Raw genomic sequence first — 140,812 nt, forward strand, 5'->3', positions numbered from 1 at the left:
ATCTATAGGAAACACCATGCTCAGGTCCGAAGATTGGCAGCTCTACTCTGAAATCAGGAACAAGGACAGGATGCTGGTTTTCACAGAAGGACAGATACTGTATGATTCCACTTGGATGAGGTGTCTGGAGACACAAAGTTGGATGTGGCTGTAGGGGCTAAGGGGAAGGGGAATGGGGAGTTGGTGTTTCATGTATACAGTCTCCCTCAGGGAGAATGAAAAAGGTCTGGAGAATTATGTACAACCATGGGAACTCAGCTAAGGCCAGAGAACTGTACCTGAAATGTTTGAAGTGGTCAATGTTATTATGTTTAACCATAAACATATTAGTGAAAAAATGAAGGACTGATGCATGTCACAACATGGATGGACACTGAAAACAGTGTAAGTGACATAAGCCATACAGAAAATACCATTCAGATTGGAGCTATGTGCTCCTTAAATCCATCAGAGTTGCGCAGAGAAGGGAAAGTCTCAGGAGCAGTTCCAGAAAAAGAAAACTGGATCAGAATGGAAAAGACATCTCAGACAGTGTGGCAGGTGGCAACAGCTGAAGTGGGCCTGTGGTCTGGGTTAAAATGTGGGAACCATCATGATTTCCTCACTTGGGGTTACGTGGTAGTTCTTCAGGAGAGCATCCCTGTTTGGGGTAAAATGCACCGAAGCAGCCCATGTGAAGTGGCAAACGGTGGTCTGCGTACGGAGATAAAGCGTATTTGTGCAGCTGTGACAAGTTACTGCAGATGTGAAATCACTGCAGAGGCAATGACTCTTCCAAATATTCACGTGGGCATCATGTCACAGAAGCAGAGACGACGTCAGACTTTGGGATGGAGGCCAACCCCCCCAGATCCAGGATACCCACGTGGACGGGCCGCTCACCCTTGCAGGAGGCCACATATCAGCAGGAGGCTTGTGGGAGGATTGAATTGGGCAGAGTCTCCAGTGCAGCAGAAGCAGTGGGATTTGGAATCCCAGTTTCCCACAGTGCCCCCCATAACCTGGTTAGAACTGTGAGGAAGCAGGATGGGAGGCCTCAGTAAAGCAGACTGGAGAGCCGGAGGGAGCCGGGAGGGGGCGCCTGTCGCTCAGGGCCATGACAGACCCACATTAGAGACTCACCTGCTCCAGGCCCCTCAGGGGAAGCTGGGGGTTCATCTCCTACACGAAATCACCAACCCTGCAGCTCCCCTGGTGAGAACCCTCGGTCACCCCAGCCCCTGCCTTTCACCATGGACTTGCCTTCCATTCACCCCTCCCAGCTTCCCCCAACCTTGTCCATGACATACTGAGCAGGGGACAGACCTGTCCTCCAACAGCCGTGTGACACTGATGACAGACACGGAGGGAGACGAACGGAGACGGGGAGACACTCTGGGCTCAGGGCTACTCTCTCCACAGCCACCAGCGGAGTCCACGCTGTTGCTCCCGTGCTCCCAGACTCTGGAGCAGCCCTGCAGCGGGTGTGGACAAGGGAAAGACCACGGGGGATCCCCACAGCCCTGCTCACAGCCCCGCAGGAGGCCACCGCACCACACACAAAGCCACGGAAGCCCCACCGTCTACAAAACACAACCTTCCTCCGTGGGACCCTGCGAGCATGCACCCCCTCAGCAGTCCCCGCTCCGACGGCTTCTGCTCACCTTCTCCCGCTACCAGACCTGAGGAGGCCGGGCTCCTGTCAGCATGGACTCAACCCTACATCCTCCGGAAGCCCCCACAGTGGGTCCTGAGGAGGCTGGACTCCTGTCAGCGTGGAGGCGACCCCACATCCTCCCGAAGTCTCCACAGCAGGTGCTGCGGTGGCCAGACTCCGGTCAGCATGGACTCAACCCTGCATCCTCCGAAAGTCCCCACAGTGGGTCCTGAGGAGGCCAGGTTCCGATCGATGCAGATGCAGACCCACACCCTCCATTGCGGGTCCTGTCGGTGTGGACGCGGCCCCACGTCCTCCCAAAGTCTCCACAGCGGGTCCTGAGGAGGCTCGACTCCTGACTGTGGAGGAGGTTCCGCATCCTCCAGAAGCCTGGGCTTCCTCGCAGATGGTGCTGAAGCCTTGGAACACCTGTCAGCGCGCCAGAGAAAGAGGCCTGAGCGCGCATGCCCCTCAAAGGTAGCGAGCGGGAGTCGGGCGCCCCCCTGCGGGCAGTGGGAGCGGCGCAGCATGCGGTGCGGCGACGGGCGATCCCTGAAGGCTGTGGGGACGGAGCAGGATGCGGTGCACTCAGTTCAGGGGAGGCACCTGTTCCTTCCGGGGTCCAGCTGAATCCATTACATTTTGGAAATTCAAAATGAAATGGAGTCCAATTGCCCCCGACTTCTCCAGAAATAGAAACAATTAATTAGAAATCATACGGAATTAAGTGAAATGCAGACACAAGCTTTACAACTTACACCAAAATTGATTCAAAATTGTAGATAACTTTAAAATGTAAACCTATCAAAATATCAAAAAGAAAACACAAAAGAATATCCACATGACCTTGAGTTCGGTGGTGACTTTTAACCCACAACACCAAAAATCAATCCACAAAAGAAAAAAATTGGTAACATGAACTTCCTAAAATTAAAACTTCTGCTCTGTGAAAGACCTTGCTCAGGAAACTAAAAGACAAGCCCAAAAATGGGAGGAAATGTTTGCAAAACACATATTTGGCAAAAGATTTGCATTCAAAATACACAAAAAACTATCAGAACTCAACAATAATGAAACAAACGTCTTAATCAATAACAGGTAAGGATCTGAAAATGCTTAGAGAAAGAAGACATACAAACATATAGCATACAAAATATGCTCTACCTCATTATTAGGAAAGTACAAATAGCAATAGGTACAATAGGTACAAATAGGTGTGCAGTACTGCACACCTATTATAAATTAGAAGCTCCAAAAACAAGAATACTAATTGCTAGAAGGTGAAGAATGGCAGCAACTGTCCCTTCAGAAGACAGGCTATTTTTTCCAAACCTAAATAAGTCTCATGTCAAGACCCAACAATTACACTTCTAGTATTTTGAAAACTGCTTTGAAAAACCATTTCCAAACAAAAATTCACACGCAGTTATGCACAGTAGCTCTATTCATAACGGTTACAAACTTAAAGAAACCAGGATGTCCTTCCACGAATGAATCCAAAAACGAACTGAGTGCATCCATGGGAAGGAAGCAGAATATGCCATCCAAAATATGCCTCTTTAGCACAAGGGTCATTTGAGCTGATTAATTTTAAGAAACAGCAGACACAAGAGAATCTTTGAAAACTGGGTAAAAGTTGCCATTTGGTGAGTGAAATGTACACTCATAATGGAACGCTCCATTTGTAAGCCTGTCTACCTCTGTATCATGAACATAATGACTAAATCTCAAGGAACTCTTACCAAAAGAGAAGGCACAGATTTAAGTCTGTGTAACAACCATTCCCTCATTTACAGGGCTCACTGATAACATCCCTTAACTGGCCTTCCCACCACCCAAAAATGTTTTGGTCTTTAGTTGAAGACAGCATTAGGCTGAGGGCTGGGCCACCTCACAGAGTTATTCCATTTTCCTGGGTATCGCTCATGAATACAGGACGTATGCATATTAAACTTTGACTTGTTTTTCTCCTGTTAATCTACCCAACAATAAAAAGAAATGAACCATCACCCCATACAAGGACATGGAAGAACTTTACATGTATTTTTCTAAGTGAAAGAATCCAGTCTGAAAAGGCTATACACTGAGTGACACCATTTGTAGGAGATTCTGGAAAAGGCGAAACTGGAGATGATAAAAGGATCAAGGGGTGAATTCCATGATATTTTAATGATTTGTACCTGCCACTATGCATTTGTCAAGACCCAAACACTTTGGGGCACCTGGCTGGCTCAGTTGGTGGAGCATGCAACTCTTGATTTTGGAGTTGTGAATGCAAGGCCCATGTTGGGTGTGGTGATGACTTAAAAATAAAATCTTTTAAAAAACAAACATTTTTATATCCCAAAGAGTAAATCACAATCTACCGAAATTAAGTTATTTGAGATGTGGGAGTGTCACAGGATGGTGTAGGGGCCAAGGGCAGGCTGCCCCAAATCTGCCACTTTGACATATAGATCATTTTAATAAAAGTTACTTAAGAGACAGACTATGCAATGAGGACACCTAGACCCTCCTCTGCCCCCTGGAAGCAGGAAATCTATCTCCCATGTGAAGATGTCCTTGTACCAGAAGGTAAAGAGATTTCAACATCATCAGAGATGGGAGATCCGGAGTCCATAAGGCTGTATAAACAACCCTTGTTACTTTTCACTAATTTACTACCCCAGCCCAAATTCTGTTTAGAATCCCCCAGTGATTGAAGCTCCCAAGGTTAAGGTCTCTTTGTCCTGTGATTTCATCACAGTTTTATTTTCTCTTTGTCCAAAAAGTATGAACCTGGTTTCCTGGGTCATTTCTTTGGACCTCAGTTTCATTATTGGGTCTCTAGGTGCACATCATTACACTTTGGTTTTTTTCCTCCTATTAATCTGTCTCATGTCAATTTCATTCTTAGCTCCAAGGTTAGAACCTTGGACCAAGGAAAAATTCTTCCTCCCCTTCAGTGGAATACAGAACGTGTCACATAATCTAACTGTATTAGAAACATATGGGGGGAAAAAGACCCTCACTGTAGATTGCATAACAAAAAGTGCTGACCTAAGTAACTTTGGAAATTAGTGGAATCTTTAGAGTAAAGAAAAACGTACTGTACGTACACAGTGGGCTCTATTTGATAAAGTTCTTTCCCTGAGGAGTGGTAGCTATCAGTTCTGAAGATATCACATCTATAATCTGGAATGGAGCAATGAATTAAATCAATGGCAGGTGGGGAGAGCCAGATTTGTCCCTGTTAGAGTATGAAGTTACAGATCAGCAAAGGGAGAAGATCACAGTCTCCTCATGGTGATGGACCAGGTTGGAGACATCAGTGTAAACTCATCTTTAGCTTGATATGGACACAGACAGTTGCACATAGAAATCTTTATAATTAGGTGTGTCAGCGTAGGTGGGAATACAAGCATACACTGCCTTGCATTGTCCCCTGAGCACATTTAGCTCCCACGTGTAAGACTTTTATACCATCCTCTACTAACCAGGGCTCCTTGAAGAAATTGCTGACACTGGAACTAAGACAGGAAGTATAGGAGCCAGGATAATCAGGAAGTGTCAGAAAGTAAAGAAGTCCCAGGAAAAGAGCCACAGAGATGGAATGATGTCAACAGAAAACAGGAGCCAATGGAAAGCGCTCCCAATCACCAAAGCAGGAATGAGGCAGCGACCAAACACTGTAGTGCTGGAGCATAACCTACCCTGGTGTCCACACTGGTAAAAATAAATGATTCTTTAAAGATTTCACTTATTTATTTGAGAGAAAGTGCATGAGCAGAAGGGAGAGGCAGAGGAAGAGGGAGAAGTAGGTTCCCCGCAGAGCAGGGAGCCCAACATGGAGCTTGATCCCAGGACCATGAGATCATGACCTGAGCTGAAGGCAGCTACTTAACTGAGCCACCTAGGTGCACCAGAATAAATGACTTTTTAAAAAGAAACCACAGGCCCAAAATGGAGTCACTTGTGTCAAGAAACGCAAGCCAGCAAACCAAGACTTATTACCTGACCTAACTGCATTTTCACACATTCTCACCTCTATGTAAACTTTAACCAGTCAGGCTGGAAAATGAACTGAATGGCTCCTTGTGTTCCCCTTTGGAGGGAGACATTGCCTGAAATAGACTGCATCCTTTTCTAGTAATTTCTTTTTTTTTTTTTTCAATCCCCTCTCTGCCTTTAAATACCTTCCCTTCCCTGGAGCTAAAGGGAGCTCCCTTCCATTTGCTAAATGGCATGCTGCCCAATTAATGAACTGTTCAGTGAAGCCATTGGGATCATTTAAATTACTCAGTTGCATTTCTATCAACAGATTACATAGTTGTTGTTTTTTACAAATGGAATTGAATAGACCTCTCCTATAAGAATTCCAAATAGTAGATGTAGGCACTCAGCCATCCATTAAGGAAATGGAGCTAACTCCCCTCTCCTAAAGTTTGGCTCAGTGCAGTGTTTTCCTACTTATGAAGACATGCTGTATGCTCATGGAAAAGAGTAACTTCATGGTGGGGAACCCTGACCATCACTGCTTCAGCCAGGTGACCAACATTAACACGGACAGTGACAAGCTTTCCCTTATTATAAAGTGATGACAGAGCACTTTACCTCTCTGATCTGGTTCCTCAAAATCCATAATCCCAATGTAATCATGAGGAAAACAAATAAATCCCAATACAAGACTTTCTACAAACTGCCTGACCAGTCCTCCTCAACACACCAAGATCATTGAAACAAAGCAAGTCTGAAAAACTGCTACAGCCAAGTAGAGCCTTGAGAGGTATGAGCAGGAAAAGGGACACTGGAGCAGGAGAAGGTGAAACAGAAGGAACCTGAATAAAATATGGACTTTAATTAAAAATAACACATCAATATATGTTCATGAGTTGTGACAATTCTGTCGACTAGAAAGAAATAAAATGTCAAATAGAAGAAACTTATTGTACCAGACAGGAAACCTAGAGGAAATGGGTGATTAACAAAAGGACCCTAAAATATGGAAAAAACAAGCAGACCAATTAGTCATCCATGGACCGCTTCCTCCTGCTGGTTCTCCACTCACTGTTCAAGGGTTCTCCTCTCCCAGGACAGAGAAGGAACAGGGACAGAGCTGTTCTGGACCTCCTCTGAGACCTGACCCACTCAGTCTTCCTCTCCTTAGCCATGCCCTGACCAGTGAGGACACCATGCACAGGGAGTCTCAGGGATTATTGATTCTGATAAGTCAGCTGAGATTTTTTGGCTTGAAGAGAATAGGACATTGCAAGGGCCTACTTAGCCAGAGCGAGCCATTTTGTTGCTTATGTGGTAAACTTAGATTGACCCTGCCCCCCACCCCCAGAAGAACTTACTTAGAAACAAGTCTGGGAAACCAGTAAAATATGACTGACCAGTCCCTGATAACAGAGCCCATATACCAGGACATGTCAGGTCAGGGGGAGGTAACAGAGCCCAGAATACAAGGATGAGTCAAGCCAGGTGGAGATATCCAATCAGGAAAGCACCTAACCACCCAAGAATGTGGGCCCTGCTTTTTGGGTGCCTTTTGGGTGCCAATTCTGACCAGCATGATAGGCTAGTTCAAATAGCTACTATAGGGTGAATTGTAATTCAGTTGGCCACTGGTGTGTAGCCAGGCTCAACCACATGACCTTTACTCTATAAAAGTTAGTCTGTGAGGCTGGGAGCGGTGGCCTCTTTGCAAGAGACAGCCCTGGCCGGTCAGTTTGATTCTCGATGCTTGGTGCAAAATAAAGCTTTGCTTGACCTTCACTTTTTATCAGTCTTGCTCCTTTGACCATGGACCCAACAGACATACCTACTGAAGCAAAATAAATTAATATTTTTAAATGGTCAGGAAAAAATTAATACTTGCAGGAGGCAAGTTAGGAATGTGTTTGGACTTTGCAAGCCCAGGGGCTCACACTGTCAGAGTGTGACCTGGACCATCTCCAACCCTCTATCCTGCCAAGTGCTCTGGGGTGGCCTCGTTCACAGACACAGTCTCTCTTACTGGATCTGGGGCCTGTAGCAACTCCAGGCTGAAATCCCCTCACCGTCGATTCTACTGGAAAGTGTTTCTCTTTCTCTTGGGTTCCATGAAAAGTCATGGCTTTAAGTGTTGTTGGTCTGGCTTGGGTCACATTCTTATCCTTGAAGCCATCAGAGCACCTAGAAGACAGAGCATGAGGTTGGGTAGACCTAGATCACATGTCCATCTTCAAGGTGGGTGGAATGTGGGGTATGCCCTCTGGAACTGTTTGGATGGGAAGCAGGTGAGATGTGGTTCCCAAAGACAAGCTGAGGTGCTGGACTTGGGTGTGAGAACAAATGCTGGGCTGGCAAAGCTGCAAGTTTTGCACCACTGGTGGGGGACTGCACGGCTGTGGAATCTGAAGCCCAGGGAAGGAAGGAGTTAACCCAGGGTCAGAGGCTGCAGCCACCATCCAGTGCACTCTGTCCTCCCACGATGGCAAGACGCTCTTCCACTTGCTGAAAAAGCAACTTTGCTCTTGGTGGGACTCAAGGCTCCTGCATCTCAGAGATGGGAAGGCACACGGACCTCACCTGTGTCCCTGTTGGGCTCCATGCTGGTGGAGCCTACTTAAAAAAAAATAATAAAATCAATTAAATAAAAATGGAACAACCTCTTCCATGTTTGCTGTAACTTGCTGGTCTTGCATTACAATTCTCTGCATTTCTGAATAAACATGAGCAAGGAGAAGGTCAGAGGGAGAAGCAGACTCCCAGCAGAACTGGGAGCCCAGTGTGGGACTTGATCTCAGGACTCTGGGATCATAACTTGAGCCAAGGCAGTTGCTTAACCAACTGAGCCACACAGGTGCCCTTTGTTTTTCTTTTAAAAGTCAACAAGTGTGGAGATTCAAAGCACAGGCTGTCAGACTGCAAGCTCTAAATCTTTGTCTTGTGCCTCTTTAGCTGTGTCACTTTAGACACGTTACTTCATTTCTGGGTTTGCAATAAAGAATAATGACTACTTTAAAGTGTTCTTGTGATCAAATAAAATAACTTCAAGGGCTTGACCGGGTGCCTGGCAGGTGATAACTAGAAAGTCCAGCTGTTGTTCAGCGGTTGTTATTAACACTCACGGTGAGTGAGTACTGGGAAGTGGTGGAAACCAGTAACTGCCACAGCCTGAAGTCGCAGACTTGTCCCAGGGCCACATTTAAGGCCTGCAGACACCCCTTCGAGCCCGCCTCGGCCTGGGAACGGGTCCAAGCAAGGTGCGGAGGGAAGGCTGGTGGAAGACCGGCGTGACCCCAGCTGCTGTCCCACGGCGTGACAGCAGCGGAGCTGCGAGCACAGAGCACCGGCCAGCCCTCGAGCGGAAAACCGCTGGCCTCTCTATTGCAACCGGTCAGTCCCGGGGTCCGGGGTGCGGCGAGCAGCCGCCTCCACAGCTCAGCCCCGCGCGCCAGCCTCCCGCGAATTCCTGGTCCCAGCACACATCGAGGCGGGGGACAGAGGCGGCGGCCGGGGAAGGGGTCGCACGGGGTCCCAACAAGGTCCTGGAGTCTGGTCTGCATACGGACGCCTTGACCTTCTCTAGGTCACCCCGCAATGGCACGGCGGCGCAGCTTAAAGGGGTCCGCGGCACACACCTGCCCACGACAGGTGAGCGCTCGGAGGCGACGGCAGGCCGATGGGACACAGCTGAGAGCTCCTAGCAGCAGGTATGGCACACAACAGCCGCCCACCTCCCGAACCACACCCGATGGGGCCTACTGGAACGCGAGGGAGGGGCCTTGCGGGCGGGAGGGAGTTCGCCCGTGCATGCGCCGGAAGTATTGGCAAGGGGTTCGGAGACTGTGGGGACTGCCGGCACCGGCAAGCGCTTTCCCTTTGCGTATTTCCGGCGCGACGGCGGACGTGATGACACACTGAGCCGGCACCAGTTATGCGGGCTAGTTCACGCTTGTTCAGCGGCAGCTCCCGGAAGCCGCCCGTCGGGGCGAGGCTCGTACTGGGGTCAGGGACCCGGGATCCGCGCTCAGCGGTTAGGCACGATGCGGCTGGGCTCCGGGACCTTTGCCGCCTGCTGCGTGGTGATCCAGGTGCTCGGGGTCGCGCTTTTCCTTCGGGGATTCTTCCCGGCTCCGGTTCGTTCCTCCTCCAGGACGGAGCACCAAGCAGAGCCCCCAGCGCCCGAGCCCTCAGCTGGTACGGACCCCTCCCCGGCCGTCTCCGCTCCCCGGGCCCCACTTTATCCAAAGGAGCCTCCTATGAGCATCGCCTTTCGCACTTCTCGGGACTTCCGAGTGCTCTCCTCGTTGGGCCCCCACGCCCAGGAGTCCTCTCTCTACCGTCCCAGCCCCTTTCTGTACCCCACAGCGTGTGGCAGCCACCACTACCAGCCACGCTGCAGTCTCCTCCCTGGTCGCCGCAGAGAAAGCTCTGCACACCTGCGCTAACTCGTCTCCTGATGTCGCTCGTCCGGTCACACCCCCGCCACTTGCCCGAACAGTCCGTTGTGTCACTCCCTTTCCCAGGCACCCTTTCTGCTCAATAAGACACAGCATATAAGATTCCTGCTGACGCCAAGCACTGCGTTTTCTTCTGTGACATTCTTTCAGTGAATGTCCCCCTTTTCCTGCCAGTGGCCCTCACTTACCCAGTAGTACACAATAGGTAAAGGCTCTCCCATTTTTGACTAGGTCCCCACAATACCAGCCACTGACCGTATAGACACAGTTTGTAGACGCTTGCCCATCCCCTACCTGCTGCACTGTGTTTTGAATCAAGCTCCGTAAATGTCAAATATCCAGGGATCTCACGAAGGAACTCCCCTTCCCCACTACTCACCATGCATAGGGCAATTCATGGTTAATACTGGGGCTCCTTCAGCTTCCTCATCATCCACGCACTGTCCAGTAACCGGTCTTTTCTTTGGCTTGGGTTAGGTAGATATGACAGCATATGTGCTAGAGAAGTGGGCCAGAAGCAGATTATAAGGTGCTTGGGGGCTAAATACAATTTAAAACTTAATTTCCTTTTTCCTTTCAAACATTTTTAGGAGACCGTTCCAACTGGACCAAGCTCCCACCACCTCTATTCAGAAAAGTTGTTATTATGCTGATAGATGGCTTGAGAGATGATTTTGTGTTTGGGTCAAAGGGTGTGAAATTTATGCCCTACACAACTTATCTTGTGGAGAAAGGAGCATCTCATAGTTTTGTGGCTGAAGCCAAGCTGCCTACAGTTACTATGCCTCGAATCAAGGTAAACAGTTTGACTTAATGTGTTGTAAGTCATGATTTGGTTCTTTGGGAGGTTTGGAGGGGCTCTCTGTACTCTTTTACCTGGAGTCCCAATTTTAACTTGGTGGAAATTAGTTGAGTGCTGTCCACCTGGCTGGGGCAATAAAATGCTGACAAAGCCTCACAAGATAGGGTAGAACTGAGACCCATGATTTGTGTCTCTTGTCAAGTAGCCCCAAGTTCGCACTTCATGGAAGGCATAAAGTATTTAGAGCCAGATCAGTCAGGTTAGCCTAATCCTGAAGATAGTGTCCTCCTTGCTAATCTGGCCTCTTCTTTAATCATCAGTGGGTCACTTACATTCCAGCCTTTTGGATTAATCTAATTCAGTCTCTTGACTTTATAGATCAGAAACAAACTCAGATAAGTTAGATGGCTTGTTCACAACTGTGGTATAAATAATGACCAAACCTGCATGATCTGGCCTCAATAGTTATCATTGTTTTTACTATATAACTCACCTTTGAGGTGCTCATCCTAGTGAGTGTGGCTTTAAAGTGCTTTACCCATGAACTATGAGTTGAAAAAAAAAAAAAAGAAGAAGAAGAAGAAGAAAGAGTAAAGCTGTATTGATTGGCTCAAGAACTATTTATTACGCAACTACTATGTGTCAGTACTGTAAAGGGTTTGCAATTAGGGCAACATAGTATCTGCCTTCATGGAGCTTTTAGTCACCTGTGAGAGACATAGCCATTAAGCAAATGAGCAGACAAACTGATTTGTAGTTTAAAGTGTGATTAATGCATGATGATGAGAAAGAGCAGGATGTGATGCTCATTACTGGGGGGAGGTTGGGAGGCCTCAGTGTAGATCGAGGGTCAGGAAAGACTGCCTGAAGAAATGGCAAGTTTAAACTGAAAGGGTGAGTAAAGGGGAGGAGGCAGAAAGAGACAGAGGAGCTTAAAAGTTTGTGACTATGTGGCTGGTACGGTAAGATAGTCTCTGGTTGTAGCCTTCCATCTATGGCTGATCATGTGACACCTTGTTATTTGGTGAGAAGGAGCCACTACTTGATTCGGTATTTGGTAGGTATTCAGTAATTGTTTACTGGATGAATGAAACAGTCTGGGATTGAAAGGGTTAATACCGCATCTCTTCTTGACTTATTTTCTTGAGTTTCCCACTCTCTGCAACTTTGGGATGTAGTGTGTCCTTCATTCAGCAATATTTACTGAACATCTTTTGTATATCACACAATTTTAGATAAGAGAGATTCAATGAAGAACAAATGTCCTATCCTCGTGGAGCTTAATTTTTAATTGAGGGGAGAAAAGATATGTAATTATATAAATAAATAATCGGGATAGTTTCAGAAAGTGATAAGTGCTGTGGAAGGAATCAGGGAGGAGAATATGACATTGATGAGAAACGGAGAGAGTGGGGCACCTTTAGTCAAGAAGCTCGGGGATGGCCTCTCGAGAATGCTCATTCTGCTGAGGCCAGTCTTGTTAAAGCTGGAAGAAAGGCATCCAGGCTCCTCACCATCAGGAGCACTGATTTCTTCATCTGTTCTGTTGAAGGTGTAGAAGGAACCCATTCCTTCCGCCTGGTAAGGAGTCTGAGTAGGTTTATAAGAAAGCATGTAAGTGGGTGTGCAGGCTTCAGACTGTGTCCAGACTGCATGTCGGCTACTGTGGTTCTTGGGGCCTCCCATTTCCAGCCTGTTTTTGTCATTTCATGGAACCAGTCTTGTGCTTCATTTTATTTGTTTTCAGGCCTTTGCAGGTTCTTGCTTCTCATTTCCCAGCAATGGAGAGCTAGAACAGGAAATACATACTGGAGTTAGGGTTCACAGCTCTAGAATTTGGTAGGATTGGGTAGTAATGGCTAAGGAGTGTGTCCCCTACCCTCCCTCCTATTAGGGAAGGGATAGATTAATCTTGAGGTATTGATGCAGTTGTCACGAAAAGCTGATCTTAACGATTCAAGACTAAGCACTTTCCTAGCACTTTCTCGTGTTAACTAATTTGTGAATCCTTTTCCTTTCTTCAGCGAATTTATAGTCACCATAAGGAGCAGGTACTGACCAATTGACTGCTGTGAGCACAAAGCACAGATGTTATGTCATGTGCTGTCACAACAGCCCCATGACCTAGGCTCCATGAGGCAGGCACTGCCATCTTCTCCATTTTCCAGATGAGGAAACAGGCTTGAAGTGGTAAAACCACACAGCTGGCATCAGAAACCAACCCTAGCCTACGTGTGTCTAGTTCCAGAGCCTCTCGGTCGCTGCTGAATAGGGTGACCAGGCCACATCCTCTTCCAGTAGTCTCTGCAGAGCTCTCCTTCATTCTCAGAAGGGAAGAAACCACTGTTCCCAAGGTCACAACAACTGCAGGACGACCTCCAAGGTGATGGCAGATTTGGGCTCTCACTTAGACTTCCTAGGGCTCCCAACTGCCTGCATGCTTCCTGGGGTGAAGGATACCAAGTAGTCCCTGCCCTCCTCAAAAATGTCAGTGGGAACACAGCCTAGTATGAGAAGGAGGCAAATACCTTATAAAATCCCCTGGGAGAAGGATGGACAGATTAGACCACATGGAAACCAAAAACCTTTATGTGTGGAAGACACAAAAACCAAGTCAACTGACAAATGATAAACTGGAAAAATTATTGACAGTTGACATCACAAACAAGATGTTAAGCCCATGATGTGTAAAGAGAATCTGATCAAGGACAAAAATCCAATGGCAAAGGATATAAAGAAATCCACAAAGGAAGACATTGAAATGGCAAGTAAACAAATGAAAGGATTCTGTACTAGTAATCAGGGCAAGGCGAACTAAAGCAATTTGTAAGCCCAGTTTTTGTCTATCACACTGTAAAAATGTAAAGATTGATGATGACCTCTTCTTCATATGAAACAAGGTAGACAGTACTGTCAACACTGAGCCAGCCCCTGCACTCTTGCCACCCTGGTCCAGTCTGCTGTGGTCTCCAGCCAGGACTGTAAAAGTCTCTGAGCACCTCCTAGTGCCCAAGCCCCTCCAAACAAAGCAGGTTGTGGTGCTCTTCTTCAAACCCTGCACTCGTTTATATCTGCCTACTAACCCAGGCTTCAAGTCTGCATGATCCTGTCCCCGTTTACCTCATTCTCATCTGAGCTGCTTTCCCTCTTCCTGTGTCATTCATCCACATAGATCACACATACCCCAAGCATGCCGCCGTCTCTCAGCCTTGGAGCTTTCACAGTTTGCTGTGTCCCCCCTGGAAAACCCCACTGTACCTCCCTTCCCCTCCCCTAGACAACAACATGTCAGCCTTCAGGTCTCAGCTCAAATGGCACTTGCATTGCAAGCTTGTTAAAATGCATGTCCATTAAAATGGTCTTGGTCCAAATACTGAGTACTTTGTAGCTGAGTTTAAAAAAAAAAAAAATGAAGTAGCTATGTGTTTTCTGGGGAGAGAAGTTAGGAATATGTTATTAATTGAAAAATAAAAGCAAGTTGCAGAATTGTTTATATAGTTTATTACCATTGTATATTTGTGATTGTACACATATAGGAAAATATATGAAAGAGTACTTACCCAAAGTAACTGGTTACCTGTAAGTAGTAAAATTCTGGGGTGAAAGAGAGGCTCACGTTTTTAAAAAATAATTTCATTGAGGTAGAATTTTCATACAGTGCAGTGCAGACGTTCTTATGTGTATAGTCCAGTGAGATTTAACAAATGTGGTCTATCCGTTCAACCCTCACCTCAACTCTGGATCCTGATCCCCCACCCCAGGAGTGGTGGTTCTTGCTATCATTTTGCTGGTTTGTCAGTGAGTTACTTGCCTAAACTCGTTCTGTAGAGTCTGTCTCCCCTGGAGTGCATAGTAACTGGTATCTGCTTGTTTTTGTTTTAAATTCTTTTTTTTTTATTTTAAGCTGGTCTTCCAAAAGGTCACCCCTGGATGAACATAGTTAGTGGTTAGCCAATGACTGGTCACAGGTTGTGCTTAAACAAGTAGGCCTTCCGCCCTTCCCAGGGGTCTGTGTGTGGTTCGTACTCACTGTTCAGGCACCTAATAAGCCTGCCCTGTCACTTTCTCTATAGGATCTCCCGTCCCGCTGGAAGGAGTGGATTATTAGGCATTATCTTCTCTCTCTTGAGTGCACAATCAGCCCCGTGTGTGCACACAGCTCAGTGGGCACTTACAGAAATCTGCTATACTTGTCTCATTCCCTAAACCCCATTTTTTTTTATTTTAATTTTTTTTGAAGTAGACTCCATGCCCAGCGTGGAACCCAGTGTGGGGCTTGAACTTATGACCCTGAGATTAAGACCTGAGCTAAGATCAAGAGTCAGATGCTTAACTGACTGAGCCACCCAGGCACCCCAACCTAGATCCCGTTTTTTTAAAGATTTTATTTTTTTTATTAGAGAGAGAGCACGTGCGTGCACACACAAGCTGGAAGAGAGGCAGAGGGAGAGAGAGAAGCTCTCTCCTGATGATGTGGGGCTCAATCCCAGGACTCCAAGATCATGACCTGAGCTGAAGGCAGAGGCTTAACCCACTGAGCCACCCAGGTTCCCCCCAGACCCTATTTCTGAATGTTGGGCTTGTCTGTTACCACAAACAGCACTGATGCCTTAGGCAGCTGTGATGTTGGCCTTCCCTGTTTTCAACACATCCCTAGCGTGGGACTTCTCTGTGCAGCTCCAGGTCAGATGGACCCATCCAGGTCCCCATGGCCATGACATGATGGGGGTAGGGGAAGGGGAGCAGCCTATGTTAAAACACCACAGGTTACTCACAGCTCTTATTGAGATCCCGTAGTTTGTCTTAGATAAGAACTTCTCAATTTGTTATAAATCCTTGGTAAGTTTTCTAAGCCTTAAAATGGTTGTTTTGGGCAGTTCTGTCCCATTTTGTCATTACTCTTAGGGGAGAGTATTTGCTGAGTTCCTCTGGCATTCCAGAAATCAGGTTAATTCATATTTGGTTTGTTTGGTTGGTTGGTTTTTTGCTGTTAAAGACCTGGCAAAATTAGGCCTATTGTCATTATCCAGATTTCTGTTTATTTTCATTGCACAGGTAGGTCCCTAAATGCCAGTGTCATGGGTTGTTGGATAACTCCAGATCACAGGAGACACGTGACCCATTACTATGGCCTCTGAGACTGTGCTGAAGTGAGGGAGATTGTTGACATAATTCTGCATCAGAGAGGTACGGGGATATGTCACACCCACCCTTTCCTCCCAGAAATGATGGTGGTGTGTGTGTGTGTGTGTGTGTGTGTGTGTGTGTGTGTCTGTGTTTGGAGCAGGGGTGTCCCACCAGCATCCCTGGCCAATTACTATGAGAATTTCTGAGAGTTCTTGCATAGAGACTGTGGTAGAGGCTGCTTGTACACATGGCATGGTCATTAGAATGGCTAGGTTGTAAGATGAGTACACAGAGTTTGCTTATCAAACAGGGCAAATTTGAAGCTTAGGTGGGGACCTGATAGGCAGTTGAGTATACAGCTTTGTTTTCAGTGTATACCATGCTTTGCCATTTTCTTCAGTTGCTCTAACCTGCAGCTTTTCTGTCTACCACGATGGTCCAGCTGCCCCAGCCTCCTCCTTCATCCTCTCATTGGCTGAAAGACAGTCAAGTCTTTGAGAGCAGGTTTGCTAGTTTTGCCAAAATCTGTGTGCAGCTTTCCCCTCTGACCCAGCTTCCAGTATTGGGGATGTCCTAGTTTGAAGCTCTCCTCTTTCATCCATAACGTGATCTGCGGCGCTCCTTCCCATGCTGTGCTTTGGATTCCATAGTCTAACTTCGTGAACGTTTTCTTCTGCAGGCATTGATGACAGGGAGCCTCCCCGGCTTCATCGATGTTGTCAGGAACCTCAATTCCCCTGCACTGTTGGAAGACAATGTGATCACACAGGCAAAAGCAGCTGGGAAAAGAATTATTTTTTATGGAGATGAAACATGGGTGAAACTATTCCCAAAGCATTTTGTGGAGTATGATGGAACAACCTCATTTTTCGTGTCAGATTATACAGAGGTCAGTTTTTAAAATAAGGACCCTTTATCACACTGGAGTCTGATACCCTGTCGGGGAGAGGTAATACTGTTTGTACGTGGCCTTTGTTGGTGTGCTGGGAGAGGTGTGGAGAGATTATAGACACCATTCATCCACGTGATCAGGTTCAACCCAGGGACATAAACCCTGATGGAGATGTGAACAAAGCTCTCTTAGAACAGCTGAACACCTGTTGATAGGGTATAGACGACTAGGAAGGGCTTCCCAGCAAGGAGCCATTTAAGTTCTTTTGAGAAGTAGAGTGGCAGCTTCCCAAGTGGACAGAATTGGGGTGGCAGCATCAGTACAAGGCAAGGCGGAGGACTCCATGGCCTCCCTGGGATCCTTGAGGCTACTGGTTCTCCTGTTAATGCAGCTGTGTCCCCAGTGGGGAGGTGGGAAGACAGATGGTGAGCTGGGTGGAGCCTGGTCCTGAGGAGCACTGTCCTGTGCTGGACAGGCTCCAACAAGGAAAAAGGGAGTGATTAGACCTGTAGTTAGAAAGCTGACCCTGAAGCAAAGGGAAGCCACACAGAGCAAAGGCAAACCCATACCAGCTCAGTTTACTGGGACTGATAGAGCTTTTGTACTCTTACTTACATTAATACTCTTTCCTAAAGTTGACTTCTGTACATGCAGCAGTTGCTTTCATAAGTGAGTTTCCCTGTCCTCTGTCTCATCACTCAGAGACCCTTCCCTTTGTAGAGACTTTTAAGTGGGCGGGAGGTGGACTAGCTGAATGGTCTAGGCTGATCAGGCTCATGGCTCTGTTAGGGGATGCTCAGCCGCTAGTTGCTCAGAGCTGTGTCTGTTTCTTCCCAGAACAGCCTTCGCACAGAACACACTTAGATGCCCTCACCTTCACCGCCCCCCACCCCCGTCCCGGTCACCTGCGTCACCTGGTCATCTACTTAGTATTAGTTAATTCTCAGTAGGGATCCCACAGAATGTTTTTTATTTTTTTAAAGATTTTTTATTTATTTATTCAAAAGACGGAGATCACAAGTAGGCAAAGAGGCAGGCAGAGAGAGGGAGAAGCAGGCTCCCTGCTGAACAGAGAGCCCAATGCAGGGCTCGATCCCAGGACCCTGAGATCATGACCTGAGCTGAAGGCAGAGGCTTAACCTGAGCCACCCAGGCGCCCCCCACAGAATGTTTTTGTCAGAACAACACTTCTCATTTAAATTACCTATATAGTATGTTCTATCTATACCTTAGAAACGTGAGGACAGTATTAGTGAAAACTTAATCTAATGCTAATATTTGTTTAACTTTCTTATGACAGATTTTTCTGTTTGTGTTTGGGGTTTTTTTGGTGTTTTCAGACTCTGAGTCCTCATACCTAAAACAAATGCCTAGATTTTTCTTTTTTTAAAAGACTTTGTTTATTTGACAGAGAGAGACAGCAAGAGAGGGAACACAAGAAGGGGGTTGTGTGAGTGGGAGAAGCAGGCTTCCCACTGAGCAGGGAGCCCAATGCAGGCTCCATCACAGAGTCCTAGGATCAGGACCCAAGCCAAAAGAAGACACTTAACCAACTGGGCCACCCAGGCACCCCAAACGCCTAGATTTTTTTTTTCATTTTTATTAACATGTAGTGTATTATTTGCCCCAGAGGTACAGATCTGTGAATCATTAGGCTTACACATTTCATGGCACTCACCATAGCACATACCCTCCCCAGTGTCCATAACCAGCCACCCTATCCCTACCCCCCCACCTCCCAGCAACCCTGTTTGTTTCATAAGATTAAGAGTCTCTTATGGTTTATCTTCCTCCCATCCCATCTTGTTTATTTTATTCCTCCCTACCCCCCACGACCCCCTGCCCTGCCTCTCATAGATGGCTTTGATGATATCAAGGTACCCTACACTGTGAAGAGTTTTGATCAAGAAAGGATGCTGTACTTTGTCAAATGCTTTTTCAGCATCTATTGAGAGTATCATATGGTTCTTTTTCTTTCTTTTATTAATATATTATATCACATTGATTGATTTGCAGATGTTGAACCAAACTTGCAGCCCAGGAATAAATCCCACTTAGTTGTGGTGAATAATCCTTTTAATGTACTATTGAATCCTATTGGCTAGTATTTTGGTGAGAATTTTTGCATCCACGTTCATCAAGGATATTGGTCTATAATTCTCCTTTTTGATGGGGTCTTGTCTTGTTTTGGGATCAAGGTAATGCTGGCCTCATAAAATGAGTTTGGAAGTTTTCCTTCCATTTCTATTTTTTGGAACAGTTTCTGGAGAATAGGTATTAATTCTTCTTTAAATGTTCAGTAGAATTCCCCCAGGAAGCTGTCTGGCCCTGGGCTCTTGTTTGTTGGGAGATTTTTGATGCCTGCTTCAATCTCTTTACTGGTTAAGGGTCTGTTCAGGTTTTCTCTTTCTTCCTGGTTCAGTTTTGGTAGTTTATATGTTTCTCTATTGTCAAATTTGCTGGTGTATAGCTGCTCAAAGTATGTTTTGTAGTTGTTTGAATTTCTTTGGTATTGGTTGTGATCTCTCCTCTTTCATGATTTTATTAATCTGGGTCCTTTCTCTTTTCTTTTTAATAAGTCTGTCCAGGGGTTTATCAACCTTATTAATTATTTCAAAGAACCAGCTCCTAGTTTTGTTGATCTGTTCACTGTTCTTTTGGTTTCTATTTTATTGATTTCTGCTCTGATCTTTATTATTTCTTTTCTACTGCTGGGTTTAGGCTTTTTTTGCTGTTCTGTCTCCAGCTCCTTTAGGTGTAGGGTTAGTTTGTGTACTTGAGACCCTTCTTGTTTCTTGGAAAAAGCTTGTATCACTATATACTTTCCTCTCAGGACCGCCTTTGTGTCCCAAAGATTTTGAACAGTTGGGTTCAAACAGTTGGTTTCCATGAATTGTTTAAGTTCTTCATTGATTTCCGGGTTGACCCATTGTTTAGTAGGATGCTCTTTAGCCTCCATATATTCAAGTTATTTCCAACTTTCCTCTTCTGATTGAGTTCTAGTTTCAGAGCATTGTGGTCTGAAAATATGCAGGGAATGATCCCAGTCTTTTGGTACTGGTAGAGACCTGATTTGTGACCCAGGATATGATCTATTCTGGAGAATATTCCATGTGCACTAGAGAAGAATGTGTATTCTGTTGTTTTTGGGATGGAATGTTCTAAATTTATCTGTGATGTCCATCTGGTCCGGTGTGTCATTTAAAGCCTTTATTTCAGTAAGGGGGGGGGGTGTTAAAGTTCCCTACCATTATTGTATTATTGTTGATGTGTTTCTTTGATTTTGTTATTAATTGGTTTATATAATTTGCTGCTCCCATGTTAGGAGCATAGATATTTAAAATTGTTAGATCTTCAGGTTGGACAGACCCTTCAAGTATGATATAGTGTCCTTCCTCATCTCTTATTATAGTCTTTGGCTTAAAGTCTAATTTATCTGATATAAGGATTGCCACCCCAGCTTTCTTTTGATGTCCATTAGCATGGTAAATTGTTTTCCACCCCCTCACTTTAAATCTGGATGTGTCTTTGGGTCTAAAATGAGTTTCTTGTAGACAGCATATTGATGGGTCTTGTTGTTTTTATCCATTCTGATACCCTGTGTCTTTTAATTGGGGCACTTAGCCCATTTACATTCAGGGTAACTATTGAAAGATATGAATTTAGTGCCATTGTATTGCCTGTAAGGTGACTGTTATCATATATCGTGTCTGTTCCTTTCTGGTCTGTTACTTTTAGGCTCTCTCTTTGCTTAGAGGACCCCTTTCAATATTTCCTGTAGGGTTGGTTTGGTGTTTGCAAATTCTTTTCATTTTTGTTAGTCCTGGCAGTTTTTAATCTCTCCTCCTATTTTCAATGACAGTGTAGCTGGATGTAATATTCTTGGCTGCATTATTTTTCTTGTTTAGCACCCTGAATATACCATGCCCGTCCTTTCTGGCCTGCCAGATCTCTGTGGATAAGTCTGCTGCCAATCTAATATTTCTACCATTGTATGTTACAGACCTCTTGTCCTGAGCTGCTTTCAGGATTTTCACTTTGTCACTAAGACTTATAAGTTTTACTATTAGATGATGGAGTGTGGACCTATTTTTATTGAATTGAGGGGGGTTCTCTATGCCTCCTGGATTTTGATGCTTGTTCCCTTTGCCAAATTAGGGAAATTCTCTACTATAGTTTGCTCCAATATACCTTCTGCCCCTCTCTCTCTCTCCTTCTTCTGGGATCCCAATTATTCTCATATTGTTTCATCTTATGGTGTCTCTTATATCTAGGATTCTCCCCTTGTGGTCCAGTAGTTGTTTGGTCTTGGTAGATGTTCTTGGCTAATCTTCTAGGGGAGGGGTGTGCCATAGTGATTCACAAATGTCTTTGCCCGAGGCAGAATTACACCACCCTTGTCAGGGGCCAGACTAAGTGATCTGCTCCAGTTTGTGCTCGGGAGCTTTTGTTCCCTGAACGCTTTCTGTAGAACTTTGGAGGACGGGAATGAAGATGGCAGCTACCCAATCTATAGGAGCCAAGAACTTGGGTCCCCACTCCTCAGCGCACCCTCAGAGAGAAGTAGTCAATCCCTCCCGTCTCCCTGGTCTCTGGCCATGCTCCGAGCTCAGCCAGCCTGTGACTGCTGGTGTTTCTATCTCTGGCGCACGGCCCCATTTGGAGTCTCCAAACCCAGCAGATCCTGCCACTTGCTTCCATGCCATTCCTCCCGGAGGAGGAAGGGGGGCTCTTTCTGGATCTGCCACTTATGGGGTCCCTGCTTGAAGAGCAGTCACCCGACTGTGTCTTGGATCAGGGTTTACGGTAACCCCGAGCTGAGAGCCCCCTCCTCGGCTGTCTCTGCAGGTGGCATCACTGCTCCGATACCTGGGAGCACTGCCACACTCAGACACTGCTGGTCTTTCTGTGACTCTGTGGATCCTGAGACTACACTGTCTCCACGAGGACTCCACCCCCGCTTAGCCTCTGGAGCAACGTCCCTCAGTGGACCCGACTTCTAAAAGTCAAATTTGTGCTCCACCGCTCTTTTGCTTGCCAGGAACTGGCCCCTCCCCCCGTGGTCACTCTTCCCATCACTTCAGATTTACTTCTCCGCAAGTCCTACCTTGCGGAAAGCAGTCGATTTTCTGTTCCTAGAATTGCTGCTCTTCTTCTCCTCTATCTCCTGTTGAGTTTGTAGGTGTTCAGAATGGTTTGATAACTGTAGCTGAACTCCTGGGACCTGATGATATTTCAGTCTCCTACTCCTCCGCCATCTTGCTCCTCCCTCCAAAATGCCTAGATTTTAAAAGAACTGTATCCTTTTCCTTGGAGAGTGTAGATCAAGGGAAATAAAGGAAGCTATTCATACGTACCTTTCCCCCTTTACAGGTGGATGATAATGTTACAAGGCATTTGGATAAAGTATTAAAAAGAAGAGATTGGGATGTGTTAATCCTCCACTACCTTGGGCTGGACCACATCGGCCATGTCTCTGGGCCCAGTAGCCCTCTGATCGGGCACAAACTCCGGGAGATGGACAGCGTCCTAATGAAGATCCACACCTCACTGCTGTCCGAGGTGAGGCTTACTGTGGTGCGCCGGGCTGCATGAGTGTCAACTGTGCCAGCGACTCCTAAGGGATACCAAGTTCCTGAAGTGGACTCAAGACCTATGTAAATGCCATGCCCACCATCATACAGTTTGCCTGTAAGCACAGAGCATGGGCTCAGCCTCCCAGCAGCTCTGACTATGTCTACCATTGACCCATTCATTCCCCTCCTAGTTCCTGAATGCCTGTCTGGGCATCTGTAGAGCTTATACTGTAGCCAGGAAGGACAAGTGAGGATAATCAACGAGTACATAAGTATTCTAGGAAAATGTGGGGCAGGAGGAGGGACTAGCACCTGAGAGAATAGTTGCGATTTGAGGCAGAATTGTGAGAGCAGCTGTCCTTCAGGATGGGAGTAAGAGACGGGAGCAGAGCCTTGAAGGGAGGGAGGAGGCAAATGTGCCATCTATGAAAGTGCATTCCAGGTGAAGAAAGTAGCAAAAGCAAGGAAGAGCCTGCCCTGCACCTCAAGGAGCAGCAGAGGCCCTTGGCTGGAGCCCCAGGCTGAGGGGCAATCCCATGTGACACATAACATGAGCATGATAAGGCATGCGCCTAGGCTCTCACGGTCAGCAGAAACCAGGCCTAAATCCTCTACCCTGAGAGGTCCTAAATAGAACCCTGCTGTGCTCCATGACCTCCATATGATTCTGTTTGTTATATTTATGATATTACTTGTTTTTGACCCTTTGATCTAGCTGTAAGCTCATAGGTTAAAAAAAAAAAAGTCTAACTCATTTATAAAGAGTTACTATTTTAAAGTAAAGGTAAAATCTGAAGTTGTTTCCTTAATAAGATCATGTGTTCTCCTCAATCTGAATGCAATTGAAATATTTTTTTCTTTGCCTTATAGGAGAGAGAGACTCTTGTACCCAATTTGCTAGTTCTTTGTGGTGATCATGGCATGTCAGAAGCAGGAGGTCACGGGGCCTCTTCCATGGAGGAGCTTAACACAGCCCTGATCTTAATAAGTTCTGCATTTGAAAGAAAACCTGGTGAGGATTTAGGAATGTTTACTATTTTAAAACTGTATTCTGTGTATCTGTCTGGAAACTGTGTAAGTTTGAAATATCCCAAGCAATGTGAAGATGAAAATGGGGCAAGGGGCAGCCAATATTTGGAGTTTACATTTCTTGCCCCAATTTTTAAAATATAAATGTCCTTTTTAGGAATTTTGTTTTATGAATGTCACGGCCTGGGTATCTGAAACTTTAATGAAAATTGCCAGTAGTTTTGGGACATCTGAACACATGTGAACTGAAAGAAAAAAACATTAATAATTTAAAAAATTTTTAAGATTGTATTTTTCTATTTGAGAGAGAGAACATGAGCAGGGAAGGGGACAGAGGGAGAGGCACAAGCTGGCTCTCTGCTAAGCAAGGAACCCAGTGTGAGGCTTGATCCCAGGTCCCTGGGATCACAACCTGAGCCAAAGGCACACACCCAAACGACTGAGCCACCCAGATGCCCCAATAATCAAAATTTTTACAATCTTTTTTTTTTAAGATTTTTTGATTTATTTGACAGAGAGAGAGATCACAACCAGGTAGAGAGGCAGGCAGAAAGAGAGGGGGAAGCAGGCCCTGCTGAGCAGAGAGCCCAATGCGGGGCTCGATCCTAGGAGCCTGGGATCATGACCTGAGCCGAAGGCAGAGGCTTAACCCACTGAGCCACCTGGGTGCCCCCAAAATTTTTATAATCTTTTGAAACTCTGAGGAGTCAGGATCAGTCAGAGCAGGACTAACTAAGGGCCTGTATGTCAGCATTAAGACAGCCCAGCTGTCCACCCCAAACACACATGGGCTGGCTTTCCTCATGGCCACGTGCCCTATCTCTCCTTCACCCTGTACTTCCTCTGCTGCCTCAACTTTACAACACGCCTGCCCTCACTCACCAGTTATTTCTGAGTTGGACACTCTCTGGCCCCCTCTTACGTGATCCTTCAGTACCATTTGGCATTTCTGACCCCTCGTTCTGGTAGCTCCCATTTGTCTGGTTTTCTTTGCTCCTCACTTTGCTATCTAGTCTTTGTTAGCTTAGCTCCTGGCCCTGGCACTCTTTCTGACTGCCTCCTGGTTTCACTCTATATTCAATCCTAAGATGCTCTTGTCTGTGCCCATAGTTTTAAGTCCCATGAATACGCTTGTCGGATTTATCCCGCTGGCTGTCTCCTCTTTTCCATTCTCCAGACTGTCTACTCAGCTGCCCCTCTCTGACACCTCCACTTGGGTCTCCCAGAGGTAGAGCAACTGTGACAGCCTCACGTCTAATCTGCCTTCTCATATTCCCCTCCCAACAAATGGCACCTTCATGTGATTCTTCCAGGTAGAAATGTGGGCGTCCCCCCTTCACCATCCTTCTCCCTCGCTCCTCACATTCCAGACCATCCCTGATCTCCGGTACATAAAACCTTTCAGTAGCTGAACTTTGGATCAAGTAACAATCCTACGTGAGGCTTTTTTCCTACCTTGCAGCTTCATCCTGAACCATATTCACCATTACTCACTGTGTCCTGGCCTCGCACAGTCCTCCAGGTAACAAGCTCTTCCCCAGGTGCCCAGCTCTGTCATCATCAGCCCCTCAGCCTGCTTGTCCACTCATCCCTGGTTTCAGCTGACATCTCTCGCTCATCCATGAAACCAAATTGCCCTCCCTGTGCTTTGTCATTCACAGCAGTCTGTGCGCGGTGCCCTCTTTCTTCACTTAGATTGTAATTTCAGACTTGCCCGTGTGATGCATGTAACAGCCGCCTGCTCTCTGCACTTCAGCCTGTGGTCAGGCAGGGCCAAATCTGTTTTGTTCATTGGTACATGCCTACCTTGGGCCTAAACACCTGATACATGATGGGTGCCAAAAAGGATTGTCGAATGAATGAGTCTCCCACTTGAGCGAGGATTGTTTGGGGAAGAATTTCCATTGATTTCTTTCAATCTTTTTGCAACACTTCCTCCTCTCAGACATCTAATCTCCTAAGATATAAGTCCTCAGCTCTTGGGACCTGAGCCTTCCTAGTCTAGGTGTCTTAATGAAGCCTATCTTCCAGTGAGCACACACACTACCCACCAGAACACCTGCCTTCCACACCTGGCTTTCCCCTACTGTGTACCCAAAGCAGGGTTCCATGTGGCTCCCCTATGTGAGCGAGAGCCCCATGCCAGAAATGCCCTTTCCACTCAGCCATCCAGCAGAGGTGGGCCAGGCACTGTGCTGGACACTGTGGGCAGCCTCCACCCTCAGGGAGCTTATAGTTTGCAGAGCAAAAGAGAGAACTAAGCCAGTGACTTTTATTACAGGGATGTTAGGGTCATTGTTGAACTCAAGTGCTGATGTTTCATCTCTAAGGAAGGTTGTCCTCCTTGGGAGGCCTGACTGCATCTTCACTGCCAGGAACAGCCAGGGGGGCTAATTGTGCAGGACACCTGACAGGGTGGTTCAGGCCACTGACCTCAGTGCCAACAGTGGGTTCCAAGCTTTTCGTCTTTTATTGACTCCTGTAAAGAGTGGTTGTGTTCAGTTGTCTCATTATGCTTATTTTTTGAGCCAGGACTGCCTTGCAGGTAGCCTGCTCAGAGTCGGTATTAATTTCAGGACAGTGTACCCCCAATTACCGCCTTACCCTCAGCTGCCAGCAACCGTAGATCTTTTTTCCATCTCTGTAGATTTGCCTCTTTTGGACATTTCCCGTGAATGGGCCCTGTAGTACGTGGCCTTGTGGGACGGCTGCTTTCACTTGGTGGAATGCTTTCAAGGGTCACCCAGGTTGTAGTGGCGTGAGGACTTCTTTCTTTCTTTGGCTGAATTATGTTCCAATGACAGATAGACCACGTCATGTATCCATTCATTAGTTGATAGATATATGGGTCGTTTCCACTTTTCAGCTGTTATGGATAATGTTGCTATGAACATTTGGGAAGTTTTTTGTGTGGACAGATGTTTTCTTTCTTTCTTTCTTTCTTTTTTAATATTTATCATTTATTTATTTGAGAGAGAGAGAGCGAGACAGTGTGTGCAAGCAAGGGGAGGGGCACAGAGAGTGGGAGACAAGCAGACTCCACAGTGAGCGGGGAGCCCAAAGCAGGGCTTGATCCCCGAACGCTGAAATCATGACCTGAGCTGAAATCAAGAGTTGGACACTTAACTGGCAGACCCATGCAGGCGCCGTTGGACAGATGTTTTCCTGAGGTATTGTGCCTTTATTTTTAAAAGATAGTTTTGCTGGGTAGAAGACTCTGAGCTGACTGTTCCTCTCTCTTTCAGAACTTCGGTGCGCTGTCCCACTGCCTTGTGCCCTGCGTGGCTTCTGATGGGACTTCCTCTCAGTCTGCCTGGGTTTCTCTTGTCTTGTCTGTCAGCATTTTCATTATAATATGTCTTTGTGTTTTGTGTTTATCCGTCCGGGAGATCATTGAGCCTCTTGGATGTGTAGATTAATGGTTTTCGTCAAATTTGGGAAAGTTTCTGTTTTTCAGATTGTATACTTTTTATCAGTCTGCCTTTAAATTTGGTGATTCTTCTGCCAATTCAGTGCAACTATAGTGAGTTTTTCATTTTGGTTATTATATTTCTCATCTTCATGGTTTCCATTGATTCTTTTCTTTATAATTTCTGTCTCTTTGTTGATAAGCTCAACTTGATGACACATTGTGATCAGACCTTCCTTTACTTGTCTATGCATGGTTTCCTGGAGCTCTTTGAACGTGTTTGCCATGGCTCCTTGAAAGTCCATCTATTACCTCTAGTGTCTTAGGGTCCTTTACTGGAAGGTTCTGTTGCTTTTTCTTCTGTTTGAGTCATAGTTTCCTGTTTCTTTGCTTAATTCTTAGTAGTTTTCGGTGTGAACACTGACAATTTCAAATCATATGTTGCAGCAACTCTGGATGCTGACCCACCCCCAACCCACCTCACAGCTGTTGTCATTGTTTTTCCCTTGTTTGCCAAGCAGCATGGCTAGGCCACTTCAGTGCATTCTCTCTCCCGCAGTGTGGAGTCTGCTGTGGCTCCCATGCTGGTACAGCCACCCTGGGGTGCCAGCAGTCTCACTGACACCCTGTGCCCCTATCTCTGTGACGGCTGTGCCAGGCTATTGCCTCTATTGCTGCCACACCCAGCTTCAGGCTACACTCATTGCCAGCTGACTGCCTTATTTTTGACAACTTATAATAAATGTGCTGCATAATCTGATCCCATATTTGAGCCCCTTTGCAGGGTCATTTTTGAGGCCATTCTCTGAGGTGGTTCTGACCCTTCTCTCCTGGCCCTCTTTGTGAGAGCCCAGCTAGTTTGTGGTTTTAGCTTGTGGCTATCATGAAGCTACCAGCCTCCACTCAGCTGCCCACCTCCAAAATCTCCATTGTTTTCAAGAGCATTCCTAGGCTTGAATTCACTACCTTCTGTTTCAGACAAAGTCAGTTCTTTTGTGGGGAGCTTTGCTCTGTTCTGTGGCCTGCCACAGGAAAAGCCTGTGGTCTTTTCCACTAGCCTCTTCTGGGGGCAGCCTCCACCATGGAAACAGACTGGGGCAGAAGAAAGAACCCAGACACTCAGCTGAGATTGAGCCTCTACACCACACAGCTGAGGAGGACGGGCGATGCTGGCAGCCTGTTCTCCCCAGAAGAGCTCAGAGCCCTCACAGGGACCCAGCGGGGAGGGAGCCCCGTGTTCTTTGCTGCACCCTCTCAGCACGGAGTCTGTCCCACAGAGCTACGGGGGGAGGGAGGAAGTCATGGTTCCTCAGGTGCCTCACACTGCTCTGTTCTTACCAAGCTTTAGGAGATTTTCTTGAACAAAGATTTCTTCATTTGCTGTATGCTCCGGATGGTTATATCGTGGTGGTGGTAGTGCTTTTTATAATTTTTACCAGTTGTCCTTGTTTTCCTGGCAAGCTGATCCACAGAGCTCCTCAAGCCACCCTTCCTGGTAGGTCTTTAAAGGCTTATTTTTATCCTACAGGTTCATGTCAATTTTTGTTGCTTATTCTAATAAAAATTAATCTTAAGATGTTTGTTATTCAGAAAAATAAGCAGTTTTGAATTGTGTACCATGTGATTTCAGGTGCCCCAGCCTGCTACTGTCCACCCCCGAGCTCTGGCCTCATGCGTCTGTTCCGCCTTCACACAGGGCAGAGCTAAGATATTTTACGGTCTTCCTCCTGCTTACAGGATGTGAGCTCCATGAAGGGAGGGACTTGGCCTTTTCTTTTATATTCTAGCCCTCAATCCCAGAATCGTGGCATGTATTGTCTGTGTCCTCAGTATTTGTTGATGGAAGGTGTGAAAGGTGGCTGAGCTGTACAGAGCACATTGCTGGGGCCAGTGGAGAGGAGACAGGTGGGAGAAGGTCTGGGTGCTGAATGGGGAGAATGGTTTTCTGAAATGCTTTTCCTTTCTCTACACAATAAAACCCACTGTGTAATGTGGCCTCCCTTGTAGTAGTATTACAGAATTACCATTCTCAAAATATTGCTGGTAAGAGCTAGTCACACTAATCAGTAGAGCAAAGTCAAGAGGCCAAAAATAGACCCTGCTACATTTGGGCATTTGGTGACAAAAGGTGGCATTTCCCATTAATAGAGAAAAGAAAAGGCATTCTGGAAGTGATGTCAGGACCTTCTGGGAAAAAATCACGCTGAGAATCTACGTTTTCTCTGAACCTGTGTAAATCCCAGATCAAAATATTTAAGTGTTTCTTAAAGACTCCTTATTATGTAAATTTTCAGATATACAAAAGTATTCAAAACAGTATAATAAACCCCCAAGTGCACCACCCAGTTTCAGTGTATGGGCCAGTTACAGCCAATTTTTTTTTTCTTTTTCTTTATTTTAAGATTTTTATTTATTTATTTGAAAGAGAGACAGAGTGTGAGAGCAAGAACGTGGTCAGGGTGAGGGGCAGAGGGAGAAGCAGACACCCCGCTAAGCAGGACTGGGCTCAGTCGCAGGATTCTGGGATCATGACCTGAGCCAAAGACAGCCGCTCAACCGACTGAGCCCCCAGGCGCCCATTATGCCCATTCTTTTTTTTTTTTTTTTTTAAGATTTTATTTATTTATTTGACAGCGATCACAAGTAGGCAGAGAGGCAGACAGAGAGGGGGAGGCAGGCTCCCTGCTGAGCAGAGCCCAATGTGGGGCTCGATCCCAGGACCCTGAGATCATGACCTAAGCCGAAGGCAGAGGCTTTAACCAACTGAGCCACCCAGATGCCCCCCGTTATGCCCATTCTTATGTTTTATGTCCTCTAGCTTTTTTTCCTCTCCTGTTTTATTTGGAAGCAAGTCTCTAGAAGTTATGTACTTCTCTTACTTTCTTTTCCTTATTTTCTGGATTCTGTTAACACATTTGAAATACGGTATTCATTCCTTTATTCATCAAGTGGTCAGTGTTCAAATTTCCAAAATCTGTCTCCTTCATTAGTTGTTTGAGTTAAGATCCAATAAGATCCATGCGTTTGGATTAGTTGATGTGTCTTCTTATGTCTCTTCCGTCTGTAGGGCCCCACTCCATCCTCTTCTATTTCACCACAATTTATTTGTTGAAGAAACATGGTTATTTGCCCTGGGGAGTCTTCCTCTGCACTGTCTGCTGACCTACCCTCTGTTGCTCTGTGAATCCTCTCTGATCAGGAGGCAGATTCAGATCCCATTGGTTTGGTTGGTTTTCCTAAGGCTGTTTCCAGCAGGATGCACACAGTGTCCGACTGTTTGCTGTTTGGTAAAGCCAATAGCCATTGATGACCAACTAGTAATTCGCTGGAGGTTGCAAATAGTGGTATCTTAATTACCTAATTCTGTTTTTCATTAACTAGCCAGAACAATTCTGTAAGGAGAATCTTCCCCAATTTACTTTTTGTTACCTAACTACCATTTTTTTTTTTTTTAAAGATTTTATTTATTTGACAGAGAGAGAGCGATCACAAGTAGGCAGAGAGGCAGGCAGAGAGAATGAGAGAGGGAAGCAGGCTCCTGCCGAGCAGAGAGCCCGATGTGGGACTCGATCCCAGGACCCCGAGATCATGACCCGAGCCGAAGGCAGCGGCTTAAACCACTGAGCCACCCAGGCGCCCCCTAACTACCATTTTTTAACATGAGATAGGAGTAAAGATGAATTATTCTTCCCACTTAGTTTCCAGTTCCAGATCAGTGAATTAGTTCACTGTGAGTTCGCTAGCATGCTTCAGCTATGACCAACTAGTGTTTTGTGTTGTTGGTGTTCAGTAGCATTGTGAATTCATGGATTTAAGCATAGTTTGTTTCAATTCACCATAAATATTACCCTTTTTAATATTCAGATTGTCCCATCTTTGGCCAGTAGGAGCCTCTGATTCAGATTAGCTCCTGAGTCCTCTAACCTGAAAGTCCCAAACACCTTAGTTTCTCTGAGGGCTCAGTTGCTGCCTGATCTGAAAAGTTGTTCCAGCCTCTCATGCACAGATCCTTGCCTAGACCTGGAATCAGCTGCTTTTCCCAGATTCCTTGGTCCCTTTCAGTGCAAAGGGATCTTTGAGGACCACCATCTCAGAACTAGCCGTGCTCGTGGATAGTTGTGTAGTTATCATTTCTGGACAAAGCAAGGAAATCTTTTTAAGATAAAATAGGTCTTGAGTTTGTATTGATACTTGCAATCCACATTCACTACTGTAAAATGAAATTCATGGATCTTACATCTGTTCTCTCTGCCCCCCAAGCTTAGAATCCTGGTTGTCACCAACCTTGGATATGAGTGTCACATAATGACCTACAATAGTTCCAGAATAACACCAGCACCACCACCTTTATCGGTGCCAAAAGCAGTTTAAGGTGGGCTTTCTGTTTTGGGTTTTGTTTTATTTCAAATCAACGCACTTAGTATAAGAAAATACTAGAAGAAAACAAATGATAATTCTGGAGTAGAAGGTTCTTTCTAAACATAACCCAGAAGCCGTCAGTGGAGGGTTGGTCAAGAAAAGGTTAATATACTTGACCAAATTAAAAAGAAAAATTCTGTACAACCAAAAAGTACCATAATCAATATATTGTCATGGCATGGTTTGCAGATGAGAACAGTCTGACAAAGTTGCGTTCTTGTCCAAGGCATGAGCTAGATGGTGGCAGAGCAGGAGTGTGAGCCCAGTGTCCTGCTGTGGCACCCATTCTCCTTGGGAGGGGCAGTAGGACGGCCAACCGTTGCTAGGACTTGAAGCCCTTCAGTTGCTTGGGCCATCAGTAGGCAGATGTCTTGTTTGTTGGAGTTGGTTATAGGACTCGGCCCAGCTGAATCCAGCCTCATTCTACTCTCTCCAGTTAGAGGTACCTTCTACTGCCCAGGAGCTGCTGAGATGCCTGTGTCCGGTTCTCAGCACTGTGTAGACCTCTCTGAACCCATGGGGTAGGGGCCGCCAGAGATCCCACCAGCACCCTGGCTCAGGGAAGGCCCCGTGCCCACACAGAATGAGTGTTTGGTAAATATGTTGACATAAACGCCAGTGAGGTGATTTCTGAATGAATATTCATGGAATTCTTTGAAGAGGTAGATAATTGGTTATAGCAGGTTGAGGGAAGGACCATCATTGTACACACTTGAGAGCCTGTTGCTTAAACCACTTTCCTTTCTCTAGGTGACATCAGACGTCCAAAGCATGTTCAACAGACTGACTTGGCTGCAACCCTAGCAATAGGGCTCGGTCTGCCGATCCCGGGGAACAGTGTTGGCAGCCTGCTGTTCCCCACCGTGGAAGGGAGACCCGTGAGAGAACAGCTGAGGTTTTTACATTTAAATGCAGTGCAGCTCAGCAAATTATTGCAAGAGAACGTGCCATCCTACACAAAAGGTAACTCCATTAATGACGATATTTCCACTGTACCTGGTGTTTTCCTGTTTGTTCGTGGTGTGCAGGTCTCAATCTTTGACTATGCTTCTGTTTTCTTACAAACATGGTGGTCACCGTTAGCAGCACCAACAGATACAGTTATTTACATCAAGCTCTTTCATAAATGTACTCATTTAACAAATATGGACTTTTTTAACTAAGTTCCTGTTTGGCTGAGGACCGTTAAAAGCGCCTGAAACACCAGGGCTCTGCCCTCATGGAGCTTACCTTACAGAGGTGGAGAAGGAGCAGCAGCTGTCGGATGGTGATGAGTACCTCAGAAAAAGGGTGTACTGGGGAAAGGATGGGGGACACAGGTGGGTGAGGGCTGTTGGGGCAGAGACCCGGCCTTTGAGATGCGGAGGGAGCATGTGGCAGATGCAGGATCCTACAGAGGGGATGTGTCTGCACCTTCAAAGGATGACCAGGGGACAGAGTGGCTGAAACAGGGTGAACTGGAGCAAGGCAGAAGGAGACGAGGTCAGAGGGATATGGAGGCCTTTTAGGCCTTGGAAGGGCTCTTAATTCCATCGTGAGCTAGGTGGGGAACTCGTGCAGCCTTCCGTACAGAGTCTGAGGTCTTCGAGCTGCAGTTTCAGAGGCTGTCTCAGGTGCCTATGTGGAGGGTTCTGCCTTGTGTTGTAGGAGAGTCTGAAGGCTGCTGCAGTGTCCCAGTGAGAGGTGAGATGAGGGCCCAGACAGTGGCAGCACTGTGTCCAGGACAGACAATGGCATTCCGGATATATTTTGAAGCTGGTGCAGGCAGGACTTGCTGATGGTGAACCAGAGGCATAAGGAGCAAGCTGGCGTGTTCAGCAGAGCAGTGGAAGAATGGGATGACCATTACTGAAGTGGGAAGTGGGGTGCTTGCAGGGTAAGGGGACTGGTGTTGAGGAAGCCAAGTAAAGAAAGAATCTTAGGAAGGGAGGAGTGAGCAGCCAAGTTGAATCCTGCTCAAGATAAGATAAAATGAGGAACTGAGACTTGACCATTCACCTGGCAGGTGAGGTTACCAGCGACTTCGTCAGGAGCGTGGCACACAGAGTGCTGGGAGAAGGCGGAGCTGGAGTCAGGGCAGGGAAGGAGGTGGGGCGTGGAGATGGCTGTATTGTGAGGTGAACAGAGACCAACACAGGATATGTTGTTTATATTTTTAAGCCAGGAGAAACTAAGGCGTAGGAATGATCCAGAACAAGAGAGCGTATCTCCCCCAAGACCATCTTTTCAAACAATTTATCTGACCATCAAGTTGCATCAATGACAACATGTTTGGTGCAGGGACTGGGGCTGGTTTGGGAATCTGGAGATGGTCAACTCCTAGTTTGAGGCGCATTTAACGTGGTGTTGGCAGCTTTTCCTACTTGAGAAAGGGAGTACTAGTTAGTAGAGTGAATGCGTGTGAGTTTGCACTGAGTTGTAAGCTGGCCTTGACTTGCCTGTGGAAGACCAGCAAGGACTAGTGAGGCGCCGGGTGTCCTGAATGGTGGGAGAGCTTAGGGGGGTGGTCCCAGTGAGCAACTGTGTGAAAAGTGAGGCTGGCTCAGGTGCATATTTCAGTCCAGAGGAGAGTCAATATTTGTTTTCAAAAGTAACTTGTGAGTTTAGTAGCTTTTGAAAATTTGCTGTTGGTAATATGTGTCCTTTTTCCTGTACTAACATCTAATAAAACACCAAACAAAAGGGACACCTGGGGGGCTCAGTCGGGTAAGCAGCTGCCTTTGGCTTGGGTCATGATGTCAGGACCCTGGAATCGAGTCCTGGGTTAGGCTCCCTCCTTGGTGTGGAGCCTGCTTCTCCCTCTCCTTCTGCCCCTCCCACTGCTTGTGCTTTCTGTCTCCTCTCTCTCTCTGTCAGGTAAATAAAATCTTTTAAAAAGAAAAGAAAAAACCAGCAAACAAAACCACAGTGAGGGTTGTTTGCTTATTTCAGGAGGAGCAAGTAGGGAGAATTAAGCACTGCAGTGGGTGTGGCTAGAAAGAAGCCCATGAGTTGAACATAGGCCAGTCCCTGGCATGAGAAAGCCTTCAAGGGGCCTTACGCTCCTAGGATGCCCCTTATCTATACCATCAATGATCCTGTTTCCTGAGACAAAACTAAGTACATGTCTGACACTATAATCGATTTCAAGGCCTCCCCTAATATCCAGTCCAATCTGATACAACTCTCCCATCACTCCACTGACTTTCATTCCAGTAGGACCAACTTTTCTCACCTCAGGATCTTTGCATGTGCTACTCACATGCAAAGACTGGATGCTCTTCCCAGTTGTCACCTGGTGCCATCTTCCACATCAGCTTCAGTGTCATACCTTCTTATCCCCCACCCTCCACCCCAGATTTCAGTCCATTTCTTCAGTGTTACCAAAAGTCTCCCACATTCCCCTACTTTCCTCCATAGCATTTTTCACAATTTGTATTACATGCACATGTGAGAACCCAGCTAGATCACAGGCCCAAGCAGGCAGGAACTACGGTTTGCACATACCATGTCGTCAGTGCTCAGTAAATACTTGTCTGGATACAGACACAGGTGTCCATTTCTCTGTGATTCTAGGTGGTTGGGTATAGACGCAGGTATCCCCATGTCTGTGTGACTTCAGGGTGGTGGGGTGTAACAATAAAGGTTTCCATCCTATGAATGGATAAAGAAGATGTGGTATATATACACAATGGAATACTATGCAGCCATCAAAAGACATGAAATCTTGCCATTTGCGACGACGTGGATGGAACTAGAGGGTATCATGCTTAGCGAAATAAGTCAATCGGAGAAAGACAACTATCATATGATCTCTTTGATATGAGGAAGTGGAGATGCAAGGTGGGGGGGGGTTGGGGAGAGGTAGGAAAAGAAAAAATGAAAAGATGGGATTGGGAGGGAGACAAACCATAAAAGACTCAATCTCAAGAAACAGACTGAGGGTTGCGGGGGGGAGGGGGGACGGGAGAGGGTGGTGAGGGGAAATGGACATTGGGGAGGGTATGGGCTATGATGAGTGCTGTGAAATGTGTAAACCTAGCGATTCACAGACCTGTACCCCTGGGGATAAAAATACATTATATGTTTATTAAAATAAAATTTTAAAAAAAGGCTTCCATCCTAGACCCAGACTAATGGAGTTTAGATCCCAGCTATCACCTGCCAGCCCCTGAGCTGGTGTCTGCGTTCCTCCTCTCTGGAGTGGGCTTGGTCATCGTGCGGGGCTTGGAGTCATGCCGGCCACCAGCGCTTGGTCATCCAGTATCCACAGCAGTGGCAGTGCTCCCAGCATTTGGGCAGTGCTCAGGGTTATACAGCAACCCTAACCCTAATTCTGAAGGACAGGGCCTAGACCACCTTAGAATAGCTCTGCTGGAGGTTGGAGAGCACAGTAAATACCAGGGTGTCTCAAAAGGCAGTTCTTGCTTTGCAGACTAGGTGAGTCACCAGTAAGTCTGGTCCAGCTCCAGAAGGAAGCAGCTTCCTGATGCTGAGCTGCCTGCCAGTGCCGTTCCAGAGTGGGAGCCGGCGGCATTTGGGGCTGGGCTTCAATCCAGGTGCTGTTCTGCCAGCCCTAGCTGTGCGTTGGGATGGATATTCTAACTTGGCATCACGGCAGGAGGGGTCGGGATGTATGAAGAAGGGAAGCATGTTAGAGATGGATGCAGTCAGTCCACAGTGGGAAGTGGTTGTGGTGGAAGAGGCGTCGGGCCACTGCCTGCACGGTCCTCACAGTGTGTGAACGTCGGAAAGATTTGTAACACCAAGGGCCTGGTAATGTAATGCCTTTCTGGGCTGTTTTTTGGGTTTTGTTTTTTAAAGATTTTATTTATTTATTCGTCAGAGAGGGAGAGAGAGCATGCACTAGCAGGGGGAGTCGCAGAGGGAGAAGCAGACCTCCCACTGAGCAGGGAGCCCGATGCAGGGCTCCATCCCAGGACCTTGGGATCATGACCTGAGCTGAAGGCAGACGCTTCACCAACTGAGCCACCTCATGCCCCTGGGGTGTTTCTGTATTGCACATTAAGAAGAAGAAAAGCTTGGAGAGAGACTGAGAGAGAAGGGGGAGGAGGAGGCAAGGCCAGGGGTGGGAAGGAGAGAATGGGCAGCAAGAGCAGAGGGCATGCACATCTATCCATGTTGTGTGCTGCGTTGTGCCTCGGGCCGTGGCAGGCTGGCAGGCGGGCAGGATGTCCCAGGACTCATGAGCATCATCGGCTGTTAGTTTTACTGGGGCACTGCAGGCCACTCCCCAAGGAATAGTTCCTCTTCACTAGGTACCAGGCCTTATGCTCACACCACATGCTGCGAATACGTTGAAGTGATAAATGTGTGTGACTCTCTGTGATTTCTGCATGTAACCCTGTCCTCTTCTTGTTAGAGCCTGGATTTGAGCAGTTTAAAATGTCAGAGAGGTTGCATGGGAACTGGATCAGACTGTACTTGGAGGAAAATAACTCAGAAGTCCTTTTCAACCTGGGAGCCAAGGTTCGCAGGCAGTACTTGGAGGCCCTGAGGACCCTGAGCCTGTCCCTGAGCAGACAAGTGGCCCAGTACGACATCTACTCGATGCTGGTGGGGACTGTCATGGTTCTGGAGGTACGGGTGCTTGTGTGCAGTTATGGCTCAGCTGTTAGACTGATTTCATACCTCAGCCAGAATATTGTATTTAAAGCATATAAAATACTATTTTTTTCTAAAAAAGGGAAAATTCCAGTTTCCGTGTTTGTTGAAGTCTCTCGTTGTGTGTCCTCATGCCCGAGGTATCCTCAGGTGTCAGGCGGCTGTGCTACACATGGCTGCATGCATACGTTCTTGGCAGGTCATCAGAAATCGTGTTTATTGGGCTTTCTTCTGTTTCCAGCATTCGAACAGCTGGCATAAGGTCAGGAGATAGGCTTTTTCTAAACAGTTCTCTCCAAGCCCAGCAGTCGTGGACACGACTGTTTTTTTCCCATTCCAGGTTCTAGTGCTGCTCCTACTCAGTATCCCACAGGCTCTGAGCAACAAGGCTGAACTGGAAGTCCCTCTGTGGTCGCCTGTGTTTTCTCTGCTGTTTTATTTGGTGTTCCTGGTTCTGTCTGCTCTTCACGTCATTGTGTGCACCTCGGCCGAGAGTTCATGCTATTTCTGTGGCCTCTCGTGGCTGACGGCAGGCGGAGTGATGGCACTGATCTCTGCACTGCTCTGTGCGGTCGTGTCTGCTCTTGCCAAGGTGTTTGCTGATGGGAGACTCCTGAGGAAGGTAAGACTCATTTTTCCACGTAGGACACTGGCCATTGTCTCTTACTTCAGCTGGTCTTTAATTTATCAGACGCTGGTAAACCCCAGGTTTGTATATCAGGCGGAGTCAAGGAGCCAAGGAGAGGAGCCCATACTTCAGAGGGGCCAACATGTGAGCATCCTGACTTCTGACACTCAGATCTGTGTTGTCAGGTCACGTGCCCCTTTTCTTTACGGGAAAGACAGGGTCCCTGTGAGTGTAAACATGGCACTGCACAGAGCTGTTGGTCACACATGAATAGGCGGTTGGCTGATGGGCCAGTGTGTGAATGAGACATCTCTCTGCCAGTGTTTGAACTGTGGCCAAGGGAAGAACACTTCAGAGAGAAAAGAGTCAACTTGTTAGACCTTCCAGGAAGGTCAGCAGGAGGCCGGGACCCTGTCCTCATCCTGCCCTCCTTGGGAGTCCATCCTGCCTTTTCTTTTCAAGACTGACGTTTTCTTTGAGATTTCTTAGAATCTTTGGCCTCTGACACCTTTATTCATGGTTGTGCTGGCAGGCCAGTGAAGCAGAGATGGACAGCCACAGCTGCTCCATGGTGCCTGGAGCCCAAGGAACTCAGGGAAGTGATTCCAGCTCCCCCGTACCACCCCCAACCCCTGCCCAGTGCAGCTGCCTCATCTCGGAGCCATCTAATACTCTTTCCCGCATGCGTGTGTCCAAGGAGCTCATGCGTTGTTGTTCATAGTGCATTTCTGTTTCCCATCAGAGCATAGGTTTCCCTAAAGCCATTTGATTCCCCGGGACCTAAGTAGATTCATGGCATCTCTCCTTTCTTATACAAGCTGTACATGATAAATAGAGTAAATATTAAGTAGTTATCAACTGATAGCATTAAATTCTCATCTTTAATTGTAAATGCTTTCAGTTAGTGTATTTAAAGGATAGTAGTGGGATGCCAACTTTGTTGTTTCAATAGAATTGACCATTTTAATGAAAACTTGTCTGGGTTTCTGGAAAATTCATGGTGAAATTAGATGTCTGCTTTGGTGGAATATATCCTGGGGATGCTTTGGTTTGAAATAGGAGGAGCTGACTTTGGACCACCCCTGAAGACCTCAGGCTCCCAAGGGAGAGGGTGAGGGTTCCAGGAGGGCTGGTGGGTGAGCTGTCTGAGCTGCAGCACTGCCCAGATGGTGTGGGTCACTCAGCTTAGGACTTGCAGTCCAGAGTGACAACTGGCTGTACCCCAGGAGAGTAGGCAGTCCCATCAGAGCGGAAGATGGGTGTGGGGCATGAGGGGCAGCAGGTACCTGTCACAGCAGGTAATGATCTGTGAGCAAGAACTTTTAAGTGCACGTGGTGGGATTTGTGTCACTTTTATATTTTTCCCTCACGAAATGCATTTTCCTTTTACAGAATCCAGCTCATCCAAAGGCACGATGGTCGGAATTAGATGTCCTTATCTTACTGGGGACCCTGGGCCACGTGCTGAGTCTGGGTGCAAGCAGCTTCATTGAGGAGGAGCACCAGACCTGGTATTTCCTCATCAACACCCTGTGTCTGGCTCTGTGTCACGAGCTCTACAGAAACTGGTTTCTGAGGGACGACTGTGAGCCCCAGCCGTGCTCACACGTGGAGCAGGGATTCGTCAGCAGTGAGCCAGCATTATGGGACGGGAACATCCACTGTAACGTGTCCGAGCCCCACAGAGTGTCTAAGAGCCCTACTTCCCTTGACACCCTCAGAGGCTACGAGAAGTGGATGGTGTTAGCAAGCCCATGGGTGATACTTACCTGCTGTCGGCTGTTGCGGTCACTCAACCAGACGGGTGTGCAGTGGGCCCACCGGCCTGACCTGGGGCATTGGCTCACCAGGTGAGAGCAGGAGCCGTGGCCTTAGCCAGACCTTGCATGGTTGACTGGCCACACACAGAGTCTTTTTGAAAATGTAGGCCCGTTTTTTGTATTCAGAATAGAAGTGGTATTTGAGATCTGAAGAAATGGAAAAAAAAGACCGTAAGCCATGAATTAATGTTGAAAGATGGATTTATGTGTTTTCTTTTAATTGCTGAATCACTGTGTTTGTTTATGTTGAAAACCTTCGAGTTTTAAAATGACAACTGCAGCAAGCATGTAGTTTTGTCACTTGCTGCCACCTCCCTGACAAGGTAGGGCTGGGGGCAGGGTCATGCTCCCTCTGGCCACCCACTCTTCTCTCTCCATCCTGAAGCCAGTGGCTGGACAGCCTCATCCAAGGTATAACAGAGGGGGAGCATCAAAGTAAAGAGAGGGAACTGGGGCAGAAAAGGTCGAGATTTGGCTGTATCGGGGTGCCTGGGCAGCTCAGTCTAAGTTAAGTGTCTGCCTCTGGATTTCAGCTCAGATCATGGTCTTGTGTCTGGCTCCATACTTAGCATGGAGTCTGCTTTGAGATTCTCTCTCCCTCTGCTTCTGCCTCTACCCCTGCCCCTGTGCATTCTCTCTCCCCCCCCCCGACACACACATACACCAAAAAAAAAAAAAAAAAAAAAAAAAAAATATATATATATATATATATGCGTGCTATACTGTGTGTGTGTATATATATTATTTTTAAGATTTCTTATTTATTTATTTGAAAGAGAGAGAGAATACACACAAGCAGGGGGAGTGGCAGAGTGGAGCCCAATGTGGGGCTCGATCTCACGACCCCAGAATCTTGACCTGAGCCAAAGACAGACACTTAACTGGCTGAGCCACCCAGGCACCCCAGTATTATACCTCTTAATTGTCAGTGAAAACTTAGAAACTAAAGTAGAAGGAAGAGAACAGAATGGACATTTGTTTCCTGTTGGTGTGAAGAACTTGGATGAAAATCACCAGCAGGAGGGGTGCTAGGGACAGTGCCAGACATGTTCCTAAAGAAGGGAATGAGAAAGGACATGCTCATCCTCCTGGGGATCGGGAAGCTTCAGGTCAAACAAGGCATGATTTCACTCAGAGTCAGGTGGACACACAGAAGGAAGTGATAGAACCTAGTCTGGGTATGGAGCAGAAGACCCCTGACCACATGCTGCCATGGTCCTTTGGAAAGATACCTGGAATTACCCATCAAAAGCTATAAAAATCATTCCTCTGGTCAAATAATTCTGGTGGGAAATTTTTCCCAGGTGTTAGTAACCCTGTTAGCAAACCCCTGGCAACCACCGGAGTCACAGGCACCTTTTTCCGGGTGCCTGCCGTGAGCCTGCTCATTTCATTTTCACAGCAAGCCTACACAGAGCTCACTGGCCTGTCCCACCTCGGGAGAGGAAGCAGAAAGAAGCTGAGGCACCTGCCCAAGCATGTGATTTTGGGAGAGCCCTGGGACAGCCCAGTGGCCTCACTTCTTATTTTTTCTGGAGAGTTGAAGCAGTGCAGGAGAATGCCCTGATTGCCAGCCCAGATGCCTTGCCCCCCACTCCTCAGTCTGGACCCTCCTCCAGCAGACTGGGTATGGCCTCTTCCCATCAGGATGCCCGCCTCCTGAATCACCAATCTTCCCTGTGCTGCTGAATTCTTCCTGTCTCTGAAGAGGCGGCTGTGCGGTCCTGTTTCTCCTCATAGCAGAGCTTCTGGGGAGGCATATAACTTACCTTCCTTATTGCTGTTTTCAGTTGTTATAATTAACAGTCCAGGAGAGTGCACAAAACACAGTTTAAAGGGCAACAGTGAATGGACACCCAGGTGACCGCCTCCCAGAGCAAGGACCAGGGCAGGGCCAGGCCCCAGCATGACCCCTGTCACCACCTGCTGTCCCTGGGCCCACATCTTGACACTGGCCGCATCTTTCCTCTGAGTCTTTCCTGAGTAGTTTTTCCACTGATGTTTATTCACTTGGCAAGACAGTCACTCATCCACTTAACTCTGAGCACTGGGTTTTGTGAGCAAGAACTGTGGTGAATGACACAGAAGAGAACCCTGCCGTCCAGCGCAGCACTCCCAGAGGTAGCAGGGTGGTGGGCAAGGGCCAGGCAGAGAGGGGGGCCTGGCTCTGCTGTGACAGCTTCGTGCTCCAAGCGGTGACATCCAGCCCCTCTGCAAAGTCTCCCCACCTGACAGCGGGCAGACTCTCCAGTGAGTCAGTCTGTGCCAGTGAGTGAGCAAGAGAGGGCCACACCGGCAAGCGCTGGTCTCCCTGCGCAGCGTGTGCCCTGGTAAATCCAGTGAGCCTGGAATCTCCTCACCTCCGGGTGGGGAAAGGGGGGCTGCCAGGGGAGCCAGTGGGTGGCGTTTTGTACAGGGAAGGCCTGGCAGCAGGGGCGGTTTGTGAATGGAAACGAGTTTGGGGTAGCCATCCTTCATTTGTTGTATTTTAAGAACCTTTGAGTTTAAATCACCAATAATTTTCTTTTCTTTTTTGCTTTTCAGAAAAATCAGTTGTTTTTAATACAGTTCTTAGAAAGCCACTCAGCGTAGACCCGTGACATCGCGACATCGCTGGTTATACTTGTTGGTAATTTGGGGCTCTTCCCTTTCATTTCAGCTCTGATCACAAAGCTGAACTCTCTGTTCTGGCTGCCCTTTCACTCCTCGTGATTTTCGTGCTAGTTCAGAGGAGGTGCTCCCTGACGTCAAAAGTAGCCATGGCACTTGGCCTGCTGGGTGTCTATTGCTACCGGGCAGCCATTGGAAATGTCCTGTTCCCATGGCAACGGGACAGCAAAGACATTTCAAAGTAAGTGCACTGGCAAATCAATGTCATGTTTTATGTAGTAAAGCAGGCCATGCAGTCTTGAGAACTTTGGAGTGGTTCCTGTGAAGGGTAATCTCAGCAGTTACTAGAGCCTGACAAGGAGAGCCTCAGCAAACAGGTTCTTCTAGCCTCTTTGCTTTAGTAGGAGGGAGACAAGTAATGCAGTAAGGTCACTGAGCTTTCCTTTTTAAAATAAGGGATTCTCTTGAAAGGAATTTAAAGGATCCACTTTTGCTCAGTTAAAACATAGTAAGAGGAATTACAAAGAATGGATGCTTGCTAGCAGTTGGGAAACAAAGCACACCAGAAAAATCAGTTTTCTCATAATATACAGTGAACTCCGAGGGTGGGGAGGGTCCCCCCCTCTTCTGAGTCATGAAGGCCACTTTTTGCCACAAAGTGGCAGCTTTTCTTTCTTTAATGGTGATTGTGGGGTGGAGTGAGCAGAGCCATCCTAGAGGCTGTTTTTACAATGTGTTAAGAGCCTTGAGTGTGTCCAGCCTCTGACCGGGGCGCCGTCTTACAGAATGTACCTCAGGAATCCAACCAGAGAGGAGGCCTGAAACCAGGACACAGGCAGGCTCTCTGGAAACTGATTTATAGGTGCACATAGTACAGAACAAGGTAATTGGCCACCAGCAGTGGGATGATCCTCTAAATGTACTTTGTGCTGACTAGTGTGTTTTCGTAGAAGATGTGAAGATGTGGGCCAACTGCATCTATGAAACTATGGTATGACCCCAGCTTATGAAGTAGGTACATATTGTTTTATGTTCATATGAAAGACTAAAATAGGTAATTGGTTGTGAGTATATTTAGGACATGGAATCACAGGTGGCTTGTGGTCTTCCTTTTCGTGGATTTTTTTTTTTTTTATTGCTTTTCTAATCAGAGAAAGAAAAGCAAATGTCATCTTCTCTGAAAAGGTCAAGGTGTTAGCTGAGGACTGTGGCCAGGCTGTGTGGGTGTCCAGAGCCATGGGGCACATCTAGAAGCTGGACCCACCAGTGGTAGAGGCAGTTGAGGTGACACTAAAAGCCTGGCTGAGGCGACAGCAGAGTGGTAGGCCTTCTCCTGAGGCAGTGAGGTCAGGTAGGGGGAGGATGATGGGGAGACATCTCAATGACTGTCCACTTCGGAGTCCTGACTCCGAGCAGATGCCAAGGCTGGGCGTCACGTTTGATGGTGTTCAAGTGTGAAACATGAATAAATTCCTCATTTCCTCTCAGATCAATGCACCTAATTTCATCATCACTCATCTCAAGACTTGGACCACTTGCCGTTCGTGGATGCCGCAGTGTACACCTTGTTGGTGTCCAGACCATAGGCCACCACAGCCTTTCATTAACCTGCAGTGCTTGGCTCCCATTCTTCCTGGAAAATTCTTCCATTCCCCACCCCCATCTACCCTGGTTCTATATCCCTCTCCCTTTAGGTCTGCTCCCATACTAAGGCCATCCCAATTCTAGCTTCCTCTGCTTCCAGCTCTACCCACATTCTAGAGCCGCCCGGGTTCTAGATGGCTCTAACCGCTGCTTCTCACTGTGTAGTCTGTAGCTGTCCGTCAGTAATAAAAATCTTCCTTTACTTCTGACTTTCTTCACCACTCTGATGCCCAGGCTTGGCTGGAGTGGAAGGTCAGATTGCCATGACCCTAGGCGTGTGGGAATGGCATTGAATGGTTTAGGGCAAGGAGGTGGACCCCTTGAAGGCATTCGCTGGTGCTCTCGTTTTGTGTTCACCACATATACTGCCCTGGCATTCCTCCACCCTGATGACTTGGGGCCTTGGCTGATTGCTCCTTCTTTAACTCTTGTGGGTCAGTCGTCAGCATTCTGTTTAGCACACGCCTTGGTAACAGGGTTGCACCCGACCCCAGCTTCTAGGCCAGCGTGTGACCCCCTGGGCAAGTGTCTGCATGCGGAAGGAGGCACGCAGCAGACAGTGGTCTGAGTGTTTGAATTAAACTACACTTTAAGAAAAGGGATTTTTGTAAGTGCATAAACCTCCCTAAGAAAATCTAAGATAGGAAGATTTAGTTTTTCCAAACAGATACATTATTATGGTAATGATTTCATTTAAAATTTTATTAACAGCATTACTTTAAGTCATCAGCTTTTCTTGTATATAGAAAATATTTGATTTATGAAATTTATTTAAAATATGGGTTATAAGGGTTATACATATGTTTTATAAGATGAAATTTTTTGATAGAGCATCATAAATTACATCCTTTACAAATAATTGGAAATGAAGTGCTAAATTAATTCTCTTTTTTTAAAGACTTTATTTATTAATTTGAGAGAGAGAGATAGGGAGAGAGGGCACAGGCAGGGGGAGAGGGAGACGCAGACCCCCTGCTGAGCAGAGAGCCTGGTACGGGGCTTGACTCCAGGACTCTGGGATCATGACCTGAGCCGAAGGCAGATGCTTCACCAACTGAGCCCCCTAGGCGCTCCTCAAATATTTCTTAATAATCCTTGATACTTGTGTGCCACACGCTTTCCCTGTGTTCTCTTGTTTAATTCCCAGGTCAGCTTATGAAGTGTATGTACCATTTCTCTTCATTTTAGGAATGATGAAGTGAGCATCAGAAGCCTTAACTAACTTGCCCCAGCAACAGAGCCAGGAAGCGGCAGAGCCCAGACTAAAGTGGCCCTGTCCTTCTCCAGGCCCCACAGTGTGCACTACACTGTTGTATGTGTATGAGTGTTTGGTTGCAAACATGTCCAAATGTATCTTAACATTATGAATTTAGGGACATTTCTGACAGAGCTTGACCTTGTCCTGTTGCAGTGGTCTTTCCAATTCACCATGAAGCAGGTGGATGGTTTTTCCGGCACCCTGCAGGTGATGGCTCTCATCCTGCACCAGGCCGTGCTCGGGCCAAATGAGCGCAGTTTCCCAGAGGCCAGTTCCATTGGATTAGTACACAGAGAGAGGACAGGCCTGCCAGCCTCTGGGCGAGGGTGTCCTGGGGGGCTGAGGTGCAGAAGCAGACACCCCTTCCACAGAGTTACCCAGGTGGGCGGGAACTGTGGCTTGTTTAGTAGGCTAAGTAGACGCACGGCTTTCATGGGAAGAATATATATGAGTTTTTCAAGCTGGTGCTAACAAACCAAACTTGTTTTGCTTTTTTTTAGGGGTGTTATTGAAGCTCGTTTTGTTCATGTCTTTGTCCTTGGCATTCTGTTCACGGGCACCAAAGACTTGCTTAAATCTCAAGTCATTGCTGCAGACTTCACAATCAAGACTGTGGGTTTATGGGAGATATATAGTGGATTAGTTCTTCTGGCCGCTTTGCTTTTCAGGCCACATAATCTGCCAGTCTTAGTGTTGAGCCTCTTGATTCAGACACTAATGACTAAATTCATCTGGAAGCCTCTGAGGCATGATGCAGCTGAAATCACTATAATGCATTATTGGTTCGGTCAAGCATTCTTCTATTTCCAGGTAGGTTTTCATTATTATTGTGGAAAGTCTGTTAACTTTTTGTATGTCACTTATCTTTTTTCTTTGAGAAAAGCTTACCATAGTTTGGGACGTTAGAACGGTTGTTTGGTGAAGGAACTGTCAATGTGGTGTGGGGAATGATGCTTAAATCCTATGTGCATTTGATAGGATAAAATACACTTAGTTATTTAAGACGGACACCCTCGGTATGGATCCAGGAGTGCTTAAGACAGCATGTGGTTGTGTACTGGTCTGTTTACCGTGACCCGTTTGGGACACACATCACAGTTCCATTGCTTTCCCTGATGAGGCAATGACTGGACTCTCTGCCCTTCCCCCGGCCATCAGTGCTGGATGCTGTTGGGTGTCCTCACTAGGTCGTCAGTCCTGTGGAGCCCTGTGGTCATCATGTCTTCTCCCCAGTGTTAAAGGGCCCACCAGATGGAAGTCTAAGCCACCTCCAGGATGGACCTTAGTATTCACTTACATGCCTGGAGTGGCACTTGGACAAATGGACAAAGGGACCAGCTCCTAGTCTTGGAGGGATTCATTTCCATCCCAGCCTTCCTGCATCTCTGCCCTGGTTCAGAGGGCCCCACCCTCCATCTAGTGGCTGCCTCTAATACCCTCGAGGGTGGGCACAGCTCCCCACACTCCCCTGCCGGCTTCACACCCTCTGGTGGAGGAACTGTGCGGAAGGCCCTGAGCACTCTATTGTGTTTTGCCATCTTTACAGTGAGGTTCTGCACTGTCTCTGCGCACCCTCTTCATTCAGTCCCTGGGGGCTCGTGTGGTGTGTGTGTCCCAACAGGTGGGCCTGGGGCTTCTTCCATGCTTTGCCGGTACTCCTGGCATCACCCACTCCAGGCAACACCCACCTGGCATCACACCTCCCTCACTGTTCTCTGTCTGTTCCCGGAAGCCCAGAGGGGTGAGGGGGAAGTTCTAGAAATCCGTTAAGTCCTAGAGAATGTGACCTGACCCTCAGACCCTCCTTACCATCCATCTTTCCTGGAGGACCCCTGTACTCTGTCCAGCCCTGCACATGGGTAGCTTTTGTAGCCCTAACACTGGTGTCTGGCACTTCTAAGCCAGGCGACCTCTGGCAGGCACCTGCTGTGCCCTAGTCTCATCTGTAAAATGGGCCACTCAACAGCTTATCTCCTCCTCGGCTGCTGTGAGGACTAAGTAGTGACAAACAGGAGGTAGGTATCCTGTGTAGTTGCTCTCTGTGCTTGCCGGTGTTCCTCCCTGTAGGGGAGGCCTGACTGGGGTCTGTAGGACCTAGAGAGTGATCGGACCTCCCTGGAGTCGCTGCCCATCCAAGGAGGTGTTGGTGACCGAAGACCACACTGACGACCAGCATGCAGCTCCTGGAGAAGTGCCGGTCAGCTCCACCCCATGCAGGCTGGCCTCTGCTGAGCCTCATGGTGGTTCAGCTGTGTGTGTCTCTGTGGTGTCCAGCAGCCCCATCTCAGACGCCACAGGTTTTCTTACCAATCAGGAGAAATGTAAAAGGTTACCAGCCTCGTGGATGTGAGGGAGTGCAGTTTGCCCAGGAATTCCAGCTCGGAAGGGGAGGAGGATGAAGGAGGCTGTTGTAAACACCGGCACAAGCCGCAGAGGAGAGAGACGCAGGTCTGGAGTCAGCCTCTGGGGGAGATCTGCTTGGCCTTGTTGGCAGCAGCTCTTTCACGCTTAGTCATTCACTGTAGCTGATGTGTTGCTGTAGAAGGACTTCAGACTTTGCTAAGCATTCCAGAACTTTCTATACAGCCTATCTGTCTCAGTCCTTTCTTTGAAAGTCACACACAGGCCTCGTCCTGGTGGTGGCCTCCATCCAGGAGTTCTGCATCTCTGACCACAAGTGCCTTGGTGGGGAATGGGAATGCCATCACCATGGAAAAATGCCATGCCCCCTCCCTTATCCAGTTCCTGGGCACTGTGCTGGACAGCGAGCATGTCCAGTGGTCCAGTGAGCACAGAACACTCCTGCCCCAGAGGTGCGTGGATAGCCAGGGCTCCACGTAGGAGTGGCAATTGGTCACATGGTAGACCCTGCTGGCACAGATGGCGAGATTTTGGTGGGTTCCCTCTTAGCTCAGAAGAAGAAGGTGTCTGCTGGTTAGGCCCTCTGGCCTATGCCAAGGCTTTGGTGTCAGGAAGAGTGACGGAGCCACTGTCACGTTCCCGGTGAGGAGACCACCTCACGTTCAGTGTGCTCCTCTGTGGCCACATTCCATGGGGAGTGACAAGGCATCCATAATGGCACATGGTGCTGGTGCTTGGCAGTGGAACGCACGTGTCCAGGAGTCCCGGTGCCCCTGCAGCGGCACTGTGGTCTGTGCTGGGGGTCTGTAGGCATGCAGAATAAGCACAGACCCTGGTGCATCAGGCAGTGACCAATAGCAAGGCGGACCTGCCTCGTCTCAACGCTCCCCCTTGCCCTTCCCTCGTGGTGAGGTTTCCTGGGAGAAGACCTACAGGCTTGCTGCCCCCCCTTCCTGCCCTCAGCGCAGAGACTCCTGATAGCACAGGGGTCCGAAGTCTGGTGCCCAGCTGGCCTCCTCTGGCCTGTTCTGCCTGTTTCCCACCAGTTCCCTGAGAGTCACAATGGCACCACATCAGGACAGTTGAGGATTAAATGAGTTAATGCAAGTAAAGCCACAGAGCAGGCGGTCTGGACCATAAGGGTCTGTGGCCAACCCTCTCCGCGACCGAGGCAGCTTCAGTGGGACCTCCAGCGACTTCCCAATGCTGGAGCCACGAGTCTCGTCATCATGCCTCCCCTTGCTGCAGCGCTTGGGGTTCTTGCTCTTCCCTCCTCTCAGCAGCTCTGGGAGCTCCTCGGTCTACAGCAAGGGGCTTCTAAGTAGGAATTAGGTCATCAGGAGAGAGCCTAGGCAGCCATGGGCAAAGTGAATGAAGGGGAAGCTGCACAGTGGAGCTTGCTGTCAGGGGAGGGGCCTGCTGTAAGAGGGTGGTGAAGACAGGAGTGAATGCATGTCTTTGAGATATTTCGGAGGTCTGCCAGCATGACCCGGTGGCCACCTGGAGTGACGCAGCAAAGGAGGCGGCGGTAGAGTCCACTGTCACATTTGTGAAGCCAAAAACCCCCGCTGGAGTTGTGTCCTGGGTCATTGAGAATTGGTTCCAGGAGGGGCCTTAGATGGACCGAGGCAGACAAATGTCAGAATAGAAATGTCCTGAGTAGTTGAGGAAAGGACACCAACAGTGATAAAGACTGCATGTGGAGAGAAGAGCTGAATCTTGGGAGAGGTTTCCCTTGGATGCAAACCCCACCTTCCTGGACAGGGTGAGCTGTACATTCCCCAACCCCCCCCACCCCACCCCCACCCCGGGGCTGGACTGTGACCCAGCAAGGTCTTGGGTCTCACACGTCAGCTAGACACCTAGTGTGGCCAAGCCCTCCCAGTGACTAGCATGCCATGCCCTGTCCTGCCTACCAGCCGTGTCCACCTGTTGCAGAGGCCGTATGGCAACACCGCCCTCAGCCTCTCCTTGGCCACTTTGCCCCCCAAGGCCAGGTACAGCCCTCAGACAGGTCCTTGCACAGGGAGGTCAGCGTGTCTGTCTCAGGTAGATAGAGCTGAAAGGAGTTTAGAATTTGCCATGGTGCATCAGCAGACTTATATTTGTTGAGTTTCTTTTTTTTTTTTTTTTTAAGATTTTATTTATTTATTTGGCAGAGATCACAAGTAGGCAGAGAGGCAGGCAGAGAGAGAGGAGGAAGCAGGCTCCCCGCCAAGCAGAGAGCCGGATGTGGGGCTCAATCCCAGGACCCTGAGATCATGACCTGAGCCGAAGGCAGAGGCTTAACCCACTGAGCCACCCCGGCGCCCCATATTTTTTGAGTTTCTTAAAGGTAGAAGACCTTTCACTTGCTCCTCCTGACCTGGAAGCGAGGTAGGACAGGAGAGGGAGGGCATCTGGGGCTCCTGTGTGTCCATGTCACCATGACCACATGCCGCTTTTTGTGGTTGCTGGTGGCCGTGTCAGTGCTGCTTCTCCTTGTGTTCCAGGGAAACTCCAACAACATAGCCACAGTGGACATCTCAGCGGGCTTCGTGGGCCTGGACACCTACATGGAGGTCCCAGCTGCATTCCTGACAGCGTTTGCCACGTTCGCAGGGCCTGTGCTATGGGCCAGCCACTTAGTGAGCTTCCTGAGCTCAGAAACCCGCAGGTGAAGTTCCTCCTTTGTCTTTCAGCACAAAATCTGATGGCAGGTTGACAGTTTGAAGAGAGAACCTTACTCCAGATACAGGATTCTGAACCCCAAGGGCCTAACGGCCTTCATCAGTTTTCTCTTCCTTACGTAAGAGTGAGCAGTACACAGCATGTGGGCCAGAGGCAGAGCAGGTCTGTGGCCACCCTGTGTCAGGATGGCTGGGAGGCTATGGGAGTATCCAGCTTCAGCTGCTCTCTTCCAGGTCACACCAGGATGTGATTTCCTGGGGCACAGAAAGGAAAATCCCTTCTCAGCTTCTCTGCTTGCTAGTGGCCTGGTTGGGTGGTGCGGGCAAGGAGGGGTCTTCCGTTTGGGGCATGAAGACAAGACATGCTCATTCTCACCTCCAGGGGCCCTGCTGCAAAGAGGAGCCTACACAGACCTGCAGGGCTTCTCGCTCGGTGGCCATGCCCTGCCCTGCCCCTGAGAGGCCCCCTCAGGCTCCACATGGTCCCACAGACCAATGGGACAGCCCACCCCACCCTCCTGCCCATCGTGCTCCTTGGTGCTTTCTTATTTGTTTATGCATTGGTCCTCCCAGAAGGGGGCTTCCTAAGGCGGGGACTTGGCGGTCTTTGGGCACCACAATAACCTCAGTGCTTGGGTCCAGCCTGGCAGAGTGTGGCCTGAGTGGTATGTGAGCTGTCTGTTTCTGCACTTTCCTTCTGCAAAATGGGGAGATGGTATTGCCTCTGGGGGTTGTGGGGCCTACATAAGGAGTCCTACAGGTGCTGCAGGTAGCATGAGCAGCCATGCCGTGTCTGTCAGGTCTCCCCCAGTGCCCTGCTCCCAGAAGCCCCTGTGCATTTCTTAAACTACACAGTCAACCCACAGGCATGCTCCCCCGCTGCCTCACACCCAGATGCCAGCATCTTGCTCAGGAGCTGGACCAGCCTCCACGTGCTGAGTGGGCCGCAGGACATGTTGATCACAGCCAGTTAGGGAGACCCCAGGAGGACACTGTTCCTGCCTAATGTCCCACTGTCTCCAGTCTTCCCAGGGGGTGTCACCTAGGGGAAGTCAAGGCTTCCTGTTCCTACTACCCCTTTGGCCCCCACTTCTCTGCCCCCTATTAAAAACGCAGCCCTTGTTGTAGTGACTGTTAACCCCATGTTTGAAGCTCCGGGGACATGTTCAGACCCCACCTCTCAGGATAGCACTTGGGGGTCCCACATACTTCATGGGATTCCTCTCATTCTTGCCCCAGACTGGCTCCTGGGACCCAAGCCACGGTGACCCTTAACTTCGGCCCCGAAGTTCCTGTCCACAAGCCACCATCTTCTGCCATTGCACAGTTACATATGGGGTGAAAGGGAGTGTAGATGTGAGTGGGGTGACACTCTCAAGTCAAAGTTTAGAGCAAGAAAGCTAGTAACAGCTTCAGCTGTGGAGAGCAGGCTTCCTGTTCTAGAGACCTTCTAGGCTCCCCTCTAAATTGCCATGGTTGACACTCAGCTTTTCCAAATGTGGGACTCTCTTCCAGCTGGTTTTCCTGAGGACAAGGAAGATGTCTACAAGTCACCATGTCTTCTTCGTACACACGCTTTGGGACCATCCATGATAGAGTCTTCTTAGAGGCACTGTGGGTCTGGTGGTCAGCACTTGCAAGCCAAGGTGCTGCTGGCCGAGCAGAGGGGTGTTCAGGCTTTCGTTCTGTCTTTGAACCCACGTGGGCTGCAGGACCACCACGGAGCCGTTGGTTATCTCCCTAGCAGGCTCCTTGATGTCTCTGTGCCTAGGATTAGGTCAGGTTGGGAGGCCTCAATCCTCGTCAGTGCCATCATGTGTGGGGGACTTAGGGAGCCACGAGTTGGCCTTGGAGAGCTTATCTGCCACAGTGCATGTGGCTCCACAAAGCAGGCCATACCTGCAGCGTGCAGATCAGCTGGATGGGTGCACCAGGGCAGAGGAGGGCCAGAGAGTGAGAGCCTGGGCTTCTATGAAGGACAGCTTCCTTGGCGCTGAAATCACAGTTTGACTTTCCTGCATTTTTATCTGTCTATACTGAGGAGACAGAAAGACAAAGCATTTTTTATAAGTAAGCTGAAAGCATTTTAATTGGCCTAGAAGTATTATATGATATTGTCCCTAATTAAGGAATGTTTCTCTTTTATTTTAGAAAAGGGTTTTCCTTTTCCTTTTTTTTTAAAAGCTTAAAACATCAAAATTTACTCATTGGTTTTGGGGTGGGAGCGGTTCAAAGTCAAGAAAACTAGAGCCAGATTAAAATGGTAGAAAAAAATATTTCTAGTGGCTCAAAAGTTGGTTCTTGGGTGGTCCATGATGCTTGGCTTCAGGAACTGGCTTCGGGTCTGGAGCCTGGTGGACAGCCGTGATGAGCCAGGCTGCAAGGCCTTCATCCATTACCCTTAGGTGCACGTGGTTCTTTGCTGAGGTTTTGTGAATGGTAACCCTACTGGGTGTTGCTATAGCAGGAAGAAGGCAGAGTCTTCTGAATAAGTCAGTGTTTGCTTTGTGTGACATTGAAATGCCAGGAGGGGCAGATTCCTCGGAGCCCCATCACCCTCACTGTCTGGTCAGTAGGCTCTTGTCTGAGCACAGACTCCATGACACTTCCCAGGAGAGGGTAGCAGCGCCATGAGCCACAAGCTTCCTCCATGAAGCTTTTCCCAAGAGTTTCCCTTAGCAGGTATTGGTGCAGTGGCCCTCGAAGGAGTTAATGAAGTAATGTCACAGGGCCCAGCTCCCTCGAGATCCTCTGCCTGAGGGACTGGATCTTGAGTGAGACCCAAGGTGCAGGCGCAAGGGTTCCCCCGAGGAGTTCATGGTCTGGCAGCGGTAGCAGAAAGATGAGTCAGTATCTGCTGAACATGTCACAGAGATGTGGTCAGAATGGCTGAGCCCCTGAGTCTGCTGGTTTTGGTCAGGATGGCCTCCCAGAGAAGAGCATATGGGTAAAAGTAATCACAACCAGTCAAGGGAGTGAGGAAGAGCACTTGCACAGGAACGAGGCCACAGGATGGTGGCAAGTAGAAGCAAACAGACTGTTCCCTGCCAGGGGGTGAGGCAACAGCTAGAGAACCCAGCAGGAAGAAAGGATTGGCAACAAGGCCCAAGATGGGGAGCCAGTCAGGGTTGCTGAGGGCACAGCGGAGGGCAAGAGCTGTGAGCGTGAGGGGCCAGGCATCCTTTGGCCCCTGAGTGGGTCTTGGCACCTTTTGTCAGACATTGAGCCTGCCAATGGGATCTGAGTGGCACAGGTAGTGGCGCTGGGTCGCTAGGCCTAGGACCCCCTTTGCGGAGCACATATGTGCACACACACCAAGGCACACTTGTACACACTCGCTTCTCCGCCTCAGGATCTTTGCTCCCCCTACACAGAACTCCTCATTGCTCACCCTTCATTCCCAGACCCTTCCCAGTGTGATCATGGTGCCCCCACAAATCCCCTAGAGCACAAAGACCATCTACTCCCCACCTGGGACTCCAGTAATCCCACGTCCCCATCCCCGTATGCAGCCATGCTGATTTGAGTCCTACACAGTGAGGGTGGCTGCGTGTGTAATGGGGGTCGTGCTTCAGGAAGGGGTGGGCAGCGGTGATGTGTGGCATTTACCAGCCCCAGAAAGGCCACCTGTAGTCATCATGGTGTTTGAGGGGAGACGTCAGAACTGGAACTGGGCTTTAACGAGAGCCTCAGGCCTCTGAGGATCTGTGAGGTGATGTGAGTGTGTGATGGAACTCTCATTTTAGAAGAAGCAGTCTCAGGAAGTTGCCTTCAAGAATAGGTTAGATTTCTGTAATGATTGTGTGATGGTTTGACAAGAAAGGGAGGACAGCCGTATGCTTTGAGGGTGTGCACATGTTTGAGAATGCTCTTCTTTGCTGTTAATTTGCTTAGGACACCCTCTCAGGCCAGTGTCCCCAGACCAGACCCACCAGATGCCTCACCAGGCAGCATAAAGCAGAGCTCAAAACATGTTTCTCATCCTGTGTGATTTTCATTTCATTATGTTTCATAGCATTTGTGATGTATTTTACAGTAGTACATGCACGTAATTCTTAAACATAACTATTGCAAAATTTGGGGATACACTTTTCACAAATATTTTGCAGGTTGAGTCACTGGAAAGTGACAAGGCCGCCACCTGCAGCTGTTGTCCCCTTGGATGGGCCCACCAGACTGACCAGATTGGGCAGGGGGTATACAGGAACAAGAGTTACCATGGTCATTTATACAATAAAAATACTGATTACGTGTGTGTTCATACGTTAGGTGATGCAAAAGTGCCATATACTAATACACATTCCCTTTGTATTAACAGCGGTTCTGCACTGAGTCACGCTTGCTTCTGCTACGCACTGACCTGTTCTTTTCCAGTCTCCGCATATATCATTTTGGTGACATCCCTGCGTCACCATTTGTTTATATGGAGTGTGTTTTCTCCAAAACTTCTTTATGAGGGAATGCACGTCCTCATCACAGCTGCCATCTGTGTGTTCTTCACGGCCATGGATCAAACCAACACAAAGTCTTAGCCACTGCAAAAACAATATGTTTTTAAAGTCTACTATTCACTTCATGCATTTGGGTAATGAAATAAAAATCTGTCTAAACACAAGAGCATTCTAAAGAAAATTGTGAATTCTACAAAGTTGTTGAATAGTTTCAGTTTCTTTCTCTGATGTACTTGAATATAGATTAAATAGTGGTTTAAAGGGTCACTTTTAAAATAATTTAGGGGGAATCATATTCCCCTGTTGACAATCACTCCATAAAGTTCTGAACTTTTAATTTCCTCTGGATAAGTTAAGATTTCATTCAAATATGTGTGTTTAAATTGGTGAATAAAAAGGTCTCGGGTTTATTATGGTGTTTGTGGACTTCCAAGAGCCTGGGAACTCTGGGAGGAGGCTTACCTGCTGCCGGGGTTTACTTCACAGAGCCCAGACCCCTTAATGACCCTAGAAACCACTGGAGGTCTCAAGGAGCATTAGTGTGTATTACATCTTTCAACATTAAGACATTTCAAAACCTATTCATTGAAAGTATAAAGATATAAACTCATTCCATCTTAACATAGAATATTTTTAAGAAAAATAACTTTTCCAAGCCAAGAATATCTACTGAGGAGAGTGGCGTTGTTTTACATTTATGCACATCTCTTTAGTGTCTTAGTTGAAGAATAAATTATTCAGTTAGACTGGGTTAGAGTTTGCATTCTGTCTGTGGTCATATGTGTGTTTGGTTGAAGTAGCCACACAGATATGTAGTTGGGAAAGAGACGAATGTCTTATTTTTTTTTATTTAAATTTAATTAACAGTATATTATTAGTTTCAGAGGTAGAGTTCAGTGATTCATCACTTGGATATAATACCCAATGCTCATTACATCGCATGCCCTCCTTAATGCCCATCACCCAGTTACCCCATTACTCCTCCACTTCCCCTCCAGAAGCCCTCAGTTTGTTTCCTATGATTAAGAGTCTCTTATGGTTTGTCTCCCTCCCTGATGAAAAGGAGGAATATTTTTAAATCCTTTTTGTAATCACTGTGGATGTTCTTTCTGACACTACTCTAAAACATGACAGACAATGGTTCCTTAATGGTTAATTGGAGAAAAAGCAAGTGCGGTCAAAACAGGTAAAGCCCCATCAAGGTCTGCACCTGAGGTAACAGGACTGCCTGGTTGGCAGGTTCTCTGTCAGTGTTAACATGCCATTGCAGGGAACTGGATGAACCGTACATGGATCTTTCTGTATGATTTTTGCAACTTCTTATGAGATTTAAACTTCTTGAAAATAAAAGTTATTTTTAAAAGGAAAATAATAGTTGCAGTGTGGACTCTGAAACTGTGTCAGTGTACTTTGTGTTCTGCTCTATTAAAGTTCACTGTCTGTGCTGCTTCCTGAGTGGGTCTGTTGCCCAGATAGAATTCTGTAGTATCATGTGGAAACAACACCTGTGCAGACGTTGACACCATACAGTATTCACTACCAGAAATCAGTCGTTACATTGCCAGCAGTCTCCTCAGAAAAGTCTTCCGGCATTGGACACTCACAGAGGCAGATGCAAGTTTTCCAAAACTCTCTAGCTTACAGCTTTAACTTATACAATGATTTGATATTTGTATGCAAAATGGTCACCACGACCAACTAGTTAACACCTATCACCACATAGTTAACGATTTTTTCTTGTGATAAGGACTTTTAAGACCTACTTTCTTTCAGATATATAATACAGCATCTTGAACTATCGTCACCATGCTACAGGTTATATTCCCAGGACTTAGTTTCTAACTGGAAGTTTAGAAATCACCCATTTCACTCACCCTCCACCCCTGCCTCTGGTGACTACCAGTCTGTTTTCTGTATCAACGAGCTTGGTTTTTTGTTGTTTAGATTCCACATATATGTGAGATCATACAGTATTTGTCTTTCTCTGTCTGACTTACTTCACTTAGCAGAATCCCCTCAGGATCCATCTGTGTTGTCACAATTGGCAAGATTTTCTTCTTTTTCGTGTCTGAGTGATTGTGTGTGTGAGTGTCTTATGTCGTGTTTCCTTTATCCATTCATCCGTCAGTGGACACTGAGCTTGTCTTCACATCTTGCTATTATAAATAATGCTGCTATGAATGCGGAGTTGCAGACATCTTTTTGAGTTACTGTTTTTGTTTCCTCAGGTAAATACCCGGAAGTGCAATTACTGTATCAGATGGCGGTTCTATTTTTAACTTTCTGAGGAATCTCCATATCATCTCCACAGTGGCCACACCGATTTACATTCCCACCAACAGTGCACAAGGGTTCCTTTCTCCACATCCTCAACACCATTATTTCTTGTCATTTTGATGGGAGAGTGTTTCTTAATATGCAGATATCTAATATTTACAAATATTTAAGATTTTTTATCACTTTCTAAAATTGTTTTTTCTAGTTATAGGACATCTTCAACTTAATGATCCATTCTGAAAATCCGTTGTTTCATGCTAAAACACTAACTGGAGATCTATTTTCATTATTTTAAATAGAAAACCATGAGACTGCAATTCATGTCATAACCAAGGACCCAGCCAGTTCCCTAAAGTGAAGCTACACATAGCAAAATGTCTACATGTAAGTACCACGCTATCACGTTAGGGAGTAAAATGCTTAAAACTCATTCCTGGCCACCGAATAGTTAATATGGTTATTAACTGGTGTCTTTTTCCCTAGCTTTTTAAAAGAGAAACTTAGAATCATTTTAAGTCATTTTTCCTCTCCAATATAAGCATTTAAAGCTATAAATTTCCCTTTTTTATTTTCACTATATTTATAAATTTTCATACGCTGCATTTTTTATTATCATTCAGTTTGAAATATTTCCTGCTTCACTTTTATGGCCTAGCAGTTGGCTTGTCCTGATGAACAGTCCATGTGCAATGGGGGAAAAAAGGATTCAGCAATTGTTTGATGTGATGTCCTATAACTATTAGGTCAAAGTATTTGTTGTCAACTAGACCTTCTACATCCTTACTGGTTTGTTTTCTACTTATTCTTTCCATTGCCAAGAAGAAAGCTAAAATTTCCAACTATAATTGTGGATTTATGTGTTTCTCTCCTAAATCTGTTAGTTTTTGCTTCATATATTTTGCGTTTCTATACACTAACAATAAGTAGCAAAAAGCTAAATTAAGAAAACAATTCCATTTCCAATTGCACCAAAATAAAATAAAATACCTACAAGTAAATTTAACCAGGGAGGTGAAAAACCACTATTCTAAGAACTATAAGACATTGATAAAGACAACACAAACAAATGGAAAGCTATACTATGCTCATGAATGAAAGTAATATTGTTAAAAATGTCCATATTCCACTCCCCCCCCAATTCTACAGATTTAGTGCAATTCCTAACAAAATACCAATTGTATTTTTCACAGAACTAGAACAAATATTCCTCAAATTTGTATAGGACCACAAAAGACCTTGAATAGCCAAAGCAATTTTTTTTGTCTTTGAGAGAACTGCTTTATTAATACAAAACACACAAGCTATTAAGTGCTAAGAAATTTAAATATGTAAGGCATAGATAGCAAACAGGTGGCAACTCAACATCCAAGGTCCACAGAACGCTTGGAAGACTGAAACAGATTAGACTCCCATGGTGGAGAGGGCATCTTCAGAGGTGAAGGGGGCCCCAGTTTTAACAGCTTTTCAAGTTCCCTCTCCTCATCAAGGATCATGAGAGGCACTCCAATCAAGGGTAGGTGTGCAATCTGGTGCTCTTCAGGCAGGTCAGAACTCTCAAAATCTAAAGGATTGAAGGGAAATAATTTTTCTATTTCTGGAAAGGTGTCATCCTAAGCAAGAATGGAGCTTTTTGCTTTGACAGTCTTCTCAGTCACCTTTTAGTCAGAGAAGGTTGGCTGCTTCTGACTGAGAGGCCCATTAGTCTTTACTGAATTTTCTGTGGCTCTGTTGACAGTTCCCAAAGACTTTGTGTCAACTCTAGCTAAGGCTGCTTGAGCATCAAACATTTTGCCTACACCTGGTATTGAAACCTGAGATCTCCCATCTAAAGCTTTGGCTGGAGGCCTAGACCCTGGCTTCACCCTGTCCTTGGGAGCCACAGGTGCCTGGTTCTCCATTTTCCTTATGAACAAAGATCAGAGTAGCCATTCTGGACTGGGTTGGGATTGACAGCCAAACTCATCCAAGACTTGGCCTAACCAAAGCAATTTTAAGGGAGGAGTGTGGGAGGTTGGGTAAGCCTGGTGATGGGTATTAAGGAGGGCACGTATTGCATGGACCACTAGGTGTGATGCATAAACAATAAACCTTGGAACACTGAAAAAACAAAGTTCAAAAAAAAAAAAGGAAAGCTGGAGGTATCTCAATCCCAGATTTCCAGATATATTATGAAGCTATAATTTAAAAAGTATGGTACTGGCACAGAAATAGACCTGTAGACCAATGGAATGGGATAGGCCAGAAACAAATTCAAGGTGGTTTTTTTTTTAAGATTTTTTGTTTATTTATTTGACAGAGATCACAAGTAGGCAGAGAGGCAGGCAGAGAGAAAGGAAGAAGCAGGTTCCCTGCCGAGCAGAGAGCCCGATGCGGGGCTCGGTCCCAGGACCCTGGGATCCTGACCTGAGCCAAAGGCAGAGGCTTTAACCCACTGAGCCACCCAGGCACCCCAAATTCAAGTTTATATGATCAATTAATCTATCACAAAGGAGGCAAGAATATACAATGGTGAAAAGATATCTGTTATCTCTTCAATAGATGGTGTTGGGAAAACCAGTGACATAGAGAAGAATGAAGCAGGACCACTTACTTACACCATACACAAAAATAAACCCAAAATGGATTAAAAACCTAGAGGTGAGACCTAAAACCATAAATCTCCCAGAGAAGAATATAGGCAGTAATTTCTTTATCAGCAGTAGTATCATTTCTCTGGATGTCTTCTCAGGCAAAAAAAAATAAAATAAAATAAAAAATAAAAAATAAACTATGGAGACTGTACCAAACTAAAAAGCTTTTGCACAGTGAAGGAAACCAACAACAAACAAAAAGGCAAGCTACTGAATGGGAGAAGATATTTGTAAATGATACATCTGCTAAGGGATTAGTATCCAAAATATATATAAAGAACTCCTACAACTCAATACCAAAAAAAAGATTCTACTTTATTATTTTTTAGAGATTTGTTATTTGGGGGGCGCCTGGGTGGCTCAGTGGGTTAAAGCCTCTGCCTTCGGCTCAAGTCATGATCCCAGGGTCCTGGGATCGAGCCCTGCAATGGGCTTTCTGCTCAGCAGGGAGCCTGCTTCCTCCTCTCTCTCTGCTTGCTTCTGTGCCTACTTGTGATTGCCATCTGTCAAATAAATAAATAAAATCTTTAAAAAAAAAAAAAGATTTGTTATTTGAGAGAGAGTGTGCGGGGCAGGGGAGGTGGGAATAGAGTTCAGATCCTGACATGGCTCAATCTCACGAGCCTGAGATCACAACCAGAACCAAAACCAAGAATTGGACACCTAACCCACTGTGTCACACAGGTGCCCCCCCAAAAAAAGATTTTAAAATGAGCAAACATTTTTGCAAAGCAGAAATACGGATGGCCAACAGACACATGCAAAAATGCTCAACATTGCTAATCACAGGGAAATGCAAATGAAAACCACAATAAAATGTCACCTCACACCAGTTGGAATGGTTAAACTAAAGACAAGAAATAGCAAGTGCTGGTGAGGATGTGGAGAAAAGAGAACTCTCATGTACTATTGCTGGAATTGATAACTGATGCAACCACTATGGAAAATATGGAGTTTCCTCAAAAAATTAAAAACAGAAATACCACACAATCCAGTAATTCCATTCCTGGGAATTTACCCAAAGAAACAAGAATCTAATCCAAAAAGTTATATGCACCCCTATGTTTATTACAGCATTATTTGCAATAGCCAATATATGGAAGCAACATAAATGTCCATTGGTAGATGAACGGATAAAGAAGATGTGGTATATATACACATTAGAATATTACTCAGCCATAAAAGAATGAAATTCTGTTTGTTGTTGTTTTGTTTTTTAGATTCCATGTGACTTCACTTACATGTGGAATCTAAAAAACAAAACAACAAAAACAGAAACAGACCCATAAACACAAAGAACAAACTGGTTGCCAGGGTGGGGTGTGTAGGGACAGGCCAAATAGGTAAAGGAGATTAAGAGTACAAACTTCCGGTTATAAAATAAATAAGTCAAAGGGATGAAAAATACAGCATAGTGAGTATAGTCAATAATATTATAATAACATTGCCTGGTGGCAAATGGTGACTACACTTATTGTGGTGAGCATTGCATGATGCATAAAAGTGTCGAATCACTATGTTGTACATCTGAAGCTAATATAATATTGTATGTCAACTATACTTTAATAATAAAATTTTTAAAAATATTTTTAAAACCTATTATTAGACACATGTACATTGATATTTGTTATGTCTTCCTGATACATTTACTTTATGTCAGTATGAAATCTACTTCTTCATCTCTGGTAATACTCTTTATCTTAAAGTCTTTTTTTTCTGATATCAATACTGCCACTTCAACTTTCTTTTGATCAATGTTTGTATATAACTTCTCCAGCCTTTTTATTTCAACCTACTATGTCTGTATTTTAAGTGTATTAAAGGCTCTTGTAAACTCAAAACTTAGGTCCTGTTCTTTTATCCATTCTAACAGTCTCTGCCTTTTAGTTGGAATATTTAGTCCCATTTACATTTAATGCAATTATTTGTAGTGTTGGGTTTAAACCTGTGACTTCTCTGTTTGTTTCACTTTTTGTCACTATTGTCATATGATTCTTTCTTGTCTTCTTTAGATAATACTTGTTAGCATTATGTTTTATTTTCCCATTGTCTTTTATTTAAAAAAATGACTGACATTATCTTTTAGAATAGTTTTAGAGATACAGAAAAATTCATTGGGAAGTACAAGGCGTTCTCATATTACAGTCCCCCCACACATAGTTTCTTTTATTAACATCTCGTATTAGTGAGGTACACTTGTTAAAATCGGTGAGCCGATGGTGATACATTATTATTAGCCAAAGCCTACAGTTTACGTTAAGGTTCACTCTTTGTCTTGAATATTTTATTAGTTCTGAGAAATGTATAATGATATGTATATACCATTATATTATTATATAGAATAATTTTACTGCCCTAAAAAATTCCCTCCACTCCACAGATTCATCCCTCCTTCCCCTGAACCCTTGGAAACCACTGATCTTTTTATTGTCTCCATAGTTTTTTCTTTTCCATAATGTCATACAGTTGGAATCATATAGTATATATGTAACCTTTTTTTTTTAAGATTTCATTTACCTATTTGAGAGAGAGAGCAGGAGCAGAGGGGAGGGGCAGAGAGAGAGGGAGAAGTAGTGCCCCTGTTGGGAGCCCAATGCAGGACTCAATTCCAGGACCCTGGGGTACTGACCTGAGCCAAAGGCAGACACTTAACCAACTGAGTCACCCAAGCACCCTGTATGTAGCCTTTTTAGACAGACTGGCTTCTTGCACTTAGCAATATGCATTTAGTTTCTCCGTATCTTCTCATGGTTTAGCTTGTTTTGGGGTTTTTTTTAGTTTTCTGTTTTGTTGTTTTGTTTTTTTAACAAAGATGATCCATGTACCAGGAGGATAAGATAACTACACATCTGTTTGCCTGGCACTGTCTTGGTTTTTCTTATTCATTCATTCATTCATTCACTCATTCATTCATTCATTTTTGAGAGACAGGGATGGGGGAGAGGCAGATGGAGAGGAAGAGAGAGAATCTTAAGCAGATGCCACACCCAGAGCAGAGCCCAGTGCAGATTTCTATCTCACAACCCTGAGATCATGACCTGAGCTGAAATCAAGAGTCAGGTGCTTAACTGACTGAGCAACCCAGATGCCCCTAGCTCATTTCTTTTTAGTACTGATTAATGTTCCATGGTCGGGAAGTACCACAGTTTATTTATCCAGTAACCTAATGAAAGAGCTCTTGGCTGCTTCCAAGTTTGGGCAATTATGAATAAAGCTGCTATAAACATCTGTGACTGGCCAGTGTCACTTAACAAGAATTCAGCCCCACTTCCTGCCCATGAAGATCTTGGGACACAATGTATAGCTACATGCGGGGACCTGAGAGGAGCAAGGGGAGATCTCCAATATTGACTTACAGAGACCCACAGGGCCCATGTCGGGAGGGGATGGGGACTTGGGTAGGGAGGCCCATATGAAAAGAAAACCTGGATTAATTGCCATGTTTGGACACATGGAGATAACGCTTTCACTTTTGTCAAAAGTTGGGGATGTATTGTCAGTTTCATAAAACATCAGTCAGTTGTTAATTTCAAGGAAAACAAAAAAGACACTGTCCTCATGGAACACTGTATAATTTACCTGTGGACAATGTCTATGATCTTAACAAAGTAGAATACTAATTTGGCAAAAAAAAGAAAAAAAAAAGCCAAAACCCTACAGGCAGTGTGGGGAGAAAAGTTTGTGTGTCAAGTTGGGGGTGTAAGTTCAATAGTAATAAATCAGTAATCATGCCCAAAATTGAAATAATTAGAATTTCAGTGTAAATCATTGTTTTCTATAAATACAGAGGCAATTACCAAAGAGAGTTGATGCTCATTGGGGTGGAAATATGGAGTAGGAGGGTGAAAAAATAGTACAACTGACTGAAACTAGATGCATTATTAGCTTGATCTAAAACTGAAAAATATATGAAAGTAATTGACCACAGTAACAGATGAATTTGGGGGGAAAATGACCATGTTCATGAGACAAAGACACTGATGGAACTCAGTACCCCTTTATATAAAAACAAAAACAATAACAACAAAAAACCTCTTAGCAGACTACAAATAGAAGAAAATACACTTAATGTATTAAAGGGTATCTACCAAGATCCCAGGTGAGCCCCATACTTAGTGACTTCAGTCCTGTCATCCCCACCTGTACTCAAGTTTATGTGGGAGATCTTAGGAAGAACACTTGGGCTAGAAAACATGCAGGGGGCTTGGAGAGCAAGAAGCAAAACCATCAATAGTCACAGATGATATTGGAAATAGACGAGTTATTAGAACCGAAAAGAAATGTTTGCAACATTGCTGGGGACAAGATCCAAACGCCAGGTCAGCAATTGTCTTTAAACCAAACAAGTAGAAAAGGTAGTTTTCAAACAGACAACATTGACAATAACCACAAAACTTGTTATGCATCTCAGGGATGATCTGAAAAAAGTCATGCAAAGTATTTCACAGAGAAAAATATTAAACTTTATTGACAGACATAAAGGAAGACCCAAATAAGTGAAGGGACAGACCTAGTCAAAGAAAGATGGTCGGGCTCACAATTGTCAAGGTGGCATTCCCCCTAAATTAACATACAGATCCAACACAGTTTTAGCCCACACCCCGGCAAGACTCTGTATGCCACATGACAGTCTCATCTGTGGAAAGGTCCAAGAACAACACAGAAGACTGAACAAGCAAATACAGATGCCTCCCTAGCAATAGCGGAAATGCAAGTGAGAACAGCGAGATACCATTTCCCCAAGAACAAGAAGCCAAAGCGAGGCAGGTGTGGAGGGATGGGGGCCAGGGTATTTCCTTCTGGGGGCCCTGTGACTCTAGGAACCTGTCTCCACACTGCACAGTGCAGAGTACCCGGCAGCCCCCAGCAGAGCTGAAATACACATGTCCCACTATCACACCTGGGTGTGGGACCCACAGAAACAAGAGGACAGGTGAAGGGTTTTCGCCACTGTGTGGATTATGAAAGTGGAAAAGGGAGTAATCCAGGAGTGTCTCCGTAGGGGAATGTTGAAGAAGTTGCGGTTTATCTACACAACAGCATGCAATACGTCAGTTTGAGTAAATACGCCAGAGGTACAGGGAGCACCACAAATCAATCTCAAAAATGTAATGCTGAGGGCAAAACAGCCTATTGCATGAAGATTAAACATAGTATGATACCATTATGTGAAGTTTAAAAACATGCAGAAACAGTACTGTATAAATGGTGGTGCATGGACACACACATTGTGGCAGAAGCAAAAAAATATCCCTGGGAATGACCTGAAACCAACTGGAGATGAGGGGTGGTCCAAAGGACGAGGAGGAAGCTCTGGCTGCTCCTGCCATACTTTATATACTTAAAAATAAAAGAGAGGGGCGCCTGGGTGGCTTAGTCGTTAAGCACGTGCCTTCACCTCAGGTCATGATCCTGGGGTCCTGGGATCCAGCCCCACATCAGGCTCCCTGCTCAGTGGGGAGCCTTCTTCTCCTCCTCTGCTTCTGCCCCTCCCCCTGCTTGTAAGCTCTCTCTCTCTCTCTCTTTCTCTCTCTGATAAATAAATAAAATCTTTTAAAAATAAATAAATAAAAATAAAAGAGAAATACAGATGATATATGGGGAATAACATTTTAGACTATTAAAATTTTAAAATTTGAGGGTTTTGTTTTGATGGCAATGCAAACTGAATCTAAGTGGTGGATACATGTGTTATTTCTATGCAATACTTCATGTTGAACATTTTCCCTAATCGAAATAAAAGAAGCCTGTACAAGAAGAGGCTGTTCTAAGACCAGCAGGCAGCCACTCTCCACATGCAGCTACTGAGCATTTGAAATGCAGCTGGTCCAAACTAAGATGTACTCTACGTGTAAAATACAAGCAGACTTCTGGACTTCGTGTGAAGAAAAAAGAAAAACCTGAATGTAAAATCTATTTACCCTCTAGTTCTCCCAAGAGCAAGCACCTGCACTTGAATCAGGGCAAGTGGCAGGTTAGGGAGTGTGCAGCACCGTCTGGAATTAGACATCTGGTCCAGCCAACAGTTGTTGAAGGAAACACTGATAAGCTGAGTTAGCAGAGTGCTGAGTTGAAGAGCTGGGAGATGGGTGTGTGCAGGACACGTAGACAAGATTCTGGGGTGGGTGAGGGGGTAGGGGTAGAGCCACTCAGCCAAGAAGGGAAGATGTTGAATTTGGGGGAAAGCTGAGTTTAGGGTCCTAAGGGACCCTGAAGGGAGTCGCAAACAGACCGTTGGCTGTAAGCACCCAGAGTCTGGAAGGACACAGAGATTGTCATGCTACCCATCCCATACCTGGGGTATGCTGCTTAGAAACAGATCCTTGGTCTTGCCTTGCATCTAGAACAAGGCAGGTGTCCCAGGCACCAGGAGAGACCGAGTTCAGGTCACAGCTTCCACACCAGCTCCACCCTGGGCAGAACTGAGTTCCTGAAGTCTGTTTTCCCACCTGTAAAGTCATCATTGCCAGGATTGAAGGGACAGAGAGCCTAAAGGGCCTGGCCCAGGCCGAGTGCTCCAGACAAGCTAGCCATTTATCAGGTGAGGCCCACACCACTGACAAAGATGATGGTTTATACTCCAGGTTCCCCTTGGAGCCCCAAGGGCTGGCCTGCGGTCTTCAGAAACCCTTGTTGGTAGGCAAGTGAGGATGAGGCCTCTGCCAGCTGATAGGACCTTCTTTCCCCAACCTCAGGAGTGGATGGTGTTGGGAGAGCAGTGAGGGAAGGCAGTGAGCTCATGGCTGGGGATGACTCCACCGTGGAGAACTGAAGTAATGATACAGGGAAAAATAACCCGAGTTACACCAAAAAGACAGGAGGGACTCTCATTGGCATGCCCACTGGGACAAGGGTAGGAATGCAGGGCAGACACTGTCCTGCAGGTGAATTCAAGGGAGGTCCCAGCAAAGGTGATGGCCCAGCTGAGCCAGGACAAGGGGACACAGGGTCAGGGGACTGGGGACAGGCATTCTCACAGAATGAGAAACCATGAACCAAGGCTGGAGCTGAGAGAGTAGGCAGAAAGAAAGCTCCTAAGGTGAATAAGACAGAGGCTGACCTAAGGTCCTGCAAATGCCCTGAGGTAGAGAGGCCTAGAGGAATCCCTGTCAGAGGGAGAAGGTCACTTTCCAAAATAGCCTGGGGTCCTGAAGCCTTTGTCTCCCAGCTGGACTGGCAGTCCCCCCAACCTTCCAGGCACTGAGGCTACTCCTGCCCCAACCCTGCATGAAGAGGAGAATGACATATGCCTGTCTGGATTTGCAAATTAATGTAGTTATTATGGCTGTTATCTCAAAATATTTGCAAATAAACCACATATAACTTATTTTCAGAAAGTTTTTTCCCCTTGGGCTATTAATTTTAGTGTTTCAGCTTTTTTTAGAATATTCATCTGGATGATCTATTCAGGTCTGTAAATACCCATGGTCTGATGAGGGCTCCAACAGCGTCATTCGCGCACAGCATGTCCCAGGCAAGGAGTGCCGATCCTCTGAGGTCCTCTGCAGTTAGGCCCGCACAGAAAGGCATAAATGTTTCCTGCAGGAAAGAATGAGCAAACCACAAACCTCAACTGAGCTTTGCCCTGAGCTCAGTATCGTCCCCCCAAAAGTTTGGTCCACCCAGAGCATGGCCTTATTTGCAGATCACATTGGATTAGAGTGGCACCTAAATCCAATGAGAATGTCCTTGTAAGACACAGAGGAGGGCACACGGGGACAGACGAGAAGGCCACGTGAAGATGGAGGCAGAGACTGGGACATCAAGGATTGCTAGCAGCCTCCAGAAGCTGGGAGAAAGGCTGGAATCTTCTTCCTCAGAACTTCCAGGAGGAGCCAACTCTGCCAGCACCTTGATCTCAGGCCACAGACTGTGAGCAAAGCCACCCAGTTTCTGTGCTTTGTGACAGAAGCCACAGGCGATGGATTCAAGCTCCAGGGTACCAGCCCCACACTTTGCTCGAGAGACACATCCTCCTTCCTCTCCTGCTCAGCACCACAGCTCCTTCCACTTTCCCACTGCACACCAAGGATCTGACTTGTGCCCCACTCTTTATTCATAGAGCCCTACCAGATAGGAGCCTCTGCTCAGGTTGTCCCCAGCTCCTGGTAGCTCACAGAGAGGGCCGAAAGGTCAGGCTGGGCCAGGCCCACCAGATTTTGCTTTTCTTCAGGAAAAGGGGAGTTCTTAAAGAGCAGTTTCTGAGTAGGATAGCATGATCTGACCTGTGTTCTAGGGAAATGTTGCAATGGGAGTGGAGAAACGGAAAAGGATTAGGCTGGTGCGTTAGAAAAAGGGTAAGCACCACCACATCTGGGGCCTGGGTGTTGAGAAAGGCAGGTGAGGTGGGCAACCCTCCTGGTGCCCTCAGCAAATCCAGGGCAGAGGGAGTGCAGGGTCAGAGCAGTCTCTACCCACCCACCTACCCATCCTGCACATTGCGGGTAGATCTGGCCACATCTGGCCACAGCCTTCAGGGCCAGGACAAGACCCGTGCAGAGATAAGCAGAAAAGGACTGCTGTGTGTTTAGAGGTGGGTGTTGTGCTTTAACACAGATTTTATTGATCCCAAAGTGACAAGACATTTTATTGACATTCTCTTGATAAATGGCAGATAAAAAGGCAAAACAGAGATCAGGGCTTCTCTAGATGAAACTCCCATGTATAAACAGATTCCCCTCTAAACATGGAGATTTTAAGACAACTGTTATAAACACAGCTCTGGGAACCACCAGGCTTTTTCCTGCCACCCCAGGAAGTCCTTAGAAAATTCAGATTGGGGACACAATGATTCATGAATACTCTTTTCCTAAGTTCATTTTTTTCCCCATTTTGTTGGCGTTTTGTTCCTGTCAGTCACCGTGTTAAAGAGTGGCAAACCAAGCAGATATTGGATCATCTGGAAAGTCAACCAGTTGGTATTAGACTGCTGCCTCCGTCTGATACAAGAAATGGGTACACAGGTATATAAAGTGTATACATATTTATATGCCAGAATTCACTTCTCTTAAGGTTTCTGTCATTTACTAACTTTCTTTCTTGATGAGAAGGCCATGCTTTGGGGCAGCAATAACCTGGAGGGTACCACAGGACAGCGTGGTAGGCAGGTAGCCCTTGCTCAGAGGGGGAGTTGAGCTGAAGGTGACCCCAGAGAGGTCAGCACCAATAAGCTGTGTCAAGTATCCATGCAACACAGACCCTCCTAAGCAGCGAGGAGCTCAGCTTGCCCCACACCACTGGCACCAAAGCCAGCACGGCTCACATGTGGCTTGCTGTGCTGTGCTGGCAGCTGGGTGAGGGCCCACCCCCACACTCCTCCCCCTGCATGTGACAGAGTGTGCAGAGCTCTGTGCAGCTCAGCACCCACCAGGCACCCTCCCAGGCATGCTCCCCATGAGCAAATCCCACCACACTGCAAGGTGGCGAGTCTGCAGCCAGGCTTCTCCAACTCAGACAGGCTGTACCTGGAGCCCTGGACACTCCCAGCAGGGCTGCTGCCTGGCCCTCAGACATGTCTCATGAGGCAGTGTGTGCCTCCTTGCATGCTTGTCTGTGAAGGTGTGTGCACACATGCGTCTGTGTGTCCGTGTGCACATGTCCTGTGTGTGCACATATCCACATGGGCTCACACATGCATTTGTGTTTCTGTGCCCTCATGTGTGCCTCTACTTGTGTGTGTGTTCATGCTGTGTGTGTGTGCCTGTTCAAGGCCTCTGGCCGTACTGTGCCATGACACCCACCAGGACTGAAATCTTTCATCGCCAGCTGCATGGTCTTCATCACAAACACTGTCTCACCGCTCTTTAAAATCGAATGATTGTTCAATTGAATTTCAGTCAAAAATCTAATTGTGTGGTTTGGATTTGTGTTGCCAAGGGCAGACCACCCCCTCTGACAAAGGAAAGACACCTGCGACCCTGGGAGGGCCTACTGATCAATCTAACTGATCAATCTAGGCAAACTCGCTTTGTTTGGTGGCTTCCTCATGTGTTGTCTTAGAGTACTCCCTTAAAGACAAACAACCTTTGTGTTGGAGACAATAACTTACAAACTCAGCAGTAAGCCACAGAGCAATCCTAAATGTGTTTGTTTCATCATGGTACTTCGTTGTAGTCATGAACTCGGTCTGGCCGCCAATAGGCCAGCCAGCGGTTCATTATTATTCTCAGAAGCAGAGAAAGACCCATTCTAAGAAAGTTCCAGGGACTGGCTTTATTTTCTAAGGAGCATTAAGGAATCAATTTTTAAAAACTAAAACTCATAGGAAGTAGGATGGACGGGCCTGAGAGGTGAGTGCCGTGAGGCAGGTGCCTGTCCAGGAGTGGGAGTGGCCCAAGGAAGTCAGTTCTAATTCAAAGGAAGCTCAGTAGCTTCATAATTCCCTGCCCATTTCCCTGAGTACTGATCTTTGGAACAATGTAAGTTTAGGGAGACTTGATTTTATTTCCCCTAATAAACTCTGAAAAAAAAATCCTGGTATCCCACATCATTTTATCAGCCTCTATAAAGTGGAGTTAACAATGTATGTGGAGTTAGAAAGACTCGCACCTTGAAATCTCTCGTCTAGTCTGTTGGTCACATAGAAGTTCGCCAGGAGAAATGCAGCTGTCAGCGCACCCCCAGGTGCTCCCTGCTGCCCCAGCCAGATGACCACACAGATGGCGCGAAACTCTGGCCACCTCCTGCACTGGACCCACCCACCTCACCCCCTTTCTGCCTTCTGTTCTAGCCCAAGAAATGTCTGAAACTTTAGAGAGGCCACTGATTCTGATTGCAAATCTGAAAGATTCATAAGGCATATAACGTTTTAAGCTATACAAATTCTGTTAAGATGGAACATTTCAGAAAACCAGAAGGATACTGGGAGGTCTGACATCTTATGTCCTTGCTGTTTGCTTTCTTGGGGTGGTGCCTGCCCAGTGGCCTTCCCACCCTGTGCCCACCAATCTGGGGTACACTGGCCTAGCAACCTCTGCTGTGTAAGTTCTGGGGGGTCAGCCTGGCAGCTGTCTATGAGAGTTCTGTTCCAGGAGTGGGGCGCATCCCTGCTCAGGAAGCAGGAAACATCTGGCAATTCCTTCTTGATTTGACTTAGGTAGATTGGAGAAAGTATCTTAAAAGCCACTTTTGCTGCCATGTATCATATTTTCTGGGTAAGGTTAATGGCCAGTGAGCTGGTGATGCAGAGGCATGAGAGGGACCAGGCTATGAGGACCAGCAGTTGGACTAGCTGGGCTATGCCCTCAACCTGGCTGAACCCAGAGGCTGAATATGGGCCAATAGCTGAAGAGAACTGTGGATGAGAACCCACTAAATTGGCTGTGAATCATCCTCTTTCCTCAAGCGGCATCAGCATAACAAGGAGGAAACATTGGCCTGTTGCCTCTGATCAGATCCCCCATGTTACACAGGAATTGCCCGAGCATCAGTGTGATGGGTTTGCCACCCCCACGGATCACGTGCTAACTGGTGACAGGACTCCACTCCTCTTCCTGGACATGGGACCTCTGCTCTCTAATAGCCTCCACTGCAGCTGGGATGGGGCTTTGGTTGTCTAGGTTAGGGAACTTGGGGTTTGTGCAAGATACCTGGGAGCTAAGAAGTCTCATCTCAGAGCCTGGACCTGGAAACTCCACCTCCAGCCCTAAAACTGGCTACATTGCCACAATTAGAAGTGAACCCCTATACACTAGAAAGATGTTACACGTGATTCACTTAGCTTTTCTCACCTAGAGTGTTTTGTGTGGTGCTCACCCCTGGCAGAGCACTGGATGTGCCCACACCTCCCTTTGCAGGCCAGGGTGGGGCTCTGCTCCAAGCACCTTGAGAATTACAGTCATTCCTGTCTGGCTATTCAGGCCAGGGTGGGGCTCTGCTCCAAGCACCTTGAGAATTACCGTCATTCCTGTCTGGCTCCACAAATCCAGCACATGCAATAGAACTACCTTTTGCCCCCAAGACTCTGAGCCAGCCTGGCTCCCAGCCAGCCCACCAGACCGGATGGAAACACATTTTGCTGTCACCTAGAACGCATTTCAATATGTGTGTAAGTATGCACACACGTGTATATATATCCTAAGGATATAGAAGTATGACCTTCACATCAATTAAGGCTATTTAAGGGGTGTATTTTAAATGAAATACTATAATATGCAAAATTACCAGATTAATGAATTAATTAACAGGAAAATAATCTTTGCCAGAAAAACGATGACTGTAATTTTCCAAAATAGGATCGGATTGTTCATATATATTAACCAAAAGTAAGCCCAGCTTTGCAGTAGAAACCCCACTGCCAGTCTGAAAGTTAGCTTTAGGAAGGGGTTGGTTGGATGGAGTCAACCACCAGCAGAATACAGCTGTTCAAATTCAACGCTTGACCAAATTCAACCATTTGCCCCAAACTGATTTGTGTGTCGACGCCCCCTAACTCCAATTTGATGAATATCTCAATAACATAGCAATTAATTTAATAAAGGAACTAACCAATTTTAAATTGCAATAAATTTACCAAACATTTTCACTGTTTATGGAGAGCTTTACAGTAAGAAAGTATCAACAAAAGCAGGCACATCCGTGTACAAAGTGTTGCCGCTGGGTGCTGTTTCGCTTCGGCCACCCCTAAAGTACCCGCTGCTGTTTCTGTCCTCTCAGCGTGGGTCCTTCCTCCCGCGAAATCACCCTCGCTCTCTGAGCTCTCTCACCCTGAACCGGACTTGCCAAAGAGAAGTGCGATGGGGGCGAGGCAACCCCAAGACATTTATTGTAAACTTTAAAATGGAATCCGGATACGAACAGACACAGAAAAGAAGAGAAACCTCCCAGACACAGAAATGGTGATAGTGAAGGACCAGTCTCGCGGCGAGGAGCCCTCAGCGACGCGAGGCCAGTCCGCCCCTGAAGGTGCCACGCCACGCCAGCCCTGGTCCCTCGCTGCGGCGGCCGGGCGGGGAGGCGTGCGCGGGCTCGAGCGCGGTCTGTCTGGGGTGGGCCCGGGCACTCAGCAGGCCGGGCTTGGCTCCCACGGGCGCCCCGCCTCGCAGGGTGGCCGGCAGCAGTAGGGGTAGGAGGCGTTGAGGTCGGGGTCCGAGGGCGCGTACCCCGGCAGCTCCACCGACGGGTGCCCCCCGCAGCACACCTCCACACCCGCCTCGTCGAACGCGTGGAAGACGCCCACGTTGATGTAGGAGACGGCGTGGTGCGCCGCGAAGCCCGCGCAGTCCCCCGGGGGGGTGAAGTCCGACTCCTCCGGGGACAGGATGGAAGCCTCGCTCGGCCGCGGCTGCAGCCGCCGGCCTCGCCGGCCCCGCCGGCCCCGCCGCGCCCGGGAGGCTGGCGGCTGCGCGCGGAGCCCGGGGCCGCCGCGGGGCCGCGCCAGGGCCCGGCCTCCCCTCCGCCGGCCGCGCCGGCCACGCCGAGCCTGCGACGACCTGTAGTTCTTGACCAGCAGGAGGCTGAGCAGGCCCAGGAGGCACTCGAGCGAGTTGAAGACGGTGGAAAGCACCAGGCCACGCTGGTAGTCCTTCAGCTGGCGGCACTTGGCGGACGTGGCGCTGTCCAGGGTGCTGCGGGAGCGCTGCGCGCCGGGGGCCGGGCCGGGGGCGGCAGCCGCGGCGCCCGGAGCCGGGCCAGGGGCCGCGGCCGGCGCGCGGGGCGGCAGACAGTAGTGGGAGTACTTGCGTTCCACTAGGGACACGGTGTCGCCGTCGATCACGGCGCCCGCGAAGGCGCTGAGGACCCCGAGCATGAAGACGAGAACGCCGAGCAGGAGCAGGTTCTGGCTGTTCACTGGTCCTGAGGGCCCGGCTGCGGCCCCCGGCTCTCCCGGCGCGGCCTCTGGAGCCCCTGCCGGGGCCGCGGGGACCCCAAGCCCCGGGCCCGGCCCTGGCCCCGCGAGGGGCGCGTCCCGGGGCCCGCAGCAGAGCAGGGCGGCGCCGAGCAGCGAGAGGCCGGCGGCCAGCAGCAGCCCCGAGTAGAAGGCGCCGGCGGCCGCCCCCAGCCGGAACGGCTCCCCGCGCAGCTCCGAGCCCAGCGAGAAGCACTTGAGGCCGACGGCGGCGGCGCTGAGCGCGCAGGCGAGCAGGAGGCAGGAGGAGAGCGCGGCGCAGGCCCCGCGGACGCTCCACTTCATCCTCCGCGCCCGAGCCGGCCCGCACCCCGCGCGCCCGCCGCCGCCCGCCGCCGCCCCCGCCGCCTGCGCCTCCTCCCGGCGCCGCGCGGCCGGACCGCCGGCCTCCTCCTCATCCTCCCGCGTCCTCTCTGGCCCGCGCCGCCGCCGCCGGAGTCCGCATCCTCCGCCTCGCGCCGCCGCCGCGGCCCCGCGCCGGGAACCGATGCGGCGCGGAGGACCGCAGGGCGCGCGCGCCCCCTCCCCAGCCCGCGGCGCCCCTCCCTGGACGCTCCACTCCCCCCACCCCACCCGCGGCCCCGTGAGCCTGGCCCAGGCGCCGCCCTCCTCCGCCCCCCCAGCCCCCGCAGCCCCTAGGACGCCCCTCTGCCGCCTCCCCAAGGAGAAGTGCCCCCCCCCGTCTCTTCGCCTTCCTCCCACTATCTTGGCCGCTTTGGGAACACCACCCCCCACCCCAAGGCTCTCTCCCCTCCCCCCGGACCCCCCCCCCGGGGTCCAGACCCCAGTACCTCCCACCTCTTGTGCCCCTAGGTCTGCACTTCCCCGGCGACCAGGTTCCACGCCCACCGGCCTGCCAGCGGCCTGGACGCCAGAGGAAGTTAGCTTGGGGTGCAGGGAGGAGGGGAAGAGGGGAACCCGGTGCCGTCAGGGTATGAGGGAAAGCCTGGGTACAGGAGAGGGGGAGGGGACCAGTCTGCAGGAAAGAGGAAGGAGAAGGACCCAAGAAGGGAGAGCCCAGGTGGGGAGGAGGTTTGGGTGGGGGGACGGGAGATGGGAGCCCAGAGAAGGGGTGAGCCTGGATGCTGAGGAGGATGGGTGCGGGAGTCTGGATGCCAGGGAGGGGAGGGTGAAGGAGATCAGGTGCTGGGACCCTCCAGCGCAGCCTGGGAATCGCCAGCTCCTGTGGAAGGGGGTGGTGGGGAGGTGGGTAGAGGTGCTGCCCAGCTGGAGGTGAAGCCTCCGACAGAACCTTGGATGAATCTCATTTGGACATGCGGAATTTTCCTCAGGCTCGGGTGCGTGTGAGTTAATTCATCAGAAGGCGATTCACGGCCTGAGTGCAACGGTGGGGGGGGCGAGGGGGTGGGCAGTAAAGAGCCTCTTTCTGACCATCCGAACTCAAGGTGGGTGAAGGAAGGCGTGTGGGACGAGCGAGATGGCCTTCCCCCAGGTCTCTCTGGGCCCTCCATCTTCCTCCTGAAAGGTGCCCTGGGATGGGACGTCTCCGGAAGGCCCTCCGAGGTCCCATCAGGCCGAGTGGCTGGGCCTGCGCCTGCGGTTCCTTCCACACCGTCTCTGCTGCTGCAGCAGCAAGGCCTGGGGAGCCCATGACTCACTCTGCTGGCTAACTGCAGCGTTAAATAACTTTGCGTTGCATCCAGGAGAGGCAGGCGTGGCTGCAGCTAGGGAAAGAACTGGGGGCGCTGGGGGAGCAGGGGAGATGCAGGGTGCTTTGGAACACACCTCTGTTCCTGCCACCTACTTAGCAAGTTCTGGCCTACAGAGACATCCCCCTGAGCTCACAGTTTCATGCCCCTTCCTGTGAGGAGAGCGTGACCATTGGTGCCCCGTGAGTTCCCCTGCACAAGCCCCCAGAGGTTCCTTGTTCCTGGAGAAAGCCACACCCACATTCTCAAGGCAGCCCGCGTGCAAGAGCCCCTCGCCCACATTTCACGGAAACCATCTGCCCAGTAAATGTAATATGAAGGCCCTTCATGTGGCTCTCTGGACATTTGCGTGGGATTGACTCGAAATGCGATAGCTGTGAGGAGGAGCAGGTTTCACTGTATTTTTAGCAGGCAGTGCAGATTTTAGAACATCAGCTGAACCTCCTCGTTCTGTCCTGCTCCTCATGCAGGATGACTTGCCAGAAAAGTGGGAATAGTGAGCCTTCTTTCACATTTATGGTGTATAGGTTTTAAAAGGACAGTGTGTAAATCAGCTTGTATAATAATCGTGGCACCCACGCGCGTGAGCGGAGTTGCCATGAGCTTACTTCCAATGATTATTCCGGTTTCCAGGGAGACGAGGTTTGCAGCCACCTCCGTGGAGAAGGATGGAGCAGTCTCTCCATTCCTCGTGCATGCCACGGCAGCCAGATTGATTAGGCTTTGGGGGCGGAAGTGAACTGACATTAGCTCTTCCTCCGCCCCGCCCTGATCCTCCGAAGGAGGCTGGAGGCTGGAGGCTGGAGTCCTCTCACCGGGCGGGAATGGGGGCGGGGCATGGGAGGTGGGGCTGCACTGGAAGGGGCTTTGTGGTAGCTACTGTGAAGGTCAGAGGCTTGGGACTTTTTTGAGATCTGGCCTCCTCTCTCCTTGAGTACCCCCCACACCCATCAACCCTTGGCTATACACTTTCATTCCCCTGACCACCTCTGTTCCTTAAACTCATCATGCCTCTTCCTGCCACAGGGCCTTTGCATATGCTATTCCCTCTTTCTGCTGTATGTCTCCCTTGCCACATCCTCACCTGGCTTCTGCTGTCTCATTTCTTAGATCTTAGCTTCACCTCACTAACTTTTGTTGGGTGCCTGCTGTCTTCCAAACACTGTAGAGTGTTTTGCACAGGTTTTCTTATTTAATCCTTGCAACAAACCCTGAGTCAAGTGGCCCTATTACTCTCATAGAGGCTTTCCATGAATAAGTCAGTGACTTGTGGAGTCAGGATTCAAACCCAGCCTCTGTGCACAGCCTCCCTACCCCTTCACCTCCCTCTGCCCCCACTAACCTCCCTCTCTGCTTCCCCTCCTCCCTGTCTCCCCACCTCCCTGCCCCCCCCAGCAGAGGGTTCCCCATAACAGGTAGGAACTCCTGGTGGTCTAAACGTCTGTCTTTCCCATCATGGTTGCTCAGTGCAGGCAGAGTCTATGTCCATCTTGTCTCCCTGCTTCTCCCCATCAGGATTCAGTCCTGCTCTGGCTGTGTGGAATGAGTGAATGAGCGAATGAATGAGCAGTGGTCAGCTGCTAACCTTGTGTCATTCTGTCCTGTGACAGAATCTAAACATCTGTTTGGTTCTGCTCACTGGGAGAACAGGCCAGGCCAGCAGGCAGAAGAGGCATCCACCTCTGTGTTGAGGTTAAGGAAGGCTCTCTAGGAGGGAGCCACGAGGGAGGTGGGAGCAGGCAGCAGGAGGAAAAGCTGAGGAGGGAGCTGGGAACTCCTGGACCTCCAGAAACCTTGGGGCCAGAGAGCAGGTGACGTGTCATGAAGGGTCTTGAGCCGTGCCAGTTTGGAATTCATCTTGAGGTTGGGGAGACCCTAGATGGGCAAGTGGATGCTATGGTGCGTGTTTTGGAGGAGCACTACCCAGGGTTCAGTCCAAGACTGGGTTGAGGAGATGAAGGCATGTGGGAGTGGTGGGAGCATTTGGGGCACAGATGGAAGGGTCCTGCCCCATCATGGTGCTCATTGTAAGATGCTCATTGCAAGTGCTATTTGCTGTCTAGCACTGAGCAGATAGTCACCTATCTTCCCCTCTGTCTGTAGGAAGGAGGGCCAGCAGTCTGTGGTCCCTGTGTTGTTGTGTTTTTTTTAAGATTTTATTTATTTATTTGAAAGAAGGAGCATGAGCAGAGCAGGGGGAGGGGCAGAGGGAGGGGGAGAAGCAAACTCCCCACTGAGCAGGACTCTGAGATCATGACCTGAGCTGAAGGCAGACACTTAACCAACTGAGCCACCCAGGTGCCCCTGTGGTCTCTGTTATACAGAGCTTCCTTTTAGGGTGACCCCATAACTATCCCTCTCTCAGGGGAAGGGCCTCTCTGCACCTGAAGTGGTTTCTGACATCTATAAACAGGGGTGTGAATTGGAATGACCCACGTACATTTTGAAAACTGATTCTATTGCTTTCTGGTGGAATCCTTTCCCCTAACCCCTGCCAGACTCAACTGTGAAGCCCCTTCCCTCCCAGCCATGCAGCATAGCCAGAGGGGCCCCCGGGAGGGAGTAGCTGTGGTCTACAGTGGGGTGATTTGGGGCACTCAGAGGTCAGGCAAGGGACCCACTCTGGAAAGAAGCAACACCCCAGTGAACAATGACTTCAGACCCGTTGTTGGGGCAGAAGGAGTGATTCTAAACCTCACAGAGCCTACCAGAGACCCATCACAGGGACCAGCGTAGCCCCTCCAAGTGGGACACATCACTGCCTGAGTCTAAAGACAGGGAACCAGAGCCCAGAGATGGTGACTCAAACCGTCATGTGTTGTTGTTGTTGCTGTTTTCTGATTACAACAGTTATCATACTTCAAGCGAAGAATATTTTTCCTATCAGCTTTAAATTTCATTTTAATATTTACATGTTTATTAGCATTTGAAATCCAGTCTCCTAGAGAATTGACTTGAGTTAATTTGATTGATTCTAATTATTTTTTTCTAATTTATCATTTAACTTTTTGGTATTTTTATCCTTTATCTTTTTAACTGGCTAAATAGTCAAATTTTTCTCTTATTAATTCTCAGCCCCCATTTTCCAGGAGCAATCAATATGGATCTTCACTTACCGATGTGGTTTGTGCATTTCCGTACCAGCTCTGCATAGGGGATGGACAATCTGAAGAATCACTCTCACAAAACCAGAGCCAGTGAGCTCTGCAAGATGCAAGAATGCACCTTCATTATTATTTCAAGTGCTTTTGTCTTGTGAGATATAATAGATCCACAGAAAAAGTCCGTAAAATACACATGTAACAGCCTAATGACTTATAAGTGAGCATCTAGATACTTGCTGCCAAGTGAAGGACCAATATGGCAGGACCTGAGTACATAGCAGGTCCCTCCCCAGTCACTGCACCCCTCCCGGAAAGGCTCTGCCAACTTCATGTGAAACCACCTCCTTGTGTTCACTTAGACTTCTATCACCTGGCATGCACCCCTAAGTATTTTAGCTTGGCTTTGTGTGGTTTTTGAACTCTTATAAGTGGAATTATAGAACATGATTGTTGTATGTCTGCTTTCCTTCATCCAACTTGATATCTGTAAAATTTATGCCTGTCGATTTAGGTGTAGCTTGTTCACTTTCATTACCGGATACTAAGCCATTATAAGAATATGCCACAATGTATTTATCCATCTTACTGATGATTTGATTTGATGGTTTATAGTTTAAATGACTAAAGCTGTTGTGAACTTCTTTGTGTGTGTGTACTGATGTACACGCTTTGGCGTGCATTTTGTCAGATCATGAGGAATATATCTGTTCAGATTTTCGCACTCTTTTTTACTGAGACACAATTGACAGGTGATTAGCAATCACTAATTTCCAAGCGTACAACTGCACACAGTGGTGATAATAGGGCTGTTCCACTCTGCACAAAGCCCCTTGTGTCAGTCTGCCTCTCCTCACTCCAGCTCCCACGCCCCTGCTCATCTGCCTTCTGGGCTAGAGTTTAAGGATAAGATTTCATATACCTAGAATCATAAAATATATATTCTTTTATGACTGCTTCTTGCATTTAGCATAATTCTTTATTTTTATCCATTCATACATATTGCTGAGCCCAATTCCACCAAAATTTGTTTACCCATCCACAAATTGGAGGATATTACAGCTTTTTCCACTTGAAGTTATTATGAATAAAACTGCTATTAAGATCCATGTACAAGTCTTTTGTAAACATATATTTTTTTGTTTTTTTTCTTAAGATTTTATTTATTTATTTGACAGATATCACAAGCAGGCAGAGAGACAGGCAGAGAGAGAGGGGGGAAGCAGGCACCCTGCTGAGCAGAGAGCCCGATGCCGATGCCGGGCTCAATCCCAGGACCCTGGGATCATGACCTGAGCTGAAAGCAGAGGCTTTAACCCACTGAGCCACCTAGGTGCCCCTAAACATATGTTTTAATGTCTCTTGGGTATATACCTAGGAGTGGGATTGCTAGGTTCTACAATAAGTTTGTATTTAACTTTATAAGAAACTGACAAACTCTTTTCCAGAGTGACTGTGCCACTGTGTGCTCCCCACCGCCTTGTATGACAGTTCCACACCCTCACCAGACCTTGGGGCTGTCTGCAATCTTCCTTCCAATGTTGACCATGCTGGTGGGTCTGCAGTGGTATCTCACTGCAGTTTTAATTTGCATTACTCTGGTGACTAATGATGGTGAACCTCCAACATTTCTTCTTTGGCAAAGTATCTGCTCCTAAGAGCTCATAAGAAGTTAATAAGTTATGGCCTTTTGTTTATCTTCTTTCACAAAATATCTTTCTAAATCTTCTCCAATTTTTAACAATTGGGCTGTTTTCATGTAATTGAGATGTACGAGCTCTTTATACATTCCAGACACAAGTTCTTCACCAGGCACTTGTACAAATATTCTCCCTGTCTTGGACTTGTCTTTCAATCTGCTCGTCAGTACCTTGTAAAAAGCAAAAATTTTCCATTTTGTTGGAGTCTGATTTATTACTTTTTTCTTTGTGAGTTTTGTGTCCTGTCTAGGGAACATTTGCTTAAACCAAGGCTACAAATATTTTCTTTTATGTCTTTCAAGAGTTTTACAGTTTTAGCCCTTACATGTAAGTGTCTGATCCACTTTGAGTTAATTTTTGTGTATGGTGTGACGTAACAACCAAGGCTGTTATTGTTGAAGATGATGTCCAACTGTTCCAGTATCATTTGCTGAAAATACTCACATTTCCCATTAAACTACCTTGGCACTTTTATTGAAAATCAATTGTTTGTAAAAATGCAAGTCTATTTCTACATTCCCAATGCTGTCCCATTGAGCTATATGTCTGTCCTATGCCAATACTATACTGTATTTACTACTGTAGCCCTCTAGTAAATTTTGAAATCTGGCAGAATAAGTCCTCCAAATTTGTTCTTTTACAAAATCATTTTGACCACTCTAGATCCTTTGATCTTCCATATAAATTTTAGAATCACTTTGTCAGTTTCTACCCAAAAATGTCTATCAGACTTTTGATTGGGGTCATATTGAACCTATAGATTACTTTGGGTAGAAATGATTTGTTAGCAATATTAAATTTTCTAATCCGTGAATGTGATTTGTCTCTACATTTATGTCTTTATTAATTTCTCTGAATATTTTATAATTTTTCAGTATATAGGCCTTGTACACATTTTGCTAAACTTACCTGTAAGTATTTCATATAGTTAATACTTTTATAAATGCTACTTTAAATAATATTTTATTGTCCAATTGTTCTGTTAGTAGTATATGGAGATACAATTGATTACTTAAACTCTACCACCTTGTTAAGTCCACTTATTAGTTCTAACAGCTAGGGTTTTGTTTGTTTGTTTGTTTGTTTGTTTGTTTGTTTTTGAGAGAGAATGAGAGACAGAGCATGACAGGGGGAGGGGCAGAGGGACAAAGAGAACCTCAAGTAGGCTCCACACTTAGTGCAGAGCCCAATAAGGGGCTCAACGTAGGGCTCGATCCCATGACCCTGAAGTCATGACCTCAGCAAAATCAAGAGTTGGTCAATTAACCAACTGAATCACCCAGGCCCCTTCTAACATCCATTTTTGTAGGTTCCTTAAGATTTTCCACATAGACAACATGTCATAAGTAAGTAGAAACGGCTCAATGCTTCCCTTCTCCCTTGCATGCCTTTTATCTCTTTTCTCTGCTAGGGTGCACCTGCTTGGCCCTCACGCAGAGCAGAGGTGGTAAGAGTAATATCCTTGCCTTGCCCCTGATCTCATGGGAAATCATTTGGTCCTTCAACCTTCAGTCTGATGTAAGCCATAGGCTTTTGTAGATAACTTTTCCCCAGTTAAAATCTAGTTCTGTGTTCTGAGAGTTTTTATCATGAATAGGTGATGAATTTTTTCAAACGTCTTTTTTGTTGTCATAATCTATTATCCTTTTTACACGTAGGTGGATACACATATCCTTTTTACATATCATTTTACCGAAGTTTTTAGGCCTGTGTTAATTAGGAGTATTACTTATAGTTTTCATTCTTGTGATGTTTTTGTCTTGTTTTAGTGTCAGAGTGATGCTGACTTCATAAATGAGTTGGGAAATGCTCTCTGATTTCCTCTTTTCTGTAAAGGTTTGTATAAAATTAATATTATTTCCTGCTTATTATTTCTTACTTAGGAAATCACTTCCTTAAGTGTTTGGTAGAATTCACTTGTGAAACCATTGTGAAAGTTTTCTTTCTGGGATGATTTTACCTATAAATTCAAATACATTCAAAAAATTTGAAAACAGTTTTGGAGATATTTGGGTTAAAAGAGTTTTTAATGAATGCTAATAGTTTGTGTCTTTCAAGGAATTTGTCTATTACATTTATGTTTTTAGATTTGTGGGCATAAAGTTGTCCACAATATAAGTGGTTAACTTATAAGTTGGTTTTTCTTTTTCAGTCTGTTAATGTGGCACATGACATTCCTTGAGTTTCAATATTAAACCAACCTTGCATTCCTGATATAAATCCCACTTAGTCATTGTCAAGCACGTAGCATCTTCTGCCTGTTATCAGGAGGAGAAACACAAAGATTTCTGCCCTCTACATCTTGGTGTTAGAGCCACCAAACACACACACACACACACACACACACACACACACACCCCACACCACAGTCAAGCACTGAAGGGAACAAGCTCCTCACACTAGAAGTCACAGACCAAGATCAGCGTTAGTGGTGAATGTTAGTCTCCCATGGCCAGTAGATCCTTCCCAGTGGCGGATGCATGGCCATTAGCCTGCATGCACCCCTTTCATGCTGCAGCGGAAAACTCCAGCCCTCACCGCATGGACGGGGCATAGCAGTGGGCTTGGTCAGATGCCAAATGGTGTACACACTTCAGCAGAACAAAGGAGCACACACTGAAGCTGAAAAAGAAAGATATTCCCACACAAGGTGATAAGCCCAACAGACTGTGAGTTTTTGTTTGTTTGTTTGTTTGTTTACCTTTGGTTTAGTGACTTAAAATAACAATGCGTGAATCAAATCTCTTAATTTGAACTTGAATTTATTTTAAAAAGTTCAATAAATCTTAAAGAATAAAATGTTGAAAAAATTTAATTCTTTAGCATCTATAGGATCTGTAGTGAAATTCCTTATTTCATTGCTGATATTAGTAATTTGTGTGATTTTCTTGATCAACTTGACTAGAGGTTCATCAATATTTCTGGTCATTTCAAAAAAACTAGTGTTCAGTTTCATTATTTTCTTTTTGTTTGCTTTATATTTCATTGATTTCTCCTCTTCCATTAGTATCTTTTTTCCTGCTTACTTTGTCTTTTTTTTTATTGTGTTATGTTTGTCACAATACAATACATTACTTTGTCTTTAGTTTATTCTTTTTCTAGTTCTGATTTGAGACCTTTCTTCTTTTCTTATATAATCATTTAATGCTATAAATTTTCCTTTAAACATTGCTTAGTAGCTTAAAATAACAAGTGAATTGAGCTTGAATTCATAAAAGAAATTTTCACTTTTTCTTTATACTCCCCCACAACTTTTTTAAGGTGCTACCTGATGGAAAATACTAAATGGGAGTCCTCAAACTTGAAAAGAGTTGGAAGGACAGATGGATGGTGGATGGATCGATGGTTGAGGGATGCAGGATGGAGGAGAGATGTGGGATGGATAAATAGGTTGGATGGATGGATAAAGTAAGATACAAGAGACGCCTTGAATGGACCAATGATGATAATGACTCATGAACCAGGGAAGAGGATTAACTCAATTCTGCATCTGCTAAAAAAAAAAAGTTAGCTTCTTGCATTATGCTGAGGTAGTAAACAGCCTCAGATGAGCATGGTTTACAACAAACAAAGTACCCTCATTCACATCACATGGTTGTTGGACAGCTGTGGTATGTCCTCTTCATTATGGGACCTCAAATAGGGAAACAGCCCCTTTGGGGGTGAGGTGTTTTTATGGAAAAAGGACAAAAGGCAACGGTGGACCTATCCTATGGCTGTTTAGAAGTAACATTTTCACTTCCTCCCATATTACCAAAGCCACAGGTCAGTTGCTTAAGGTCAGTTGCAGGGATGGAGGGGATGGATCTCAATTCTGTTACTAGAATGTTGGCCACAGCTTTATAACTCCAGCTGGGCAGTAGTGTTTTATCCCAACTCCAGGCCCTGAAGCCACCTTCCTTGCAGCTACAGTTTCTTCTGGGCAGACCGATCCTTTGAGCCAGACTATTCTATCACAGGGCTTTTAAGTCTTCCTCTTTGTCCTTGGCTCTATGATCATTACTTGAGTTTTTCTGTCTCAGTCCACTACAATCACACACCTCTCCTGAACTGAGGACCCTCTCCCTTATTACTCGTTTTCTAATGCATTCCGTCTGTCTCTTCACTCTCACTTCCTGTGGTGAGTCCCACACCAAGATTCCAGGCTTCGGCCATGCCAATCTTCTTGGCTGGCTGAGAAATGGGATGAAGAGGGAAACCAAATCCACAGTACACTCCAGTCCCCATTGCTGTCAGCAGTCCTTTACTCAAAGCCTGCCCCAGCAGGTGCCATTGGGTGTTTGTAGGGCCCAATTTTTGTTCAGACATCCATCTTCTTCCAAATAGCCCAGATGGCTCAGGGACAATGACCCTCCTGTTAGTTTGTGACCTCCTTGGGAGCTTCTCAGGTGAAATCTGAAACAGGTCTCCAGGCAGAAAGGGCAGGGAGAGACGGAAGAAAGAGGCAGTCTCCTTTGGGTTGGCAAATGGCAGGTTTAAGAAGCAGGGAAATTTACCCATTAGTCTTGTCTGGGGCAGCCACAATACAAGAAGATCTTCACATCTGCCTTCCAGAATCTTGAACGTTTACATAGTGGTCTTAAGGGTGTTCAGTCACATAAACAATCCAAATAATCTCAACACATTACTCTCTCAAGTCTGCTCTTTGGAACAGCTTCTAGGAGTGGGGAGATCAAACAGAAGGAACATTCCAAGGACAGATGAGAGAATGAAGAGCCTCAAATTACCCAGGTCCAACTCACAGGTCAACAAGCTGTCAAGTCCTCTTAGTGTCCTCCTCCAATACCTCCACTAGCTCCAGGGGTGGGCTATGATTAACCCGGTAACCAAAAGTAAGCCAGGAGGTAGCAAACATTTTTTGTCAAGGGCCAGATGGTAAATATTTTAGGCTTTAAAGGCCATTTGGTCTCTGTTGTATGCACTCAGCTGCAAGCAACCCATGTGTGAAGCCCACTGTGGGCCACCTCTCCCTAGAGGTCATGCCCCTCAGGGGTGCCTCCCGTCTCCACTGTGGGCTTTCCTAGACTCTGTCACTTCTTGGGGGCCAGTCAGATAAGCCAGTCAGCCCTGCCTGCCACTGCCACCAGCTGAGGACCCCTTGGTCACTGCTGAGGGGTGCAGAGCTGGAAGGAGGAGAGAAGCCAGCCCTTGAGCTATAGGGTCCACACTGCATATCTTCAGGGACCCCTGGTCACCCAACCTCCTGAACTTGGATTGTGTGAGATGACACATTTCCTTCACGTTTCAGGTAGTTCAAGCTGGTATCTGCTACTGTCCTGGCTGCTCTGAGCAGGACCTCACAGCAGCATCTAGCGTCCAGGTGGCTGGGCTCCAGCTTGCCACGCCCACCCACCCCAGGACCACTCCCAGGGCACTTCCAGCTTCATCTCTGAGGCTGTCCCATGAAACATCCACATCCTGTATGTGTGGTGCTGGCAACAGTCTCTGGGTGGGAAAACCTCATTTCAGTGCTTGGAGGCGGCATGGAGCTGGGAGGCTTCCATGTGGAAGCTCAGCAGAAGATCACGGACCAGAAGCAGAAGGGTGATAATGCACATCTAAGGTCCAGGCTGCCTCAGCCCCAGGTGCTGTCCTCAGGAGCAAGTAGTGGCTTGGGTGTGTCTGGCGCAGCTGCCAACTGGGGAGACTGTGGTCTCAGAGGACCAGGTTCCACTTGGCAGGGCCTGGTTATCCAACCTGGCTTTGTAGGGTACAGCAGCTGATCTTGAAGTAACTGCAATGGTGAATTTGACGTGTCACCTGGGCTGGGCGACTGGATACCTAGATATTTGGCTAAATGTGATTTCCAGGTTGGTCTGTCAGTGTTTCCAGATGAGGTCAGCACTTGAGTCGGTGGGCTCAGCAAAGCAGCCTCATCCAACACTTTGCAGGTGTGCATAGAACCAGCAGTGAACAAAGGAAGCCTTCCTTCTGCTGGACTGCTGAGCGGGGGCAGGAGCACACAGCATTGCTTCCCTGGGTCTCCAACTTGTGGACAGCAGACTGTGGGACTTCCTAGCCTCCATAGCTGCCCAAGTCAATTCCTGGAAGTAAATCTCCTTCTTTCTCCATCTCTATATTCTATTGGTTCTGTTTCTCTGGGGTCCCTGTCTAGTACAATAACTGAATTTTCATGCACAGATAAACATCTTACAGTCTTTCTCTGCAGTTATAGAAAAGCTGCTCAAATGGCTGGAACGACAAACTGCAGGGCAGGACAGGTTCTAGCTCTGTCCCTGCAGGTTCTTGGGCTCTTCCCTCCTCTGGTCTTGGCTCCACCTCAGACTTGCTTTCCCCAAGACAGCTGCAACTGGGGTCAGTCCAGGAGAAGGAAAGAACCATGATTGCTCAATGGAGGCCAGGACCTTTCCCCTCGGCATCTGTAGCAGATGTCAGGAAAAACCTTCAGTGTGGCTCAGCTCTTGTCCCCAACAAGTCTGGCCAGAAGGCTGAGGCTGGATTAGACCAGGCAAACGGTGGCCCATGGGCCAAATATGGCCCACCACCTTGTGAGTAACCTAGGGCTGTCCTAACCAAATACACAAAGTGGGGGGCTTACAACAACAGAAATGTACTGTCTCTCAGTTCTGATCCAAGAACAGAAGTCCAGGATCAAGAGCAGGTTTCCTCTGGGGGCTGTGAGGGGCATCTACTCCAGACCTTTCTTCATCCTTTGGTGGTGCTGGCAACCTTTGATGTCCCTTGGCTTTTAGACCAGTTCTCCAATCTCTGCCTCCATCCTTGGATGGCATTCTCCTCTGTGGCTCTTCTTATAAAGACACCAGTGGATGGGTTTAGGGCCCATGCTGATCCTGTGTGTCTTCATTTTAAATTGGTTACATCTGCAAATACCTGATCTCCAGACAAGACCACATTCACAAATTCCAAGTTAAAAAACAAAAGGCACAAGTAAATTCAGCACAGCCTTCTTTATTATAGTTTTGAAAAGAAAAAACAAGGCAAACCCCAGTGGTGCTGAGGGGATGCCTGCCCCGACTTCCCCGCTCCCTGAGCCCCAACCCCATGGAGGCAGAATGCTACCTGGCCAGCAGTCACAGCTACTGGTCCTCTTTTTGGTTAGGTGAAGTGAAACAGTTCAAGGTCTATAAGCTTAAGAGCTCCATCTCCTCTGCTCTCTTCCCCTGGATGGGTGTCTGGTAATAGCCTGGGCAAACGTGGGCATCCCTGGTTCTGGCCACCTGGCCTGCACACAAGGCCACTCCTCCCATGGGGGGTCATCCACACTCCCACCTGTTCCAGAACTGGCAGAGAACAGGGCATCATTTATTTTCCCTCAAAACTCAAACAGAAGTTGCCTAAATAGCCATGAAGAGGACATTGAATAAGCTATGGTAACTTCACAGAGTAGAATTCTGTGGAGCCACTAAAAATATTGATGGGCCGGTTACAAAACATCCTGTGTCCTGTGGTTTCATTGTGGAATGGTTCACACCACCATGCGTGCCAAGAGGAGAGAGTCTGCAGAGATCTGACACCATCAATGTGCACAAAGCTCTTGGGATGGAAACACCATTAGAGAGTGAGGTCTGCACTCCTCCCGTGGACACTCCCTCTTCCAGGCAGGTGAAGGCGTGATCTTTCTCTGCATCTCTAGCTCTCCAACAATACATGTTTTCCCATGTGGCTTCCAGGAGTTCTATTTCAAAGGGAAATCGGCATCTTGTTTGGTGGTGACATGCTGGCCCAAGAACCGTCCCAGGTCCTTGCCTCTGGTCCACCTTAGCCACTTCTGACCAGCCCACCTGGCCCAGCTGGTACTGACCAGTCTCTTTCCCAGAGAGAACACCTTTCCCCTCATGGGGGGGGGGGGCTCCTCCTGCCCCCTCTGGCTGTAGATGAAATACCCTCCATGGGGTAGGGCATCTGGGTTTCTGAATTGCTGCCCAAGGAGGTGGGAGTACCCTGCAATGTGGAGAGCTCATTTCACGTGGGCAAACTGGCCAGGGGAAAGTCCCCCTCCATTCTCTTTCTGTGGCTGTTCCAAGGTGTGGTTTCTCTATGCAAGCCTGAGGGGCAACCAGAGGTCCTTGAGAGCCCCGAGGCTCAGGGTGCTAACTTGGCTTGGCTCCAGCCCTCCCCGACTCCCTTTCTGCCCACCCCCACTGCTGTCTGGGATTGAATCTCCCTTATGGAGTATTCACACTTAAGCCATGCCCCACACTCTGTTTTCTAGAGAATCCAGGAGTATAAGTTACATGTGCTGCATGAAAAAATGCCCCAAAACTCATGGCTTAAACAATTTCATTTGCTCATGGTTCTGTGAGTTAGTCATTTGGGTTGGGATCAGCTGGGCAGTTTTATGCCAGTCTTGCCCCAGTCACAGTGAAGCCATGGTCAACTGACAGCTGTCCTAAGATGACTCCCTTGTAAGTCAGGAAGCTGGGGCTAACCCTTGGCTTGTTGGACTAGGAGAGACCTCAGCCATTGCCACAGCTCCTGCCCTTCCCCTCCCCAACCTGCTGCCCCTAGGAGTGGGCTTACCAGGGACAACCAGTCAGGAACCCCCTAAATTACCCTTGGAAGACCCCAGATCCTGCTGGAATGGGGCTAGGGAGGCCCAGACCATCAGAAGGATGTGTGTTCTGCCTCCTGTCCCCACATCTGCCCTTTCCGCTCCAGATGCAGTCCCTAGGACCACCAGGTGTTGGCCCTCCCACCACAACCTTAGCAGAGGAACATGGTGCTGAGGTTTACAGTCTCCCACCCCAGGACAGGGACTCAGGCACATCAAACATGAGTCTGCCCTACCAGAAGATATCTACAAAATGAGTGAGAAAGTGCTGATTCCTCCTGGACACCATTCCCCAAACACCGAGCACAGGCCTTGCTTTCTCTTCTTGATCCAACATTATTCTTTACCCAAGAATTGCTGTACCTGCCCCACCCCCACCGACCCACCCAGGTCAGCACAGAGCCCAGACAGGTGGATACATCAGCCACTCATCCCACTACCCCCAGCTCGGCAGCCCTCCTTCCATACCCACTCCACTTGGATCTCTGTCCTCTCCCACAGCCCCCAACCTCCCCTCCACTCTCCCTGGTCATGCAGGGGTGGGTTCCTCAGTGGCCTGTTGTCAGTAGGACCTCATGTTGTGCTGGTGCCCATGCCACACACACTTTATATCACCACTTCTCACCACCACCACCTCCAAAAAAACCCACAGCAAGATCTTGTTGGCCAGAAACCAAGTGGGGGCCTGGAAAAGCTGAAAGAATTCCCTGAGGTCGGGCAGCTGGTGGGAGCAGAGAACAGAGTCAGGGTCGGGGCTGCACACCCACCCTCAGCCCACTCGATGCCCCAGGCCCCATCCTGGTGTCAGAGTCTGATGCATCTCCCCACTCACCAACACCCCCCTTTCCCAATGGCAACATGGCCAGTTAGCTCCTCTCCTGTCATCCCTCTGGCAAAACTCATCCTATGGAAGTAGAGAGGCTTGATGGATATGCCCTTTCTCTGCGCTGGAAATGGGATGAGATTTCTGAGTGTGAGCTCTGGTTTTTCTCACCCCTGCCATCCCCTGCCATCCCTCTTGCCTAGTTAATTTTAATTTCAGGCATAATACTCCTTGTGCAATTGCATCCGCTCCACAGTTTGGGATAAGAAACTGGAGTTCTCTTCATGTAATAGCTATTTAAGACATATTTCTTTTTATAAATGGCTCCCAGGGTGTACTTGCTAATTTTGAAATCCCACATTATGATGAAGTAAAATTAATAGGAACCCAGCAAAGGAGAAAACCCATTTCTCTTCAGGCATCTCCCACATTCATTTGTGGAGAGGTTACCTATTGTATCTCATGGGCCTTTGGCAAGGGTGTACATCAGCAACGTATCCACAGGCCCACCTCCCAGGTGTCCCGCTCAGGTGTTCCTCATGGGTGTCTCTCACACACATCCATCACGAGAGCAACTCACAGGTGCACTCAGAGGTGTCCCTCAGGCACACATCATAGGCATACCTCACAAGTATGCCTCATGGGTGTAGCTCGAAAGTATATTTCACAGGCTTATCTCATAGGTGTATCCCTAACTGCCTCCAGGGTCCATCCCTCAGGCCTGCTCAGGGCTGCTCAGGGCCCTGTGCACCATCAGTGGGTGTGCCAGGAAACGAGATGAGGGAGAGCAGAAGCCAATCCAGCCAGTGTGTGGTTCAGCAGTTCTCCTGGGGTCCCACAGGGGCAGTAGCTGGGATATTTACACATGACCCCATGAGCCACAGGTCAAGGACTCCTCCACGGATGTAAACTCCTGATGTCTCTGGGCTCCCACACCTGCCGACACTGCAGGCTCAGGGGCAAGGAAACCTATGCGTAAAGTGGCCCAGGTACCACAGAGTGGGTCTGGTGGGCACACTGTGTAATGGCGAGGGGTGGGGGAATGCCCATGCTCTGAGCTCCCGTGAGTTCCACCCATCACCCCAGGTGTCGAGCTGTGGTGGGATAATGCCCTGAGTTCCTCAGCCAGCTCCCTCCTCCACTCCCCACCCACTCTGCAAGGAGCCCCCACCACCAATCCTGAGTACGTTGTGCCTCTGACCCCACAGCCATGTCGCTCCCACGGCTGCGACCTAGCCCTTCTGATACCAGACATGGGTGCATCCCTCACCAGCGGGCCTCCCCTGCCCCAGTAGGGCTGCCACCCAGTGCTTCATAGGCAGGGGAACTTCACACCTCAGCCCCATGCCCTCAGCCCTGCATGGAAGGAGCCAGCTGGCAGGAGTGGGGGAGCAGAAGCAGGGAGGGTGGCTGCCGCCGAGAGTGTGCCTCTGGGTGGATTGAGCCGAGGATTTAGGAAGTGTCCCCCCCAAAGACTCAGCTGCCCTGGGCCCCTCAGCCAGACAGACACCTCATTGGCATGTCCCTCACATCAGGCATCACTTGGACTGCAGCTCTGAGCGTCTGGAGACAACGCACTGGAAGGCTCTGGGAGCCGTCTGGGGACTGAATTCAGAGCAAGGGGACCCCCAACCCTGGCCCCCAATCTAAGCACCACAGCACCCCACCCACAGCACCTGCCTCCCTCTTCTCCCCCAGTCCCCAGGCAGAACTCACTATTTTTAGGAAAAGTGGGATGCTCAGAGCAGGTCCCTGAAAGGAGTCTGCTGCGTGACTCAGCAGAGACAGGAATGTCACAGCACAAGGGCCTGTGCCCGGGGCTCGGCCAGCTGGGCCCATTGTGCCCAACACAGCTGCAAGGCGCCAGCCCAGAGCCCACGTGGAAAGACCCCCGGAACCAAGGCTGGTGCTGAGAAAACATGTCTGGCCACAATAAGGCCCCTGGCCCTACCATCACACATGTGCCCACACTCACACGTGTGCACGCATATGCACACTCATGCATTCACATACACACACTTTTACCAGCTGAGCGTAGTAAAATTCAGAATCACATACAAACCCTACATCCTGGTTTAAAAGCAACATGAGGAAACCTTCAACATTTCTCTCAGTCCAGGCCCCTGGTTTGTGATTCCTGATCCTTGGCTTGGAGGGCCCGAAGTCCTCCCAGCTACAATGTTCTGCTGCTGTTTCTGGGGGAAGGCCATGGCTGCTGCTGCCAAAGGCGAGCCCAGAATGCCAGGTGCCCACCCAGGCTCTGCTGAGTGATGTGCACAGCTGGCTCACACCACGAACATAGCTCCTACCCCCAGCCTTCCAGCAGTCCGTGGATGTGCACATGCACACACATGCACTTGTACACTCTGCTCATGTGCACACACATGCACACATATGCACTCATACACTCCACCCACATATACACACACATGCATGCCCATGTAGGCACTCACACACTCAGCCCATGTGCACATGCATGCACTGTACACTCTGCCCACGTGCACACACATGCACTTGTACACTCTTCCCATGTGCACGTGCACACACATGCACACGCACACACCTGTATACTCTGCCCGCATGCACACACATGCACCTGCACACTCCATGCACGTTCAGGTGCACATGCATCCACACGCATGCATTTGTACACTCAGCCTGCATGCACAAGCACACACATGCACTTGTACACTCAGCCCGTGTGCACACACACTTGCACACGTGTATATGCATGTGCAGCCTGTATACACATGATCATGCATGCATATACATGTGCAGACAGTCTCTTGAGAGAAGTGAAGGACACTCCAGCAGCTAGAGAGTCAGACACACATGGAGCATGTCCTACAGCTTTAATCCAACCTTTTTGCCACACACAACCTTTTGTCACACCTTTTTCGCCCATAGAGAAGCTAGCATATGTATAACACCCAGGCAGGTGGATAATGAGAGAGGTGCCGGCGGCTGTCTAGGCACGCCAGTCCCTGAGCACAGATGCTCAGGAACAATCCTGTCCATACAACATGGCAGTGTCCGCAGTGTGGTTGTGGACTCTGTGGGAGTAGAGGGTCTAGCAGTGTGAATAGAGTGCCAAGTAAGTAGGGATTAGGCCAAGGAAAAAGATGTGTGGTGGGGATTCACTAAGAAAAACTCTAACTAAGGGTGCTGTCTCTTAACAGAGAAGCTCTGTTGTGCACTCAGGTGACCCACTGTCACGTGCAAACCCCTCCCCTGCGAGGTCACTCCCTCACCATCAAAGAGAAGGGAAAGCCTCTGCAAAACCCCATCTAGTGGTCCCACCTCCGCAATGGATGCTGGGCCACCTTCCTCCCCTCCTACTTCCCTCCATCAGAGGGGAGCCATGGGAGCTGCGCTCACTGACCTCTGGTACCTTACAGGGCCCCCCCCTACCCAGGGCTAGGCTGCCTCTCCCCTAGGTGGGGCTGGTGCCCCACCTCCCCAGCACACCAGAGCCCAGGTCTGAGCGCCAGGAGATGTGGGGCTGCCTGTTGGACCATCCAGAATTCTCAGGCAATCCCCCAGGCAGACAGTGTCACGGTGTTTGTAGGATTACCCTCTCCATGGGATTAGGTGTAAGGGCCTGCCCCACTGGCTGTCCACGACCCCTATCACAGGCAGAAGCCCCTGAGCTGTGACCCACCTGCTCCCATTCCAGGGGGTCTGATTTTCCCAGGGGCGGGTGGTGGAAAGTCCAGGATCTAAGCCAAGGGGGGCAGGCATGGGTGAGTCAGCTGGTGTCCTCCCAGGACTCAGTAATCGTCACTAAGAAAGGCTTTGCTGATGACAGTGTTTGCTGGGAGTCTGCATGCGCCTGGGGACCAGCCACGTCTCCCGGACAGGCAGTGGGACACCATGAGCCTCAGTGAGGAGCAGGTGCAGCAGTTCCTCGACCAGAACCCCAGCTTCACAGACGAGTACTTTGGGAAGAAGCTGAGCCCCGAGAATGTGGCTGGTGCCTGCGAAGATGGGCAGGCAGCAGACTGCACCAGCTTCCGAGAGCTGTGCCAGGTGGAGGAGAGCGCAGCCTTGTTTGAGCTGGTGCAGGACATGCAGGAGAGCGTGAACATGGAGCGTGTGGTCTTCAAGATCCTAAGGCGTCTCTGCACAATCCTGCACGCCGACCGCTGCAGCCTCTTCATGTACCGCCAGCGCAATGGCGTGGCTGAGCTGGCTACGCGCCTCTTCAGTGTGCAGCCGGACAGTGTCCTGGAGGACTGCCTGGTGCCCCCTGACTCTGAGATAGTCTTCCCGCTGGACATTGGAGTCGTGGGCCATGTGGCTCAGACCAAGAAGATGGTGAACATCAAGGACGTGACCGAGGTGGGTTCTGGGCCACGACTGGTGGGGTCGACAAGGAGTCCCTGCAGGTCCCATGGAATGGGTCAGCCGGCAAGACATGTCAGGACCTCTGCTTTCAGGAGGGAAGCCTGGGGCAGGGGGGATGTGGGGTGGGCTGGGCCAGAGCTTGCAGAAAGGAAGGGAGCCAGCCTGGAGCTGGCTGGGAGAGTGATCAGGGTGGGCCCTGCTTGACCCACAGGTCCCAGGATGGAGGATTGGGGAGGAAGGGGTCAGAGCAGGGGCTGGAGCAAAGGCCCAGAAAGGAAGGGCCAATGGACTCCAGAACCCAAAATGCACAACCCCATATGAGACCATGCTGCTTCCTGGTGCAGGCAAGTCGGGGGGTTTGGGAGAAGCAGCAGGGACACCAGGACTGGTCCAGGCTGGGTGGGAAGGATTGACAGCAGTGCATGGAGCTGAGATTCAGGAGGCCAGGGTCTTGATGGGTTGGGGAGAGGCAGGAAGAGTGTGGAGATAGTTCACTAGGAGCTCAGGAATCCTGGGGTGGACACCAGGGTGGGTGGGGCTAGGGGGATGGAGGCACCTGTTGGATGTGTGTGTGTGAGGGACAGAGGACCCCAAGGTAAGCATGGGGAAGAAGGGCTCCAAAAAGAAGGCGAGGGAAGCAGCTGCTGGGGGAGAACAGGAGCCACTGGCTTCTCCCCTCCTCTCCCTTCCCCGCCTCTGAAAGGGGGAGGCAGGAGCCCTGAGCTGGATCAACCCCTTCCACTTTCTGTGAAGGAATCCAGAAGGGATTGCCCCCAGGATGGGCTTCTCCTAAAACAGTCACCATCTCCTAGTCCCTGGAGACAAATAGACACGTGCACATCCCCCAGGCGTCTGGGGCCTGGGAAGGAAGTGATTGCAATCCTCTTAAATTTATCTGCTCTAAACAACCCTGGGTCCAGCGACCTGAATATAGTAATCTCTGGGATTAGCTTCATCTTCACTCCATTTTAAGAAACAGGTCACCCCATGCATCTGAGTATCGGTAGCATGAGCTCCCAGGAAGAGAAGGGATCCAGCAGCCGGGAGAGGTGTAGGGGGGTGTGCACTGAGGGACTTCCGCGGCCCCTTCTCTCCCTTTATCTCATACCCTCCCTTCTCAGAGTCTGGGCGGACTCCTGAGCCCCCAGGGGTCTATCCTCCGGCTAACCCCCAAGCCTGTGCTGTGTGAGGTCAGATTCAGGTGGCAGGGCTGTTCTAGGTCCTGTGCCCTTCCCATCCTTGAGGCCTTGACCTCTCGAGACCCTTCCACCTCTATCAGGACAGCCCACTCTGATCTCTCCCCAGTGGATGAGGGGCACAGTGTTGGCCTCAACCCTCAGGGCTCTGCTGGGTCTTGTTGATCTCAGATGCAGTGGAACTGACAGCAGAGTCAAATCAACCAAAAAGCAAGTTTCCACTAAGTGGGTCACGAAGACCTAAGTATTGCACGTGTCAGGCTCCTGGACTCATGCTATCCTCAGAGAGGAAACTGAGGCAGAGCACCTTGCTCTGTCTGAGACTCCAGCACCTTCCTCGCTGGATGAGAAGAGCATGGGGGCTGCTTCTGGAGAGTAGTATGTGCCTGGGGGACACGGCCTCCTCGCAGGCAGCACGGAGGAGGACACCAGGGGCTGCCTCATCACCCTACCACCACCTCGCAGCTCTTAAGACCCCTGAGGGCTCATGGTAAGGCAGCTAGGCAGAAGGCCCTGATAGGCTGGGGAGGGGACATGGCTCAGCCATGGTCCCCAAGCTGCTGAGCAGGACCAGACCCAGGTCCTGGCTCTGTGTAGTGTCTGACACCCTTCCAAAGAGCTGTGGGCCCAGAAACAGCCCATCACGAGGGTCCTGCATGTCTCCAAGGCGTCCAGACCCCAGTTGTATCAGGCAGCTCTTGTGGGGTCAAAGGAGGCTGGAGTGTCACTGGGGACACAGCTCTGTGGGGCAGCTCAGGGACTCAGGCCAGCTCAGAAGAGGGGGGAGGGCAGCAGCACCAGGCTGACCCCGCAGAACACATATGGGCCAACAGGTGTGTGGGCGCTGCAGGTGACAATGATGAGGGTCTAGGCAGTGGGGCCAGGGCTGGGGGCACTTCAGAGCAGTCACAGGACCCCTAGACTTACTGAAGCTGGGGGGAGGGAGGTGCCAAGGTGACAGCAGGGCCTTTTCCATGGGGTGGTGGGTGGGTTCCAAGCCCTGGAATGGGGGCACAAGAGCGCAGATGTTTTGTGAATGAGGCTTAAATGCAATGGGCCTGGGACTGTTCCTACTCTGACACTGTGGTTCCAGGGCTTCTGGGAGTGGGAGTGTTGCCCACTTGCCCCCAAGGTGGTTGGGGCTCTGAGTGGGGCTCTGGGACTGCAGGGTCTGAATCAGGAGAGAAGCCAGGTGGGAGCCTTGATATGGAGACAGCAGAGTCGAAAATGCAGGGCGGGGGGCTGAAAAGGCACAGGGGACAAGGGTGTGGAATGCAGGGGATCCCAGTCCTTGGGTGACTCTGTTCAGAGAGCACAGCTCCTGGCCAGAACCTGCTCTGGACCTTCCCGATGCTCCCTTCACCATGCATCTAGGGTGTGAGGGCTGCTGAGCTGCTCCAGACACACCAAGAGGCTCCAGCCATGGGCCATGGGGTGAAGGCCCAAGGGTGGCAGGTGCAAGAGGGGCTGTGCAGTAGGGCGCGGGACACCTGGGAGCAGGGGGCACTGTGCAGGACCCCAGATGGGAGCAGCTGAAGGGCAGGAAGGAAAGAGCTGAGGGCCTGCCAGGAGACCGGGCTGCGCAGCCAAGACACAGAACCCCAAAGTGGCAGGGGCCAGGAAGGTGACCAGAGAGCACAAACGTTGGAATGTGGGCACAAGGAAACAGCCCTGAAACACGCCTGCGCTCAGCCATTGAGTGAGGCGGCGAGACAGGGCCCCGCACAAGCTCTCACTTTGTGTCACAGAACCTGGTGCCGCTGCCGCCTCCGGGAATCCCGTATGGATTTCCCTTTGATGTCAGGTGCCCTGTGGCTACAGGTGGTGTAATCAGGCAGGAGAGGAACGGGGACAAGTGGGCGCCGGACACATGCACCCCTTCACGAGAGCATGGGCTGCTCTTGTCCCTAGCAGGCTTCCTCTGACCTCCTATTGGCCTGAACTCTGGCCCAGCTGCCCATGCAAGGGAGGCTGGACAGTGGACACAACGTCCTTGAGCTGCAAGGAGGCCGAGCCTCAGAGAAGACACGGGAGGTCACATGGAGTCAGTCATCCAGGACCGACAGTCCTTGAGTAAACCCAAAAGAGCTCCTTCAACAACAAATAATCATCACAGATTTAGGTAGAATTTACAGGGGCTTTCTCACTCAACCCAAACTGACCAGTGAGGAGAGGGGCACAAGCCCATCCCGTCCTTGCTGGAGGTCCAGGCCTCCAACCCAGGCAGTCCAACTCTGCTGTCCCCCACAGCTCTGCAAAGGGTCACTTTGGCCTCGTGTAAATAAATAGCAGCACCCAGGGAGTAGAAGCCTGGAGCTAGAGTCACATCCACCCTAAAGGGCAGAGTCCTAGTCACCGGAAGGGGCCTCGTCCTGGTAACACTGCATCCCCTGGGCCTGTTCCCTGTAGAGACGGAACTTAAGAGCCCCTCAACCAGTCCCCCATCAAGGAGAGGCCCAGGAAGCAACTCTGAGACTAGCAGGACCTGCCCTGAGAACCACAAGTGGGCAGATGCCTTATCACGTGGGGAACGTGGCCTCATAGAGAAGACGCTCGTTGGAGCACAGCCCCGGGAGACCTGCAGAGGACCCTCCACCCTGACTCACACTAACCCTTTATTCAGCCAACACACTTTTGGCCTGTGGGGGCTGACCCCAGGGCAGGTGAAGACAGGAGAGGGAAGCCTGAACTAAGAGGGGCTTATGGACAGGCAAATGGGTGAGGTACCCAAGAGGCTGGCTTGGCCAGAGGACAGCCGATGTGGGAGGACCCAGGCCTGCCACAGCCCAGGCCTTGTGAGGACTCAGCAGAGTCTGTGATCCAGGGCTGGCGTTAGTGGCTCCGATGGGGGGAGCCACTCTGGCCTCTAACCCCCCACTTGGAGCCACAAGGACAGGCCACGGGCCATGTGCTCTTACACTGCCTGGGCTCCTGATGCATGGGGCAGGGCCACCTGGGGCTCAGGACTGGCCTGGGCGGTGGCCTGGAGCTTAGCCCTGCCCCCACCGGGGACAGGGAAGCCTGGACTCCCCAGACTGACGACCTCTCTTTTCTCTCCTCTTGCTACCCAGTGTCCCCACTTCAGCCCCTTTGCGGATGAGCTGACGGACTATGTGACGAAGAACATTCTGGCCACACCCATCATGAACGGCAAAGACGTTGTGGCTGTCATTATGGCCGTGAACAAGCTTGACGGCCCGTGTTTCACAAGTGAAGACGAAGATGTGAGTGTTGGGGACCTTCTGAGCATGCAAGCCCCTGTGCGTGGGCCACCTCTGTCCCTGGGTCTATCCTGTGTCTGATGGGCACGTGTGTGTTATCCCGGTGTCTGTGTGCACACCTCTCCTCAGCTTAGCTCGCTGAGCTCATCTCTGTGTCCCTTTTACACATCTGTATGTCTCCTCACGTGTACGGGCCCGTGTATGCTGACATCAGTATCCTGTTCCAGGCAGCTGGGTGCCTCTCCAGCCTTGCACACCTGGGCACCTGCTAAAAACCAGGGTTTCTAACTGCTGTTGGTGTGATGTCTGTTTCAGGTTTTCTTGAAGTACCTGAATTTTGGCACCTTAAACCTGAAGATCTACCACCTGAGCTACCTGCACAACTGTGAGACGCGCCGCGGCCAGGTACCCGCCCCGCCCCAGCCCGCCCTCAGGGACATCCAAGTGGGTCCCCGCCCCTGTGCCAGTCTCTCTGGACAGAGACAATGTGGTACTTAGCCTGGGGGGCTCAAGACCCGCAGCTGCAGGGCTTCCTGTGGCTTTTCATGGCTGTGGTGTGATGTTGCGAGGGTGCCCGCTGCCAGGAGACAGTGTTGGGGGGGCCATCGTGCAGCTGGGACCCAAGGAGAGGTTGGCTCTCTCATCCCTTCTGCCCACCCTGACTCGCCCCCAACCCAGGTGAGTGTGGGCACCTGCAAATGCAGCAGACACCACCCCTCCTTAGAAGCTGCAGCAGACCCTCTTCGGGAGGGGCTGGGGTGAATGACGAATGGACAACGGGGACAGAGGTTCTGCCACCGGGCGGCAGAGTCCCCTGGGGGGTTCAGCCCCTAGCTGCACAGGATCGCCACTGCTTCCAGGGCTGGAATCTGCTTCCCCCCACCTCTCTCCCAGCAAGGAGGGTGTGGGGCCTGATGGGAGCAAGGTGGGGCCTTGTGTTTTGGGAGTGGGTACAGAGCTGGTGGGCACAGGAGGTAGGTCCCTTCTGTGTCCTCCTACCTCAGTTTCCACCCCACTGGAGGCCTGGAAGACAGTGTGTGGGCCCTGGGAGAGGACCAAAAGGCAGCTCTTGTCCCTCTGGGCCTGGAGCTGGGAAAGCTATAAAGATGTGGCCTCCAGGGGTGCCTGGGTGGCTCAGCAGTTTGAGGCCTCTGCCTTCGGCTCAGGTCATGATCCCAGGGTCCTGGGATCAAGTCCCGCATAGGGCTCTCTGCTCAGCAGGGAGCCTGCTTCCTTTCCTCTCTCTCTGCCTGCCTGACTGCCTACTTGTGATCTCTGTCTGTCAGGTAGATAAATAAAATCTTAAAAAAAAAAAAAGATGTGGCCTCCAGGCTGAGCCTTAGAAGATGTGGAGGGTGACCTGGTCACTCCACGCCCTCCCCACTTTCTGTTCCGTCTGCAAATGCTGTGTGCGTCCTGGCCACCTGCCATAAACTTGCTTAAAATGATGAGAGGTTCCTCTGCTTGTGTCAGCATCTACAAAGGCTATTTGGGTTCCTCCTTCTGACCCACCAGCTATGGAAGAAGCAGCCTGAGCCAGGGATCTGGGATCCCCTGAGGGTATCTTCTGACCATAGGCCAGCCCCACTGACTGGGAAAGAAAATAAAAGCCTAAGAGCGATACCTCCCACAGGCCATGGCTGTGCAGCAGGGGCAGTGGGAAGACCCTCGGGGGAGGACGAGAGGGTACCCCGAACAGAGGGAAGAACATGGCCTGAGGCCTTGGAGGAAGTGCTGGCACAGCTGGGGGTTGGTCAGGCAGGGCTCGGGCCAAGTAGGGAGCAGTGAAGGTCTGTGAGACTGGTTTCTAGAAAGGACCCAAGGTGCACTGTTCTCTTTAGGGGGAAGTCACTGTGAGCCCCACGCTGCCGGAACAGGGTTCTCCACCAGAAATGTGTCTCCTTTCACACTTCTAATCGTTTATATTATCATTTGTTTACATCCCTCTGGAGTCATGGGTGTTTAGGTTATAACCCTGGTCAACTTGATTAATTTTGTTGTTCAGTGTGTTCTGACTGTAGCCATTCTCAGGCCACCTAACAAAACCCGTCAACCCCGTCACTCTGGGGTGTTTTCTGTGTGTTTCGTTGGTGGATGGGTGAATTTGCTGGTTTCCAGGGTGGGGGCTGTTGAACACTCCGTACTTTCTGGGACAACCAGATAGTCCAGACTCATTTGTATATTTCCCATCTGGCCCTGGAATCAGCAGTTCCCCAAGGAGCCCGCTGCTCTAGTTGGGGAGTGGTCTTAGAAGCAGAAATCTGGGCACTGGGTGTGTTCTTGGCTACTGGGGTGTACATACGAGCCTGTGCATGGGCACATCTGCAAATAGTTCTACACGTAAGCACAAATCCACAGAAGTTAGACTTGCCTTCTTACTGGTGTTTCCAGCATGACCTGTCACCACACGGATCATTCTGGCTTCCCCACTTGCTGGGATGCAGGTCTCCACTCTGACAGTGAGACCCCTGGCTCCCCTCCTCCACCACTCATCCACGTTACTGTTCAGTCCCAGTATGGGCACAGCAAGAACAGAACCACTACCCCATCCCCCATTGGAGACAGTTTTATCAAGCAGAGGACAGTGTTTACGGGCAACCCCTTTTCTCATTAGTCTTAAAGACTTTGCTCATTTTGAAAAATGCTTCAGTCAGTCTCTTTCCCCCACCTCCTTCAGTGAGGTGGTTCCAAGTGTATACAGTTTGGTTCTCTAGTCAGAGTCTGCATTCTTTCGTGGAATCCCCCAGCCTGCTAAAGGACGGTCTCCTTGCGGTACCGTAGGGTCTATTGTTCATGCAGTAAAGGTCTACAGACCTAACAAATGCATCATGACAGGTCTACACTGTTAGAGTACCCTGCAGAATAATTTCACTGCCCTAAAACTCCCCTGTGCCCCACCCGCTCGTCTCTCCCTCCCCACCACCACTGAGCCACTGGGAGCCACTGATCCTTCTGCTGCCTCCACCCGTTTGCCTTTTCCGGAATGTCATAGAGTGAGAACCATGCAGTGTGCAGCTGTTTCAGATCGACTTCTTTCCCTTAGTAAGATGCATTTACAACTCCTCCATGTCTTTTTATGGATTGATAGCTCATTTCTTTTTAGAGCTGAATAATATTCCATTGTCCGGATGTATCACATTCACCTGTGAAAGGACATCTTGATTGCTTCCGGTTTGGGGCAATTATGAATAAAATTGCTATAAACATTTGTGTGCAGGTTTGTGTATAAGTTTTCAGTTCAGCCAAGTATATACCAGATATATATATCATGTCATCTGCAAGATGTGCAGCTGCTGGATGATACAGTGTAACTGTATCTAACTTTCTGAGAAACTGCCAAAAAAACAACTGTGTCATTTTGTATTCCATCGATAATGAATGAGAATTCCGATGGCTCCACAACCTCTACCTCGTCAGTTTTTGGTACTGTCAGTTCCTTGGATTTTAGTCATTCTAATTGATGTATCTGATCTTTGTTTTAATTTACAATTCCCTAATGATGCATATTATTGAGCGTTTTTTCATATACTTATCTCCCATCTGTATCTTATTCTTTGGTGAGGTGTCTGTTCAGATCTTTACCCATTTTTAAATTAGTTTTCTGTTTCCTTATCGTTTACAGTTTTTGTAATTTTTGGATACAAGCCCTTTACTGGATGTGTGTTTTGTAAATATTTTCTCCAAGGATATAACTTGTTTCCTCATTCTCTTAACAGTGCATTTGGGAAAACAAAAGTTTTAAATTTTAATGAAGTCCACCTTACTAACTTTTCCTTCACAAAGTGTAGTTGCATCTTCAAACTCATTACCATGACCATCAAAAGACAGACGAGTGGATAAAGTAGATGTGAGACAGAATATGATTCAGCCTTTAAAAAGAATGAAATCTTGCCACTTGCGGCAACATGTGTGGAGCTAGAGAGTATAACCCTAAACAAAGTCAGTCAGAGAAAGACAAACACCATAGGATTTCACTCGTATGTGGAATTTAAGAAGCAAAACAAACAAGTAAGGGGAAAAACCAAGAAACAGACTCTTAATAATAGAGAACACACTGACTGTTGCAGGGGTGGGAGCGGTGAAACAGGTGATGGGGACTAAGGAGGGCGCTTGTGGTGACGAGCTTCCGGTGTTGTTCGGAAGTGCTGGGTCACTGTATTGTGCACCTGAAACTAGCACAGCACTGGGTTTCACTAACTGGAATCAAAATAACAACTTCTTTTAAAAATTTCATCACCGAACTCAAGGTCATCCAAATTTTCTTCCATGTCATCTTCTAGGAGTTTTATAGTTAGGTCTATGAGTTAGTATTTATGAAAGCTGTAGGGTCTGGAGTTAGATACACTTGTTTGCATATGGATATCAAATTTGCAAAACTCTCCTTTCTCCACCAAATTGCCTTTATTCCTTCATCACAATGCTGTTGTGCAGGTCTGTTTCTGGGTTCTCGATTCTGCTTTATTGATCTATGCATCTATTTTTTCACTAATACCATAGTGTCTTGATCATTATAGCTTTGTAGTCTTGAAATCAGAAATATCAATTCTCCAACTTTTTTTCCGCAGTATTATGCTGGTTATTCCATGGGTCAGGGGAGGCGCCTTTCCGTATAAACTTTAAAATCAGTTTGCCATACGCACGAAATAGATTGCTGGTGTTTTAACTGGGACTGCATTTGTTAATTTGTACCTAAGCATTTTATTTTTATGCTAATATAAGTGGTTTTGTGTTCTTAATTTCAAGTTCCAATTATGTATTGCTGATATAAAGAAAAGTGACTGACTTTTGTACGTTACCCTTGTATCCTGTGACCTTAAAACAATTATTTATTAGTTCCAGGAAGGTTTTTTAAATTGATTCCTTGGTATTTTCACATAGACAATCATGTCATCTGCAAGCAAAGACAGTTTTATTCCCTCCTTCCCAATCTTTCTACATAGTATTTCTTCTTATGTTATTGTACTTGCGCAGAATTCCAGTACAATGTGGATAGGACTGGTGAGAGGAGACATCCTTGACATATTTCCAATATTAGGAGGGAAACATCTAGTTTCTCACCGTTAAGTTTGATGCTTGCTGAAGGGTTTTATAGAATTTTCGTCTAGCTAAGGAAGCTTATTTCTATTTGGCAGAGTTTTTATTCTGAATGATTGTTGGATTTTTATAAAATACTTTTTCTCCATCAATTGATATGAACGTGTTATTTTTCTTCTTTAGCCTATTGACGTGGTGGATTATACTGATTTTCAGATGTTGAGCCAGCCATGTAGACCTGGAATAAGTCATACTTACTCATGGATTATACTTACTTTTATACTTTATTGGATTGGTTTTGGTAATATATTTTTTAAAGATTTTATTTATTTATTTGACAGACAGAGATCACAAGTAGGCAGAGAGGCAGGCAGAGAGAGAGACAGGGGGAAGCAGGCTCCCCGCTGAGCAGAGACCCCGATGCGGGGCTTGATCCCAGGACCCTGAGATCATGACCCAAGCTGAAGGCAGAGGCTTAACCCACTGAGCCACCCAGGCGCCCTGATACCAAAATTATTAGTAAAATATTACCAAAACCAGGGGCGCCTGGGTGGCTCAGTGGGTTAAAGCCTCTGCCTTCGGCTCGGGTCATGATCCCAGGACCCTGGGATAGAGCTCCGCATTGGGCTCTCTGCTCAGCGGGGAGCCTGCTTCTCCCCTTCCCCTCTCTCTGCCTGCCTCTCTGCCTACTTGTGATCTCTCTCTCTGTGAAATAAATAAATAAAATCTTTAAAAAAAAAAAAAAAGAATTTTTGCATCTATGTTCATAAGAGATTTTGGTCTGTAATTTTTCTTTCTTGTGATGTCTTTATCTGGTTTTGGTATCAGGTAATGCTGGCCTCATAGAATGGGTTAAGAAGAGTTCCCTCTGCTTCTATTTTTTGAAAGAGATTGTAGTGAATTTGGCATAATTTCTTCTACCTATGTTAAATAGAATTCACCAATGAGTTCATCAAGGAAGGGTGCTTTCTTCTTGGAGGATTATTAATTATTATTGCAATATCTTTAATACATACAATTCTGTTCAGATGATTCTATTTCACCTTATATGGGTGATGATAGTTTGTGTCTTTGAAGGCATTGAAAACTTCATTTTATCTAAGTTGTTACATTTGGGGCCTAGTGTTGTTCTCAGTGTTTATTTTTTTCCTTCTGCTTGCTTTAGGCTTAAATTGATTTTCCTTTTCTAGTTTCCTGAAACTAGACTATCGATTTTGGATCTTGCTTTTCCTCTACTATGTTCACTCGATGTTGTCAGCATGCCTCTAAGTGCCACTTTCACAGCATCCCACAAACATCAACAAGCTGTATTTTTGTTTTCATGTACTTCAAATTCGTTATAAATTTCCTTGGAGACTTCTTCTTTGACCCATGTATTATTTAGAAGAGTTCTGTTTCATATATTTTGGAATTTTCCAACTACTTTTCTGTTTAATTTCTGATCTCTAGTTTAATTCTACTGTAGTATGATAATACAAAGGTATGTTTTATGGCCCAGAATATGGTCTATTTTGGTGGGTGCTCCATGTGACCTTGAAAGAACATATATTCTGCTGTTGTTGGATGCAGAGATCGTACTGATTTCCTGCCTGCCAGATCTACCAGTTACTGAAAGAAGAATATGGAAGTCAGCCGACTAGTGGACTTAACCTCTTGCTTCCTCAAGTTCTATCAGTGTTTGCTTCATGTAATTTGATGCTCTATAGTCAGGTCCATACACACTAAAGATGTTATCTCCTTGGAGAAATGACCCCCTGTATCATTATGTAATGTCCCTTTTTACCCCGATAATGTTCCTTCTTCTGAAGTCTGCTTTGTCTACAACTGATAACAGCCATTGCAGGTTTCTTTTGATTGGTGTTAGCATAGTATATATTTCTCCTTCTCTTTACAGTTTTCCTAATTATTTTTATTGTGGTAAAATACACCTAACATAAAATTTACTATCTTAACCACTTTTAAGTCTACAGTTCAGTGGTATTAATTGCATTCATATTGTGTAACCATCACACCATCCATCTCTAGAACTCATTACATATTCCCAAGGTGAAACTCTAGCCTCATTAAATACTAACTCCCCTTGTCCACAGCTCCTGGCACCCATCATTCTACTTTCTGCCTCTGTGATTCTGATTATTCAAAGTACCTCATATAAAGGGAATCATACAGTACTCATCCTTTTGTAACTGGCTTGTTTCATTTAACTTAAAGTCCTCAAGGTTCATCCATTTTGTAGCAGGTGTCCAGATTTCTTTCTTTTAAGACTGAATAATATTCTGTTATCTGGATAGAGCACATTTTGCTCTCCTTTTTATCCATCAATGTACACTGGGGTTGCTTCCACATTTTAACTATTGTGAATAACACTATTATGAATATGAGGGCACAAACATCTCTTTGAGACCCCGCTTTCAGTTCTTTTGAGTACATACCCAAACGTGGAATTGCTGGGTCATAGGGTAGTTCTATTTTTAATTTTTTGAGGAACTTTCATACTGTTTTCCACAGTGACTGCACCATTTGCTGATTTTGCCAACAGTGCCCAGCGTTCCAATTTCTCCACATTCTCTCCAACACTTGTTATTTCCTGGGTGTTTTTATAGTAGCCATACTAATGGGTATGAGGTGGTGCTTTATTATAGTTCTGGTTTGCATTGTCCCAGTGATTAGTAATATCGATCATCCTTTCATGTGAGTATTGGCCATCTGTGTCTCTTCTTTGGAATGTCTATTATAGTCCTTTGCCCTTTTTTTAATCTGGTTATTTGGGTTTTTGTTGTTGAGTTTTAGGGATTCTTTACATAGTCTGTATATTCACCCCTTATGAGATATATGATTTAAAAATATTTTCTCCCATTCTGTGGGTTGCCCTTTTACCTTTGACACACAGAAGTTTTTAATTTTCAGAAAGCCCAATTTATCTATTTTTTTTCTTTTGTTGACTGGGTCTTTCTTGCCCTACCCAAGAAACCATTGCCAAACCCAGTGTCAAGAAGCTCTTGTCCTATGTTTTCTTTTAAGAGTTTTATAGTTATAGGTCTTATAGGTCCTTCATTCATTTTTAGTTAATTTTTGTGAATGATGTGAGTTAAGGATCCACTTCAATTCTTTTGCACAGGGATATCCAGTTTTCCCAACACCATTTGTTCAAAAACTAACTTTCCCCCCACTGAATGATCTTGGAGCCCTTGTTGAAAATCATTTGACCATTTATGTGCAGGTTTATTTTTAGACTCTCTATTCTATTCCATTGATCTATTTGTCTGTCTTGATGCCAGAATCACATTGTTTTGATTAAGGTAGCTTTGTAACCAGTCTTGAGTTCAGAAAGTATGAGTCCTCCTCTTTGTTCTTCTTTTCCAAGATTGGTTATTCAGGGCCCTTGAGATTTCATATGCATTTTAGGATTTTTTTTTTATTCTGCAGAAACATCATTGAGATTTTGATAGGGATTACATTGAATCTCTAGGTCCCTTTGGGTGATATTGATATTGTAACAATATTAAGTCTTCCAATTCATGACTAAGGCCTGTCTTTCTATTTATTTATGCCTTCTTTAATTCATTTCAGCAATGTTTTCTAGCTTTTGTTGTTACAATAATGCTAACTTTTCTAATTGCCCATGTATTTACTTTTATTGAAATCTTTATTTCTTTATACACCTGTGAGTCCCTTTCTTGTGTCCATCATTTCCACTGCAGGACTCCCTTTCACATTTCTTGCAGGGCAGGTCTTGACCAATGCACTCAGCTTCTATTTAACTGGGAATGTCTTCATTTCTCTCTCAATTGTGAACAGGTTTTTTTTTTTTTTAATTTTAGCACTTTGGTTATGTCAACCCATTGTCTTCTGACCTCCAAACAAGATTCCTGATGAGAAATCTGCAGACAGCCTTAGTGAGGATGTCTCATATGTGACAAGTCACTTTTCTCGCTGTTTGCAAGGTGTTCTTTGTCTTGGCTTTCATTTGATTATAATGTGTCTTAGTGTGTCTTGAGCTTCTTGGGTGTTGATATTTATGTATTTCATCAAATTCAGGGAGTTTCCTGCCATTTTTCTTCAAACACCCTCTCCATGTATCCCTCTGACGTGGCAGGGTCTAGCCCGTCCCTTGGGGCTGATGTCCTGAGGTGCTCTCGTTCTGTCTGTCCCTGCTCTGTAGGCCCCTCTACTCCCAGGAATGGATAATGCAGCTTCCTCTCAGTCAGGCCCCTTAACTTAGTTGCTGTGTGGACATTTCCCCAGTTCTTATCAGCAGCATCTCCAAAACAGTGACTTCAGGCCAGGATTCAAAGCCCATCCCATGCATCCCAGGTGTGGGCCTCAGAGAGGCAAGTCTGGGAGCGTTTTCTTGGCCCTGTCCCACCACACACACTTCCCCCCATGTGGTATTGCCCAGAGGTGGGGGGAAAGGGAATGCAGTTCCGTCCAGGAAAGTCACATCTCAGGGGAAGCCAGGTTTTTAATTCTCTGCCTGTCGTGTCACTGAGCCTCCACTTCCCTCTCCAACTACCCCCACTTGACTGCTCCCCTTTATAGACACAAATCAGGGCCCGGTCTGCCAAGATCATGGACGCATCTCAGGATCCTTCTCCTTCTGCACCTTGTCAAGCCCACCCCCACTCAACAGTCAGAGCCGTACTTTGAAAACTTAGGTCATGTCACTGGGTGGCCTCAGGGACTCCCTTGCAGTCCTCTTCCCCTGCTTCTGTCTCTCCCCACCCCGTGCTCCATCCCAGCTATTGTCCCCCATAGCCATTGTCCCCGTTTATACCTGCAGGTCCCTCTGCCAAGAACACTGTTTCCACACACCTGTGGCTCCTCTGCAGGGAGATCTCCCCTGCCCTGAGTATCCCTGCTCAAGCCCCACATTCCCTACCTAACCCCGCCTCCTATATTTCCTCTGTATTCCCTACATCTCCGCGTAACAAGCCATATGGAGGTTCATGCTGCTCATGTTTTAGATCCCCCTGCCCCCACCTAGAAGTGAATTCTAAGACTCAGGGATTTTTGTCTGTTCTGTCGTCTAGCTATCCCAGATCTAAACCAGGTAATAAGTATCATTCCAGGAAGTGAACTGCCAAAGCTTAGGGAACACGGACTGTCTGGAAACGCATTGTTTCCAGTTGCTCAGACCACACGCATGTACAGACGTACTTGAAGTGAGAGCTCCACCGTGGACGTCCATGTCTAGTTGTGTGCTTTGATTTCCTACTCAGACATCACCTAGTCCAGGTAGAAAGCTGTTTCTGATACCTCGTACTATGAGCAACATTTTTAAGAACCCTAATTAATTTACACAAAGCATGGGGCTCTACTTCACAACCCTTTTTTTTAGAGAGGTAGATCTACCTTTCTTTCCAAAGAGACCGAACTTCAGCCAGTGACTAGAGACTGGCACCCAAACTGCTTCCAGTTAACCCTGGTCCTTGGTCCTTTCTTTCTCTCCTCCTTGTGCTGCAGGAAAGCAGGCACCTGGGAATTAAAGCAGTTCTCCTGCACAGTTTGTCCCCGCCCTCCTCAAACCTCAGCAGATTTCCAGGGTCCTAACAACCCCTCAGCAGGGCTATAGTCCCTCAGACCAGTCCTCCATCCTCCAGGCAAGAACTACTGACCACCCTTCTTGCAGGCTCCACTCAGGGGCTCCTGTCAGTCCCTTCCTGAAAGAAGCTAAGCCGCTTTGGTCAGAGGCAATAGAAGCAACAAGGTAAACATTAGCTCTGGCCAGGGATGTTGGAATTTCTCCCTGATCTACTGCATCAAACTGACCAGTTTTAGCTGAATGATTCCCACTGCCCAACAGTCCAGATTGAACCAAAAGTTAGATGAAGGGCCCCATTGGTGAGGACTCTGGCCTCTCTGATCTTCTAGGCTGCCTGTGTGACCATGGCCTGCTGGCTCAGTGTGAAGACCAGAGTCTTGTCCCCTCCCAGGACAATACAGTTTTTGAAGGCCATAGAGACAGCATGTGTGCTCAACTGCTGGCCTCATATTCTTGTCATGTGGACAAGTGGAAACACTCAGAAGTCAGAGCAAGTGGGTCAGAAAACAACAAGGAGGGGTTGGCAGGCCTCTCTACCCTGGGCAGTACCAGCTGGCTTTGTCGTGAAGCCCCCACTGTGGTGTTGCTGGACACAGAGTCAGGACGAGATGCACCAGGGTGCAGATCGTCTTTCCACCATAAATAACCCAGGAGCATGGATAATGTTGAACTATAGTGACATAACAAGGAAACAATGAGGTTGCATACTTATACTCTTGTCTTAATACAATTTTCCTAATTTTTAAGCTCACATCATTTAACTTTAATAATGGCTGGGTTTAATGACTGGCCCTCAAAATTCCTGACGGTTGGACAACCAGCTCTCAGGAGCTCACCACTGAGTAAGAGCTCTGGGAGCCAAGGCCGACTGCAGTTCACCAGGCCACATTTCCTGTCTGCCTCCCCAAGACCCCAGGCAACCTGACACCGCCCTCCTGGAGTGTGAGTGTCAGGTTGGGCCTCGAAAGGCCAGCCTTCCCTTCCAGAGGCTTTGCAGGCCTCTGTGTTGTCTGTCCCCGAATGCAATTGGATGCCCCTTATTTCTAAAGTCACCAGGGGACCCCTCACCATTATCCCAGGTTTCCCATTTTGAAGCATGAATCTGTGAAGGGCAACACCTCAGCACCCAGCTGACCATGGCTCCTGGTCACTCAAGCACCTAGTGTTTGGTTCACATCACAAATGCTGGCACTGGTGGTGTACTGTGTGCGGAGGACAGCAGACACAGGCTTAAGGTCAAGAAGGGGTAACCACTCCCCAGGGAGAGGTCAAGGTCCAGAAGATGAGGTGTGAGTTGCACCCTGAAAGAGAGGACAGGCAAAGGCAGAGGCCCTTGCCGAGCCACACAAGGTCCTAGTCTGACTCAACAAATTTCCTATATTTTAAAGATGAGATTTTACTTAAGAATCTGAGTTTCTAACTTCTCTTGAAAGTCTGAGGCCAGGGGTACCTGGGTAGCACGCTCTTAATTTCAGCTCAGGTCTTAATCTCAGGGTCGTGAGTTCAAGCCCCACATCGGGCTCCACACTGGGTGTAGAGTCTGCTTAAGAAAAAAGGAAGGAAGGGAGAGAGGGAGGGAAGCTTGAGGCCTATCCCCTGACCCTTATGGCTGCTCCCTGAGGGTCCTGGCCTGCTAATCCTTAGCAAGCAACATGGAGGATGTCAGCCAGGGTCAAGGACCTCCTTGGTCTGGAGTCTGGAGCAGGGGGAGGCTATCCTAGGAATGGGATGAGTAGGAGCAGACTCAGAAGGTCCCAGGTTGCAAGGGTGTCCAGGAGGCCCAAAGCACTGGAGATTCAGGAAGAACCACCCCAGAGTGACACAGGACAGGCACTGCATGAAGATGCCTAGATGAAGCCCCAGAACACTCCAGAGCCGGAGCTCAGAAGAGCCTGGCAGGGACGGGGAGGGGGTTGTGCTGACTGGGTGTTCTAAATCCTGACGACACAGGTGCGTGCTGACATGAAAATTCATCCAGCTGTGTTCCACCTCACTTGCTCACTCAACTTGCCAGACTCAACTCAGAAAGCTAAAAAGGAAACAGGAAGATAGAGGAAGGGCAGAGGCCCTCGGTGAGCCAGGCTGCCTGACTTCAGACCCACTGAGCTCCTATTTTCTCAGGGCCAAATGAGAACCTATTTTGGAGCAAAGACGAGCACGTGATGACTAGTCCCTGGTCTGATGGGAGTAGGGGAGGCTTAGGGTGTGACAAGAGGTGCTCTGCCAAGAGGGAAGGATGGGATGAAGTGGAGGGTCAGGAAGGGTCTCCCTTGGGTGCTATGCTATGAGGTACAAGGCCTCCTCCTCCCCATTGTCTTTCCTCCTGGGGGACAGGCTTTGGACACCAAAGTATTCAGGCAGCTCAAAATTAGATGTGCTGCCCCGACACACACCCCCTCCCTGCACTCAGCAGGACCACGAGATCTCCAGCTGTCCCAGATATCTCTAAGCAGCTGGCCTCCCCTCATTCTTACTGCTCTGGTGTGTGTTCTGGTCCTAACCAGGGCTTTGTACACAGGGGGAGCTCAGGGAATATCTGTGAGTTAGACACACAGATGATTAACACATTCATATGCACACTCATATGCATACTCACACATGGGACTCCTAAAAGCCACACACTCTTCTGACAGTCTGACTCCTGTTCCACCATTCTTCCCAGCATCCTGAGAGAAAAACATCATTATACCCATTTTACAGGTGGGGAGACTGAGGTCTGGAAGTTAGCCGACCTTCCTAAGGTCACAGAGCTAAAGAGAAGCAGACCAGCACCCTTACTCACTAGATGTGGAGAAAAAGAGTAAAGAGTTCTGTATCCAAGCCATTAGCCAGGGAGGACTGGGGCACTAAGCCAGCAGCTCAAAGGTGAAGGAGACACAGGGCAGTGCATGAGTGAACACAGAGTCCTGCCCTCCCCTGCTGTGCATGTCCAGATGTCCACGTAGCATCTGGCTCCAGGACCTGAAATTCAGACTGTCTGCCTTAGAGCTTCGAATCTCACAGCCTTCCCTGCAATCAGCAAACACACAGGTGTGAGGTACTCTGCTAACCATGGAAAAGCTCCACCTCATGGAGCTTGTGGTGGAGTGGGGAGACAACAAGATTGTGCCTCTATGAGGTCAGAATGAAATAGGGTGTTGTAAGGATCAGGTTTGGCAAGTGTTCAGGACAGGCAATCCGAAGATGACTTTAGACTAAGACTCAAAGATGAGGAAGCCCTGGAATGAGTGCTGTGAAGGCAGAGGACAGACCTTATACAAAGGCCCCGTGGTCAGTCAGAGTGAGTGCTTATGGCACATGGGAATGCCTTGGAGACCGATGGACAAAGAGGGGGCAGGGCCAGGCTACCAGGAAATCCTCTTCCACCAATGGAGAGTGGTGGGTGGGAAGAGGTCTGCACGAGCCTTGTGCTCTAATGGAGAGCATTAGGATTAAGCTGCCTGCTGGTGAGAGCACTCCAGGGCAAGTGGGGTCTCCAGAGCCCATTCCTGCCTGTGATAGCAAAGGGTGGCAGCTGCAGAGGGCCTGAGAGGGGCTGGCTGAAGGGGAACCATGCAAAGAAGAATCATGGTGGCAGGGAAGGCTTGGTACCAGGGAACACTTAATACAGGCCAGAAGATACATGAGGTTGTGAGTGGTGCAGCCTGAAGGCACCTGTCTTTGGGCAGTGGCTGGGGAAACTGAGAAACTCGAGCCAAGCAGGTGAGGGGAGAGCCTCACGGAGTTCCTCTGAGCTTGGCCAGTGAGCCTGGACAGCAGCCTAGTGTTCAGTTGTGGGTCAGTGTCCTGGGAAGGGTCTGGCCAGGGCCTCATGGAGCATGTCAATGAACTATCACTCTCAACTCATTCTGTGGCATCCAAAATGCAATGAATCCGTGCTCTCAAACCCAGCTTCTCAAGGCTGATTAGGGAAGGCAGGTTGGTCAGAATTTTGCCTTTAAATTTTAATGCATTCACTCTTTCACTCACTAACCCAGCCTAAGGCCAGCACCAGACAGTGAGTGGCAATGATGTAGCCAAAGCTTGGAGGCTTTACCTTCCAAGAGGTTTCAGGGCACCTGGGTCAAGGAGCAGATAGTCATGTGCTTGGATGAAACCATGGGTGATGGGAATCTGTGGAGATGCTATCAGGAGCGTACCATCACCAGTGTCCCCCTGGAGCTCTGTGGTCAGATGCATGTGTACATGTGTGTTGGGTGTCACACAGGTGTTGGGGGTGTGTATGGCCACAGGCTCACAGCTGTGCCCCCTAGCTGCTGTGGTCACATAGGTGTGTGTGTGTGTGTGTGTGTGTGTGTGACCATAGGCCCACAGGTATCCCACCCCTCGTGTGCTGCTATGGTCACACATGTGGGGAGAAGGGGTGGCCACAGGCTCACAGGTGTATCCTCCCAGCTACTACTGTGGTCACCCAGATGTGTGTGTGTGTGTGTCTGTGTGGCCACAGACTCACAGGTGTCCCCCCCCCCAGGTGCTGCTGTGGTCATATAGGTGTGGAGGGTGAGGAGTGGCCACAAGCTCACAGGTGTGCCCCCCAGCTGCTACTGTAGTCACCCAGGTGTGGAGGGCCGCAGGTTCACAGGTGTTCCCCGCCCCCCCAGGTGCTGCCGTTGTCACCCAGGTGTGTCTGTGTGGCCATAGGCTCACAGCTGTGCCCCCCCCCCAGGTGCTGCTGTGGTCAGCTAACAAGGTGTTTGAGGAACTGACAGACATCGAGAGGCAGTTCCACAAGGCCTTCTACACCGTGCGTGCGTATCTGAACTGTGACCGGTACTCAGTGGGCCTCCTGGACATGACCAAGGAGAAGGTGAGGCCTCAGTTCTCCACAGGACTCCTGGCCAGCCTTGTTCTGCTCCTGTGAGGACTCACTAACTCTGTCCCTTCTCTTCTCTACTCAGGAATTCTTTGACGTGTGGCCTGTGCTAATGGGAGAAGCCCAGCCATACTCAGGCCCACGCACACCCGACGGCCGTGTGAGTCATGGTGGAGGGGGGACAGACCAAGCCCATGTACCTCGATTTCCCTGGCTCCAACTACAACTCCAGAGTGGGGAAGGGGCCTGTGCCAACCTGACCAAGGGTGGGAGAGGGAGGGCTACAGGAAGGATGTGGGACTCTGGGGACAGATGGTTGTGGGCCAGCTGCCTACCTGACTGCTCTGGAGGGCAGTCTCTGAGTGCTTGTCTGCTGTCCCCAGTGACTCCAGCCCATGCTCTGGGGCCAGGTTGGGGTGGGTGCAGATCTCCTGATGGGGTTATCAGCCCAGTGAGGACGACCAGCATCTGTCCTCCTGCTGCCCCACCCTTAAATCACTGGAGAACCTCCCATGTGGAACCATGTATACGTGTGTGTGCACATGTGGGTGCACACCTGCGTGCATGGGCATGAGAAAGGCAGTGTGAAAAGGGCATGGGAGCAGGGGCAGTTACCTCTGTCACTATTGTACACCCAATTTGGCATACACTACCCTACCTGGCCATGCCTCAGTCTTCCCACCAGTCACATGGGGCTGATAACTGGGCCTTCCTCACAGGATTGTGGGTCAAGTGTGTAGAAGAGTCCCTGTTCATGGCTTGGCTGTGACCATGACTTGCCACAGTTGAGTGTTTGTGTGTCTGTGTATGTGTGTACTGGCCTGGGCAGGTTGTGTGCATACATTTGAAGGAGTCCCGGACCTAGTTTGTGTGTGGGCTTGAGTGGGACACAGACAGAATGAGGACAAATGCAAACCAAATGTGTACTGTGTGTCCCATGAGTGTCAGTGATGGTCTGTGTGTGTGTACATAAAGTGCACGTGAGGTTGTATGTAATTGTGTGGGTGTGGGGCTGTGAACGCATGTGTGCACATCCATGTGTGCACATGAGATTGTGTGTAACTGTGTGGGAGCATGTGTGCTTGTCCATGTGTGCACGTGAGGTTGTGTTTAACTGTGGGGGGGGGTGCAGGTGTGCACGTCCATGTGTGCATGTGAGGTTATGTGTAACTGTGTGGGTGCCCGTGTGCATGTCCATGTGTTATGTGAGGTTGTGTGTAACTATGTGGGTGCATGTGTGCACATCCATGTGTGCATGTGAGGTTGTGTGTAAGTGTGTGGGTGCGTGTGGCATCCAAAATGTGTGCATGTGAGGTGTGTAACTCTGTGGGTGCATGAGTGCATGTCCATGTGTGCATGTGTGGTTGTGTATAACTGTGTGGGCGCACATGTGCAAATCCATGTGTGCCTTGAGGTTGTGTGTAACTGTGGGGGTGTGGTGTGTGCTCTGTGCAAATGCACGTCTAGTACAACACCTGGGTAGCTCCTCTCACCCGCAGGGAGGTTCCCACCGGGGAGCTGTCCCAGGGAGCCCTTCCCGACTGCTGTGGTCCATTTTGCAGGAAATCGTCTTCTACAAAGTCATCGACTATATCCTCCATGGCAAGGAAGACATCAAGGTCATCCCGTAAGTGCCAGAGTCTTAGGAGAAGCATCACCTGAAGGCTGAGCACCCTCAGACCCAGGCCGGGTGGGCTTTGGGGATTTGTCACAATGGCTCAGCAGCCTCAGGCTGGTCCCTCACACAGGGCTACTCCCTATGCTGGAGGGCGAGGCAGAATGGGATGGGGAAGGAGGCACCATGGATGTCCAGAGTGGACTTCCAGAGGTCCAGGTGAGCTATCCAGGTGGTCCTGTCAGCAATAACTGATCTTTGAGTCCCTCAGGGTCTCATCTTAGCTCACCCAGCCACCCACACAGGTGGAGCGCCCAGAAGGCACACCCCATAGGGCAGGTAGGAGGGGATGTCCACTCCAGGGAAGCACAGCTAGGCTGAGGGCAGGTCAGGGCTCCAAACTAGAGACACTGGGGAGAGGTGCTGGCCATTCCTTGCTCTGTACCTGCACGGCCATGTGACCCATAAGCCTGTCAGAACCCCATCCTGCAAGTTCCACTGAGGGACTGGGATCCAGGCGCTAAGCCTGCAGGACGGGTGACTGACACTGAGCTCCAGGGGCTGGACTGAAGAGTGGGGCCCCCAGTGGGGAAAGGGCTCCTCCAGGGTGAGGGGACTCAGCATAGGCAGAGGAAGGATAAAACAGTACAGACACCCCCAAACCACACCCCTGGCCTCCTCTTATTCCCCCTGAGTCCACAACCTGCTAGCCTTCCCACCCCACCCAGAGCTCAGAAAAGGGAATCAACATTAACACACACACACACTCTGCCAAAATCTACATGCACATCTAATAACCCACCCACCATCTGACCCTCTGCTCTCTCCCCCAGCACACCCCCAGCTGATCACTGGGCCCTGGCCAGTGGTCTTCCAACCTACGTGGCAGAAAGTGGCTTTGTGAGTCTGCTGAGGCCCTTCCCTTGCCTGGCGCCCCGGCCCTTCCTGCCAGCCTGTGCACCCCTGCCAGCTCCCAGCTGCCCTGCCTCACCTACGTAGAGCTCATCGGGCTGGATAGTCGTCTTTAGAACCCTATCGTACATTGGGCTGCTTCAGGTGAAATTGTTTTCCTGATCCTCTTCCAGATCTGTAACATTATGAATGCCCCCGCCGACGAAATGTTCAAATTTCAGGTATCTATTCATTTATTAGAGAAAGTATGCTTACTTAGGGAAGAACATATTGTGGTTCAGAAACGATGAACCAAATTAGTTTTCGCTCCTTAAGAAGCAACCTCACAATCTCAGGGGCTAACCACAGCAGACACACACTTCCAGGCACAGATCTATGAGTAGGCAGGTGAGGCCAGGCCACAAGGAGCTTTTCAAGTCTGCCCCTTGGGTCCTCCTCTGGGGACACATGACCAGAGCAGCCTCTTTTCTGGAGGAGGCCAAGAGTCAAGTGGTCTCCAAGACTCTTCCAGGAACTGGCCACTACCCACCTTTCGCTGGCCAGGTATCAGTGGAATGTGACGTGGGAACAGCAGCATATTTTGTGGGGCCCAGCAGAATGGAATTATTATCAACATTAAGATCATGGCGGCAAAGACAACCGCGAGCATGGGAGCCTTCTAAGAAGGGGATCCTGGCTGCCCTCAGGGAATCCTGGGTGCCCGCAGAATTCATACCATGAAGCCGCCCTGGGGGGCATAGAGCCCCAGTTCTGTCTAGCGGGAGAAGTCACAACACAAACCCAGGGACATAGAGCTCTCACGCATGGGGGGAGTTAGCAAAGAGGAGGAGCGACCCAGTCACCACAGTTTAAGGACAGAAGACATGAGATGGGTGCTTGCTGGGTGACAGGCCTGAGTCAGGGCCAGACCCAGAGGAGCGGGCATCTCTGGACACCTCTCCCTGCAGGAAGGGCCTCTGGACGACTCGGGGTGGGTCATCAAGAATGTCCTCTCCATGCCCATCGTCAACAAAAAGGAGGAGATTGTGGGGGTTGCAACATTCTACAACAGGAAAGACGGGAAGCCTTTTGACGAGCAGGATGAAGTCCTCATGGAGGTAAACACGTGTCACAGGGGCAGCCCTTGGAGGGACGCCTGTGTGACGGCATGGGACCCAGCCATGTGGAGACCCTTCCTATCACCTGCTTTATCAGCATGAGGCCTGAGGAGAGTGGGACCAGAGGAGCTGTGAGGGCCCTGGAGAACGCTTGAAAGCACTCAGGGCACTGGAGCAGCACTCCACACTCCACACGACACAGGGTGGTAACACTGCCGCTGTGTCTGCAGTCCCTCACGCAGTTCCTGGGCTGGTCGGTGCTGAACACGGACACCTACGACAAGATGAACAAGCTGGAGAACCGCAAGGACATCGCCCAGGACATGGTTCTGTACCACGTGAGATGTGACAAGGACGAAATCCAGCTGATCCTGGTACCACTCCTGTCAGGCCCTGGTCCCCTTTCCTGCCCAGGGGGCAGGCAGGGCATCCCTGAGGTCGGGGCATATCCTGTGGTCAGAGGGCTGGGCTAGCCCTGGAGTCCTACGTGCGCTGCACAACCAGGGGCAGTCCCTCCCCTGCATCCTCAGCTGCGAGCAGGGATTGGTCAGAGCCCTCCTGGTCAGGCTGTGTGAGGACTCCCCCTGTTGTCCATGTGGAGAGCTTAGAACAGTGCCGGAGAGGCAAGGAGGGACACACAGGAAATGGGAGCCACTGTCACTTCTCTCTGAAGCTAGAAGCTCCAGCTGGGACTCCTGTCTTGTGCCTGATGTCACCTTGTCCCATACTCATGAGGGGTGTAGGCAATGCTGTCACCCTGTCCCATACTTATGAGGGGTATAGCTGACACTCACTCTGTCTCAACACAGCTGTCTTCTCTCTTAGCCAACAAGGGAACGCCTGGGGAAGGAGCCTGCCGACTGTGAGGAAGATGAGCTGGGGACAATCCTGGTCAGAATCTGACTCCCACCCCTCAGGTGGAGACTGGAGGGACCTGAGGGTCGGGGGAGACTTCCTCAATCCTAGGAGGCCTGAGCATGTTATCTGATGTTTGCTGCTGTCTGCATGTCTCTATGCCTGGGTCCGTGTGTGTGTGTGTGTGTGTGTGTGTGTATGTGATCTCCCAATGTGCCTGTCTTTGCACCTGTTTCCCCGACAACACCTCTGTTCCCATGGTAGGGACTGTGAGTGGCCAGCTACAGGCCAGAGCAGCTGGAAGGGCAAATGTCACCACAAACCTGGGACATCTGAGGCTGGGCAAAGGATCCTGGGAGGGGAAGAGAAAAGCCTGCCTCCCTCAGCCCCACAATCCTTCCCACAGAAGGAAGTGTTGCCGGGTCCCACCAAGTTCGACATCTATGAGTTCCACTTCTCTGATCTGGAGTGCACAGAGCTGGAGCTGGTCAAATGTGGCATCCAGATGTACTACGAGCTGGGCGTGGTCCGGAAGTTCCAGATCCCTCAGGAGGTGAGGATGGGGGCCAGGGGAAGGGGTCCAGATCCACTGGGACATGGAGGGTTGTGGCAAGGGGTCCCAGATCCACTGGGAGATAGAATTTGGACATGGTTGAGGGGCCCCAAATCCCCCAAGAGGTGGGAGAGATGTGATCAGAAGTCTTAGGTCCTACAGAGAGTTTGGGGACAGCCATGTTCATTATAGAAACTGTGCCTAGCATAAATGACTGAATGGATGTATCAATGGTTAGATGGGTGGAGGGAATGTTTGGTAAATGGTTGTTCCAAACAATTTGACCATAAAGTGCATTATTAAGCAATAGTGGGATTTGGGCATGGGATGGAGAGGAAACAGGAGCCCATGAGCTACAGAAAGCAAAGGCCATCTGCACAGTTTGAATGTAGAGAACCCCTCAAAGGTCATCCCAGGGTGGAGGGGTGGCCCTTCCAGCTCTGCCCTGAGCCCTGCTGCTTTCTGATAGTTTCCTGGCCGCTGTCCTGCCTCCACCTTCACACCGCAGGGAGTGTCTGCTTCCCCACCATGCAAGTGAGGGAACCATCCCTCCTCGTGCCTCCCCTGAGAAAAGGTGCAGCACGCTGGCATTTTCAAAAGAAACTTTACTACATACTAAAGGAAAACACAGAAGCAAAAAGCAGAGAAATGATTACTAGAATTTTTTAAAATTTCAGAATGATTTTCTGGCATCAAAAATCACAGCAGATGAGTAAGAGGCCCCTTCGGCCTGCACCCTGTTGTCCAGGGGTAACTGCCCTTGTAGGAGAAGGCTCACACGCCCGGGGCCCGCCCCTTCATCTCTGGACCCTTAGCCTCCATTTTATTTCTCCACTGTCCATGCCATGAGCCCACACATGGGCCATTCAAACACCACTCCTGAAACAGACCTTTTCTTCTAAAACATTCCATACCCCTTGCCTGGGGTCTCCTAATTTTGGGCTGGGCAGTAGGTTGGAGGCCCCCTGCAAGCTGGAGCTCTTCTTAGCTTTGACACTGGTCTACTCCTGGCGCCCCCCCCTCAGGCCTCCCGCCCCCCCTCGTCCACCCCACAGGTGTCCCACCCAGGAGAGTGGTCAGGGGCCAGCAGCGAATGGCTGGGAGAGGAAGGACTCTCACACCAGGCTGTTGGGGGGACTCCCGCACCGCGCTCAGAGCCCATGCTCCTCCGACTCCCCTCAGGTCCTGGTGCGGTTTCTGTTTTCCGTGAGCAAAGGTTACCGGAGGATCACCTACCACAACTGGCGCCACGGCTTCAACGTGGCCCAGACCATGTTCACGCTACTCATGGTGCGTGTCCAGCATGGGCATGACAGGGGCCACCCTTGCCCCCCTCCCATGGGGTCAGGCCTGTGAGGGGCAGGCGCTGGAGGGGGGTGCTCCTCTGCGAGCGAGGTGGGGGCCTTCGCGGGCAGAGGAAAGGAGGAGGTGGGGCGCACCCCCCGCCTCAGGAGTGCAGGAGGGCCCCTGGGCTGAGGCAGGCAGCAGCATGAGGCCCTGACCCCCCCCCACCCTGCCTGCACCCAGCCCCCCTGCAGCGGGGAGGAGAGGGGAGGGGAGGACAGGGCAGAGCGGGGCAGGGCGGGGGAGGCCACTGGAGCTGCGCAGCTGTAGGGCCCTGTATCCTCAGACTGGGAAGCTGAAGAGCTACTACACGGACCTGGAGGCCTTTGCCATGGTGACCGCGGGCCTGTGCCACGACATCGACCACCGAGGCACCAACAACTTGTACCAGATGAAGTAGGCAGCACGCTGGGCACCCGGGATGCTCTGGGGGAGCATGTGTCCAGTGGCCCAGGGAGGGGCCGGCCCGGAGCTCACTGAGGGTTGGGGGTGCCCCTTCCCTGGCGAGCAGGGAACTGCAGGGGCGCCCAGAGGCCACAACTAGCCTCTGTGGGGGCTTCTGGCCAAACTGATTCTAACGAAACCTCTGTAACAGATCCCAGAACCCCTTAGCCAAGCTCCATGGCTCCTCGATTTTGGAAAGGCATCACCTGGAGTTTGGGAAGTTCCTGCTCTCCGAGGAGGTTCGTGTCCCATTCCTCACTCAGAATTTCTCCGTATTTATGCCTGACTGTCACCTGCACCTCTGGCCTCCCTGGCCCAGCGCTCATGACACCACAGGGCATTCTGACCAGGGGCTAGAGGAGGGTCAGCGGTGATGGGTGGGGTTTGAACGTGGAAATGCACCCACCGCAGGGTGAGGTGGGCTCAGGTGTCCAGCAGTGGTGGATCTGGTACAGGGTCTGGTGCCCAGCACCTGCGACCTGAGGGTAGGGTCAGATAGATGGTTCCTGGGAGGGGAGGGGACAGACTGGGAACCCTAACCCTTCCTGCAGTCCCTGAACATCTACCAGAACCTGAACCGGCGGCAGCACGAGCACGTGATCCATCTCATGGACATAGCCATCATCGCCACGGACTTGGCACTCTACTTCAAGTGGGTGCAGCCGCCCTGCGGGAGGCGGGATGAGAACCTGGGGGGTCATGGGGGTGGTAGGGTAGGGACCTGGAGCTCCTAGAACACCCTTGCCAGCACAGCAGCCCCGCAAGGCCTGAGCTGTCTACCTCAGTTTCTCTCCTAGAAGGGTAGTGGGGTTAGGATCAAGGAAGAGAGGCGTGTCCTGCGTGGGGTGAGCGGGTGGGGGTCGACTGTCTCTCTCTGTTCTTGGGGTTCAGGAAGAGGACGATGTTCCAGAAGATTGTGGATGAGTCTAAGAACTATGAGGACAGGAAGAGCTGGGTGGAGTACCTGTCCCTGGAGACGACCCGGAAGGAGATAGTCATGTGAGCTGTGGGGGCAGCAGGAACCATCTCCATGCTGGCTACCCCTCACGTTACCCCCCCCCCGCAAAGGAGAAGACCCCAGGCCCCTAATAATACACAAGAACAGCTCTTCTCTAAACAGCTTTGATGAAGCGTCAAAATGAAACCTCTTACTTGTTCCTCATCTTCAGAGGAGACAGTACAGGATTGGGGTCAGACAGTCCATTTTCTTAGTTTGTGGATTTGGCAATAATTCTTATTCATGAACCTTCACTGATGCATCTACAAAGTGGAAATTCAGAACTATGGTCCTCCTCCAGGCCCGTCCCAGAGATCCAACAAGGAAATGTGTAAATCATGGGCACTGGGAGCTGCCCAGTGAAGACATGTTGGTTTTAGCTTATGGAGGCAAGGGGAGGGGGAGGTGACAAATGAGGGTTAGGGTTGGAGTGGGTGTGTATACAGTAGGAGGTCTACTAGTGGAAGGAGTGCCCAGAGGCGGAGGTGGAAGGGAGGGAGGGAGGGAGAGAGGCCAGCCTGGGCACACCTAGAGCTTCATCTGCCTGCAGGGCCATGATGATGACTGCATGTGACCTGTCTGCCATCACCAAGCCATGGGAAGTCCAGAGCAAGGTCAGAATTCATGCAGGGCCCCAGCCTCTTGTCATTGCCTCTTGAAATTGCATCTAGGGGAAGCCTGAGAGGCGGGACAGAACCTTTGTTTGCAAGTAGCACTGAGGGCTGCCCCCCCTGCTCTGGGGATACGCTCATGGCTGCCATGTGGGCACACACCAACATGCTCACTGGGCGGTAGGCCTAGCCTGAAGACTGGGGATCCCAGAGGGCCTGAGGCAGAGAAGACTGAGGGCCCTTTGTCAGTTTCTGACCAAGCGCTGAACTCCACAAGATCACTGCCTTTTATGTACCCCCTGCCCACCAGGTTGCTCTGCTGGTAGCGGCTGAGTTCTGGGAACAGGGTGACTTGGAAAGGACAGTTCTGGATCAGCAGCCCATTGTGAGTGTTACTTCCAGAATCTTCTAAGCCCACTGTGGTCTTTGGGAACCTCAGGCCTTGCTTGGTGCAAACAGGGAACTCCTGGGGATCTGGGGTGCTGGGACCTCAGTCTCACTTTGTGGGGTCAGTCATGTGACATGAGCTGAGTATAAATTAGGTGGCTCAGGATCTGGGTAAAGTTGTAGAAAAAAATAGGGTTTCAGTAAAACTGTGATGCCCATGCAGAAATGGAAAGTCATTGTCAAAAGTGGTCAAGGCAGGCCATGACCCATCACCCAGGGCCTCCACGGCCCAGGCAGCTCCACAGTGAGCCTCAGCCAGGCTGAGAGCTGCTCCAGGAAGGCCTTCAAGTGGGGAGAGTGCTGTGCCAGAGAAGGCCAGTGGCAGGAATCCAGATGCCCTCACCATGATAGATGGAAGATACTGAGATCTTTGGGTCAGCAATGTGGGACCAGGAATATGCTGTTAGACTACAGTGGAACCTGCATAGTATCCAAGGGGATGAGGACAGCATAGCATTGTTCAACAGAAGTTGGAAGAGATGGAAAGAGGGTTTGTCTTACAAGTCAATTCCAGTCAGTGGGGCTGCCTGATCATGGGGTGGAGAAGGCTTTGGGGCCAGAGACAGGCTGCAGGAAAGGGTGTCCTAACTAACCAGCCAAGTCACTTGGGGACCAGGCAGGCCTCTAGTTCTTGCATGGCTCACCCTTGCTACATGGAGCTCCAGACAGTAGGTAGCTATGAAGGACAGACCAGCAGGGGACAGCCCAGGGGTTCTGGAGTATGTGGACACCAAGGATAGCCCGTCCAAGGGCCTCTGGATTTCGCCCTGCAGGGCTCTCAAGCCAGGTCTTTAGTTAGCACCATGGATAGCTCCCAAGAAAGTGGGAGGAAAGGGCTCCAGGACCTGAAACTGGGAGCATTATGGTGGACTCATAGTGGAACTACCAGATGACTCAGAGAAGGGGAGAGGCATTCTGACTGTCCCCCTATAAGGGCCAGCATCTATCAAGGCAGGCTAAGCCCCAAGACCAGAGGCTCCACTCATTCCATGGAAACTGCTTCATCTGTGTCTCTGTGGACATGTTCATCTGAGCCGGGTGGGGCTGAGTGAGACCTGCAGGCTCAGAAGAGGTTTCTCTGCTCCCCCCCAAGCCAATGATGGACCGGAACAAGGCAGCCGAGCTCCCCAAATTACAGGTTGGCTTCATCGACTTTGTGTGCACATTTGTGTACAAGGTGAGCAGGCTGGTGTGGGGCCTGTCTGGGTTCACAGGAGTGGGGGGACTGGTGTGGGTTCACACGATGGCCTGGCCTGCCATAGCCCCTATCGCCTCATCCTTGCACTTAAAATCTGAAATCCGCAGTGTCATCCCAAGGAGTCCCTTCCCACCTTCCCCTCACCAGTTCCTCAGAAGCTCTTCATGCTTTCCCACAGGTCTCCACTCTCTGGGAGATCCTCCTCCCACCATGAGGTCTCACCTCACATGTCCCTTCCCCACACCCCATCTAGCCACCCCCAATCGTGGCCTGCAGTGTATCTGTGGGTGCATCTGTTCAGTGCCTATGAACCCAGGAGGACAGCAATGTGTCCACCTGTCCCAGCTGGGAATGCCTCACCCAGCAAACACATGTTGCACTTGGGTGACCAGGGAACACTGTGCCAAGGACATGTGCTGTGACATCACAGCCCAGAGGACTGGCAGAGAGTGTGTTGGGGGTCCGACTGCAGAGTCCCTCCCAAGTGATGCCCGATACATCCATGGGCTCCATTCCATCTGATCCTGGGGGCTGTGAGGAGGAGGTTGTCTGCTTCTGAGTGAAGTCAGCCCTGATTGGGCCAGTCCACTCCCCACCTCGACCACCACAGCATGTGGGCTTCTCCTTACTGAAAGCTCAGCTCCCTTTGGTGCCCCTTCAGCAGGACTCTAAGTGCTGCAAAGGAAGGCAGAACCAGGATGAACATCCCAGTCCTGAAGGTCACAGGTCACAGCCCCACCGCAGCACTCCCACTGCCTTCCCCAAGTCCATCCACATGCTCCATGCTCGTGTGTGTGTGTGTGTGTGTGTGTGTGTGAGAGAGAGAGATGTGCGTAGAAGAGCCCAAAGAAGGGGCTGCAAGACCAGCATGTCTGCCCCAGTCTTCCCACCCTCTCTGCCAAAGGACTCCCCTTCTGCCATTGATATTCTCTATTCCTGGAGTCCTCGCCCCACTAAGACCACCTGTGCCCTTCCCATCCTCTCTTCTCCATTTCCAGGGCTTTGCTGGGAAAGTGATATCTCAATGGCCTTCCCTTCTCCCTCAAACAGGTCCCCTCCCAAGTTCTCCTCTTGGGTGAGCAGGGCAGGGTGGTGGGGGACAGGCTGGTGCCAGCAAGGGCCAAGACATGGGGAGGCCACCTGCCCCAGCTGCTTAGGAACACTCAGGAGGTGCGACCCAACTCCTTGATTCCCTGTCTTCCTGTCCAGGAGTTTTCCCGTTTCCATGAAGAGATCCTGCCCATGTTCGACCGACTGCAGAACAACAGGAAGGAGTGGAAGGCCCTGGCTGACGAGTATGAGGCCAAAGTCAAGGCCCTGGAAGAGCAGAAGCAGCAACAGGAGGAAAAGACAACAGCCAAGAAAGGTCGGGGCTGCAGGGCAGGTGTTTGCTTAGTCCCCACATGGAAGTGTGTGAAGGGACGAGGTTAAACAAGAAGGGCAGGTGGCAGATGGCGCTGGGGCTGGTTTGCTCAGGCTCCTCCCTGCAGAGGCAGCCATCCCTCGGGATTGGGCCTGACTGCAGGATCTCCTTGTTCCTTGCCAGGGACTCTCATTTTCTCTAAAGAAGTAACTATTTGAATGTTACTTCCTTTATAAAGGGAGGAAAGCCCAGGTGAAACATTGGGAACTCTCAACAGCTATTTCTTCCACCACCAGGCAGCAGTTCCCTCCTAATTAACTTGGGAAAATCTACCTCCACTTCCATCTACCCTCAGAAACCAAACAGAACACCTAAGGGCGCACATCTGACTCTAGCTCAGGTCATGATCTCGGGGTCCTGGCTGGAGCCTCCCCAGTGGGCTCCGCGCTCAGCGGGGAGGCTGTTTGTTCTTCTGCCCCTCCCTCTGCTTGTGCGCACACGCGCATACTCTCAAATGAATAAAATCTTAAAAAAAAAAAAAAAAGACCTAAAAAAAGAAAATACGGGAGCTAAGAGTCAAGCGTACATGACATCTCCCCCTGTACTGTGTCAGAGCCTTTCTTTCCCTATTCAACCCCACCCCTGCCTGCTATTTTGGTAATGTGGCTCACATGGCTTCATCGTAAGGAGTCACCATGCGGCCTAGACAGAATCCCTGACATTGTTGCCTTGGTATTTGCCTGTGCATGGCCACCGTGGCCCTGGGACTTTTGCTATTTCCTGCCACAGGGAGGAAAACCATGTCAAGTTTTGGGGGCTGTGGGGGCGCCGGAACTAAAAGTGTCACAAGAGCTAAGATAAGAAAGGCTGAGCCCTGGCTAGGCTAATCGGCTCAGGCTGCCAACAGATCCCACACTCTGCCCTTCCTCTCGCGGGGCTGACAGAGGACACAGGGCAGGAGAGGCGGGGCTGGCACACACAGTCCTCTCACTCTCGACTCTCTTGCAGCGGGCACAGAGATTTGCAACGGCGGCCCAGCACCCAAGTCTTCGACCTGCTGCATCCTGTGAGCTGGTTCATGGGTTCTGATGGCGCCCCAATCCGTTCACCTGCTGGGACCCCACCTCCAATCATTTGCTACAGGAGGTTAGAAAGCCCAAGAAAATGACTGAAGACAATTTTGGATATTTTGAATTTTTTTAAGATTTATGTTTTTATATTGGGGCACCTGGGTGGCTCAATGGATTAAGCCTCTGCCTTCGGCTCAGGTCATGATCTCAGGGTCCTGGGATTGAGCCCTGCATTGAGCTCTCTGCTCAGCAGGGAGCCTGCCTCCCCTTCTCTCTCTGCCTACTTGTGATCTGTCAAATAAAATCTTTTTAAAAAAAGATTTTGGGGGGCGCCTGGGTGGCTCAGTGAGTTAAACCTCTGCCTTCGGCTCAGGTCATGATCTCAGGGTCATGGGATCGAGCCCCACATCAGGCTCTCTGCTCAGCAGGGAGCCTGCTTTTCCCTCTCTCTGCCTGCCTCTCTGCCTCTTGTGACACCTCTCTCTCGGTTAAATAAATAAAATCTTTAAAAAAAAAAAAGATTTTTTTTATAAAAAGTCAACTACAAATACACTTCAGCATCCTCTACACTCACCCACCTTTTGCGTACACAGCAATACCACGGAGAGATGTTTGGAAAGGGTCTGTGACCTGCATGTCTGAAAGCACTGGGTGAGGTCCACAGCCGCACATGTAATGCGTATATGGGTAGACAAGATACACAGATGTTGTTACCTATCTGGTTCCAAGGCAAATAGGGCCAGAAATTTAGAATAAAATAAAACGAAAACAAGTTGTCCTTTTCTTTAATACAGCAGCAGTTGTGGTGGAGAGCATATCATGCCTAACCCATGAGAAAGTTCTGCCACAAAGGTCAAGGCCATGAGTGACCTGAGCAAAAACACGTGGAACAGCCCTCTGCACTGGGGTCAAGGGGGCACACTGCCACAGCTGGGGTCTGCCCAAGTCCTACACCAGTGAGGGTTCCCTTAGTGTTTGTGCACCAGCAGAGCCAGACCCAAACACATGACTCCCATGTGAAATGGGTACTACTTACCTGGTAGAAGTTAAGGACTTTTCAGGTCCTGACCACATGAGCTCCAAATCATTCATTCCTAACACTGGACACCTTACCCCACAGTAAACTCCGCTCAGCTGCCTGATTAGACCGGCTGTGGAAAAGCCAGATCGAATGCCACACAAGCCCACCCCCAGAAGCCCTGAGCTCCTGGGCGGGGAAGGGAGGGGCGACACCACCTCCCCACAGCCATGCAGTCACAGCAAGGAGACAGTTTCCATCTCAGCAGGGACACCTGGTGACAGTCCATGATTAGGGCTCCAGCCAACAAATCCAGAAGGAACTGAGCTGGGCTCACTCAGGCTTCAACTTAACTAAAACCAAGGCTTTCAAGTGCTTATCCACTGCTTCTCATCCCGCCCCCCACCCCCATTTGCAAAAGAATTCATTTTACCAATGAAATTTGTGCCAGGCCTGTGGCTGTGAAGTGGCCCCATTCCAACATGAGTCAGAGGGGCAGAACCTGCCCATCAGTTCAGCAAGAGCCCAAGCCCACTGCAGCTTTATGCAGCACCCCACCCTGGTCCTCAAAAGGCCACAGGCCTTCCTTAGGGTCGAGGGGAGGGTTCCCGACAAGGGGAGAGAGATCCAGGTCCCATCAGTAAGGGCATCAGGCCACCTCCCACCCCGCGTTTGTACTGTCCATCAAAGGGTCTGGGCCAGAGCTCACTGAAGACCAAGCAGCAGCCACAACACCCAAGCTGCCGGTGTCTGGGATAAACTGCTCCCTTTGGGGCTCCCCAGTCAGACACCTCAGAGAACAGGTGATGGGAATTTCTGTGTTCCCTGCCCGTCTGTGCACTGCACACACCCTGAGTCTGTGAAGGTCAGTTCTTCTGAAACTCACTCCCCAGCCCACCCCACCCCCAACATAAATGGAGAACAGAGCACAACTGCGGAGCTTGAATCCGGAAATCAGACAACTGGAAACAGTACAGGAGAGCATCAAACAACACAGAAAGCTTTATTCATCCACACCGTTCCAGAGAAAGGCAGGCTCACTTTAGTATGCTGTCATCTTGGGCTGAAAGGTTCAAAGGAAAATATTCGTGTTATTACACACTCACGCAATCCAAAAGGACCACTTCGCACGTTTGGTGCTCAAAAACCCAGGATCTGGCTACAGTGGAAGCCCAGTAGTGTGCTGCCTCTACTCTTGTCCCTGCGTGCTCTGACTGCAGCCTGCCATGGCAGTCGGTGGGGAACGATACCTGGTTCCGGTTCTATGGGCCTCTGAGGGTGGGACATTCCCAAACAACTCCCCTCCAACGCCCAGAGAACTGGGCCTCGCCCCAGACAAGGTGTCACCGTGTCCCCCCACATCCACGGCCCTGCTGCATCTCTCCCTCCCCAGAGGACCCGCTGGCCAGTGCTGGGAGAAAGGAGGCAGCTCCTACCCCTACTTCGGGGCTCGCCTGAAGCAGCACCTGTATGTTTCTAAAGCCCGGGCAAAGGACCAAGCTTTGAGATACACTCAGTCCAGTACCTTCTGCCAGTTCTCTCTCAATCCGTTTCCGTTCATCCTCCTTCTTCTTCTCCTCAGCAGCTATCCTCCTCTCCTCTTCTGCCCGAGGTTTCAGGTAACCTGTGTAAGGAAAGCGTGAATATGGGGAGGTACTTTCAGTGTCTTCACAGAAACGCGTAAAAGGAATTTAGTGCCTGGTGAATGCCTGACCCGTGTGCTTACCACTCCTCTCCCTCGGCGTGGGTCAAGGCCTGACTAGAGCTCAGCAGAGTGCACAACCAGGAAGGCAACCGCAGGAGCTGCGCCACCTGACCAGACCTTCTCTGCTCAGCAATCTGGGCCACCCGAAGCTACTCGCATCTGACCACAACACTCCTCCAGCACTCACCTGGCACCCCAGTTTTCAACAAGAACTAGCTGTTTTCCAGCTCCCCGGGGTGCTGAACATAAGAATGCACTTTGGGTCCTGACCACCTGCGCTAATCACAAAGCGACCTACACACCTGCCGCGGCAGTGCTCCGTGGTCAAGCTCACTCGGGTTCCTGGGGCTGGCGCCTCCCAACCCTGTCCCCCTTCTTGCCCTTCGCTGGGGTTTAGGAGACCGCTCTCAGAGCCCCCCCGCCCCCCGGCTGTGAGTGGGTTTCCCCTGCCGTCCGCCGAGATAAGGGCACGGCCAGCCGCGGTCACTCACTGTAGCGCTTGGCTCCGTACGCCACGCCGAGGAACAGGGCGGAGTAGCGGCCCAGCTGCGGAGAGAAGTCGGTCAAAGGCGGGGCCGGGGCGCAGGGCGCGGGTCCCAGCCCGCGGGGTCAGGGCGCAGGACGGAGGTCCTGGGAGCGCGGGGACGGGAGATGCAGGGCGCGGGTCCCGGGGAGGGGGTTCCCAGCCCGCAGGATCGGGGGCGCAGGGCGGGGGCCCCGGGAGCGTGGGGACCGGGCGGGGGGGGGGTGATGCTGGTTCCAAGCCCAAGAAGTCGGGGCTCAGGGAGAGAGTCCCGGGAGCGCGGGTCCCGGGGTGGGGTTCCCAGCTCGCGGGGACCGGGGGCGCGGGGATCGCACCCCCGGGGGCGCGGGTCCCGGGTTCCTTGGGGTCGCGCACGTGGAGCCGAGCACCCGGCGACGGCCGCAAACCCTGATTCACCTTGATGAGCGGGGAGACTTGCACGGGCGGCACCATCTTGTCCGTAACCTTCACGCCGGAAGCACAATCCGCGGAGGACGCTGCAGGGCCGGGAAAGCCGCGGAGGCGTAAAAGCGTACAAGGGTAAACGCATGCGCCGTCAGGGGTGAACAGGACAGGGACTGCGCCCCCTGGTGGACGGAGGTGGAACGCGCCTGCCCGCTCGGAGAGGGGATCACGCGAGGCGCGTGGCTCGCGACCAGCTGCGCACGCGCGACTGCGGGAGCAGCAGGTGTAGGTTGGGCGGCGGGGGCGGCTTTTGCCAAGGATGTGGAACCTCGGCCTACCCTCATGTTCCCTGCAGCCCCTGATGTCAGGCCAGGATGACACCAATGGAGCGTGCCCATTTTAAGTCCATATATTTGAAAAATATCAGTCAGGCACACAAAGTGTAAAATAGATTGTTCTCTATTCTCCTGTAGTGTGTGGGCTCTCCAGTCAGGACCGGCGAGTCGGGGAAGGAGCCCCCATTCCCGCCCCGCGGCTGGAGTGCAGCCTTCAGCCACATCCAGGCCCATGACCACCCCAGGTCAGCCACAAGGACTGCCCAGGAAGAGCCCATGGTCCAGTTAGAGGTTTTGGGCTGGGAATCTGGGGTCTGCGGACTGATGTGACCTGAATGCAGGCCCCCTTGCCCCAGGCCTTTCACCCGGTTGGGGTCGGGGGGGCTGTTGTAGCCAACCTCTCTGGACTCAGGCCAGGCTAATCATGGTGGCCTAACGACCCATTCCTGGGATGGCACTGCCTTTGGTGTCCCTTACGGCTACCGCCACCCCCCAGTCTCAGTCCCCCAGCGGAGTAGAGCTTCCTCACTGCAAGAGTCTCTCCAGCACAGGGGGCTGGAGTCTTCCTGGGAAGGGCTCCCTTGTAGAGCCTGCTCCCTGGCTCCAGCCCTGGGGACCCTGCCGTCCCCAGCTCCAAGGTCCACCTCAACCAGGGCCACAGGGACCACTGAACCTCCTTCTCTCACTTCTGCTGCTCACAGTGGGCAGGGGTAGGAAGCCACACCTGTGAGTTACTGTGTCTCACTCTGAGTCGCTGCTGGTCTCCCCCACTTCTGAGGTTAGCCCTGGCAAAGACATGACCAGGTCAGCCACAGGTGTGCGGTGGGGCTACCCAAAGATGGAGCAGTGGTGGTCAGACAGCTTCCCAGCTGTGCTGGCTGTGCTGACACATGGTTCCCAAAGCAACCAGGTTTGTGTTGGGGGGAAGGGGGCAAGGGTCTGGCAAGAAAACCACTCATCCCCTGGGCCCTGCGCTGCTCCAGAAAGAAGCTCCCTGAGAACCGGAGCTTAGGGCTCACTAGGGCCCCTGGTATGCCAGAGGGGAGCCCACTTTTCCTCAGTCTTCCAAACCCTCTTGTCTCCAGAGAGAACTTAACTATAAATCTAAAGGGAATGGAATGCAGAGACAAAAACTGCATGGCACGAAGCAGTTCGGTATATATGCCTGGAGGCGAGGCCCTTCCAGCCACCTCCAGGGTCCTGGGCCCTTTGCTCTGCAGCTCGCTCTGGAGTCCTGGCTCTAGGCCTCCCGCTGAGAAGCTGGAACACCGCCTGCGTTGTTACCTGGGCTGAGGGTGGGAACGGGGAGGCCCATCTTGTAGGGCCACCAGGTTCTTGTCTGAGCTCTCTGAGGACCCCTGCCTGATACCATGCATGGCTGCCTCTGCCAGGCCTGGGGTTGAGGGAAGTCCTTCCCAAGCCCCTCATTGCTCCCTGGGGGCGCTGTAAGCACACGTTGACCCCACAAGGCACAAAATAAGCCTCTTCAACCAACATGGGTGTGGTGATGCTGAGTGCACACCCCGCACTCCCACCCCACCCCCATTCTTGCCCTTGAGCATCTAGGCAGATGACCTCAGCTGATAAATATGTTCTTCCTTCCCTGGATATTAAAATAAACAACTCCTGCTTCCAGAATCAAAAATAAGTGTCTCTTGGGCTGAAGGTGAGGCCAGGATGTTGGTAGGGGACCACCTAACAGTAGCTTCCAGTGGGGGGCAGGGCGGGGGGATTGGTAGGGAGGGACACACAGGTACTCATGCCCATATACACATGGGGAAGACCCCTCAAGCTGGGGGAGACTCACTTTGGCCCTGGGCCCTTTCTGAGGATAAGGGGGCTCCCATCTGGCTCGGACCACGGGAACCACTTGCTGACACCTCTGCACCTGTCAGGGCCAGCTGTCCACTCTGAATCCTGATATTCTCTCTGGAGCCAGGCTCCATGGCTATCTTTAGTGCTGCCAGCCCAGGAAACCTCCCCGGGGGCTCTGCCCGTGTCTTCTGGCCTTTCCCACATCAGGGGCCTTCTGAGCACAGATCCTGTATGCCTTCCTTTCTCAGTGTGGTGGTCCCAATCCTCCAGTCCTCCTACGGTCTCTCCAAGCACCAGTCAAACCCTGCCCAACTGGGAGTGCAGCCCAGTCCAGGTTTCCCACGTTAGTCATGTGTTCTGCCTCTGGGAATCCTCCAGCAGAACCCCAGGGAGCCCCCAGTTCCCCCCTGGTGGGTCATGCCTCTCTAAGGTCCACAGGGTGTCTGTTGTCCCATACTCAGTGCAGGCAAATGGTGGGCTGCCCCTGGGATCACAGAGGTGTCATGTGACTGAAGGAGTATGCCCCTGGGGGCAGGACCCCTGCCACAGTGGCACTCACGTGTGATTTGGTTCCCAGGTGTGCCCTAGGGGACCCCTGCTGCTGATGCCTCCCCCCAAGGTGCAGGTACAAGGGGCTCTGAGGGCTTGTTCTCTGGGTGTGAAACTACAGTCCTGAATGCCCACTTCATTCTGTCCCCAGGCCTCCTCCTAACTCTCACCCTTTCGTGCGCCTAGCCTGTACTCCCCGCAGCCCAAGACTAGGGCACCCAGCCCCTGACCCTGTGCTGACGGCTAATATCTATCTGCCCCCCCCCCACAGGCACCTAGGCCAGCTCCCCTCCCCAGACTCTGCCTGCTGGGCCATGATGTAGTGGGGAAACCTGGCTGAATGCTGGCCCAGGGCCCAACCCATCTGGATGGTCCTCCATCCCAGACATGTTATCCCCACACTGTGCCAGGCAAGGGGCCACCTGCCAAGGGGAGAGATGGGGCCCCAGTGAAGCAGGGAGGTGAGGGCACACACAGCGTGCTCAGAGAATGCCTGGTCACCAGCCTCCAAAGGCCACTCACAATGACTTTGGGCAAATCTAGGAAAGGTCCCCCTTCCTCTGCCTCCTGTAGCCTTCTGGGTCCACATGCAGGTGGCCCTGGAGAGGCACAGAAAACAGGAGAACAAGGTTCTTGGTGAGGTGCCTGGGAAGCTGGGGGCCCTGCTGAGCAGGGCAAGATGGGGGCATCTGAGTCACCCGCCAGGTGCCAGAGCTCACTCTGCACTTGTCCAGTCCCCAGGGTGGCCCCAGCATGTCCTTGTAGGGAGTGGAAGCCAGAGTCCGAGCTGTCCTGGGGGACTGGGCAGGAGCTTAAGACAGGTGACCTGGGCAGGGAGGGCACAGACCATCGCCTCAGGCACTTCCAGGCATGGTGAGTGTGGCCAGCAGGCCACTGGGGCAGGAGCGGGTGTGAGCATGCCTGCATTTGTACAGGGTGTGCTTTTGCGACTGTGTGTACGCGCATGTTGCCTACATGAGTGTGATTTGTGGGAGTGTGTGTGTGCACACGAGTTGAGTTTGTTTCTGTGTGTGAGGGTGTTAGGTGAGGAAGAGCTGTGCTCCATGGCTGCCTCAGGGACATCTGTGGTTGGAAGAGGAGGGTCCTGGTCTTCACACTGGAAGGGTCCCTAGACCAGGCCCGCCCACTTGCTGGCCTGCATGGGCCATTTGCTCCTTGGATGTCCAGGCCCAGCTGGCTCCTGGCCAAGCTCAAGACAAGCCCTGGGTGCCGTGCTGTCAGGACCTGGTCAGGGCTGCCCCGGCCCAGGCTTGGGGTCCCCCTGGAACCCCTAGTGCCATGGTCCACCCATCCTCTGTGTTGTCTTCCAAAACACCAGCCTGCAGGCCCCTCAGCCTTGGTGTTCTCACATTAGGCCAGCAGGAAGACTAAGAAGAAGGAAGGGGGGGGCCTACGGGCCCAAAGGGCATCATCCAACGTCTTCTCCAACTTCGAGCAGACCCAGATCCAGGAGTTCAAGGAGGTGAGGCTTTGCTTTTGTCCCAGGACCACTCCACCCAGTAACTCCTGCCCAAGGGGTCCCCTGTGAATCGTAATGCAGTTGAACCAAAGACCCTGCGTGAGCCTCACTCTGGAGCCAGTGAGAGTAGATGCCTATCCTAACACGGTGTGACTGGCCTGGGTTTCAGGCATTCACACTAATGGATCAGAACCGAGATGGCTTTATCGACAAGGAGGACCTAAAGGACACGTACGCCTCACTGGGTAGGTGCCATGGGACAGAACTCCACCACAGCCCGCCTCGGGGTGTCCTTCAGTCCTGGAGAGACTTGCCCTGCACCTGGGCCTTACAGCCTGACCTGGCACCCCATGTCCCATGGGCTGCGGGGTGGCGGGCTGGGCCTCCCCTAGGGGAGAGATCCCTCTGGCTCGATCAGGACATCCCAGGGTGGGGTGGGTGGCACAGCTGAAGCACGGGCACCCTGGATGGGAAGCTGGGTCCAAGCCAAAGCTCCAGGGAAGCACTAAGACCCCAGAGCGACACCACTACATGGGGAGGCTTGTCCTCCTTCCCCCAAGCCTGGCAAGGAAGCCCAGAAACAGACTTGGGAGAAGACGTGAAGGGCGCTCGTGGTCCTCAGAAGAGCCAAAGGCTGGCCCTTTCTTCTTCAACTTCCCGTGTGGGGGCACGTTCTCAGCCTGAGGCAATCCCAGGGGAGAACGGGTAGGTTTCTTTCCTCTGGGCCCCCTTACACTCAGGTAAGCAGATCACAGGTCTTCCGGGGCTACATGCATGGCCTCTTCCTCCTCCCCAGCTGCCCATCTCCCCAGGGCTCAGGGTTTGGGGTTCTGCTGACATGCAGACCTGGGCCACATGACCCCCCCCTCCACGGGCTCACCTCCCTCCTTCTGGCCTTCCCAGTTTGAGTGATAGAGGTGGGAGACCAATGGGGACAGCAGATGCATCAACAGCAGGACAGCGGGGGAGTATGACATTCCTGCCTGGTCTTGTGTTGGTGATAGGCAAAACCAACATCAAGGATGACGAGCTGGATGCCATGCTCAAGGAGGCCTCGGGGCCCATCAACTTCACCATGTTCCTGAATATGTTTGGGGCAAAGCTGACAGGTGAGAGCCTTCGGTCCAGGTTCCTCCCTGGCCAGGGGCAGCCCTCAGGCCAGTCTACCAAGGCACTGTGTGTTTTGTTAGCTCCTAACACTCAGAAATTCAGATATTTCACATAAAAATCCAGATTTTCAGATTTGTTGAAAAGCCCTAGGACTTGACATTCTGGTACCCACATTCGTGGGTCACACATGTGACCAGCGGGCATGTGAGCTCATCCTTCCTCCCGTCTGCCTAGTGGTGGTAACCTTTCACTCACTGAGCATTCACTCCACCTTTGGGCCTAGGCAGGATTCTGGGGACCCCCAGGCCCCTCAGAGTGGGAGCTGCAGGGTCTCCGCAGTGCTCAAGAGCTGGAGGGACATACAGGCCAAGCCCTGGGATGGCCCAGGGCAGGACTGGAGCCCTAAACAGTTGAAGGCCTTTTGTGGGCAGGTACGGATGCTGAGGAGACCATCTTAAATGCCTTCAAGATGCTGGATCCTGATGGCAAAGGCAGCATCAACAAGGACTAGTGAGTGTGGCTACGGGCACCTAGGCATCACCCCTGAGGGATGCCAAGCCCACCTCCCCTCCCCCCACCCCAGACTCCAGGCCTTGGGCTGCCTGTCCCCAAGATCCTGAGTCCCTAACTGAGGGCAAAACCAGTCTTGCCCAGCCAGTGGCCCGGGAGGTCATCGCCACTTGGACCATCACTGGGTCTTTAAGCCCTTTTGGGGGAGTGGGCCTATGTGGTATACCAGGCACTTGCCCCTAACCCCCCAGTCTCCTTCCTGCAGATGGAGCCCCCCCAGGGGTGGTGACCCCAGAGCGTGCGAGTCAGGAAAGACTCCCTGACAACCACTCCCTGGTGCCCAGGACTCACCCTTTAGCCAGGCTTCTGAGAGGCACCTGTGCTGTGAGTGGGTGGGATTGTAGGGTGACCAGACCCCCGCCTTGGAGTATCCCATGGTGGAAGAGCCAACAGTGTGAACTGACCCAAGTCATGAGGCTCCCCTGGAGCCACCCCTCCAGTTCTTCCAGTGTCAATGCCTTTATTCAGGGCAGCCTAATTTGGCTCCTCCCTCCTTTTCCTCAGCATCAAGCGGCTGTTGATGTCCCAGGCAGACAAGATGACCGCTGAAGAGGTTTGGCCCACTCTGCCCTCACCCCACTTCCTCACCCCATGTGCCTCTGTGAAGCTCAAGAATAGGGGGTTTAGCTAGGGGGACTCACCCTGGGGCCCCGAGGCTGCAGCATCAGGGTGGGCAGGATACCCCGGCCCCACCCCTGGCTCTGCTGTGTGTCCCCCCAACCTCCCTTTCCCCCACCCCCACAAGCAAAAACAACCCTGGACCTGGCTGGAGTTTAATGTCTGTAATTCACCAGACCATTTTGTTCCTTCCCCTCCTCCCTGGGCCTGACTCCCCCGACCGGACTGGCTTGCAGGTGGACCAGATGTTCCAGTTTGCTACCATCGATGCTGCAGGCAACCTGGACTATAAGGCACTGAGCTACGTGCTCACCCACGGGGAGGAGAAGGAAGAGTGAGGGGCACCTCCCCCATCCCCACTTGGGCTGCAGCCAGTTCAATAAACATGAACCCATAAACCTGCCTGCCAGTGTCTGTAGGGGGAGAGGAGAAGGTGTCCGCCTGGGGGTGGGGGGGTCTGCAGGTGCGGAACTTCTGCCTAGGGCTGGGAGAAGTGTCTGCCCTGTTGGGGAGAGTTTGGGGGAGGGCCCATGGGGGGTAGAAGTGTGTGCTTGGAACTAGGAAACGCTGGAGGGGAAGGATCTGGTAGGGGTGGGAGGATCTGCCTGGAGTGGAAGGATCTGCCTGTAGGGCCCTCTCTCTGCTTCCCCCTCCCAGAGCAGCCTGACCCCACCTGCTGTCCTCACACTCATGCCGGGAGTCAGTCACTCTGCAGTCGGCAGAGGTTGAGAAAAGCTATGGGTTGGGATTCCTCAAGAAAGCCGTTTCTCAGAACTGTCCACTCCAGTCTCAGTCATGCCAGGGGCCCTCTGGACTCCCGATCCATGCGGCTTTCCCTCAGCCCTTGTTCCTCAAGCCAGGTCCATCCCGCATATCGTGCTCCTGCGCCAGCCACCCTGGGTCTGGCCTGGCCACTGGGGCACCTGCCTGCCTGGTGGCTGCACCAGCAGTTCTTGCTCTAGCCACAGGGTCTCCCCTAGGCCATCCTGCTGTGCTCTGGGTGTGCCAAGGACTCCAAATCCCTCTGGCACCTGCTGGATGCTGTCACCCTGGGACCAGAGCCCACCCCTCCTGGCCTCCCCTTCATGTCCCCAGGACCACTTCTTGATGCACTGATGGCTCTTTTGGCTTCCAGAACTCTGCAAGGACCCCTGTGACATCTCTGCAGGTCCGGGGCCTCCAGCGGCTCAGGGCTCCCCCAAGAGAATGGCACTGGGAATAAGTGGCCCCTGCCTGAGCTTCCTACGGTCCACGCTGGAGGTGGCGGGGGCATGCCCATGTGGAGCCTCAGGGAGTAGCTGCCGGGCGGGGCTCGTGATCCACAGCCTCTGGGGATGTGTCCTCCTGGATGGAGTGGCTCATGTGGGCCTCAGCCTGTAGGCGCCGGTACCGAGTGTGGAAGAACACCACCAGGAAACAGCTGAAGAGGGTGCACAGGCAAGCCATCAGCAGCATGGACACTGGGGAGACACAGCCCAGCTCTGCTCCAAGGCTCGCTCAAGCAGCCAGAGCTCCCCACCCCTAACCCAGAGTACCCACAGATCTGGCAGAGCTCCAGCTGACCCCACTAGCCATGAGCAGAGAGGGACCTGGAAACATCTGTCCCAGCCCCCAACAGGCCTGAGGGCATTCACAGACCCAGGTGTGGTGAGTTCCAAGGTCAGCAGTATGGGGTCTCCAGATGTGGCACCTCATCCCCGTCTCTCTCTGCCTCCCTGTCTCTTTCCCTGGTCGCATTTTAAAACGACTCACACGGGTTTCAGACATTGGGCTTTCACCAGGGCCTCAGGCCTACTCCCAGGACAGCGAGCCTTGGAGGGGAAAGGTCAGCCTTGTTGCCCTCCGACCCCCCGGGCCCCTGCCCCGTGGGTGCCCAGTGCATGCAAAGGAGAGTGAAAGGTGCCAAGAGAAAGGGGCCCATGGAGGGGAGGTTCCAGCGCTGGGAGGGGGGTGAGGAAGGCCCAGCACCGACCTCCTCACTTGTGCTCTGGGGTCTCTATGCAGGCAGGGGCACTCACCCGTCCAGTCCAATGGGCCCTGGCCATCCTGGCAGGTGGAGACAGATGGCTCCGCACGACGCACGGTCAGGGCAGTCAGCAGGACCATGATGAGCACACCCTCAGCCTGCCTGGACAGACACAAGGCCCTCAGCCCTGCCCTGGGCACTGCTCAGTACTCACAGTGCCACTGGGCTTTCTGAGGCCAGTGTCCTGTTCTGCTCAGCGTGGGGCACGGCAGCTAGCCCAGGACTACACAGCTCAGAACACGGTGGCCTTCGCCTGAGCAGGCTGGTTATCCACTCTGTAGCCAGGGGTGGGGTGAGGACAAGGACTCTGGGGTCCCCAGGGAAGCGGTGGAGGGACAGACACTCACCCCAGCACGATGACCAGGCCTGCGGCTGCACCCTCACCTACAGGGAAGGAGCACTCGACCACCAGCTCCATGGCGATGGGCGCCACTGAGAAGCCAAAGAGCCCCAGGAGTGAGCAGATGGCAGCCAGTGCCAAGGTCTGTCCCTGCAGCTGAGACACCTAGGGGAATGGTGAGCCACATGGAGAGATGGAGCACCAGTCAGAGTGCGCAGCATGGACACCAAGCCCCAGCCCGGCCCTGCACCAGCACCCCCTCTCAACTGAGCAGGGAGCAGGGATGGGCCAGTGGCCAGGGTCGGTGACCACCCCAGTGGGCAGTGCCTAAGCCTGAGAAGGTCTGAATTTCTGCTCTGACCCATCTGTCAGCTGCCCTGTCCCAGAGCATCCCACTCACACCCCTGTAGGGTGGTCTTGGTTCAAGGGGACTCTCACCAGCGCAAAGGCCACGAAGACTATGGAGGTCAGACAGAAGCCAATCTTGACAGCTTCAGTGAACTGTTTGGTCCGGTCCACATACAGGCTGAGAACCAGTGCCCCCAGGACTCCAAACACAATGAAGAGAGCCCCGCAAAGGCCTGCAAATTCCTGGAGGAGAGGAGGTCAGGGGTGCCCCATCATTGGGTCACGGTGATACCAGGGCCCCAGGAGAAGGACCCCATCCTTAGGGTGTACGCCATCGCCGAGAAGCCCGCGGCAGGGTGACATGGAAAGCTCAGCTGCATGGTTAGCCATGAGTGAGTGATGGCACGTCCCCCCCAGGTGCCTCTTTCCTGTGGCACCCCACGCCAGGAGCCCAACAGTTGCTAAAGGAAAAGGCACTGAGGGGTGCCCGTGTGCTGCTAATGAGTTTAGAACATACCAGGCCTGAATCCCACACCCAGGGCTGATGCCAGGCAGCAGAGGGCATGGCCAGAGATGCTATGAGCAGAGCAAGGCCCTCCCAATCTCCAAATATCAGAAGAGGACCCTTCCCTGGAGACCTGCAGGGTTGGGGCCAACGTGGGTGGGACAGTGGGAAAGATAGTGAAAAGCGCCACACAAAATCCCAGCACATTTCTGGGCACTGCCACCACCCCTCCCCAAGGCCACGACCCCATGATCAGACTGCATCTGGCACCCAACACAACGTTTCACACACAACCTCTCAATACCACCCATAAGAGGAGGTTACCCTGTCTAGGCATGGAAACCCAGTGTATGGGGCAGTCTTCAGGGTCCTAGCAATGGCCCCCAAGCCCCATCCTTGCACAGGAGAGGGGGCTGGGTGGGGCCAGCACTCACGTTGGAGTAGCCCTTCACACAAAGGACCTGCTCCAGGAGAACCGAGAAGCTGGAGAAGATGCCGATGCCGCCTCCGAAACACACGGCCAGGATGATATAGGCTCTGTTCCGCAAGAGCTGGAGGGGAAGGTGCCGCTCAGCCCGGGAGCGAGTGGGATACTAGGGATACCCCAGCAGGGCCTGTCCTAACCCCCTTCCCTCCTCAGCCTTCTCCCCACACCAGGTCACCTCAGCCCTGGATCCCACAGCACTAACCAGCTTCAACCCATCCAGGAACTTCTCTGAGGTGGAGTGGGCGGCCCCTGCAGAGGGTGGGCTGGGAGGCACACTCTCCCAGAGGCAGGCAGTGGCCAGGAGACAGGCGAGGCCGGCAGGGATGATATAGATGCCCAGCTGCAGAGAGGGCATACGTGAGTGTGTGCACGTGTGTGTGTGTGCACTCACACACGCACATCAGGGCTTCACACCCACTGTTCTGGGCACACTGCCTCCCTTGCCAGCCATCCCTAGGCAGACAAAGGCAAGCCCCAGGGCCTGCTTTGCCCTGCTTCCTCTAGAACCCAGGCTTTCAAAATATCCCCCACAGATGACTCCCACAGTGACACTCTTAGCCCGACCCTCTCCCTGGGCCCCAGACTCACCCATCCAACCGCTGACTGACCCTTTCTGCCTGTCTTTGTGAATGACCCCAACACATACCGAGCTGCACCCCCCAAACCTGGCCTGAGCCTGTCCCCACTTCCCAACCCAGCCAAAATCCTAGCTCCCTACCTGCACAGTGCAGCCACATCTTTGGCTCCCTGAATCTCTGGACCAGGTCAAATCACTCTCCCCTTAGACATTCCCAGAACTTCCATCACTCAATGCCACCTGCACTGACCCTTCCCTACACCCTTCCCTTGCTCAGCAGACACACTGGCCTCTGGCTGCAGTCCCTACCCCTCAACCTCACATCCACCTCAGGCATGTGGAAAAATCCTACGGGCACCAAGTGTACTTGCCAATGTGGTCACAGGGAGGGGGAGGGGCACACTCTCAGACAGGTGTGGGCACACTTGTACATGTGCATGCACATACCACATAAACACACATGTATGCACATGCAAGACCACACAAACACATGCACCACATTCATGCACACATACCTAAGCACATGTGAGCCCACCGTGTACACATATGCACCACACACACGCACATAAACCTATGCACGTGTGAGCCCACCGTGCACACACATGCACCACACACACATGTGCACACACCTATGCACATGCAAGCCCACCGTGCACACACATGCACCACACACACATGTGCACACACCTATGCACATGCAAGCCCACCATGCACACACATGCACCACACACAGGCACACACACCTATGCACATGCGAGACCACCATGCACACACATGCACTACATACCCACACACACC

The 140,812-nt window shown here is 49.9% G+C and overlaps 6 protein-coding genes and 1 pseudogene across 16 annotated transcripts in view; 3 read left to right on the forward strand and 4 right to left on the reverse strand.

Moving 5' to 3' along the window:
* The first annotated feature begins 9,525 nt into the window (after positions 1-9,525).
* PIGG (phosphatidylinositol glycan anchor biosynthesis class G (EMM blood group)) lies at positions 9,526-54,774 on the forward strand. 2 transcript variants are annotated; one of them, XM_080797732.1, is made up of 13 exons: positions 9,526-9,802; positions 10,656-10,861; positions 16,674-16,883; positions 22,260-22,448; positions 23,333-23,474; positions 32,070-32,282; positions 36,682-36,899; positions 37,264-37,545; positions 38,944-39,401; positions 42,031-42,222; positions 45,384-45,693; positions 49,737-49,900; positions 54,232-54,774. In XM_080797732.1, the coding sequence occupies exons 1-13, from the start codon at positions 9,649-9,651 to the stop codon at positions 54,443-54,445; spliced, it is 2,952 nt and encodes a 983-aa protein (XP_080653858.1). In that variant the 5' UTR covers positions 9,526-9,648; the 3' UTR covers positions 54,446-54,774. The 2 variants fall into 2 exon arrangements, with proteins under 2 accessions (XP_080653858.1, XP_080653859.1); XM_080797733.1 differs by lacking the exons at positions 9,526-9,802; positions 10,656-10,861 and adding an exon at positions 15,922-16,054.
* Positions 54,775-57,999: 3,225 nt separating this feature from the next.
* Positions 58,000-58,570, reverse strand: LOC308338939 (securin-like; annotated as a pseudogene). The gene has a single exon. The product of its transcript is annotated as a securin-like (transcript).
* Positions 58,571-72,271: 13,701 nt separating this feature from the next.
* TMEM271 (transmembrane protein 271) lies at positions 72,272-73,402 on the reverse strand (the record flags this gene model as incomplete). Its single annotated transcript, XM_080797096.1, has 1 exon — positions 72,272-73,402. The coding sequence occupies one exon, from the start codon at positions 73,400-73,402 to the stop codon at positions 72,272-72,274; it is 1,131 nt and encodes a 376-aa protein (XP_080653222.1).
* A 19,415-nt stretch (positions 73,403-92,817) lies between these two features.
* Positions 92,818-125,603, forward strand: PDE6B (phosphodiesterase 6B; the record flags this gene model as incomplete). The annotated part of the gene is made up of 22 exons (XM_080830806.1): positions 92,818-93,285; positions 97,559-97,711; positions 98,024-98,113; positions 112,951-113,091; positions 113,183-113,257; positions 114,660-114,724; positions 115,546-115,612; positions 115,798-115,845; positions 116,572-116,721; positions 116,952-117,095; positions 117,547-117,612; positions 117,983-118,129; positions 119,312-119,419; positions 119,760-119,869; positions 120,069-120,156; positions 120,469-120,569; positions 120,809-120,916; positions 121,465-121,528; positions 121,836-121,910; positions 123,066-123,149; positions 124,380-124,536; positions 125,542-125,603. The coding sequence occupies 22 exons, from the start codon at positions 92,818-92,820 to the stop codon at positions 125,601-125,603; spliced, it is 2,571 nt and encodes an 856-aa protein (XP_080686932.1).
* A 1,997-nt stretch (positions 125,604-127,600) lies between these two features.
* On the reverse strand, positions 127,601-130,559 carry ATP5ME (ATP synthase membrane subunit e). The gene is made up of 4 exons (XM_080797615.1): positions 129,267-130,559; positions 128,818-128,872; positions 128,147-128,245; positions 127,601-127,684 (listed from the first exon to the last, which is right to left on the reverse strand). Exons 1-4 carry the CDS (start codon positions 129,300-129,302, stop codon positions 127,659-127,661), a joined length of 216 nt encoding a protein of 71 aa, XP_080653741.1. The 5' UTR covers positions 129,303-130,559; the 3' UTR covers positions 127,601-127,658.
* Positions 130,560-133,614: 3,055 nt separating this feature from the next.
* Positions 133,615-136,069, forward strand: MYL5 (myosin light chain 5; the record flags this gene model as incomplete). The annotated part of the gene is made up of 5 exons (XM_080796617.1): positions 133,615-133,678; positions 134,438-134,542; positions 134,975-135,053; positions 135,618-135,666; positions 135,968-136,069. The coding sequence occupies 5 exons, from the start codon at positions 133,615-133,617 to the stop codon at positions 136,067-136,069; spliced, it is 399 nt and encodes a 132-aa protein (XP_080652743.1).
* Positions 135,554-140,812, reverse strand: part of SLC49A3 (solute carrier family 49 member 3) — a 19,431-nt gene continuing 14,172 nt past the window's right edge. For 2 of the 9 annotated variants that reach the window (XR_013966407.1, XR_013966410.1), the window contains 6 exons: positions 139,640-139,777; positions 139,385-139,501; positions 138,536-138,688; positions 138,105-138,262; positions 137,750-137,855; positions 135,554-137,191 (listed from right to left, as the gene is read on the reverse strand). Coding sequence is in view for 4 of the 9 variants with exons in the window: in XM_080796613.1 (XP_080652739.1) it covers positions 137,019-137,191; positions 137,750-137,859; positions 138,105-138,262; positions 138,536-138,688; positions 139,385-139,501; positions 139,640-139,777 (849 nt within the window). In the remaining 5 variants the exon portion in view is untranslated. Of the gene's footprint in view, positions 137,192-137,749; positions 137,860-138,104; positions 138,263-138,535; positions 138,689-138,962; positions 139,084-139,384; positions 139,502-139,639; positions 139,778-140,812 lie in introns of all 9 variants that reach the window. The other 7 variants (XM_080796615.1, XM_080796616.1, XM_080796613.1 and 4 more) reach the window with 5 other exon arrangements.

The sequence above is a fragment of the Martes martes genome (genome assembly GCF_963455335.1).
Source record: "Martes martes genome assembly, chromosome: 2".
Classification (NCBI taxonomy): domain Eukaryota; kingdom Metazoa; phylum Chordata; class Mammalia; order Carnivora; family Mustelidae; genus Martes; species Martes martes.

Excerpts from the sequence above, each read along its gene's own strand:
- ATP5ME (XM_080797615.1), bottom strand. The coding sequence starts at position 129,302 with ATGGTGCCGCCCGTGCAAGTCTCCCCGCTCATCAAG. Across the intron at positions 128,873-129,266 it reads AAGTCTCCCCGCTCATCAAG|CTGGGCCGCTACTCCGCCCT; the intron begins GTGAATCAGGGT and ends TTCTCTCCGCAG. Across the intron at positions 128,246-128,817 it reads GTACGGAGCCAAGCGCTACA|GTTACCTGAAACCTCGGGCA; the intron begins GTGAGTGACCGC and ends TTCCTTACACAG.
- PIGG (XM_080797732.1), top strand. The coding sequence starts at position 9,649 with ATGCGGCTGGGCTCCGGGACCTTTGCCGCCTGCTGCGTGGTGATCCAG. Across the intron at positions 22,449-23,332 it reads ACACCTCACTGCTGTCCGAG|GAGAGAGAGACTCTTGTACC; the intron begins GTGAGGCTTACT and ends TTTGCCTTATAG. Across the intron at positions 42,223-45,383 it reads GACAGCAAAGACATTTCAAA|GGGTGTTATTGAAGCTCGTT; the intron begins GTAAGTGCACTG and ends GCTTTTTTTTAG.